General features: G+C 30.3%; 5 protein-coding genes, 1 long non-coding RNA gene and 2 pseudogenes across 7 annotated transcripts; 4 read left to right on the top strand and 4 right to left on the bottom strand.

The window, feature by feature from the left end:
* The first annotated feature begins 14,385 nt into the window (after positions 1-14,385).
* Positions 14,386-15,489, top strand: LOC149061380 (male abnormal protein mab-31-like). The gene is made up of 3 exons (XM_089214966.1): positions 14,386-14,767; positions 14,837-15,057; positions 15,121-15,489. Exons 1-3 carry the CDS (start codon positions 14,386-14,388, stop codon positions 15,487-15,489), a joined length of 972 nt encoding a protein of 323 aa, XP_089071092.1.
* Positions 15,490-20,243: 4,754 nt separating this feature from the next.
* On the top strand, positions 20,244-21,428 carry LOC149061379 (uncharacterized). Its single transcript, XR_016189944.1, has 3 exons — positions 20,244-20,341; positions 20,753-21,043; positions 21,105-21,428. It is a non-coding gene; the product is annotated as an uncharacterized LOC149061379 (long non-coding RNA).
* Positions 21,429-21,952: 524 nt separating this feature from the next.
* LOC149061378 (52 kDa repressor of the inhibitor of the protein kinase-like) lies at positions 21,953-23,302 on the bottom strand. Its single transcript, XM_089214965.1, has one exon. It carries the CDS (start codon positions 23,300-23,302, stop codon positions 21,953-21,955), a length of 1,350 nt encoding a protein of 449 aa, XP_089071091.1.
* Positions 23,303-23,317: 15 nt separating this feature from the next.
* On the bottom strand, positions 23,318-24,691 carry LOC149061377 (zinc finger MYM-type protein 1-like). Its single transcript, XM_089214964.1, has 3 exons — positions 24,674-24,691; positions 23,818-24,094; positions 23,318-23,748 (listed from the first exon to the last, which is right to left on the bottom strand). The coding sequence occupies exons 1-3, from the start codon at positions 24,689-24,691 to the stop codon at positions 23,318-23,320; spliced, it is 726 nt and encodes a 241-aa protein (XP_089071090.1).
* Positions 24,692-24,881: 190 nt separating this feature from the next.
* On the bottom strand, positions 24,882-25,445 carry LOC149061376 (uncharacterized). Its single transcript, XM_089216932.1, has 3 exons — positions 25,291-25,445; positions 25,131-25,226; positions 24,882-25,046 (listed from the first exon to the last, which is right to left on the bottom strand). Exons 1-3 carry the CDS (start codon positions 25,405-25,407, stop codon positions 24,882-24,884), a joined length of 378 nt encoding a protein of 125 aa, XP_089073058.1. The 5' UTR covers positions 25,408-25,445.
* Positions 25,446-38,583: 13,138 nt separating this feature from the next.
* On the bottom strand, positions 38,584-40,655 carry LOC149061375 (uncharacterized; annotated as a pseudogene).
* A 13,849-nt stretch (positions 40,656-54,504) lies between these two features.
* On the top strand, positions 54,505-61,585 carry LOC149061374 (uncharacterized). Its single transcript, XM_089214963.1, has 3 exons — positions 54,505-54,970; positions 55,045-55,070; positions 61,271-61,585. Exons 1-3 carry the CDS (start codon positions 54,505-54,507, stop codon positions 61,583-61,585), a joined length of 807 nt encoding a protein of 268 aa, XP_089071089.1.
* Positions 61,586-79,322: 17,737 nt separating this feature from the next.
* Positions 79,323-83,239, top strand: LOC149061373 (uncharacterized; annotated as a pseudogene). The gene is made up of 3 exons (XR_016189572.1): positions 79,323-79,822; positions 81,771-81,923; positions 81,984-83,239. The product of XR_016189572.1 is annotated as an uncharacterized LOC149061373 (transcript).
* The last annotated feature ends 18,512 nt before the right edge of the window (positions 83,240-101,751 follow it).

Below are 101,751 nucleotides of genomic sequence, written 5' to 3'. Positions count from 1 at the left end.
ACCATATTGAAAAATAGCTTGGTAGAGAGACAGGTATACTATACGCATAGTATCTGGTGAGATTATTTTCCTCAAACAATATATTTTGTACATAATTGTCCTTAGGCGCATAGTCATACTGTTTATGTGGAGTTGCCATTTCATATTTTGGTCGAAGATTAGGCCTAGGTTACCATTATGGTTGTGTATATTATCTGTGATTTCGATTTCATCAAATGGGCTTTGATAGGAGTAAATAGAAAAAGCTATAAATTCTGTTTTATCTAAATTTAAAGTAATTTTTTTTGTATTTAGTTTTCAAAAAATTTGGTTTAGTCCAGTAGATGCTTTAGCATAGACTGAGTCCCATGATGTATCAGAGTACAGTAAACATGTATCGTCTGCATATGTAAATATTGAACCATCCGTCTGCGAGTCACAAATGCTGTTAATATATATTATAAATAAAATTGGGCCTAAAACACTTCCTTGAGGAACACCACAGTTAAATACAAGTTCTTTCCCCAAAACATCATTTACCATAACCATTTGCATTCTGTCTTTTAAAACACGTTGGTGGACAGTACTGCTATAGCAGTAATTTCAAAAATTAATGTCGGGGGACACTTTCAAATATTACTGTTATAGCAGTAATACGAAAACCGTCGAAAAAATGTCAGTACTGCTATAGCAGTAATTAATTCTATGGTCTTATATGAAAGAGCATATTGTTCTGCCCTAGTAGATTTCAATAAACCATCGGGCACTGACAAAATAAAGCCAAATAAAAATAAAAATAGTATATTTAATTTCTCCAGTCTATTTTTATCCCTGTTGTGTGTTTCCGTTAATATATTATAATAATAATAATCAACATTAACAATCGTTATCGGTGTTGTCGATATAGTTTTATGCACCGTATAATGTGACTGAATTTTGGTGTATGAGTATTAGTATAGATAGTAAAATAAATACTATTAATCTGATTAATCTCAGTGTTGCCAGATGGTACGATCTTGATGGAGAAATACGATCTTTTGAGTCTTTATACGACCCCCCACCAGAATCATTGATAGGGTGGGAAATATACGATCTTTATAGAATAATTCAAAAGTAAACAATGATTATTTCAATGTACCTATTTATAGATATTTTAAATATTTTTATTCATCGAATTTATAAAGTATAGTAAGTTATCAGCGATTAGAGTGGGAAATATACGATCTTTATAGAATAATTCAAAAGTAAACAATGATAATATCAATGTACATATAGATATTTTTAAAATTTGTATTCTTCGAATTTAATATTTATAAAGTATATTTATCTGTGCTGTATTGCGTATGCGCGTGTGTAGTGTTCCAGTGTCCGATTTATATTGTCAATTTTACATTTTGTCAGTACTCAGTACTCACTACTCAGTATAAGTATTAGATTTAGTCGAGAATTGTTTTTATTGCTTTTATTTATTCATCAAGTTGTTCACATTTGAGTTTTTAACAATGAATAGTGAAAATGAAGACGATCCAGAGAGAGCAAGAACGCCTGAAAGCGTCAAACGTCACAGAGGGGAAAGTAGCAAAAAGCTTGAACATAAAAAACAAAAATTTAGAAGTGAATGGTTACAAGATTCCAAATTTTCTAATTGGTTGATTCCGGTACCAAATAATCAATTAATGGCAAAGTGCAAATTGTGTTCGTCAGAAATTACTGCTGAATTGTCAGTAATAAAAAAGCATTCTACCACAAAAATACACATTCGTAATGCGCGTTCCATCGGTAGTCAGCAACCTCTTATGAAAAGCTTTATAAATAATCCATCAAAATTAAATGAACTACAGAAAATTAAGAAAGCTGAATTACTACTATGTGGCGTTTTAAGTGAACACAACTTATCCTTTAATGTTATAGACCACATAACTGCAGTATGTAAGGTAGCTTTTGACGATTCAAAAATTGCAATTGGTATAAATCTTGGTCGTACCAAAGCCACATCCATTGTGAAAAATGTTATTGGCAAAAGTCTTAGTGAGGAAATAGCCAACATTCTAAAATCAACCTATTTTAGTGTCATCATAGATGAAAGCACAGATGTTGGGTGTGTAAAAACATTATGTATATGCGTGAAATTTTTTGATGTATCTAATGATAAGTTTCAAACCAAGTTCTTCAAACTTATACAACTATTCACTGATTCTAAAAGTGCAAATGAAGGTGCAACTGCTGAGAAGATATTTGATGAACTTCTTAAAGCTTTTAATGAATCAGAAATTCCATTGGATAACATAATAGGTAAGCTAAAAATGAAAATATTTTTTATATAATTAAATACACTTATAAAACTGAAAATTACAGTTTTTATTTTTTTAAATGTATCAAAATAGATATTTTATAATTTTGTTATAAAAATAAGTATATATCTAATTTATTTAACGATTATTTGTTTTGTGTAGGATTTGCCTCTGATGGTTGTAACTCTATGATGGGTGAATGGAATTCAGTTTCATCAAGGTTTAAAGAACATATGCCAGGTAAATAATGTATATGTATATAATACATACCTACATAAACATACTGTTAACATTATGCTTATCATATGACGTGTTATATCATTTTATGTACCTATGCATTTATAATATTATGCACCTAAATGAATATAATACGTTGTACGAGTACCTACTTTAGTGCGTTCAATATGTCATCGCGACAAGATAAATTAATTGAACAATTCTTATCTGATGAATTAGATTCAGATGAATCTATAATGTACGATTCAGATGCCGATCCTGAATATATTCCTGGTGGAAATAAATTGCAAAGTTGCCAAGAAACATTAGCATCTAACACATTCGTTCCTGTTGGTGGATCAGATTCAGATGACATTTCTGTGAAGGTAAGTTCAAGTGACGAAGATTGTGATTGGTCTGACTCAGATTTGTGGGTAGACACTGAAAAAGATATACCGGATTTCAATTTTGATTCAACTCTATCGGGAATTAAAATAAACGTACCCGAATCTGCTCGAGATTCACCAATAGATTTATTTAAACTTTTATGGACTTACGACATTTTTGATATAATTGTGAATTCTACAAATAATTATGGTCATCAAATTAAATCAGTAAACCGTCCTCACAGTAAATATTCTCGAAAAACATGTTTCAATGAAACCAACAAAGATGAAATGCAAAATTTTTTCGGTATCTGTTTACTTTTGGGTTCAGTAAAATATTCCGTATTACGTGATGCATTTTCAAATAACCCCTTATATAGCCACCCTTTAATAAAAAGAACAATGTCAGGAAGACGATTTGAGCAGCTTTTAAATTGTTTTAGTGTAGAGTATTCCGGCTTAGAAGTGTGTGATGATGGCCCAATGCGAAAAATTAATCCCGTGTATACACTTCTAATACAAAATTTTCAAAAAGCTATTTATCCAGATATAAATATGTCATTAGACGAATCTTTACTTTTACATCGTGGTAATAGATTAGGATTCCGTCAATACATTAAGGGGAAAAAAGCAAAGTATGGAATAAAATTTTATGAGCTCTGTACCCCCGATGTTTATGTATTAAACATTGACATGTACAAAGGAAAAAATGATTCAATTTCTCAAGTTCCATGTCAAACTTCTAAAATCGACAGCTTAGTATTAAAGCTTATGTTTCCGTACTTGGGTAAAGGGCATTGTCTTTATATGGACAACTATTACAACAGTGTAATGCTATCGAACGTATTATTAGACAAACAAACTCACGTAACTGGTACGTTAAGAAATAATAGAAAAGGAAATCCGAAGGAAGTAGTAAATAAAAAACTTAAAAAAGGGGAACATGTATGGAAACGGAGAGGATTGGTTTACGTTTCGAAATGGAAGGATAAACGAGATGTAGTATGTATTACCACTAATCATAAACCAACCATTATTTTATCAACAAATAAATATGGTCAAGAAAGATTTAAGCCTATTGAAATCGTGAAATACAATGAATTTATGAGTGGGGTAGATCGTGCTGATCAGATGATTAGTTACTATTCTTGCCCTAGTAAGTCAGCAAGGTGGAATAAAAAAGTCTTATTTCACTTATTAGACGTGACAATATGGAATACATTTTTTATTTATAAAAAACATTTTTCTCTCAATAATCTGAGATTTAAAGACTTCAGAGACTCTCTTATTAGAAATTTCATACAAATTCCTGTAGATGCAACTTGTGATCAATTATTTAAAAAAATAAAACCCAAAAGATCAGACATTGTTATACCGGATAATGCACACTTTCAAGAAACAATTCCACTTCCTGAAGGTTACAAAAGAAAAAAATACTTCAAAAACTGCGTTGTATGTTTCAAAAAGAAAGTTCGAAAACAAACTTCATTTCAATGCAAAACGTTAAGGTTGGATTATGTGCTGGAAAATGCTTTGAAGTTTACCATATAGACAAAAATTTTGAATAAAGAATTCATTTGTTTTTTTTTTACTATTATTCTTAATGTGTATAATTTTTTTTCGGAGTTTTTTTGTAAAAAAAAAAATACAATATTTTTTTGTTTAAAAATAATTTTTACCTGTAACGATACATATGTGATTTCTTTTAAAACTGTTATGTTGTGTTATGTTATGTTGTACCTATATGTTTAATAAAGATAAACTTTATTTGTTATTACTGCTATAGCAGTATTTTAAATATTTTGACATACGTACTTCACACAGTTTGATGTATAAGGGCAGTTCTGCTATAGCAGTAAAAAAAAATTACTGCCATAGCAGTAATAAAAATTGACGTTTTAAGGATGGTTTTTTTTCGACGGCGGCCACGAGACTGTCCATCAACGTGTAAAGTAACTTGCAAACCAGCTTAGACTATTATTTTTTATTCCAAAATTTGGTAATGTTTTTAACAAGATTTTATGGTCGACAGTATCGAATGCTTTGGCGAAATCTAGAAAAATCCCTATAGTTTTATCATCAACATCCAGCCCTTTATATATATGCCTAGAAACACTATAACACAAATCCAAATGAACTTGGCCTAGCATGGCAGATAATTAAATGACTTCCTTTTCCGGTAGGCACCTTCAACCGTTCAGCATTTTTTTCGTTCTGCCATATGTATCCGCGAGTATGGTTATGATTTACCCAGGTCTCGTCCAAACAAACTAAAGGGTGAGTGTCATTATTTTGACGTAAATTACACGGTTCTACGACATTTGAGCGAAAGAAATCGAGCGAATGTGAATGAGCGAATGAAAAAGAGCGAATACAAAATGAGTGATTAAAAATATGAGCGAAAACATATAGAGCGAAAAAATTAATATTGTATACAGGTTTTTGAAATAATGAGTGTTGTTTGATAAACTTATCACCCTGTGAATATTATATACAGGTTTTTGAAATAATGTGTGTTGTTTGATAAAAGGATCACCCTTTATATATTATTATATACGTTATATATATTTTCGTCTTTAAACATTTTATATGAATACTAGCCCTCCGTGCTAATACGAATATTATAACGATTCAATAGATAACGTTTATGATCATTTGTCTTATCTGAGTCACTATCTTCGTAGTGTAGTACACTCGTACCTAGGTTGAATTTGTCATTTTAGTCGTCCGCCAGAGTTCTTATATTAATGTTGTATTTAACGTGTATAAAAATGCAGTATATTCAGTCACAACAAGGAAAACTTCTTCTACAGTTAAATAATTTCTTATATCGGAAAGAAAAAATACATAAAGATGTCGAATATTGGCGATGTATAGACAAACTATGTACAGTTGTTTGAATTTAAAATATAAAAAAATTTTTAAAGGCCTTACCGATCATGATCACGTTGCCGATATAATTATACAAATCAATTATATATTCAATTATATTAATCACTATTTACCAACAGTATTGTCTTTTTACTTAGAGTTTTTGGTACAAGCCGATTTTTTAGTATCTCTATTTTGATTTTAAATGGGCATCATAAAACAATAAATATTTATTACAGATCATTAAATGGTTTCAGCAACCATAAATCTACGGCCTTTAAGAATTCATGAAATACTTTATACACTGCATAAGATTATTACAACTAATTAATGGTAAAAAATTGAGAATGGCGTTGTCCTTGTCATCTGTCTACCCATTAATTTGTTAGTGATATATTTCCAAGTATTTGACAATTATATACAGTTGTACTAATTTTTTTTTGTTTATAGATCTGTTTGCCAATTAGTTCATAACATAACTTAGATATTTCAAACCACATATTCAAATAATTGTTTTTTGATTTTGATGTTAAAAATATATATGCTACTGGTACATAATAATTGTAAGTATAGACATGTAATGTATAGGTATAGTTGACAAAAAAACTTGGGACATTACGAAAATGTTCCGTCTCCAAAGACATTTTTAGATTTACACAGGAGTTGTAAATTGTCACGACAAGTTATAATAACAATTGACTTTTGTTGATTTACAAAACAAAATTGTTGATCATTGTATTTAATTGTTGATTGCATATCATATAATTGATCAAATGATTCTTTTTGTGATTTTAGTAATGTTGGGTACTGTTGTTTACGACTACGATAAATTGATCGCCTAATTAAATTAATATCAGAATAGTTAAGTTCATTCTGAAGCCCTGACTTATCTACTAATAATTCTTTCCTAATAATTTTATTAGGGTTTTCATGTGTTTGTTCAGTAGCTTTTTTTTTAGAAGAACTTCGAATTATATCTATAGCTAAAGATCTTTTTGTACTCGGCTCATGATTATGTAAATGTGTTGTCATCTCTAATATATTTTTTACATTACTATCAATTAAGACACTTACTTTACATTTTTTGTTTGTACAACGAAATCGAATTGTTTCATTTTGAAGAATATTTGATTCTGTGTATTTGTACTGTTCGATAACTATACATCTTTTACCTCTTTTCGTAGTTAAAATATGTTCAATTTTTAAATCCATTATAAATGTAAGAAAATATAAAAATTTACAACTGACTAATATTGTTAGAATTAATTTTTAAATAATCGTACGTGAAAGTATTATTCAAGACACTACACATAGCACACTACAGTGTTATTATGTACAATTTGGACAGCGTGTCTGAATCGTAATCTTATTTTCGATAATAGTGATTAATAACGATTAGCAATATTGCAATAATATCATCAGAGTATCTGTCACCCGGTTTTTACCTCGCACAGGTAAAAATAATTTCACTCGCCCAAACGGTACAAATGATAGTCGCCCAAACGGACTACTATTTTTTTGGTAAAAATTATTACCTTCGCCCAAACGACCACCGCCCGTTCCAATGTATTGTAGTGATCACGTCGCCTACAGGTATCAGTAGTCTAGGATGATGTTTGGAAGGTGACTCTTGAGTTAATTTAGACTTAAACAACGTGGAATTCTTTTTAGTTAGATTATTTGATTATTTATTTTGACAAAACATATATATTTATTTATAACATGAAAGCTGAATTTTATTTAACAAGTTAAGTATTCTGAATGACTAGAATAAATTCGGTTTGACTCGAATATTTTCTAAGTTCAAAATATTATTTATAAGAATTTTTCTAAGTCCAATAAATTAAATTGAAGAACAGACTGGCGTGAAGGTGCTCTGGCTAGTCTGGTCAAGTCGCGTCTGAATACAGGCCGTTTCGGGGTTCCTTATATAGTGCTACTCTCTACTCCCCATAGTCTACTTGCTCTTGTCGCTGTTCTCACGGATGTGGTATAATTATCTAGACTGATGGGAAATGTTACTCGTCCACTTGAAAGCCAAATGTGTATCCCGTGCAGCTGCAGACCTCGATAATTTATATTATTATTAATATTATTATTATGTAAAAATATATTATGATATTACATTATAACATTGGGTCTTACTGACCTTTTGGAACTATTGTATTGATGTATAACCCCTCACCTTGTGTAGCCCTATCTATGATCTTTTATAGTCGTATGATCACATGATTTCGTGTTTCCCTAATGTTAATGATTTCCACCTAACCTAGGAGAGACCCTACAATTACAAAGTTCGTCGCACCCTACTCTAGTTTGGTTCGGCTAGTACCTAGTTGATCGTGAATTACACAATGCGGGACGCTAGTCCATAGCAGTATCAACTTCACACACTTGGATACTGAAAAATGAGATGCAATAAGATTGAACTACTCAAATTAGACATTAAGATATATTACAAGATGTTACTTACTCGTGAAGAATATCAGGTGAGTTATATAAAATAATAGTGCTGAATATGTAATCAATAATTTCTGTTGAGTTGGCCGATTGAAGAAGATCGTTAATCTTGAATGTTTGAGGTAATGAGGAGGATGAAATTATGGTTTTAAAAAATTTTAGTGTGTTAAGGTTGGAAATGGCTGAAAGTTTTTGATTGTTGATTGATAGTTGGTTTGTTATTAGAAATTTATAATATTGCTTTACTGCTTCACTTTTAAGTATACTGTTCGATCCCACTGACAATTGAAATTTCCCGCCATCTGGTAACCGACATGGTTAACCAGGCTGGCGTGACCGTCATGGCCCACCCAGTGTTGCCAGGTCTGGGGATTAATCCTCAATCTGGAGATTTTACAGGTGTTTGAGGAAAACGTTGAGGATTTCTATAATCTGAGGATTTTCTGGTGAATTTGATTAATAAGGTGTATAAATTCTTTTTTTTACCAAATTTTTTTAAATTTACATCCATATATTTATTATTATAGTATTGTTATAATATTTATATTATTAGTATAATGATAGTGGCTCGATAATTATTACTAGATAAGCAGTTATAAGTTATAGTTTATCAGTTATAGTTTGTGCTTACCAGTTACCACAAGTTCTTTAATCGTATATTATGTGATACAATCATTGAACTCTATATGATAACATAAAGTTATCATAATATTATATACTATGTAGTATTCAATGGGTACAGCCACAGATACATATATATATTTTATATATTTTATTCATTTTAGGTATCTATGATTTTATTGCTAACATTTATCATGAATCATTATAGATAAAAATAAAAGTTTTAATTTACACTATGTACACTGTACATTGTACACTAAAATACTAAATGTCTTGTAGTATTGTAGCTACATAGTACATACAAATAGGCTTAACCAAGTATTTTATTTAACTTTTTTAATTTAATTTTTTAAATCTAAACAAATATGAATTCTGATGATTCTGACACTGACGGAAGCCAACATAATCAATCAAGATTTGGGCCAAAAAAAAAATCGTATTCCCACAAATTTTGTAGTGAATGGCTGGAAAATAAAAATTTTCGTTTATGGCTTGCACCTAGCAAAAAATCTCAGCTTCATTTTCATTGCAAATTTTGCAATGATGATAATAAAGGTGGTAAATCTGCGGTCCGTAAACATATGAACACTTCTAAGCATCAACGGGCAGCAAAGTCAATACAAAATGTGCATTCCATCGAATCACATCTTGGCAAAGCTACTACAATAGAAAAAAAAACTAAAGAGGCTGAAATGAGAATTTCAATGTTCATATCAGAACACAATATTTCCTTTAGAACTTCAGACCATCTCGTTCAATTAATCAAATCTATAGACTCAGATGCGGTAAGTAAAATATCATGTAATAGAACTAAGGCTACTGCTATTGTAAACAATGTACTTGGTGCTTCAAGTTTTGAAAATCTTATTGACAAAATAAGACATCAAAAGTTTACAATGTTGATTGATGAATCAACTGACAAGTCAGCCTCAAAAAATTTGGCTGTAGTCGTTCGTTTATTAGATTTCAATAATTATATTGTAAGAGATCAATATTTAAGTTTGATTGAAATACGTGATGGAAGCGCTCTTGGAATATACAATGCTATCATAAATTTTTTCAATAAACACTCAGTGCCTTATAAAAATAATCTTGTCGGGTTTGCTGCAGATGGAGCCAGCACCATGTTTGGAAGGCACCATTCTGTCAAAACATTGTTGAAAAATGATATTCCTAATTTGTACACTATGAAATGCATTTGTCACTCACTAGCATTAGTTGCTTCGTATGCAACACAAAAAATTCCTGATGAAATAGAAAAAACGGTTAGAGAAATTTATACATATTTTATGTACAGTTTTAAGAGACAAACAGAATATGAAGAATTTCAAAGTTTTTGTGAAATTAAACCTCATAAAATATTGAAACCATGTCAGACAAGATGGTAGTCTTTACATGTATGCATTCAAAGAATATTAGAACAATTGCCAGCACTTAAGTTATATTTTCAAAGCGAAAACAATGATAATAAAGCAAATGAAATTTTCAAATATATTAATGATCCTCATTTTGAACTTTATATGAGTTTTTTAGATTTTGTTTTACCATTGTTGACCTCCTTAAATATCTTATTTCAAAATGAACAGCCTCAAATCCATAAACTATACTCTAAAATGTCTATGACGTACAAAACTATATTGGAATGTTACATAAAACCTGATTATCTAAGAACTACTGATCTAGAAAAAGTGCAGTACAGAGTACCTGAAAATTTTGTAAAACCTGAAGACATTTATATTGGAGGAAAATGTATGGCTCTAATTAGAAACAATTCTATATGTAAGTTATCACATACTGAAAAATCTGTATTCATCAACAACTGCTTAAACTTCTTTGTAGAATGTGCACACCAACTTTTCCAAAGATTTCCTTTTCATTCAAACGAAGTCAAGTGTTTAAAATCCCTAAGTTTTCTTGATCCTCGAAATATAAATAATGTAATATCAATTGGACCAGCAGCTCAATATTTTGAATCAGTTTTAGAACTAAATTTAAATGATTTGGACCGTGAATGGAGATTGTTAAGAAATATTGATATTAATTTTGAATTGGAAATAATAGCATTTTGGAGGATAGTTAATAATTTAAAAGATCCTGAAGGTAATAACTCATTTCCTTTAGTAATGAAGTTAGTTAACTTTTTAATTATACTACCACATAGTAGTGCATGTGTTGAAAGAATTTTTTCATCAATCAATTTGAACAAAACCAAAATAAGGAACAAACTATCTATAAATTCTTTATCTGGTATATTGCATTCTAAAAACATGTTGAATAATCAACAAAAATCTTGTTATAATTTTGATATAGACAATAAAATGATGATGAAACATAATAACTCAATGTATTAAGAATGTATTATATTTTGTTGAAACGTGTTAAAATATTGTTACTTTTATATTTATTATTTTGTTTGACAACAGAAGGGATTAGTTGTTTTTTGTTTTATTTCTATGCTAATTACTAATTAGTACTTTAATAATTATATCATACTTGTGATAAAAAGAATATTATTAAGACTGTATTATTTGTTGAAACTTTTTAAAATTGTTACTTTTATATTTATTATTTTGTTTGACAACAGAATGGATTAGTTGTTTTTTGTTTTATTTCTATGCTAATTACTAATTAGTACTTTAATAATTATATCATACTTGTGATAAAAAGAATATTATTAAGACTGTATTATTTGCTGAAACATTTTAAAATTGTTACTATTATATTTAATATTTTGTTTGACAACCAGACAGCACAAGGGATTAGTTGCTTTATTTGTATGTTTAAAAGATTAATAAATTAATTTATAGTATTTGCTTTAAGCTATTTGTTTTTTTTTTCGGACCATTGAGGACATTGGACAGGTTAATTTGATTTAAAAGTTAAAACCTTAGATCATATTATACTACTACTATTAATACTATTTAATACTATTAGTTCTTTAGTTCATGCCATTCGTGGTTTTATCTTTATTCTATGGTTTTATACACCTTATTAATTTTATCAAGTTTTATTATGGTGTTATCAGTTTATCACCGAATAATGTATTGTGCATAATATTGTACAATATTTTTCTGCAGGAGAAAATACGTTAAGAGTTTACTGATTACGACACGACAATTTTTTACAAGAATATTGTTAAAATAAATATATGATTATAGATTAGCGAAGACCGAGCGAAGCGAGGTCTGAGTAATTAAAAAAAACTGGGTAAAAATCGAATGAAATCGAAACTTTTAAAAAATGAAATCGAAACATTTGCAAATTTGACCTGGCAACACTGGGCCCACCGCCCGCAATGTTGACAAAACTGCGTTAGCCGCCGCCGAGCGGAGTTGTGCGTTGTTCTTGTTGTCTTTCGCTCGTGATGTCCGTGCAGATCGAACGTTTGTTTTATTATTATTTTTAATAAAGTGTGCTCTCACTTATTTTGTCGTCTGCTCCGTTTCCATTACGATATTTACGTATCACTGTTGTCATTGTTGACCGCCGCTCTTGTCGTCTTCATTATCGTACGCGACAACCATAGACGTAAATAGGGGGGGGGGTTTGGGTGGGCTTAGCCCACCCTTTAGCCTCTCAAGCCGATCTAATATGAAATATGAATTGAAAACAAGCAAATTGTTGAAATACTTGAAATAATACATTTTTGTTTACATAAATCGCAATAGAACACAATCATGTGTGATATGAAAAAAAAATGATAATAGATATCGAATATTGCGATAATAGTGTGAAACAAGTTACGGCTGCAGGTTGTGCAACAGTTAAAGCTAGTAGGACGGGTGTAATACAACTATTACAACTATTACCAGTGATTTAAGTAAAATAATTTTATAAATAGAAATGTGACGGATTTTCCTTGTTCTGAACAATTTAAGATGATTTTTCAATATTTCTTATTTGTACTGTACTGTCTGTACTACAACTGTGTTAGTGTGTTCATTTCTTTTTTCATTTGCATTTTACATCTATGCTCTATTTAAAGTGTATAAGTATAAGGGACAATTAGTGTATTACCATCTCATTTAATAATTCATTTAGTGATTGAGAAGTGTAATTGGTGTATTTTATTGTTTTTATAATTACATTATATTTAGTTTGATTTACGAAATCAATTTACAATTTATTTTACGGTCATAATGTTTAGTATATTTAATAATAAAAAACAATATGCCAAAAATAAAAGGGTATAAATCTAGTTTAGCGCCCACCCGAATTTTTCACTTTTTTTTTACGAAACCTAGGTAAATCAACGTTTTAAAAATGATGGTGCAATAATAATTTAGCGGAAATCCATAGTTTTTGAGATATAACATTTTCAAATTTGAGTTTTTCGGCAATTTACTTAAATAAGTAATTTAAACACACCTCTGATCATTGCCGTGTGGCGCAGTGGTCTGAAAATACTGTGTGACGCGTACTATCATGGGTTCGGACCCCGGCCAATGGAAGCAAATTTTTGTCTTTTTTTTTCAATTATTTTTAATTTGGCCCGCGTTGCGCAATCCATATCACTAATTTTTAGATCGATAATAAGACTTATCAGTTATACGCGTGTGGTCGACTGTCGTCGATATAATACATAATTATAACTGTTACTAATAATACTGTTAATACTTCTGCACAATCAAAAAAATAACGATTTTCGGTATTTTACACATTCGTTAAACTCTCTATTATACTTAATACAAGGAATATAATACTTTAAAATTAAGTAAAATTTAAATTTAAAAAAAGTAATAAATATTAATATATTTTTCATAAGTTTATAATTTATATTTTATATTTAAGTTTTACAAATATCCAAAATCTATTTCTAATTCTATATCTTCTTCAGATTCTGATGACTTGGTCAAAACTTCATCACTAACATCACTATTGACTGTTTCCGGTGTAGTAGGGTTGTACAACAATGAACATAAACGAAAAAACTCATCTAGTGGGTTCAAATTTGAATTTCGGCAACATTTGAAAAACATGTGTTTAGCCAGATACCTAGCGTAAAAAATGGAGTTACATTTTTGTCTTTTTTTTTTAAAAAATTCGTTCCGTCAAATTGCATTTTTTAACGTTGTAACCTACTTGGGGTGGCGTTACATAGCAAATCGAGGGATATTTTCGTTTTTAATTGTCCGAGCGAGCGCAGCGAGCGAGTGACCCGGCCCGGTGACTTAGTGCAATAAAAATGCATTTTTTTTTAACCTTGTGACCTACTTGGGGTGGTGTTGCATAGCAAATCGAGGGATATTTTCGTTTTTGATTGTCCGATTTAATATAGGTGACTCGGTGCTATAAAAATTCAATAATAATACATTAATTCGATGTTCGTTATCGGACGCGCTCATGTTCGTACGCGGATTTTATATGATTTAAGATAAAGATACATTAAGTTTTTGACCGTAAATAAAATGTAATACGACTTATCTTTGGTTCATAACTGTTTCTAAAGCAGTATTCGCAACACGTGAGTTACATACTTTTGATGTTTTTATTTTATCATGTCGTGGTCCGTTGTTAAATTGTTTAAATTATTTGAGTATAATGAAGACGGCCCGTTGTCAATGCCAGTTATTGAAAAACTTCAATTATGGGGTCTTATTGCCAAAAATAATAGCCTCAAATGTAAAAATGGCCATTTTGCAAAATTGTGCCAGCACGGGGACTACGCTGATGGGTTTGTTTGGCGGTGCAGACAGTGGTCTACAGTTAATGAAAAAAAAGTGAGGCGTGACTTTAAACAGTCAATAAGGAAAGGTACGTTCTTCGAGAAATCGCATTTGTCGATTTATCGAATCGTAATGTTCGCATACTTGTGGACGGAGAATGTGTCTCTTTCCTTTATTAAAAACCAAATTAACATAGCGCAACAATCAGCTGTCGATTGGGCATCTTTCCACCGGGAAGTAGTCTTTGATGGAATGATATTGAGGCACGAAAAAATTGGTAATTTTTTATTTTATGTTATATAAAGCGACAGTATTTTTTTTATTATTGATTATATTTATTACGAAGGCGGTGTTGGAAAAGTTGTTGAAATCGATGAGTCGAAATTCGGTCGACGAAAATATTATAGAGACCATCGAGTTGAGGGGCAATGGGTTTTTGGTGGAGTAGAGTGGATAACAGGCAAATGTTTTTTAGTACCCGTAGAACGTCGTGACAAAAACACATTGCTGGAATTGATTAAACAGTGGATTTTGCCCGGTACATTAATCATTAGTGATTGTTGGAAAGTATGTTGTCCTGTTTTATTCTTATTTTATTCATCAATATTAATCATGAATAATCAATTTTAGAGTTATGACTGTTTAAAAGACGAGGGTTATGAACATTTAACAGTTAACCATTCCATAGAATTTAAAAATCCTGATACCGGTGCGCACACGAATAATGTAGAGGGGATGTGGCGTCATGCTAAGGCATCTATTAGTCAGTACTCTCGGAAAAAACGTTTTTACGCAGGGTATCTGGCTAAACACATGTTTTTGAAATGTTGCCGAAATTCAAATTTGAACCCACTAGATGAGTTTTTTCGTTTATGTTCATTGTTGTACAACCCTACTACACCGGAAACAGTCAATAGTGATGTTAGTGATGAAGTTTTGACCGAGTCATCAGAATCTGAAGAAGATATGGAATCAGAAATAGATTTTGGATATTTGTAAAACTTAAATATAAAATATAAATTATAAACTTATGAAAAATATATTGAATGAAAATCGTTATTTTTTTGATTGTGCAGAAGTATTAACAGTATTATTAGTAACAGTTATAATTATGTATTATATCGACGACAGTCGACCACACGCGTATAACTGATAAGTCTTATTATCGATCTAAAAATTAGTGATATGGATTGCGCAACGCGGGCCAAATTAAAAATAATTGAAAAAAAAAAGACAAAAATTTGGCCGGGGTCCGAACCTATGATAGTACGCGTCACACAGTATTTTCAGACCACTGCGCCACACGGCAATGATCAGAGGTGTGTTTAAATTACTTATTTAAGTAAATTGCCGAAAAACTCAAATTTGAAAAAGTTGTAACTCAAAAAATATTGATTTCCGCCAATTTTTTTTTGAACCATCGTTTTTAAAACGTTGATTTACCTAAGTTTCAAAAAAAAAAGTGAAAAATTCGGGTGGGCGCTAAACTAGATTTGTTCCCCAATTTGCAAACGGTAATTTTTTTATTTACAATTGAAAAAATATTAAGTGGTACCTATATTATTTAATCATCTCAATTAAATCCTTAACTAGATACAATTGAAGTCAATTTTACCTCAAACAAATGATTCAGATTCAGCTGATGATCCTGATATTTATGATACTAATAATCATGCTGAAATAAATGAAAGCGTAATTAAAGACTCAGGACATATAGAACCAAATTCGGTAAAAGATCTAGGTGACTTGAACACAGGCCCTGCACAACCTATTTTGTCAGTAAGTCTAAATAATACTCTTGTATTATTTCTTATTTAATTTTATGTTCTTATTTATAGTTTTTTACTGTTGAATAGCCTTATAACCAACATGTAAAATAAGCAATATTTACTTGACATAAATGTTAATTATGAATTATGTTCATCACTTTTCAGACATATCCTTTGTCAGTGTTTGGTAAACAAAAAAAGATCATTTAAATCAAAATACTACCAAGAGTATAACTGGCTTGAATATAGTATTGAAAAAAATGCTGTTTTTTGTTATTGCTGTAGAGTATTTGGATGTGATTCTAAAGATCAAGTATTTACTAAAAATGGATATACTGATTAGTATACTACAAGTCGAAATGCTGAATCCTTCTTAGAATTGTGGAAATCTATTGAAGAATTTTCAAAAAAACATAGTATCAATCTAATCTTACCTAACAATAAAGATATTGAAAGTAATATGTCTTGTAAAATAATTATCATTGACTTGACTATTTTATTTACTAAAATTAAAAATGTAATAACATTTTCTTTTAGATTCAAAAAGAAAGAGAAAAGAACCAAGCTCCTTAAGTAATTTTGTTGTAACAACTACAACAGGTGCAGAAGATCAAAATGTAATTAAAGGTGTAAGAACTGTCAAAGATTATTGGATGTTAAATGCTTATTTCCCAGTACTTGATGTTATAATTATAAACTTAAAAACAAGATTTTCTACTGAAAGCCTAAAATTTGCTAAGTCAGTTGACACATTTTTAGATCTTCATTATGAAAAAGATTCCTGTTTTGTCAATCATTATAAGGTCATGCAAAATTAAATGTTTTTTTTGTGTTTATTTCTTTATCATAAAAATATTTGTTTCAGTCTCTGTTATAAATTGAAGAATCTGATCTAAAATGTGAACTTGCTGTAGCCAAAAATTGTTTGGAAAACAAAAAAAAGGATTGTGAAGCTCTAACTCAAGGAGAGATACTTCATTCTGTTGTAAAATATGACATATATCCAAACATCTACAAATTATTGCATGTTGCATTGTCTATTCCTATTGGTTCTGCTTCTTGTGAACGATCGTTCTCCTCAATGAGAAGAATTAATACTTATTTAAGATCAAATATGGCACAAAACAGATTTACAAATTTAAGTATTCTTAACATTGAGCGTGAATTATCAAACACAATTAAAAATGATGATATTCTTAACCAATTTGCACAAAAAGAAAGAAAAATGCAGTTATAATAATAATAATAATAAAAAAAAAATACTATTTTATAATAAATGTACTTTGCTATTGAATATTTTAAATTTTACTTCTTTATTGAAAATTTTGTTATTTATAATTTAGTATATTTTTTTGTTTATTATGTTTATTATGGCCTATGGGTGAGGGAGTAGTTCCATAACCCATTCCCCATGTTAAAAATTTAAACTCAATTTAATGTTTCTAGTTACGTCTCTGGCGAAAACAGAAAATGTGTGCTCTCCTTTTACATTGGCCTTATCCGCAACTGTTCACACTCAAAACAGTTCGGAGGTCACACGTTCGTGACCAGCTAATTGTCGCTCCACGGGCGCGACCAATCGGGTGTGCATATTAGTTGTCAAGTTGCTGCTCCGCTCACAAATCCACACGCTCGTGGATATGAAGTCATTACTCAGCTACTCCGCTTATCGTGAGTAAAACAAAGTTACGGGCAGTTTAGTCTGGATCGGAAGCTTCCCTCAGAGCGTTGTTCCCAGTCTCTCATCATCTTGTCTATGTAGCATGTGCTCGTAGACGCATGCATATTGTTATTTTAGTCAATGTATAAAAAATAATAAAATATTGTGATTTTATTCATAAACTAAAAACAAGAGTTACCTACTTTCTATAAGGCTCCAGAAGACCGTGTGTGAGGCGACAACCTTTGGTAAGAGGCTCATCGGTCACAAATATAATATGTCTATTGTGGATTTTTTAATAACAGCAATTCCCCCCCCCCCCCCAATATTTTCGTCTATTTTTTTCGATGGTGTATTTTGTTGACTGTTTTAGGCTCTGATACCACAATACATTCTGCAAGCCCCTCCGCCTTTACATACTTTATGACATTCTCTATATTCCTATATCTTGAGAGTATCTGTTAATAAATATTGTGTAATTATTTTTATCGTGAAATTTTAAACATATTATTATAATTGAAGGGTGAAAATGCAAAAGGTAGTATTGCCAAAAACCAAAATATTCACAAATCAAAGAAAACTGTATCACATTTTTTGACGACTATAAACACTCAGAATAAGTTTATTTATACGTAAAAAATAAAAAGGAAACGATTGACATTATGATAAATTACAAAATGTATAACATAGAGGAAGGCGGGGTAGTACCGTACGGTTAAACTTCCATGGCTTATAAATCATGTAATTTTTAACGAAATTAAATTTTTTAAACTGGTATATATAGAAAAATACATTTTTTTTAAAACACACTTTCCCATAAAAACATTTAAAAAAAATATAAATATATATTAAATTGAACTAAAAAATATTTTAAAAATTGCACTAAAAATACAAAAATAATTTTCTGTACTTAAAAATAATGAAAAATTTAAAAGTGTGTAGTGCTCTTACACTTGACATATACTCCCAGTCATTATCTTATAAACAGATTTGAACAAAGAAGTGTATGTGAGATTTAGCTCGGCTTTAAACGTTTTGTATGATGCACCACACACTTTTAAATTTTTCATTATTTTTAAGTACAAAAAATTATTTTTGTATTTTTAGTGAAATTTAAAAAATATTTTTTAGTTCAATTTAATATATATATTTATATTTTTTTAAATATGTTTTTATAGGAAAGTGTGTTTTAAAAAAAATTTATTTTTTATTTTTTATTTTCTACTATTTAGTTGAAAGTAAATTTTTTATTAAACGTTCAAAAAATATTTATGAAACAAATTTCTTATATTTAATAAAACGAATCAAACTACTGATGATTATGATTTATTAATAAATAAATAAGTTTATGTGGTCGTGAAATGACAAGACATTTATTTTGTTTGACACAACAAATTGAAATTTTTTATATGAAAAACCGTTCATTAAGTTGACTAATAAAATCATCATAGAATGGAATTGCAATTGCAATACGAAAATAATCTTCGGGAATTTTGGTATCTACATTAATTCTAATTTTTGAATGACTGACTAATCTTGGTATTTTTATTTTTTCTTCATCATTCAGGGATATGAACAATTGTTCTGATTTATTGAATATTTCTTTGAAATTTTCATTAATATTTGTTCGCATATCTTGCACTTCACTTAAAACAGTTTCAACATGATCTACTGCTTCACTTAAATCACATTTTACCGACTGCAATATTTTACATAATGGCAAAGTTATAGAAAAAAGTGTAGTCGCAGTTATCATACTTATTATAAATTCACTAGTTGTTACACATTTATATAACTGTAACGCTTTAGATGACGTTTCAATGTCAACAAATAATTGTAGTTCTTCTAATGTTGCAACAATAGGTTTATATATTTCTGAAAATCTAAGCATACCACCCTGGACCCCCCCCCCCAGATACGGCCTTGTTATTATAATATTGTTGCCTAATTTTTTATTTAATATTATAATATACACTTAGTAAAAATATTTAGAAAATATTTAAAACTTAATATTTTTATTTAAATCAACATCAAATATTTTTATAATATGAAAATTAAAATATTTTAAATTCAACCTAGAAAAAACGTTATCATAACATTATTGTTACGAAATGTTATCTGGGAAACACTGGAAAAAGTTAAGTTCACCAAAAGATATCCAGAAGAAAACTAAATGGCAAATGAGTAATGACGGTATGTTGTGATACGTTGCGATACGTAGCGATACGTCGAAGCGCTAGTATTGCAGCGCTAGAGTCGCCCCGCCGCGACACCACGATGCCGGGGCGCCACTCATATCGTTGTCAGTCGTCACAACTCACAGTGGCATAGTGCACTTGTGAGCGGAATTGCTTTATCCCACAAAAACATTTAGTTAATTAATTAATATTAACATAATATTTATTGTGCAGTGTTTAATAAAGTGAGTGTTTAATTTCAATAATTTTTTTTCCTTTCTATGCTAATCGTTCGCATGTAGCGGATACCTGACAAAGGTGTCCGTGATCGCGTGGATGAAATCTATGCGATTAGCATTTTTTTCCATTCAATGCTAATTGTTCGCAAGTAGCGTGTGCCCTATAGAGGGCGCCCGTGATCGCGTGGATGAAATCGATGCGATAAGTGATAGGGACAGTAATAAAACCCAAAAAATCCTTAATTTTTTTTATTTTCTCCTCGCGCGTGACGGCCCGGCGAGTCGGCTTTGAAAAAATTCTAACCTGACCTAGCGTATATGATAGGGACAGTGAATTACAATGACAGCTTAATTGCATTTAAATCATCTTCTCGTTAATTTTCTGGCAGTTTTATTCAATTTGTACTTCATTTTCAGGTTATGTCGTCCTCCGAGTCATCCGATACCGTTTACTGGTATTCGAGATCCCTGTCACCGGCGGACAGCGTTGTCTACTGGTATAGGTACTACTAGCGCGCGCCAGCGAATCAGATACCAGTTCAGAGGCGGTAATGGTGTCATTTAGAACACCATCACCCACTGAAACACCTCCACCAAAAAGGGAGTTGGAACCTGTTCCAATGCGTATTAATGAAGAATATTATATTGTTAATATATATTTATTTAATTTACTGTATTGCAGTGCAATCGTAGAACTCGGGCGCGGAAGTGAGTAAATAGATTTTAAATGAAATGTATTTTAGTATTTATTTTTTTTTTTTTTTTAAAGGATAGTTGAGATGTCTTTGAAAAAGAGAAAAAAATAGTAGTCGACAGACATTGAAGTAGTGGACCGGCCTTCGGGAATACCATTTAAAAAAAAACGTTGACGTGGGAACGTCAGTGGATTAGGCCTAAAGGGGACACCACTTAAAAAAAAACGCGCCATTTGCTGTACCTCAGGGTGGTGTGGAAATCAGCTCCGTTAAAAACCCGTGCGATAGCCCGGCGAAGACGTGCATGATGGTCCGGTTAGTAGGCATCGAAAATATTGAATCCTCGCGCGTGACGGCCGGGTGAATCGGCTCGAAAATATATATGCCCCGCGCGTGACGGCCCGACGAGCACACGCGTAACGGACCGTCGAGCACGCGAGTGATGGCCCGGCGAGTCGCTGCCTCGCTGGTGAAATAATACTGCCCGCGCATGACGGCCTAGTGAGTCTATCGTTGTTCGGATGGCGGGGCAATTCGAAGACCGACTCGCGGGGACAAAATCGGGGAATCAGCCGATAGAACCGTTTCGGTTCTTTTCCAACGCCGTCTTCGGGATTGAAATGGGCCGTCGACGCACGAACGGATCCCGCAAATTTTAACGTTCAATACAAACGTCCCAGTGGCGTATCCAGGATTTATTTTACGGGGGTGTTTTGAAATTTAAAAGACATTTGGAAGGTGGGGGCTCTGCCCCCCACACCCCCTGAATAATATAAACAAGTACCATTAATTGATGTAAATTATTATATTAACGGAAATAATTATAATAAGTATGTGTACAATTTACAAGTCATATTAAACTTTTATTTTATTATACAAATCACAAAAATAAATGATTATAATAATAATATAAATTGAGAACCTAGGTGAATTTTAAGCGGCGGGATTGGATTGCAAGTCCATCAATAACCTCTGCCGTAGATATAGGTATATCTCTATGGATATTCATTAAAGCTAGACCATTCAGCCTGTTTTCTCCCACGGTATTTCTTAAATAAGTTTTAAGTCTACGGAGAGTTGAAAAGGAACGTTCACTTGTAGATGTGGTGACAGGAAATGTTGCTAAGATAACCAACAGCCTGTGAATCGTAGGAAAAATAATAGAATTACAGTTATTCAATGCATCTATCACATGTTTCGGAGTGGAATTTTTAATCTGTTGCTTCCAAACCAAAAATTCACCTTTTGCACTTTTATCATCAACTACAATATCCTCTGCATATATTTTTATAAGTTCAACAAAATTTTCTTCATCATCATCTTGAACACTCAGTAAACAAGAAAAATTTTTAACAAGTGATTTATGAGCTAAAAATCTATCTCTTAATTGGTTTGAAAAACTGTCTAAAAATGGAATGTATATTGATAACCTAAAATATTCTTCACTGGAGTTTGTGGTGAAGTTTGATCTATGGTTTTGATTCTTTGTAAGTCTAGGTACGGTGATTGCAACTCCCATGGTTTCGCATTTTCTGCTTACTTCAGTATAAATTTCTTTAAACTCTGCTTCAGCTTTTCTTCTTAAATCCATTGCTGTGTGAGTCACATCTTCGGCTAACTCCATAGCTTTAACCAAGTCCAAGTTTTCTGTTTGTAACTGGCGACTTAAAGGCAAGCTAATTGAAAGTACTTTGGCGAGAATATGAACAGTTAATAAAAACTCTCCATTTTTTATGGAACACAGTAAATTATTACTTTTTGATGATGTTTCTCTATCTACCCAATTGGAAATTTCTTCTAAAGCTTCAATAACTGAGTCAAATAGTTCTAAAAACACCATTACTGATTCGTGTCGTTCCACCCATCTAGTGGGACATAAATCCTTTAGTTTTTTTTTCTTGTTTTCTGGTGCAATTTCGTCAATTGTTTTTTTCAATACATTTTGCCTTTTAGGCGTTTTAAAAAATACATAAATAGCTTGTAATGTACCTGTGGCATTCCGGATTGATTTTATGTTACAAGCATCCGATATTGCTAAATTTAATGAATGTGAACTACAATGAGAGTATACTGCTAATGGATATGACCGCCTTACAACTGCTTGTACGCCATTAAAATGGCCACGCATAGCGGAGGCCCCATCGTAACCTTGCCCACGTAAAAAATTTAAGTCTAGACCAATATTTTTTAAGCTGTCTATCAAAACTTCGGCCAAACCATTGCCTGTAACATCAACAACAGGCACAAATTTGAGAAAATCTTCTCTCATCATATTGGTATCACTATCTTAATATCGAACACAAAGGCTGAATTGTTCTATCCCGGAAATGTCACATGTTTCATCAGCTAAAACTGTAAAACATTTTGCTTGGTTAATTTTATTTACAAGTTTCTTAATAATGATAGAACCAATAATATCAATTATTTGATTTTGAATTACTGAACTCGTGTATGTAGCATTTCGTGGACAATTTTGTAAGCGCTGTCGAAATATCTGATCTCCTCCATTTACACGATACCTAAGTAATGCTCGGAAATTTCCATCATTTTCTGAAGGGAATGGAGTTTCAAATTGAATAGGACCATAATCCTTATGACCTCGCAGTGCTATCCCTTGCCGCCCACATACTAAAATAGTTTCAATTATTGGTTGGATAAATAATCTATTTTCTTCAATCTCAAGTTTTAACTTTGTATCAAGTTGAACAGCAACAGAAACTTGTTTGTTATTGAATATATTTCAAAATCCGTTAGCTTTCTCCATAGCAGTCAAATGATATACCAAACTTTGATGTTTATTAAACTTCTCAACTGCACAATTCCAATTATTATATTTTTCACAAACCAATTTTCCAAGCTTTTGGTATTTTACTTCATCGGTACCAAATAATACACAATATACACAAAATGCACCATCTAAAGACTTTGAATAAGATAACCATTTCCAGTTATAAAACCATTTATTTTGAAACTTCAAATTTCTTGACCCACTAGCAGGATACTTATAATCGGGACTAGGACGTGACAAATTACACAAGAACTCAAACTTCTCAGTATCATTTATCTACAAAAATATATACATTTTAAATCACAATATGTAATTTTTATATTAAATTATATAAAATATCATGCAAACTGTTTAAAAGCAGAACAATCACCCGTTCAGTCATACAAATTAATAAATGTCAGTCCAGAATAATAGATATTATTTTTAAAAATGCATCCAATATGTTTAGCGAGCAATAAATAATTGTTATATCATAAGTGAAATGTTCTACTACTTACAGCACTTTTATCAACTGTTGTACTGTTTTAAATTATTTAAGAATATAAAAGTGGATTTTTTTTAACAACTCAATAAAAAAAGCAATACCATACCAATGCAATGTGATTTTGATCTTGAAGGAAAGCATATTAATTAAGCGAAATATAATTTATAAAAATTTCAAGCAATAATAAAAAATGAATGTAAATGTATACTACCATACACACCAATAATCTAAACCTATAAATATAATAATTATATAATACTCCCCTGAGAAATAAAATGTAAATACAATTGTAGGTATCCATGTTCAAAAAAATATATTTTACAATAAATTTTAAGCTGCAATATTTGTATTTGCATATTATGTGTACCCACATTGGTCAATGAATACATTTTGGAATGCAGTTTGGATATATTATTATCTAAGATACACTCTTATATAATAATTCATGTTGCCTAAAACATTTTTTAATTTTATATTTTAGCCAAACCATTAATATTATAATAAAAAATAAAAATATTCATCATTAATCTTAAAAAAATTCATTCAAATACTATTCACATATTTCACAATATGGCTTGATTATAAGTAAATTAACAGTAAATACCTAATTGAGAAACAAAAATAAAATCTTAATTTTTTTTTTACCTGATGGCGAGGTCGACCAATAATTAAACCAATATCTGAATCAGTCATAGTCACTAAAACATTACCTTCACTGGTACTAGTCATATTTGACATGTTACACTGCAATTTAAACAAAAAAAATAACAGTTATTTCTTTATGTTAAAAAAAAAAAAAAAAGCATAGTAATATAAACAAATGCTTACTTGATTATGTGCTATATTTTCACAATCAATAGTTGTATTATTTACTGATACATCAGACTGAGTAAATACATTTTTTGAATTGGAGTCATTGTAAATCTATCAAAACAATAAAATTAAAATATTGACAAACTATACTTCTGTAAGAAAAACTGAAAACTACTTGTGTAACTTGTGTAACTTGGACGTCACTGTTTTTTTCACTTTCCGCTTTAAGTTTTTTTTGAAAAAATGTATGTATTTGGCGTTGTCTCTTCTTAACATTATTAGAAGAATCCATAATTGTAAAATATGTTAATCATAAACCATTAACAGTAAAACGAGTTAGTCAAATTAATTTGAATTTTAAAACATTTGTCCACAGAATAATCATAATGGGATATCACTCGATATCAGAATATCACGACTGTTAACAGCAGAAACCGTTATCACTAGACTAAATGTAAATATTATGAATGCGAACTAACCAACTTTATTTTGATTGTGATAGTCTGTTAAGGAGCGGATGGTAACACTGTAACAGCGTTTTTTAGGTAGTGTATAATTCAATAAAAGCTAGCTGAAACTTCAAAACACAAATAAAATACTTACTTTCGTCTTTCATAGAAATCCGGTCAAATGAGTAAATTCAGAGTTTGGTGAAAATATAAAAAAATACGGATGATGGGGGGTGTTCTAACACCCATATCACCCCCCCTAAATACGCCCCTGAAACGTCCAATTCCCAAATATCTGAAATACATTGGGAAAATAATGAAATAAGATTGCGGCCGACGATGGGAATTCAATCCTGAAGGTGTTTTATGAAAAGATCGATTATTGAACGAAAACCAGACGTTTCCTCGACGAGTCATTTACCAATGTCCCCGAGATGAGGACATAAAAAATGCCCAAATTCGGGATTGACATTCGAATGACCCACCACTCCTGCGAATGAGACGACTTTGAAGGATTGAGCAATCTTTCCCCGACTTGCGAAAAATTGAATTGGCTCACTCACGGGGAACTGGATAACCTCAACAGGGTCTTCTTTCCACGCTGATTTTTCCAAGCCCGTTCACTTGGCTGTGGTTTCGCTAGATAGTAGATAGAGACAACTTATAATTTATCCACCTCCGACTTAGCCTAAGGCAGGTCGTTTCCAGCGAAACCACAAACTCAGCGATTCCGACTCCGTGATGTTGTTGGGCCTCAAGTGTCGGGGCACGAACCTTGTGGTCGACGAAATTTTTTTTTTTTTGAGTTATATCAAAAAACAACACATCCTTGTAAAACTAATACATTAATTGCTCCACTCAGAATTTAAATTTATAAAAATAATTATAATATATTATAAGAAGGTATTACATTTTTCCAATACTATTTGAACCAGCTAAAATATAATACTTCATAATTTCATTTAATCTGTGGTAATAACAACTGACAAGTACCTTAATATTATTGTACTAAAAAAAAGTTCCATACACTTAATACATTATGTACCTACCTAATAAGTAATAATATATTTGATTTGAACAGTTAGGTTGATATTCGGAAATATTTAGGAATTTTTATCAGCAATAATTAAGGTATATCGATATTTAAGTGTTATTATACGAGTAGCTACATAAATATGATTAGACGTATATAATTATTGCGTAGGTTGTCAGTAACATTATTAATTTACTATTTAGTAAATACGAAGTTAACTTACCTACACACAAATTTTGAACATTCATTAAATGCTGATTTATTATTCATACACCTACAACTTGTATTCGTTTCATTGCTATACTCACTAATCCATCTAAAAATGTCTTGCTCAGAGAACAAATTTGAAAGATAAACATTACTTTCACATTCAATAAATTTAAACATTTTATTAATGGCGCAATACACTATATAACACTATATAATTAATTAAAAATAATAATCGTGTAATAATAATAATCTTGCGGCTAGGTTAGGCTAGGTTAGTGCGCTAGTTGAGAGCAGTGTATGTTCACGGTCGGCCGTCGGCCACGCGTCGTCTAAGGACCACGAGCACCGGGCGGACCCCCGTTCCCACCGAAGTCGGAAGAGAGCTGGCCCGTACCGTTCGGCTGAGGAGTACACGTGCTCTTCGCCACCCTGGTCGAGTCGCGAGCTATCCTCATCGCTTCCCGTTTTTGGTTAAGGGCAACCTCCGATGTATATAGCCCCACTTGTAGGATGGATGAGCGCTAAGGAGTAGTCCCACTCGGCAACTTTCCCCTAGACCCAGCAATTGGTCTTTTAACCACATAGTAGCTCCAGCTACCGCCACTCCGAAACCAATCAGCCAGCGACCGTGCTAACCTAATCATGAGACAGTGCCTTTCAATAAATTCCTCAGTGATTCTGTCAACACTATCGACAAGTCGAGAGACGCAAGTCACAGGCCTTTCCAGGACGAGCGAGAATCCTTCAACACCGAGTTGAGGAGGAAAAGATTTTCCGCCACGCCATCTGAAAGCCCGCTGCCTGAAGTCCACCAGAGACAATTTCTCCAAGCGCTTGCCTAGTATTCGATGGTAGTGCCGGATGGCTATCGACGCGATCGAAATCGGCCTATAGTTGCCCGGGCACTCGGGGTGGCATTCTTTGCCACGAATCTCGTACGGGACCTCACCAGCTTTTCTGGGAGAGAACCTTGTGACGTCCAACGCAAATACCCTATGCACATAATATTATTATATAGGTATTACAGGTACATTGGACGCGGTGCGATAAGACAGCTAATCCCGCGTACCTCAGTCTCCGGCGATCAATGACCACACCACCTATGTGGCAGTAGCACACATACGCTCCTCTCTTTGTACCCGTGGAATAGGCATCACTGCAAAGGTCAACTCACACCATACCAATTCCCATGTCACCCACAGTATCAGCCACTCATTATTATTAAACCTATGCTCATCCTCTGTCGCCGTTTGCCTGTTCGTGCCTACCACCGTAGCTTGGTATCGGCCGACAGAGCCACGAGACGACACCCCATTTTTTTCCGTCACAGAATGAGCGACGAGTAGACCCCGCTTTTGAAGGTCGACACATGAGCAAACCGAAGTATTAGTAATGTAGCGTTTACTTTTTTATTATTATTTAACCGTGGCTGGTACTTAGGGTCTTGATTATTATATATCTAGTGTTTATTAGTATTTTTATTTATTCGGTATTAATTATAATGATGTATATTATATTGGTGTCAATATTATATCACCCGCCGGTGACCGCTATGTCGAAGCCGGCTGGTATGTAATGTGAATATAAATTATTATCATTGTTGTTATTATGATTGACTTATAACCTATTATGGGTCAATTATTATTATTATTCTGATTAATTTCTTTTCTGACCGAGTTTTATGCCCGTGACTTTCTCAGCGCCCAACTTAAATTATGATCATAATATAATAAAATGTATAATTTTCCGCAAATTGAGGTTTGTTATCTTATTGCCAGTCACCCATGTTCCTGGTCCAAACGCACTATATTATTATTAAGATTATAAAAAATCCACGACACTACGGATCTTGGGCCTCGGTCCGTGGTTGGCGACCATGATTAGTGTTTTGAGGCGGCCACATGACTCTCGTTGCATGAGTTATATGCCCGAGCAGTCAGAGATGGCGATCGTGACAGGACCTAACTAACGTAACCTAACTGTGGCCGCCCGAAATGCAACCACATTATTATTAATATGTTAAGGCCGCTTACCACCACCGAATCACACACGGAAAAAAAATATTGGTTGGTATTATTAAATTTACAATTACTTCAACTAAAAATGACAGTTATATATGGCATAACTGGACAATTAGTCGTAGTTACTAAACTTATATAGGTAAACAGTTTAGTTGGTCAAACTATACTGTCTAATTAAATAAACCATAACTATTTTAGTGGTTGTTACTAAATATTTTAGTCGGTTTACCTGTACAAAATGTTTAGTATATTTTTCTATCAAGTTTTCACAACTACATAGTTTAGTTGGATTAACTATCCATTTTAGTTGGTAGCCCATTGCATTTATTTATTCCCCCTCCCCAAAAAATAAGAAAAAATTGTGCCTAATTAGTATTAACTCTATTACACTTAAAATTTTAAAGTGGATGGGCGTACTCAAAGGGGGGGGGGGTCATGAGGTTTACCTCCCCACCCTTCCTGAAAATTATTAATAATGAAAGAAGACATGGTAATGTATTAAAAATATTATGTTTATTAAAACGAATAGGTATATTATATAAAATACAAAATATTATATTTATATATAAGATATAAAGGACAACATAGATAATTATATAAATAATAGTAATTACTAATTATAGAAAAATAAAATAATATCATAGTAAGAATATAATGTTTAATATTAGCAAACAAGAACAAAAAAGTATACTAGGTAACATAAAACCTAATATTTTATGGATATATGACACAGACCATTGGGGGACTTACAGCACACAATAGGATTTATACTAGCCAAATTTTCAAGTGAATTTATTGTGACTAATTAGAACATATTATTATATCATATTAATATCATTAAATTTGTGTTGACATTATTTCAATATTTTAAATACACACCCATACACATACACACCTATTCACCGCACACTACCTAGCACTCAGAGTATTTGCTCGGCGATCCCGTCCACTATTCTTGAGTTGCTATATACATATTATACACTATTCAAAACGGTCGGTGTGTGAGTGTTCTTGCGTACGAAGTATTTCGGTACCGGGCACACGAACTATTATTGTTACGTTCCCGGCCCAAACACTAACCTAACCTAAAAAAAATAAAAAAATGTTCATGCTTATATTGGTTGCGTTTTGGACAGGGATATGAACGGCGTTCAATAAATATATTGTATTATAGTATATTCATAGGTATTGTAATTCGTTATGGGTTTTATCGCATACACGGCGGCGATGGGTTTTATCAAAGTTACGTAAGGTGACTTTTGGCGCACGTCGTGTTCTTACCGAAGCAGTTGACACGACGTACTCACGTTGTCGGGAAGACAATAATAAAATGATACAGATTGGTAGGTATAGAATAATATTTGTATTGAGCAAATGAGCAATATACCTCAGATGATGATAATAATAATTTAAGTGCAGTTGACTATAGACGTCTCTATGTTAACACAGAACTTAATAATAATACAATATTCAAAATAATAATATAAAATGATATACCTACATGATAATACAACATACGGGGAGAAATTATCTCAGTGCGTCGGCGCGCGGCGACGGCGATGATGTTATTATTGGGTGGCGGCGGCGGCGATAAGCCCGCTTCCAGGAGTTTACCAGAGACAATTTCTCCAAGCGCTTGGCAAGTATTCGATGGTAATGCCAGATGGCTATCGACGTGATCGAAATCGGCCTATAGTTGCCCGGGCATTCGGGGTTGCCTTTCTTTGCCACGAATCTCGTACGGGACCTCACCAGCTTTTCTGCGAGATAACCTCAGGCGTTAAACATGTTGAAGACCTAATCTATCCGGCTATTAAGTTACAGAGGGGAGACGTCGCCATAACCGAGCCGGAAATCCGTCCGGCCCGGGAGCGGTTTTTGCGCTCGGTAGGGAATCAATCACCTCTTGCGGAGTTTTGGGCTCAAGTGCCGTGACAGATCGTGGGTTGCCTTCGTCAGCCAATGGCTCGGCAGTCGGGGTCTGTGGTTGAGAATCGACTTCGCCTTCAATAATAGGCGCCCAGAATTTTATCTTGTCGTCGGCTCTTGGCATGCTGACCTTAGAGTCGACCCCCGTGAGAACACGATCGGCCACTGTACTGGGCTTGAGGCTCCAATCTGTGACGTTCCTTCTGTAACTTGCTGCCTTCAACACTTTTGTGGTCGCGGGCTTGCGTCTATCGCTATGCACAGCCACGGGGTTCTTCCCCGTCGATCGCCCTCCCGGTTTTGTTACACGGGAGTTTTTGCCGTCCTCGAGATCGGTAGCGTCAAATCTCCTTCTTCGCCACTTCACTCATCCTTACACGGTAAAGAAGGGTACTGTGGGGCTACGGGCACCGTCCCAACTAGCTCTGCGGTTTCCGAGGCTACTGAGCCGGTAATAACTATGTGGTTTACAGTGTCTGTTTACCGGATTCCGACCCGCACGTAAGTGCCCGTTCTTTTGTTAAATGTTTGCCAGTTGGCATGAGTTCCCCGGAGGACCAGGTTAGGTTTAGGACCATTTCAAGATCATCCGCAATAACCGTCATCCTAGCAAAGGCATCGTCTAGCTGCTGTCGTCTCCCGACCGTCATCTTTTTCGCCCGCTTCTCGAACTCAAGAACTGACTCCAGCACAGCTAGTTCTGTTCGGAGTCTCGAGGCTATAGATGGGCACTTCACGGCAGTGGTATCGCTGTCGCCATTGGTGCCCCTGGCCTGATCTTTCTTTAAGCCTTTACGGCACTAATGCATGATGGCTTGCGCGCGGCACTGGCTGCTCCACCATCGGTCTTTTGGACGTTGTTGGCGCTCCCCTTATTGTCCGAGCGGGACTTTGTCCTCTCATCGTCATTGTTTTTACCGCAGTTGGCTGCTCCATTGTCAATAATTACTTTAATTTCGTGTCCAATTATGGACGTGTCTAATAGAGTCAATAACGGGCTGCTCGGGGTTAATGAAAATCGAATGTGTCCCCTCTAACTCCTTGGACCCTGTTCCCGCAGAAGGTGAATTTACCGAATCTAACGGCATATCACTTGGGGTAATAATGTGTTGATTCGATTCCATCATGGCCTTAGTTACAACTCGCTCCGACCCAAGCGAGAAAGCACCTGCATTCCGGTTCTCGAACTCGGTTCTACGCTCCCCGAGAGTGTGCTCGTCTTGGCAGTGGACACATCGCGCCTAACCGTAGGACCGTCCGTGACGGTCTCTCGATCTTATCTACCAACGGTAGTCACTATACTCCGACCGACGAGGTTCGGATAAACCAGATAGAGCATTTCAGGCAGTTTAGTGCAGTTTTTCTTCTGAGGGATACCTCACCTCTGCACTCCTAAAGGCGTTCGGAGTGCAACGGATTCCCTGCAAAATCGTCACCCTAGTCTACTTACTGCTGCATTTTATACCTACTGCCAGGTTTCGAGTTTGAGCACTGTTCCCTCCGGCCCACAGAGGGGCTCGACTGTGAGTTGCGTGCCATTTGATCCAGCCTGGTCAGGGTGTGTCTACCCGATTCCGACCCGCACGTAAGTGTTCGTTCTTTTGTAAAATGTTTGCCAGTTGGCATGAGTTTCCCGGATGACCAGCGTGACGAGGCCAGCCAGGAGACTACTGCTCAACCCCAGCGATCTGAGTTCCCGAAAGCTTTCTAGGACCCAGACGCCATGTTAGGGTGGCGGCGAACGTTTTGTACGTCGGTCGAGCCCAGATCGCGGCCTTTAGATGCATATTTGCGGACCTTACTAGTATGCCACACTTCTGGTCCACGCCAGAGACGACTTGTACATCGCATATAACGGAGACACGGCCTCTTACCTCGTCGCTAATCGTTGCGACGATATCCGGCTTCGTGTTACCGCCATGCAACTTATAGAGGTGCTCACATTCAATTTCATACTTCTTTTCACGCAGCCACCTGTAATGCGTTTTACGAGGCAGTCATGTCGCAATATGCGTACCTCATGCGTGCGCGGGCAAATCTGTGGGATATGGGCAAGCGTCTACGCCGGAACTCCATAGGCCCGACAGTTTGTCGTACTCGGTTTACCCGCTTGCGAGTCGCCAGCGCATTTATCCTAATCTGATTGTAAGTTTTGAAGTCCGATGACGGTATGCCATTCGGCCTTCGCAGCCACGACACCGATGCCGGCTCCTCAGAACATAGCTCCAGTTCTGAGCCATCCACTCTCGCATAGAGGTTCTGCATAGGACTCTGCTTAGAACAGTGAGCCTCGAGAGCCCGACGAGAGCGAGCGAGATCTTTAGGCCCGTGCAGCCGAATAAGCTTCGCGAACTGCCGGGACTCTCGAGTTTCCAAGACCAGTGAGTCTTTTAACGCGATTTTTCGGTACGAATTGAACGAAATCCGGAACACCCAAGCCCCCCACCGATGTTGGCGAGTGATTTTACGCGTCAAGGCACGAAGTGGGCAGATCGAGCCAGCGTCTAACGGCGCGACGTGTCTCGAAAGAGAGAGACCGTAGCTTTTGAAAGGAGGTCAGCGTGAACGTCAGTCCATGAATGAACTTCGGAACGAGATAGTCCCCTCGATTGTCAATCGCATTTGCGCTTTCATCGGCTCCGAAGAGATCCGACTCAGCGCCGCCGCATATGCCGCGCTATCGAATACGTCGATTCGACTGCCTGCGAACGATACACCCAAGTGTTTCCATAGAGAAGACACGAAAAGTGTCCGAAGTGTTGTCATCGCAAGCGAGTAGACTTCCCCGACGTTCTTTACCTTGACATCCCGTCCGGAATGTACGAGGGTAAGCGTTGCACATTTCGCTGGATTTACCCTTAGACCGGTTATCTCCAACCTATGTGTGAAAGCGTCGCATGCCCGACGCAAACCTGCCGGCGTTTCTTTCACAAGGATTACATCGTCCGCAAATGCTATCGCGTTCACCATGGTTTGACCCAGAGAGTAACCTACGGCATCTGGTATTGCTCGTAGACCGGTATCTACTACCAGATTAAACAAAAGTGGAGACAAGGGGTCTAACTGCCTAACGCCGCTTCGTGGGAAAATTCCCCGCGAACATTGCCCGCTCACCTGAATCATTGTCTCCGAACGTTGGTACGTGTTGCGAATGTACTCGACAAAGCGAGGGTCAATACCCACGCTTTGCATCGCAGACGTTATGGACGAATTAGAGACACTGTATCGAACGCTTTCGACAATTCGGGAGACGCAAGTCACAGGCCTTTCCGGGACGAGCGAGAATCCTTCAACACCGAGTCGAGGAGGAAAAGATTTTCCACCATCGGCGCGTCTGAAAGCCCGCTTCCAGGAGTCCACCAGAGACAATTTCTCCAAGCGCTTGGCAATTATTCGATGGTAATGCCAGATGGCTATCGACGTGATCGAAATCGGATCACGAAATGATTATGCCAAGGTTACGTACTTTATACATAGTATAATATATTATGTATAAAGTACATTATATATATAAATATATGTATGTATATATATACATTATATTATATAAAATATATGTGTAATATATCAAGGCATACATGTGTTCGCTATGTTTCTGCATGGGCACTTGTACCTAGTTATAATATAATAAAATATAAAGAAACACCTAATGGAAATTATTATAGAAGACCCTACATTTTTGCGCATGAAACAATAATTTATGATATGTTCTATTAAATGTTGTCAAACTATTAAAACATTATACCGTAAAACGGGGTGATTAGGGTCAATTTCAGAGGTTTTTTGGTTATATCTCTGTAAATTTTTTAAAAAAAGTTCAATTTTTTTTTCCATATGAAAGGTAACATATCTCTTGATTGTATTCAATGTAAAAAAACCCATTTACTTAAGTAGTTTTTTATATATATTTTTTAAAAAATCTGACCCTATTCATATTGTTTTGGGGTGAATAGGGTCACCTGTTTATTTTGCCTTATAAATCTATTCATACCACAGATGGGTTGAATAGGGTCACCATATATGTTTTAAAAAATGTTTTACTTCAACAGGATAAAAAAAAAATTTTAAAATATAATTATTTTATCACTAATAGTAACACAATAAATATATACATCATTAATATTATGAATAAATGTAATTTTATTACTGGTTCTAATAAAAATTATACTAATTAAAATAAACTTTTGAATCATATATATTTTATAACTATAAAAATAAATAGATAGGTAAGTAACAAAAAAAAAATTAACATTATCTGTGTAATAACTAGGTTAGGTACCTTTAATACAAATTAATAACCAATTAAAAATAAAAACATGAATTAAAAAATAAACAACACCCTGATTAGTCCTTGGTTCAGTCTTGAAATTAGTAAGGAACTTATAAAAAAATAACATAACTTATACAATTACCTGCCTTGGTAATTGCAAGTAGGAACTCTAATTAATATTATACAAAAACAAAATAAAATAATAACTGTTCACATATAACTAAAGTTTAAAAAAAAAATATCAATAACCAGGTCATTTCATTGTTTCAATAATATTATCAATGCTTGTATCAAATTCTAATACACCTCTTCTTAAATATTTTGGTGGAGACACAATTCTGACAACATCTTCAATCAGAAATTCACAATAATCTTCAACATCAGGAAATACATGAATTTTTGGAAGTGTGCTTTTTTTTTGTCTAGTGAAGGAACCTTCATAAATACAGCCTTTTCTTATTACATTGGTAACTTTTCCAAAAAATAATTTTGCTTTTTTTCTTCCATAATTAACAGCCACCCAAGTGCCTTCATCAATATTATCTTTAAGAATATCTAAAGGCATTTGACCAGCTTGGTTTGAGTTTGAATTTGAACATTGCAATTTCTCTTCTCTTATATAACCTAAATTGTTTTTTACTATTTCATTTTCATTGTCTTCATTATTTTCACACTCATCTGGGTCATCTATATCACTGGCTTCATCTAAATCATGAGATTTTATACTTTTACCAGGTAGAACTTTCAAACGTTTTTTTCTTTTTTTTTCAACATTTTCTTCAATTCCATACCTACATTTTTTTTAAAAGTTAGTTAAATTTTCAGATATTTGACTAGTATTTGTATCATTTTCAGTCTCATTTGGTAGCATAGACAAAACTCTATTCCTATTTATAGGATATATTCCTGTTTTTTCAAATCCAGATAGAATATTTTGAGTTTTTTTATCATTAAGTTTTGATACAGTAGATTTTAGCAATGCTGGAAAACAGTCTTTATGTATTGTAGCAGCCTTCATTCCCCTTTTAGTAGTTGATTTCCAATCATCCAATACAGCTCGCCATGAACCTTTTAACGGTCTAAAAAATGCAACGTCTAATGGTTGGGTGATATGTGTAGAATTTGGAGGAAGAAAAATAAAATCTATGTTATATTTTTCACTGAGTTTTATTACTTCAGGAGACAAATGAGAACTCAAATTATCCCCTATTACAACTTTTTTCCCATTTAATCTTCTACAATATGGAATAACTATAGTGGAAAACCATTCAATAAAACAATTTCCATCAATCCACCCTGAAGTCGTCCTATTATATCTTGTTCCAGGAGGTCCTCCTACTGTCCATGTATCATATAGGTGAGCAGCTTTATATATAACATATGGTGGAAGTAATGTTCCATCAGCTGCAGCTGCAAACATAACTGATGTTGATGATTTGGTCTGATTCATGACCCTTTCAGGGTATTTGGTTCCTCTCTTGCATATTATTTTCTTTCTTCCAGGATCGTCACTTAAATTAGTCTCATCATAATTTATGATATTGCTGGGTGGCACATTTTCAAGGGATATTGTTAAATTATCAAAATATTTATTGATATCATCAGCAGTAACAGCTGCTCTGCTTCTTTTGATATTTTGACACATGCGCTGAGAAATAATATGTTTATATCTGTTCATAAATGATTTAATCCACTCAACACCAGGACAGTTATTTTTAAATGATTTGACAGTACAGCCGACTACAGACAAATGATACTTTACAAACAACCTAACTTCAAATTCTGTTATTGGATATCCCCATTCAGAACATTTCAAGATATTGCTTACAATAGACATTTCAATATCTTTTGACAACACTGTTTGACCCCCTATTTTTTTAACTTTAAAGTCTGGATTTATTTGTTTTTTTCTGTTATACCTTTGAAGAACACTATATGGTATCCCTGTACTTTTTGCAGCAGATCTGATTGAACTACCTTGTTCAATAATAGTAAGAGCATCTTGTATTTCATTTTGGTCGTGATGTCTATGCCTCTTACTTCTTGGATCAGGAATGTATTTACGTGCCATTTATACTAAAAACACACAAAATTGTATCTTTTAAAAATTATTTTAAAATTAGTATGCATATACAATTGTAATTAGTAAGTTATTTCATTAGTATATGCTATTAAAGTGTGGAATTGCTCCGTTTGTACAATTAAATATGCACAAATTGTATTGACCCTAATCACCTCATTAAAATTGAAAAAATGATTTTTTTTTTTTTTTTTTGCTACAATAAAAAAAATATTGCAAATACGAATTCGAAATTTGTTTAATTACACTATTGATACCTCGTATAATAATTATAAAATATATTTGATGTTTTTACTTACGTTTTAAGTGTAGAGCCACGATGAGTTTTTTGAATTTGGCTTATAGTGAAAAAGTTGATAACAGTTTTGATGTTATTAATTAATGATAAAACCAGTGCAGCAATATCTTGTGCAATATAAATTGCACAGAGAATGTTCCGGTTTATTAAACAGTGAAGACTAAAATTGATAACGATAAATACATAATTTTCTATAATCAATAATACGATAAAAAAAAGTTTTTGACCCGATTCCCCTCAAAGACCCTAATCACCCCGTTTTACGGTACCCAAAATTCTTTTAAAAATAACCACGATAAAGTATGTGTTTTTTAACCTTCTTCAAATTATATAAAAAAAATAATAATAATAAATTTCATCGAAAACGCATTGATAGGTATTATAACGATAAAATTACTGTTTAGTGATCAAATAATGACTTATGATTTATATAAGCACCACACACTATTAAGTTAAATAGTGTCGTGTTGTAAAAGCAACATCAGTGGTTTTTTTTAAATAGTATACTATAGCTAGTAGCTGCCAGCTGGTATATTTTCTATTGAACGACACGGTTATTGTAACATTATGAAAAAATTTTGTCCCCTAGTATTTCTATAGGTATCTATAAGCCATAGGCTTATTTAAAAATATTATAATACTTAGGTACCTACCTACATATATAAACAGTTTTCATAAATTAAATCACCTAATAAATAGGCACCTACTGAATAATTTTCTTACACAATTTTCAATTAACAAATATATATCTAAAGATATAAATAACAATTAATAAATTATTACCATAAATAGTTTATATGCATAAACAAATTTAACGAATAATATGAAAAATTAAATTAACATCATAAAATTTTTATTACCTATATAAAATGTAATTACATTTTATTATAAATAAATTCAATCATCCTTGTGAGAATTAGTAGATATTAATTTAAATATATGACATTATGTAGGTATACAATTTAAAACAAAACATACCTAATGGTAGGTATTTAAAAAGGTTAAAGCTTAAACCTACCAATAATAATAAATAAACACAAATTAGTTAAATCTCCTGAATATACCTATGTAATTAAATACATTGATTTAAATATAAAAACAAAAATTATATAAACAAATTATGTAGTATGTAATAATGCTATAGCTATTGACATATGAATATCAGTAAAGACTGAAAATCATTTATACGTTATAGATTCTACATCAATTGATATTAGTGGAGGTTTTGGAAGAATATCATGAACATAAAATATTTTTATAATACCTGATGAAATGGGATGCTGAAATATTGGAGAAAGGTTATACTTAAGAACTTCAATTTTAATTTTACTATTTATAGATTTAATTATGTGTATTATTTTTACTACACCATGATCATTAGTGTAAACAAAATTATCTTATAAGTTTGTGGTATTTATAACAAAATTTTCAAAAATGATTTCTTTATAGTAGGTTTCATAAACATTCTTATTGACTGAAGGGTTAAAATATATTTCATGTTTGAGAATGGGGTAGTTGAGTGTAACAGAAGTGGATTTAATATTGATTTGTTCTATTACATGGTTATATATGTCTTCAAGGGGATATCTTGCATTTTTAAAGCTTTTTTTTATAAATTGTAAATAGTTCTCATATTTAAAAGCAGAAAAACTATCTAAACATCCATGTATCATTACAAAATCAGCAAGATGAATTAATCCATGGCCATTGTAGCCAACATATTCTGCACCGTAATGTAAAGGGTATTCACTTACAAACTGTCTTAACAACGCTTTGGCAGTACTATTGTAAGTATAACATGTTTTAGGAGAAATTAATACCCGAATAGCACAACTTAAAATCATAAAATGATTATAAAAATCAGTGGCGGTTTTGGGGGTGAGGCAAGTGAGGCGGTGCCTCTCTTAAAAATTTAGTAAGAGGAATATGTTTTTTAAACAAATTAGACATAGTATATATTTTTTTCATTTGTATAATATATTATTAATGTTCTGAATTTTGTCATAGAAAAATGTCAAAACAGAATATTAGATTTTAATACAAACATCATTCTGTAGTTAATTATAATTAATAATATGGTATCAGTTTATACGGGTGTAAGGACTACGCGGAGCACGGGTCACAGGTTGTTTCAGGCTAAAATTATACGCGATTTTGTTGCCCGGTGTCGACTGTGGTCTCGTAATCTTCCAACCGTACCCGTAAGAGCGACCGCTGACGGTGCCTCTCACGTGTAGTTGTATTTAATATTACTAAATAATACGATCCCGCACGCACACGAGCCGTACGCATAGCACATGCACTTCATAGGCGACGATTGAGGCGGCATGTAAACATTGGCTCGGCCGAAAAAGTACACAATAATTATTGAATTATCATCAGTGTTGGTGACACTGCGTAAAAATCAGCTAAACGACGTACAATTACAACACTGCAGTTATCTTCTATTCGTATCGAATTGTTTAATCATAGTCTGTGCTTGTATTGTCGTCTATCTGCTATCTCTACTACCTATTCTACTAATCACTTTCTAATCTTTTCAACATGTCAATTTGTTTAATGTATTATAAGTTTGTGTTTTTATTATATATATATATATATATGTAAATGTATATAATTGTTGTATATATGTATGTTAATATTTAGTCGCCTCAGTCAAAATTGAATCCCAAAACCGCCACTAATAAAAATAAGTTTTTAAACGTCCTCTTAAAACTATTGGTCTTGTGTAAATAAGAAAAGTCCTGAACTCTTTAGCTTTCCAGTACTCAAACTCATCTAATGACCTTGGTAAGCGATTGAATTCAACAGGCAAAAACAATTTAATATTATGTAATTCTTCTGAAATACTTTCAGGATTTACAAGCCGTACTGGTTTTTTACCTTTTACCCAAAAACTCAACAATTTTTTCACTACCCCTAAACAGATATTATGCATGTATTCTAATACAACTACTGACGGAATATCAATCGGCAAATCTTCTAAAGGACTTGAATCTTTGTGGTAAAATTCATCCTCTTTTCTGCGGAATGATTGATTACTTCTTAAAGAAGCATCCATATTTAAATATGTCATTCGATTGTTTATGAAATCCCCTTCAACAGTACAAGAATTACATCCATGATATGAGTTGTGACCTTTAACATTTAAAATAAAAGCTTTGGCTGGAGCGTCACAAACTATTTGAACAATCTCAAATTGTATTATTTTATTATTAATAGTTATACCATTAGATAAAATATTCTTCATTTCACTTATAAATGGGTTTAAATAATCATGGCTGGATGAAGGTTTTTTTATATTTACCATGATATAATCCAACAGGGATTACAACTTGTAATAACTTTTTAATATTGATAAAAGAAATGAGAATAGGCCAAAGCAAGGGCGTCCATCTTTGAAAGTACAGGGAGGGGACACTAAATATTTGCAATAATATTGACCATTCTGTTAACCTGTTAACTGCTATATGTAAGTTTACGTAGAACAATATTTTATGACTGTATAATATATACACAATAGTATTTATTAATTTATCATAACTATATAATTATTTATTAAATAAATTAGACTTGGTAGTTCAATTTTAATAAAATATAAAATATACAACATAAATAGTTCACTTTATCATTTAATTCTATAAGTGTCAATAATTAACTTAATACAATAACTTACTATACTAGAATAAATACTTAAAAAATAGTATCGATGAACATTAAAACAAAAACTGTAAATTCCTTTTGTTTTTTGAAAATTCGTCCACTACACCTTGAATTAAATTTAAATCATCAATTGTCTGTCTATGTATACTAAGTATACATAGACCAGATAGTCGCTGCTCTGTCATTGTAGACCTTAAACACGTTTTTACACGGCGAAGCGTACTTATTTTTCTTATACCACAGACCAAGATCCGTGCCTATATAAATAATAATAATATATATAATAGTATAATAATTATAATACATGTATCGTCGTCACGGAAAAGCCAGGGGAGAGACATGTCCCCCCTTGCCCTCCCCAATGGACGCCCTGGGGCCAAAGACTCGATTTCGAACTTGATGTGAGAGGTAAACCATCAACATTCATTCCTAATTGTATGGTTGTGTGTTTATCAAAACTATCAAGATGTAACATTAGAAACTTAGACATCATGAATTCAACACCAAAATGAATATACGATCCTGGGTGTATACTTATGATTTTATGGTCTTTGAGTGTTGGTGTATTAAGTAAGCTTCTAGCAGTCTAGGTAGATCATGACCTTCTGATATTAATAGTGCTAGAAGTGCATTCACACAGTTGTGGGAAACATGATATGCCATTATCTATTTACGAAGTTTGATATCCAAGGAAGTTTTCTTTACACTGTCAAAATCATCAGAATCTAAATTTAATAGATTTGAAATATTATCATTATCATTAATATAGTCAATATGACTGATTAATGTTCTCTTTGTAATATCTATGAATTGATCAGATGGTTGAAAAATATTATTTGTTTCTGAAGATGGAATCTGTTCAAGAGAAGAATCCAACTCATTGACTATATTATGTGTTTTCCCAAATGGTTCAGATTGATCAAAAATGTTTTGAGTCACCGCTATTCCACTTTTAACACACCGTAAAAACTGCCTCTTAGACATTGAATGTAAATCCTTTTTTTACCTAGTCTATTAATAAAAAAAAAAATAAAAACACAGGTACTTTTAGTTATTATTGAAATGTAATTTGTTTAATCATAAAATATAAACATAAAAATAAAAATATAATTAAAAAAGTGTTTATGCTTTATACACTTATAGGTGTTGCAACTTGCAAATTCTTTAAACTATAGTTATAACAATAAAATAATGGGGAATTTAAAAACAACAGAAATAAAAATTTATTTTTTCTCTCGGGATTGGCATAGGGACCCATTTTCAAACCAATTTTTCACATTAATTTCGAATTCCATTTCAGTCCCTTTGAAAGTCTTCATACACACATCTAAAAAATATCATAAAACTCAATTAAACTTATGATTTTTAATATTATTAAAAATATTCAGTAATAGAGACAATAAAACAAATTACTCATGATTTAAAAATAAATGTAGGTAATTAATTACTTTTGATGATTTTTGTTAGCTTTAAATGCTGCAGTGGGTTCAAGGTTGTTGTTTCTGAACCCTGTCCATGAGTATTGTGTAGCTAATTCGTTAGTATATAGTCTGGCATAAGACTTTTTTATCTTTTGATAAAATTGTGGACATTAAGACGTCCAAAATCCTCCAAATTCCAAAAAAAAGTGAACAGGTATACTACCTAGTATACAATTTAATTAAATTCAACATACACTTTTATTATTATCCCCCCCCCCCACACAAAAAAATCGAACCCTAGAGCCACCGCTGACTAAAGTTGAATAAACTATTATATCTAGGTAAAATGAATAATGTTAGTAAATAATACCTGTTTCGAAGACATTTTTAGTTTTTACACTTCGTTTTGCACTGTAGATAGATAAATGGTAGAAAAATCAAAAACACTGATTTAGGAAGTAGAAAAAACACTATTTAGGAGGTAGAAAAAATACTGTAGTAAGTAGAGATGTCAGCGTGTTGAAAGACAAACTTTTAATGATTAACGATTACAAACAGAATTAATATTGTGACAGTTTTATGATTATTACTAGACAGTGCTAGTCTGGCTAGACTACTGTCGCCGCGATAATTATTATTATATTATCCTTTATATCTATACATTTACATATTATCTGGTTTTGTTATCGCCTTGCGTCGGGAAGACCACTTCGACATACGACTTATTGTTTTATAATTTTTACTATTATTTTATTTATAGATTGATGTATCTTTATCGGCATGCTTTGTTCACGACGACTACGCCAACTAATATTTTTTTTTATTATATTTATATTCAGTCATTTTTAGCAGCCCACCAAGTTCGGCGCGTACGGTGAATTATTATAATATTATAATTATGCCTAAAATATTCCATTTGTTCGCAAATTATTTCAAACTAGAAATTCATAAAAATTTTATAAAATATTCCATTTGTTCTTTTTTTTATTTTAAAACATTCTGACAACGAATGACGATTGTGGCCATCCCCTACAAAGTTAATAGAATAATATAGTATATTAGTAGAATAATTTGTAAAGGTATTACGACAATATTAAATTGATTAGTATCATAATATAATATATATATTATGTATTTATTTCTTTTTTTATATAAAAACCACAGTCAGGTGTATACATCAATAACAATTTATATCTAACTATTGTAACTTCTCTGTTATGTCACATACAACATCAATAATTTTAACTTCTCAATAATAACTTCTATGTGATATTACACATGGAAATCTCATAAACGGCTTTGGCAAGAAGTTATATAGCGGTATCATAATGACATTTTATTCTTATACATATATTATACGGTACATATAAGTTACAATGTACCGTCACTTTTGAGAATAAAAACCATAGGCGTGCGCAGACTTTATTCGCAGGCTATGCAACAAGAAACATAGGGCCCCTCACAAAATTTTTTTCAATTTTAGATTCTGAACGAAGTGAGGAATGTATTGATTTTACAATGATGTGTGTTTTTTTTTTTTTTTTGTGTCTGTGTACAGCATAATTAGTCGAAATAATGCTCCAATTTCTAACTTTGGGGGTGGTTTCCGATGTAAAAGTGAATATCCTTGGTGCATTATAGAGGTCAAAAGTAAACATTTTCCAACAGTTTTCAAAAAAATCGAGAAAAACAAAAAAAAAATGACGGAAAAACGGGAATTTTTACGCAAAACCAGTTTTCGACCAAATCGATTTTTTTATATGATTGTAATTCAAAAACTAATCACTGTAAATACTTGAAATTTTCACCAAATGTTAATGTCAGTATTATCTATATACAGTTAAATTTTCAAAATATTTCGACTTTTTTTGAGCTATTTATAGACCACTGATATTTTCGATTTTTCTGAGAATTTTTTTCGAAATTTCGATAAAAAAATTTTGGATGGCCAAAAAAATTTGAAAATTTAATACAAGGCTCTTTATGAGTGGTTCTTATTGTAGTTTAAAAAAATCGAAAATCGTTGGTCACAATTTTTTTTTACAAGCATTCATAGTTCAAATTTTTACGAAATCTGTCGAAAACGCGAAAATTTGCAAGTAATTTTTAAGTTAAAAATTCATAAAAATGTTTCTATTTATATCTAAGGTTAATAAATTCAACACTAAGTTTTCCATAAGTTTTGCTTCAAATAACTATAGAGAAAATTTGAAGCGTTATTATAGGAAAAATGTTTTGAGCATTTGAGTTTTAAATTTTTTTGAAATCGCGTAACGATAACGATTTATCCTCAAACGAGTCAAACAAATCATCTCCGTCCAGAATCGTTTTTCGTATTCAATGATACCTATCATTGAATTCAAATTTAATCCCACCCATTACAGTAACCTACTGTACAGCAGAGCGACATCCACGACTTACCCGCTTTTTTTTTTAAATTTATTCTAAAAAAAACGATTCTAAGCCGTTATTAATATTTTCTTTTACCACATATAAGACTCGATCTAACAATCTTAATTTTTGCAAATATACTACTTAGCTTCTTTACTGCAGCGAAAATTTAAAAAAAAAATGTTATAATTTTTTGTTTTTAATACCCGCCATAAAAGACATTATTAAAAATGCTTTGATGGTATGGTAAACATGGGCCCCTTACATGAAGCCGCAGACTATGCAGCGGCATACCCTGCATACCCCGTGCGCACGCCTATGATAAAAACAGACGGTACATAGACAGTAACTTCTTCTTTATGCACACAGGGTATAGTGATCGTAAAATAAGAAAAAATTTAAAATTCGTGTATTCCAATTTCAAAATCAATTACGAACATATTTGGGTTAATTACAAATCCTTTGGTCAAACATGCATGACGTAACTTTTTAAATACATGTTCATAAGTCGATGTACGTTTATTGAGAGGCAATGCATATACCAGAGATGTATACAATATACCATTTTAAAAACCATGCTGTACAAAAAAACTGGTAAAAAAATTTAGTTCAAAACTGGAATGTTCCGTCCATACACTCAGAAAAAAAAGTACAATTTTTAAGTAAAAATGGCTATTGTTTTAATGAAAAACGGGCATGATTTCGAGCCTATGAAGTGTATTCATAAAAATGTGGGTATTTCTTTAATTGAAATATGAAAATTGTTCTTCATTAATACTATGCCAAGTATAATGTAATTCATTAAACTTTTACTAAAATTTATGATATTTTATCTATCATTTAAGTAAATCGTATAATAAATATAAGCAAAACATTATTAATTTAAAGACTTCTTTTTCTTAAGAAATATTATATTTGTGTTACAATTTTCTTTAAATTAATGCAACAAGTCATTGAATTTAATCCAAATATTACATTCAAATTATAGGTAATGAAAATAACTTGGTATTCAAATTGCCTATATTATTAACATAATTAAATATGTGGTATTAAAACTAAGACTATTTTTCATAGAAACTTATTAATATAGAGCTGAAAGGACCTTTAGGTATCTTAAGGTATGAAAAAAAAATAAAAAAATTTAATTTAATCAAAATATATTTATTTTACATTTATACTGCAGTTGCATACAAAATAAATATTAGAAATAATTACAAATAAAAATGAATAACAAATTAATAAAGTATACATACAATATTAAATATTACAATACATTTTTTTATTGAAACTTAACATATAATAACAATTTTACAAGCAAAAATTTAAAAGTATTTTAATCTTATAAAGTTTAAATGATGGATGTAATTAGGACAATTGTATAAATGAATTGGAGGTCCTTTAAATTCTTTAACATTTTTTATAACATATTGTTCTCTTTTAATTTTATTTATTTTATAACAAGCTAAATGTTTATCATAACCAATTATATCAAGCCTTTGACAAAAAAATTTAATTGTTCTTTCATTTAAGCATATTATTTGTTTTAATAAATAAACTGATAGTTCATTTTCACTTGTTATAAGAACATTATCAAGTTTATACGTAGTACTAAAAAGCATAATTTTATCATAAATGAGAGAATCATGCATAGTATCTAAATTTTTATTAGGACATAAATCACAGATTTCTTTGACATATTTAGATGAATAAATTGAAAATGCAGCACCTAATGGTGTATACACAGTATATGTATTAATATCAAAGTTACAGATGAATTCAGAGAAATTAATACAAAACTTAATACCAAGAGAAATTGAAACATTTATCCTAGAATTAGTATTTTTTGTGTATGACTTGAGTTGCTTATGTTTAGATTCAAAATTATAAGACCATATATACTTTAAAGGACCAGATTTTTTAATTATACGACAGTAATGTGTTAATAAATGATGTTTCGGTTTAAGTGTATCCTTAAAAAGTTCTACATATTTTATATTATGATATTTTATATGATCTTCAAGTAGCAAGATTATGTGATCATCGTAATTTGATAGTAAAAGTAGATCTATTATTTCTATAAAATTAATAAAAAATCTCCAAACTGGATCATTTTGAGGAACAAAATCACCAACTAAAATTGAAAATATATTTACAAATGTTTGCATTTCTCTAGCTGTCATTTTTATATTTATATTGGATAAATTCAACATTTTTAATGGAGGAGACATATTTCCTACTTCTGATTCCCCATAATCAAAACCCTGTTTTCGACTATTTAAAGTTTCTAAACTAAAATAATCTGCCTTTATTAAGTTTAAGATAATATGAGACATGTTATAAATACAAATCCCCTCAAAAATATCGTGCATTAAGTCAACTGAAAAGTTCTCAACAACATGAAAAGAATTAATTGTATTAAATATAGAATTTTCATTAATTCCAGTTAATCTTAATTCGTTTTTTATAACATCTTCTCTGTAATTAATTTTGTTACGTAAGGAGCTAACAATTTCAGTGGCAAGAACACTTGTACTACTTTTGTCCATACGACAAAATCGACAAAAGTAATTTGCTGAAAATGATTTAGAGAATCCTAAAACAGCATTGACTCCCAAATTATCTCCTACAATCAAACCAATAGAAAAATAAAGTTTAACACATCTATCAGGAAGCTTTAGTCCAATTCCATTATTTTCTAAGTCAATTAACTCATAAATTAAGTTGTAAAATACTTTATCATTTCCTAAAGACTTAAGATCTTTTGAATTAAAAAGAGCAGCAATAAAAATGTTTTTCAAATTAGAACGTAACCAATGAGGAGCTGTGGGGAAAGAATAGTACACGCCTAAAATTGATGATGAGTGTGGGCCAAGTGGGTTATTTACTTCAAACTCATCAAAATATAAAAAATAAGGAATCACAAGTTTATTTGGATGTAATAACATCTTTTGTTGCCATAACTCAGAATTAAGAAAATTAGTATAGCCTACATTATTCATGTTTATAGAGTTATGATTTTCTAAAAATGAATTCAATACACCATGCAGTTCAAAGTATTTCTTCAACTGAAATTTTATTGGAAATATTACACCTTTACTTTTTTTTTCATCAATAGTATTGACAGTATTTAAAACAATGTTTTCAACTGTATTATTTAAAGTTATAATTTTTGGCTTCTCATACAATTCCTTATCTTCTATATGTTTTAAAAATCTGTACTCTGTATTTATGTCAATAAAAGGATTCTTACAAAAATCTGTGATTATATTTAGTGATTTTTTTATGTGAGGGTCTGTACAGTTATTCATTATTTTTGTTTCAATTTCTTCTGCAATAACTTTAGTTATGAGTTGAATAACATCAGTTTGCAATTCTAATGTTGTTTTTCTTGAAAAATTTGGCTTACCATAATATTTAAGTGTAAATTTTAATACTGAATCTTTTAACAAACCTACATTTATTGAAGAAATATGGGACATATCATCATGAACTAAAGAGTTTGTATTACAGTATGAGTAATTGTCAGAAGAGTCAACTTCCATAATATGTACATTAGTAGGAAGATTTTCATTATTTAATGATTTGGCGTAGATAGGATTAAAATTATTAATTTCAGATTTCATGTGTTTGGAAAAAGATTGAAAAGATGTAAACTGTTGAGAACAACTAATAACACCACATTTATAAATTGAGTTTGATTGTAAAGAATGATATATTTTTAAATGCATAAAGAATTGCTCTAACTGGGTTAATTTTAGGTTACAAATATAACAATTCAATTCCATGCTTCAAACATTAAAATAATAATAAAACAAATTGAAAATGCAAAATAAAATATTAAAACTAATCTTTTAAGTCAGATATAACAGATAATAGTGAGGAACTTTTTACATCATTTTCAGTATCAATACCATAAAAACACTTCTGGATAAATGTCCAAACTAGCAAAGATTCCATAGGATATTTTAAGTTAAATACATGAATTATTTTGAAACAAACATCGACAGCTTTTACAATATTGGGCAATTTATAATAAGTGTTAAAATAGTAAACAAAGAATTGTTTTGAAGTTATATAATCATCTCCTACTATGCATATTAATGGTTGTAAAGTTGTTTTCATAGAAAAGCAATTATCAATTTCACTCTGAATTTGTACATACAGGTCATTAGTTGTGGGAACAAGGCGCATAAATGATTTTCTCGCATCCGCTATACTTGTCTTGGTAATGCGTTTAATTTTGGTAACTTTATCAATTACAATGGACTTAGACGTTGGAATAATCATAGAACTCAAAAGTGCAAATATTACAACATTTCTAGAATCTGTAACACATAACAATAACAAACAATTAAGTCTGTACTGGGAGATATACTTTAGATTCAATCATACCTAATTCTATATCAGGGTTTTCAGTTATCTGCTTTAACATCTCTTTACTGTTTCCATACTTTACTTTAGTTGTCATTAAGGTTAAGATTTTTGGAACCAAATGTGACCACTTTTCAAAAAATAAGTCACCAGCTCCAGGATAAATATACTCAAAATCAATATTTATCTAAATAAAAATAGAATAATATAACATATTTTACCAAAAACACAGTTAATAAATATTCTTGAAATATATTAATCTTATACCAAGTTATGTCCAAATGACTGTTTATATAGAGGCCAGTCATCTAATATATGGTTAATTTTTGTATCAGTATTTATAAGAAATTGTCTACGGATAAGGACTGTTTCTTGCCATTTCATCAAAACTTCTTCTAAAGGTTCAACATTGTATTGGAGCCATCTTTTAATATGCAGTAAATTCTGGTCTGTAAGGTAATAAATTTAAATTTAAAAAAGCTGAACAAACAAATAAGATTTTGTTTTTAACCTTCAACTTCAAGAGGCAATGAGATATTATGGTGTAAATCATTAGAAGTGCTAGTGGAAGACACAACTTTTGAATTAAAAATTTTCTTGGGCCATAGGTCATGCTTTCGTAATTTGCTTATTGTATTGTGGTACTTCTGATACAATAACCCTTTTGGTTTTTGTTTATTGACGTTCAAATAATATGTTTCCTATAATACAAAAATTATGAAAATTGTATTAAATATATTTAATTTAAATATTATTCACAAACCTTAATTTCAGATTTAAAAAGTTTAACTATTATATTAGCAATGTGTTCAAGTGATTTGGGTGATGCATTTATTTTATGTTGTATTAGGTATTCTATTACTACATCTGCCAATGACTTCCTAAACCCATCTGTTAATTTGTTGTGATTTTTATAATATGCCAATATCAAATTACCTTTCCCAGAATTTCTTAAAATGTCTTCAATATTAATCTATAATTATCAATGTTAATTTTGCAATCTTAATAATTGTAAACATACCTAATTTATAATCATATTATACTGGTAAATTAATATCTTAAGTAGCTAACTGTTTAGCCACTTAAACTACACTAAAATTTTTAAATTTAAATTACTATAAATAGTATTTTTATGTTTTTTTAAATTTAAATATGAACTTACATGTTCCTTTATCAAATCATCGCTGCAATCTTGGTGGACCAATTCTGATACTGATGAAGACTCAGACGGTGCAGTCGAATTATCTGTAGAATCTAAATGGTCATGCTACCAAAATTGCAAGACAAAATAAATAATATAATAATATAATTCAAAATAATTTTAATATTATATCATTTATTAATCTCAAATTCAATATAATGGCTTTAATAGTTTAACTTACAACTATTTTGTTTTGCCATATGCGTAAGTGATGTTCAAAAATGATTCTGTCGCCTAAATTATCTAATGGACAAATTAAATTCAAATGGTTTTCTGTCATGTACTTTAAGCTTTCTATTGTTATTCCATGATCTAAACAAAAATATTAGTTCCAGTTTTATATAATATATATTGATGTATAGATAAGCCTATATAATTTTGTTTATTATTATTATAGAAATAAAATATATATAGGAACTAAATATATACATATAGGTACTAAATACTAACTAATAAAATAATTTAGTAACTACTACCTATAGTATTATTTATTAGATAAGTTATTTTTATAATTTAAATGACAATATTACATTTAAATTTAATTTGGAAAAAAAAATAAAAGAAGAGTGTCAGATGGTTAGTTTGCTGATTCAAACTTTTAGCTTTAGTATTAGAGTGAATTTACCAATAATTATCAAGCTTAAAGTTATCATAACTTGCATAAAAATTTCAACGTAAAAACACATATTCTTAACTTTAATTAAATAATTGGTAAATTGATTCAAATATTAGTTAACAAAACAAGTTAGGGGGTACTGCTGAACACAAATTTACTATATAGTGCGCATTTAACTAATAATTAAAATATCATTCAATAGGTACCTACCAACAAATATATTAAAAAAACAATCCCCTTTCAATTGAATTAATGTATCCAATAAAATGCCAGTATTTTCATTAAATGTATTACTCATCAAATTTTCATCATCATCGCCAATCATGTCAATAGGCGAATTTAGTATAAAAACATTTGTTGAGTCTGTCACCTGCAGCAGCTGGTCTGCCATAATTCGGTATACTCTATATTAGGTTAGACAGTAGACATATACTATATATTATATTTATATATATCTATACATAATACACAAGTAACTATTCTAAATACAGTGCTTGGAAAGTTCCATTAAAAAAGTAATGAATTCAAGTTCACGTTCATCTTATTAATAAGGAACTAAATCGTTTCTCGTTCCTAGCTTAAAGAAAGGAACTAGTTTCTTTCCTAGTTCCTAAATATAGAGTACATTTTATGTATAATTTTTAAACTGTATTAAATATTGATATAATTTATAGCAACAAATTGTTCAATAAATTAGGTTGTTGATTTGTTTCTAAAATGTTTAATTAATTAATTTCATACAAATTAAGGCCTATAAGACCGCCGTGACTGACTCGACATTTTGTAAACATTGTCAATAATATTACAAAATCATTGAAACGAGTTTCTTTAAACGCGTTTTCCTTCCAAGCATTGTTTAAATATTAAATTACCTAAGACCTAATAGTATAAAATAAGTATATAGGTATACCAATATGATGTACTTACCGATTTCGAAACTTCAGTAATGAAATAAATTGCAGTATTGAATTAATACGAATTAAATAAACGCATAACTTCGTGTTTCACAAAATCACTATATTAATAAATGGCGATCAATTGCTGAATGATGGCGAATGCTGAAAAATCGACTATGCTGATAACGTGAATGCGCGGACCGCGGGGCAAATGGGACAATAATTCTATTTTTATACAAAAATAATTGAATTAAAGATAAAATCATTGGTTCTATACCAATAACATCATAGAAATAATGTATAAACATTTATTTATATTAACTTCAAGTAAATCATCTAATAAAAATGATGATAAACTTTTTATCTGAAATAATTAAACAAAATATATTTTTTCATTAAATCAAGTAAATTAAATTAATTAAATTGATGACATTTATGGATTTTTATCATTAGTTCTAATCTGATTTGACATGAGTTTAATTAACTTACAAAAGTTCAAAAATAATGAAAATATGTCATAAAAATTGTCTCTATATTATTATTGATTTTATTATAAAACATTTGTAGGTGATTATGATTTAAATACTTGAATATAATTATTTTAATTATTTTTTTGGAATATAATTGATTATTAAACATTAATTCAATGGGATATTTTTATAATACAATCAAAGTAAATATACTTAAATTAATAATATTCTCATGGTTTTTATGAAATTTCTAATTACTTTTAAACCAATTTTAATGCTACAAATTAATGATACTCAATAATTAAAACCAACACTAGTTTTTTTCTGAGTGTAAAAATGTTTCCATAGAATATAAGTATTTTAAATTTGTGAGACATGTAAATAAAATTATATTTATTTTCTTATCATTTATTAGCAAAAAGTATTCATTTTTGTTAATCATAATTAGGGTTCGGGACTTCTTGCATTTGCATGTTTTTTTTGTAGTGGTCGTAGACTTTTCTAAGTGAGTTATAAATTTGTTTTATAAAATTACAAAATTAAATATTAAGTTTGAATTTGCATATTTTTGCATATTTCGTCATGTTTTATGAAAAACGCATATTTGAGCAATTTTTAGCATATTTCGGCATATTTCACATTTTATATTTTTATAAACGTAAAATTGTCGAGAAAAATCATAATTGGATGGCCATAGTCTGTCGTATCTAACACGTATGTCTGTTTACGACGATAGTCTCTTCATCGCTTAATAATCAACCTTTTTATCGACAACATCGACAATTAGTATAGTTGTGGTAAAACCTAATGGATCCTATACTCCTACAGATTTATCTTATTATCACGAAACAAATATAAATTCAAACTTTACCAAATAATCAATTATTAGCCGGGTATGAATTGTACGATGAAATGAAAATCAGTACGTGTTCGTTCGTTAGTCACATCATCACGTTTACGTTTTTTCTTATTAACTGTGCTATTTTTTTTTATTATTAATTTGTGTTTAAAAACTTGTTTAAAAATGCCCAAAATAAATGGTAAAATTAATCAATATAGGTATATCCGAATTCGTAAAAAATATTTTTTCTACGGATGGAATTATTTTATTTTGTAAAGTATGTGAAACGAAGGTAGGTGTTGATAGGCGATTTATTGTTTGATTAAGATTTGATTATGATTTACAACATTTAAAAACTGAAAAACATAAATTAGCAGTGAAGCGCCAAGAAGATCGGATTAATAGTACCTCACAACAGTCACAGCAGTTAGTATTTACTTCAATGCATTCAAAAAAGCACGTTTAAGTATGACTTGTGTGAAACATTGTTGTCCGCCAATATCCCATTAAATAAATTAAGCAACTGTAGTTTCAGAAATTTTCTAACAAAATATACAGGAAAAGAAGTACCGCATGAGTCCACTCTGCGTAAATGTTATGTTGATGAAGTCTATAAAAATACAATAAACAAAATTCGTAATTACGTTGATGGCAAAAAAATATGGGTTAGCATTGACGAAACGACTGATGTAACCGGTAGATATATAGCAAATGTCATTGTAGGTACGTTAGAAGAAAATAATTACGGTAAACAGTTTCTGTTACACGTAGAAGAGTTGGAAAAAGCTAACCATACGACGATTTTCAAATTATTTGATAAATCTATGAATATTCTGTGGCCGGAAGGAGTAAGAAACGATGATGTGCTGTTGTTTTTGTCCGACGCTGCACCCTATATGGTATAAAGTCCGGAGATGCAATAAAAAATCTATACTCAAAAATTATTCACGTAACATGTTTGGCTCATGCCTTTCATAGAGTGGCTGAAACAGTACGTATAAATAACCCTAAAATTCATAAAATTATTGCAAATAAAGAAAGTGTTTCGTAAAGCCCCGTCTCGCGTTCAAGTTTTTAAAAATATGGCTCCAACATTAATACTCCCACCTAAACCAATTTTAACGAGATGGGGTACATGGATTGAAGCTTGTCTCTATTATTGTAAACATTTTGAATTAATACAGTCAATTTTAAACTCTTTTGATGAAAATGATGCGGTCTCTATTAAAATGGCACAAAAGTATATTGGACAAAAAAACATTAAAAATCAATTAGTGTTTATTAAATCAAATTTTGCATATTTGCCTAACACAATAACGAGTCTTAAAAAGCAAGGACTATCACTTGCTAGCTCTATTTCATTAGTAGAGGATGTAAGGTTAAGATTAACCCAAATAAACGGTGAACAAGGAATGTCGATAAAAACAAAAATAGAAAATTTGTTAAATAAAAATAAAGGTTATCAATTATTAATAAAAATTTCAAACATTTTGTCGGGAAATGAAGAAACTTTTGACGGATTACCTGAAGATATGAACATTAACGATTTAATATATTTTAAGTACGCACCGATCACTTCCGTGGACGTTGAACGTTCTTTCTCTATGTACAAAAATATGCTGACCGATAATCGCCGTGCATTCAAATTTGAGAACATAAGAAAATGTCTTACCATACAGTGCAATAATATTAACGGTAAAATTATGAAAAAACTTATTAAACATAATAATACCTCTATTAATGTTTTTTTTTTTTTTTTTATGTTACAGATGAGCATGAAGACGATACAGATGAGGCATGAGTAACCCGTGTAAAAATTATTTTTATTATATTAAGCACCTTTATAATTTTTAAATTTTTTTTTATAATAATATATTTTATGCATTTTTAAAAAAAAATTATAAAAAATTAGCTGCATATTTTGACGATTTTGACTGCATATTTGCATGCATATTTCGATAATTTTAAGTGCAAGAAGTCCCGAACCCTAGTCATAATATTCATATTTATTTTTTATTTTTATTTTTAGAATATACGGGCAGGACCCTTTTGTACATAACAGAGACAGGTATAATAGTTTAAAAAGAAACAGAGAAAGAGAGAAAAAAAATTATCATTTGGCATTATCATAATTTGTACCATTTGACTCTTCAGCAACATTCATAAGAAAAAAGTACCTATATACATATATAAAAGAGTAATAACTAATAAGTACCTGATGTTAGTGTTCAATAAAGCAATTTTAAGACAAAATAAGAATAACTGTACATCTATATGTGTACTATTTGTCTTGTAAACATATTATTTATAAAACACCATGCAAATACACGCATGTAGCAACAAAAAAATTAGAATTTATGTATTAATATATCTTTATTATTTTATGTAAAACTTATTAATCCCTGTATATATTAAAGTACAAAATTCCATTTTCATGGTAACCTGGAAAATAAACCAATTCATTTGAAAGTCGCCGTTGTGGTTTAATAGGAAAATTGTAATTTCTCGATGGTAACCTAACCTAATCACAGCTATGGTGCGCCGGTAAAATAAATAATGCATAACAAATTTGGTCATCAAACATGATATCTACGTGTTTTTAATTATTCTAAAAAAATGTACGATTATAGATACGTCTAAAGCACCGGCTTGAACTATAACAATGATTTTTAGGAATTTGAATAGAAACAACACAAACACAATAGGTAGAATGATAAGAATAAAAACAACGATCTAAATTACCAAATCTAAATTCACATGACACATTCGAAGATGAACAAATCGTGTTGTTTGTTCATTTAATAACAATGAGTCCTAGTGGATATTATTCGGTTTTTACGATCGATAATAAATCGATTTATCGATCTATGGCCATTGACCGGTAAATTACACATTATCCAATACGAATGTAATTACAAAACATCTGATACGGTCATAATTCATATTATCCTCTACGTGAATGAACTGTTATAAAATCATATTCAACCAAAGAATAGCGTTTTTTTACATAAAAAATAAATCACGTGTCCGTATATTATGTAGGTATATAAACAAAAAATTAATACATAATGTCATCGATGTACACTATGTAGAATTAATTTTAAAAAAAAAATGAAATTTAGTGACATATTTTGTTAATTCTGTGTATGTATCTTGCAATGTCCATTTAATCAATAACTGTGTGAAGTATAGACTACTTATGTTTTATAAGAATGATGAGAAATTCCCAAAAAAATATTATTGCTTAAAATCATTAAAGTTAGGTAAACACTAATCGCAATAGTATTCTTTACATAAAAATCTTTAAAATATTCATTGAAAAACATTGCGAGTTAGGGATATTGTAAAAAATAACTGTAAGTAATCGTAAACATTGTGAATGTCGAATTTCAATAGATAAAATATCTAAATTTGTGCAGTTATGTTCCTAGTGTACAAATGTGAGGCACTGCTGATAAATGATAATGCTATGTGATTAACAAATTAATTACCTAATAAATATCTGTGCACAAAAATAGTTAGGTATTTAAAGTTTGTATAAAACGCTTGCCAGACGAAAAACGTTGTTCCGGGCACTTTGAGATGCCCAGATATAATTTTAGATTCTGAGCGGAGCGATGAATGTATTGATTTTACCATGATGTGTGTTTTTTTTTTTGTGTGTCTGTCATCACGTTTTGGGGCTTTACTGCCCCATCGAAGAAGCGGTTGGAGAGTCCAACACTGATGTAATATTTAATTTTTCCATGCCACTAATCTATTCAATCTATTATAAACTGTATTATTTTAAATATTTTATATTATAACATTATAACCATGTAAAAATATGTATAAGTTATCAAACACTAATTGAAAAATGTGAAACTTTTTTTTTTGTATCTGTCATCACGTTTTGGGGCAGTAAAAATGCTTCGATTTTGACTTCAGTACCTCGATCGATCAGAAAGTGAATTTAGTTGGTACTTTAGGGGGTCAAAAGTGAAAAATTCTTAATACTTTTTTAAATAATTGAGAAAAACAAACTAAAAAGCGGGTAAGTCGTGTATGTCACTCTGCTGTACAGTAGGTTACAAGTGGGTTACTGTAATGGATGGAATTAAATTTGAATCCAATGATATTATATCATTGTATACAAAAAACGATTCTGAGCGAAGACGGTTTATCTGTCTAGGATATATTATAGATTATTAAAAATTTTCAAATCTTAGATTAAAAAGAAAATGTTTTATGAATTTCTAGTTTGAAATAATTTGCGAATTTTCGTGATTTTTACATATGACGTCAAAATTCAAACTTTGAATGCTTATAAAAAAAAATTGTGACTACGAATTTCTTTTATTTTTCAACTGCTATTGTAACAATATGTTAAGAGCCTTGTATTAAATTTTCAAGCTTTTCTGCCTAACAAATAAATTTTTATCGATATTAATTTAAAAAAAACTAATAATGATCGAAAATTTGAAATGCCTATGAATAGTTCAACTTAAGTCGAAATTTTTTGAAAATTGCATAGTGGATAGAATATACTTATATAAACATTATGTGAAAATTCCATGTATCTATGGTCATTTGTTTTATAGTTACATCAAAAACCAAAATCGATTTTGTCGAAAAATGAGTGTGCGTAAAATTTCCCGTTTTTCCCTTAATTTTTAGTTTGTTTTACTCAATTATTTAGAAAAGTATTAAGAATTTTTTACTTTTGACCCCCCCAAACTACCAACTAGATTCACTTTCTGATCGAACGAGGTACTGAAGTCAAAAATCGAAGCATTTTTACTGCCCCAAAACGTGATGACAGACACAAAAAAAAAAAAAAAAAAAAACACACATCATGGTAAAATCAATACATTCATCGCTCCGCTCAGAATCTAAAATTAAGGTGAAAACGGGAAATTTTACACACACTAATTTTTCGACAAAATCGATTTTGGTTTTTGATGTAACTTTAAAACAAATGACCTTAGATACATGAAATTTTCACCGAATTTTTAGATAATAAATTTTCGACTTAAGTTGAACTATTCATATGCATTTGAAATTTTCGATCATTATTTGTTTTTTTTAAATTAATATCGATAAAAATTTATTTTTTGGGTAGAAAATCTTGAAAATTTAATAAAAGGCTCTTAACATATTGTTACAATAGCAGTTGAAAAATAAAATAAATTCATAGTCACAATTGTTTTTTATAAGCATTCAAAGTTTGAGTTTGACAACATATTATGTAAAAATCACGAAAATTCACAAATTATTTTAAGCTAGAAATTCATAAAAAATTTTCTTTTTCGAATCTAAGATTTGAAAATTTAATAAAAGATTCCTTACAAGTTTGTCAACCTTTATCACAAATAAAAAGCCCACCGGAAATTAAAATTAAATTTTTATGAGCATTTGAAATTTAAATTTTTACAACATTGGATTTTCACTTTTAGCGATTTTCTTATTTTGGTGTAACTCTAAAAGTCCAAAACAAATGACCGCAGATACTTGAAATTTTCACTGAATGTTTATATAGGCATTTTATATAATTGATACATTTTTCAAAATATTTAGATTTGTTTTGAGCTGTTTACTGAATTTTAATTTTTCAACTTTTTTAGTTTTTTTTCTATAAATATCGATAAAAATTTATTTGTTCGGTAGAAAAGTTTGAAAATTGAATACAAGGCTTCTAACACATTTTAACAATAGCAGTTGAAAAATAAAATAAATTCATAGTCACAATTTTTTTTTATAAGCATTCAAAGTTTGAATTTTGACAACATATGTAAAAATCACGAAAATCACGAAAATTCGCAAATTATTTTAAACTAGAAATTCATAAAAATTTTTCTTTTTAAAACTAAGATTTGAAAATTTTTAATAATCTATAATATATCCTAGACAGATAAACCGTCTTCGCTCAGAATCGTTTTTCGTATACAATGATATAATATCATTGGATTCAAATTTAATTCCATCCATTACAGTAACCCACTTGTAACTTACTGTACAGCAGAGCGACATCCACGATTTACCGCCTTTTTAAAATTATTCTTTCAACCATGTTTAGTTATTTTTCTTCTAAAAAAGTACCTATCTATGTATTTCTCCGAGTTGATTAATTTCATGGTTCTTAAAATTAATAACATAATGAGACAATTGTTCAGCATAAAATTGTATAGGCATATTCATTTTAAATGATTCATTTTTTTGTAAGTGCATAATATAAGTAACTAGCTGTAATTATTATTTTCTGTTTGCATTTGTAATTAAGAGGATGTCAGCCAGTGGCGTATTTACGGTGGGGGGGGGGATCAAGGGGATCAATCCCCCTATAGACTGTATACACACAATTAATTATAGTCGTTACTCGTTATAATTTGATGATTATTATTTAAAATATTATGATTTTTTTTTTTATCAATAATTGATTAAATTTGCAAGAATAAAATCGCCGAGCGCTTATAGTCAGACGGGATAGATTTTTATTATTCCCAATAGAAAGTAACGTTTTATGCTTGCAGACTGCAGTTCAGTCTTGTAAAATTTTTAAGTATTCGAATAAATATAATAATATGAATATGTATTCAAATACTTTTTTTTAGATTCTGAGCGAAGCGATGAATGTATTGATTTTACAATGATGTGTGTTTTTTTATTTTTAAACTTTTTTATGTCTGTCTTCACGTTTTAGAATAGTAAAAATGCTTAGATTTTCTTCAACAGTGTCTTTTCTGATAGGAAAGTGAACCTTTATGGTACTTTGGGGGGGTCAAAAGTAAAAATTTTTCAGTAGTTTTCAAAAGCAAGTGAAAAACAAATGAAAAATTAAGGAAAAAACGGGAATTTTTACGCAAATTCGATTTTAGTAAAAATCGATTTCGGTTTTTGGTGTAATTCTAAAAAAATGTCCGTAGATACATGCAATTTTCATTGGTTGTTTATATTAACACTTTCTATATTTGATACAATTTTCAAAATATTTTGATTTGTTTTGAGCTGTTTACGGATATACTTATAGTTTCCAACATTTTTAGGTTTTTTTTTTTTTTGAATGTCAATAAAACTTTATTTGTTGGGTAAAAAAGCTTGAAAATTTAATACGATGCGTCTTATATATTGTTACAATAGTGGTTGAAAAGTATTAAAAATCCTTAGTCACGGTTTTTTTTTATAACCATTTAAAGTTCAAATCTTGACAAAATACTGAAAAAACACGAAAATTAGCAAATTATTTTGAGTCAGAAATTCATAAAAATTTTTCTTTTTGAATCTAACATTTGAAAATTTAATTTAAGATTCTTCATAAGTACGCCTAATTTTATCAAAAAAAAAAAAATCTCTACCGTAAAGTCAAATTAAATTTTTATGAGCATTTGAAGTTCATATTTTGCATCTTGTATTGTAATAACATGATTTTGGTTTAATAAAACATTAAATCCCAAGTAATGTGTTGTGTATTATAATTTTGGCAAACGTAGAATGTATATTTAATATTAATAAGCTTTTATAACTCCTGGAAACTTGGGGGGGGGGGGCGTAGCCCCACTCAAGTTAGTAATATCATAAAAAGTCATATCCCCCCATGAAAAAACCTAAATACACCATTGATGTCAGCGTACTATTCGTTTTCTCTCTTTGGCCCACGCGCAACATAGACAAAACACATTTACGAAGAATCGTTTTTTCTATGTTTTTAAGTAATCTTAGAGTAAAATCGCCCATTACAAATAAGATATAGAATAATATTTTTGAGGGAATGACATATCGATATTATAATTTTTTGTTATTTGATTTTGTATTCGACTTTCAAAGTAACAAAAAAATGTTGTAAATTTAAATGATGTTTAAATTATTCTAAGACAATATGTAGACAAATCGATATGTCCTTCCCTCAAAAATATTATTCTTTATCTTTTTTGTAATGACCTATGTAATTTTACTCTATGATTACCTGAAAACATATAGACAAAATGATTCTGCGTAAATGCGTTTTGTCCATGTTAAGAGGATGCTACACCCGCATACGTTGTCTTCTTCTTAAGCCGGATTCCCACGACTGGTGTATTTGGCCAATATTTGGCACTGGTGGTTACTTGCCATGCCGTCGGATCGCCATACTTGTACAATTATTTGTCACTGGTGTCGTTCCCGGCGATTGTCGGTAAATGTGACACAAGTCAAAGGAACGGCCAATATACTTGTACTATTGATCCCACGACCGGTTCGTATAACAGCCAGCAATGGGAACAGACAACAGTGTACTTGGCTACTTGCACTAGTGCTCCGGTATTGGCGTACTTGTCAAGTACGCCAGACGTGTGAGCACCATATTCGTGCACTGGTCAAATGTACAATTATTGGCGTATTTGGCAAGTACACCAGTCGTGGGAATCCGGCTTTACAAACGCATAACATAGCAAATTGTATGCTCAGCAGATCACGTATAGTTCCGTTAGTATAAAATTTAGAGTAAATTGACCTCTTACAAAAATTAAAGGTAACATTATTATAATAATGTATTTTAGTTTTAAGTTTTAAATTTTAAATTTGCCATAAAAGAAGAATTTGCTTTACTGTCAACAGAATACAGATATTTCAACAATAACGAAAGGAGAATCAATAATCGTCTGTATTAGTAAATTTTTAAGGAAATACAATGTAGTGTGCCTTCAAGTTACAACTCACTACTATAGGTACTAGCATAATATCATAATAGGTATATTAACACACATAAATATAGATAGATAGGTATGTGAACAATGATGTACTGCAGTCTGCAGTGTACACTGCACAATGCACATATTATTGGCACAACGCGACACCTACCTATTGGAGATAAATTTCATTGTAGTTTGTCTTACTTATTTATTTGTTCTTGTTAATATAATGGTATGATATTATAGACATTGGAAAATGGTATAAAATGCAGTATTGCGCAGTAAATCAAACGATTGCCAATTTCTATACCTACACGTATATAGGTACGTAGAATACAAAAAAAAGACATTATCTACACCATTGGGTCGAACGAGCACGTGAACTGTTAGTTCAATCGAAACAATAAATTATTATTATTATCATCGTCGTCATCATTATCGTATGTTCGCTTCGCTACTGACCCGGCCCCGGCGCGTGTGCGTGTGTGCGTCGTTTTACCATCGGTCATTCCCTACCCTAAAGTATGTGACCGCCGCCGTGGCTCGACTCGTCTCGTCCCGCGCGTAAAATATGTCTCTCCACAATAATAAGTAATCGCCACCCCGCGCTGTTGTGGCGGCGCGCATCACCTGACGGAAGTCACGCGACTCGACGAAACGGCGCGTCCATTATCCAAATGAAACCCGGCGGCGGCGTTCTTCCGGTTAATAACACCACACACACACACACACTCGTTTACGCGTTCAAATATCGCAGGTATAGTCCTACACTATAATACCTGTATACTACTCCCAGTTACAACCGGTAAGGGGTTTATCGGAGGGAACGCGACGAAAGGGTGTGCAGGCGAGGTCTGAGGTGTTTCGATATCCGGCGCTAAAGCTTTTCTATTTTTTTATTTTTTTATTATATCATACACCGGCGGTCATTTTTTTTATTTCACTACTACGACCGCGATGATGACGGACCGACGGAGAAATCGTTAATTTTGGAATTAAACGCGAAACACGCGCGCTTATACGACACCCGATTGGCGATGGGTAGTAGGGCGAGACAGCGGTGTTGTCGGTGGCCCGATAACGTGCCGCGGCTTCGAACAAAATGCATTAGTTAAATGAGTCGGCCGCTGCCAACTACTAAAAGCCACTATGTAGGTACTGACTGAACACTATAAGTATATACATAGGCCAAAAACGCTGTTTGTTCTTCGCATAAACGTCCGCCGAACTGACGCGTGCACAAACATCGAGACTTATGAGTAACGACGATTGACTTAACAAACGATTGATAGTGCTTTTCTATTATAATATTATGTTAAGCGCACTCTTTATCGCTCTTTTAACAGATTTCATTGCTTCTCCTTGACATACGACGGACCCTCGCATTCGGAAATTTCAAAAGCTTTCTGATAATTTCGACAATTATTATACATCATAATATATGCATTCAAAACACGACATGGGGGGGGGGGCTTTTAAATAATTTTAAACACATATTTTTTTAGCAAAACATTAAATACTGTAATGAGTTCAAAATATGAAGAAAGAAAATGATAGTATTGAAAGGTATATTAAGTGTTGAATTATTATTATATACTTTTTAACTCATCACTTCATGAAATATATTACGGGGGATAGGTACAGTGACGGCGCTACATATTATGAGGCCCTGGGCAATTTTTATTTGGGGGGCCTACTGTAGTATTCAGTATTTAAAAATTATAATTTAAATTTGTTATTTTTTTTACTATTTTAAGCACTATTTTATAATTAACAGTATACACTTGGATAAACTATACAGTGTTTCTGAAAAGGTTGAGGAAACTAGTCTACACATACTCTCAGGAGTGACCAAATGAAGAATCTTTTGAAATTTTTTTGAAATATCTCACAAGTATCAATTTTTAGATTTAAGATATAATGTTCTAAAGATAATAAGATAAAACCCAGATTTTGAACCATTTCAAAAACACCCTATATAAGTATATATTTTATTTTTATTTAATTTAAATAATTACATGGCATTCAAATTGCTAATGAATTATTTAAATGGTTCTTTTCATAAATTAGTTGTGCAGTATGCACACAAAATACAACAATTTAGTATAGTATTTACACTTTTACAGTATAACAAATAAACAAACATACTAACCTCAACTTCATTTATATCAACTACAGGAGTACTCGAGGAGTCAAGATATATTTTATTCAATGACCCACGCTGTGTGTTCAAAAAATCATCTTTTTTTTGTTTTATTACTCGTTTGAGGTTACCAGACATTATATTTTCTGTACTTATTTATACTGGCCATTGATTATAGGTACTAAAAACTCAATTAGGTTTATGGTTATTTAATAAGTTATAATCACCAGAAGACTTATTGTGATTAATTGAAATTTCTAAAACATAATATGCAATTTAAAATTATTTATTAATATTGTTCTATATTAATTATTTAGGTAACCAGGTAGGTAATTTTATAATTATTCATTAGTGTTTAACATAATTACAGACAATTATATTTATTTCATATATGAAAATAACTAATATTCACCAATAATATAAAATATGGATTATGGGTATTAATAAAATAAAATAATAGAATAATTACCTTATGAGTATGCGTGAAGAACTTCTTGGCTTATAATAATATGTTATTAATTTAATATTTATTAATTATTATGTTAATATAATAATTAATAATATATTTAATATTTGATAGATTATTGTTGAATCAAAAATAATTAATTAATTAAATTTTATTAAATTTTAATACATACGAGGCACGACGGCACAAAGCACAGTACAATAAAATCGCTCAAAACGTGTAGCAATATTAGCGATAACATAATATTTCGACGTCCCAACATTTAAGGTTTTATTTTCTATTTTTAGACGTGAATGTGTATAATAATATAACAGATTAATTATTAGTTGTATATATATATTGCCTAAACTTAAACAATGACTAAATTACTTATACCTATTAGAAAAATGTTCTAGCCCTTGATTACGGTATTTTCAAATGTAATAAAATTTAATTACCTATAATTATTACATTTTATTATTGATAGTTAAGGAAAATTTTTTTTTTTATTGTGGAGGTGTTTCTCTTAAAGCAGTGAAGATACGGGGCAATTGACCGGAATGCCCCCCCAGCGCCGTCACTGGATAGGTACGAGAGTTTTTCCTTTCCAAACGAATAAATGTAATAAAATATTTGTTATGTATAATTTTTACTTACCTTTCGAAGAACCCTCAGGTAGAAAACTATCTGGTATAATCCAATGTATAGTTGAAGTCGATCTAACCAGAATAGTGAGAGGTATATTAAAATGTTATGATTGAACAAGTAGGTAAAAATAATTACAGAAAATTTAATTTATTTCTACTTATAAAAATCGACACATATACAATTTACAAATTATTAAAAATATAACATCGGGTGAGCTACTGGATGGGTGAGCTACTGGATGACTGAGCGCGGTGTTGATTTTCGTGTTTGCTTTTATAGATATTGATGGCCGACTTTGTACTCGACTTAGCGAGTTGCCGCCTTACTTATTTCCGTGACATTATAAGTAAATTGTTATAATATGTACTAAATAATTAATGTTTATGCAGCTGCATAGATTATGATTATTTACTGTCCAGAATCCAAGAATAAGTTAATTATTAGTGGTTTGTTTAATGTTTATATAGTTGTATAAATAATATTCTGTTTATTTTCTTTAATCTAAAAGTGTTTTAATGATTAAAGATATTTTATTTTTCAACTTTTAACTGTGCATCTGTATTGACATTTTATTGTAATTCTAAATAATGATATATCATAATGTATATATCATTAGTCATTAAAATACCTTTTACCATTAAATATACCTTAGTACACGTACATGAAGTTGGCCCCCCCACTTTCTGCAATTTTTTTCAAACAAATTGTAAACAATTGTAAATTAATTGTAAATAATTGTAAATTCAATCCCCGAATTTGTAAATCGTCTGGGGCCTCGGGAAATAAAAAAACAAGTTGGGGGGGTCAAGTTCACGCAGCCCCCCCCCCCAGGTGGTCCGATTGACTCCGAACAAATTGTAAACAATTGTAAATTAATTGTAAATAATTGTAAATTCAATCCCCGAATTTGTAAATCGTCTGGGGCCTCGGGAAATAAAAAACAAGTTATGGGGGGCCAAGTTCACGCAGTACCCCCAGGTGGTCCGATCGACTCCGAACAAATTGTAAACAATTGTAAATTAATTGTAAATAATTGTAAATTCAATCCCCGAATTTGTAAATCGTCTGGGGCCTCGGGAAATAAAAAACAAGTTGGGAAGGGGCCAAAATCACAAAGCCCCCCCGGGTGGTCCGATCGACTCCGAAAAAATTTTAAAAATTATGATAATGCTGAGTTATCGAACCCTTATTGAATAATTTAAAAAAATAACTTTTTTTTTAATCCCCCAACTAATACAATTTTGATGCATCGGTATGCTGATCATTTAAATAATTTATCTTTTAGTTGTTTATTTTAAAATTATTTAATTGTGCCACACTCTTCCATTGACTATAAGCGATAAGTTATTTTTTACTATTACATATGTAATATGTACGTATTATTATGTGATATTTATTAGGACTTGGACGGTTGGACGGTCTTCATACTTTTTAATTGGGTTACTCGTGAGTAGTCACTTTCCTACTTATAGTTGTGAATTGTGATTTTTCTTTTTTATATAATAGGTAGATACTTAGATACTCTGAAAATAATAATAATTTCCTAATTAATTATACACATTTATTGTTAATAGTTTTTACTAGATTTCCACAAGCTACTGCTTTGTAAGAATTATTGTTTCCGTGTAAAAGTATTGTATTCAAAATACATAAGACTATAATACCTACCATACATGTCATATTCTCCAAGCTAATAAATTACCTCAATATACACACATTTGTAAAAAACAAAATCTCATATCCTAACCACCCCACTTGGTTTTGGCAAATCAAAATCAATACTGAACTTCTACAACATAGCAAACATGCCACAAATCCTAACATCACCTCAAAATTGTATGAAATTATACAAGACCAGTACCCTCACTTCACCAAAGTTTATACTTATGCATCAAAATCCACCCATGGTGTTGGCTTTGCAATCTCAGAAAAAAATATCACACTCCTTCACAAACTTCCACCTGAAACCAGTATATTCTGAGCTGAAACTCAAGCCATTTATGAAGCAACCATGAAGTTGGCCCCCCACATTGAGCTATCGACTCCGGATAAATTGTAAACAATTGTAAATCCATTGTAAATAATTGTAAATTCATTCCCCGAATTAGTAAATCAACAGAAAACATGGAAATCGAATAACAAAACAAGGGCTAAAAAAACAAAACAAATAAAACAAGGTAGTAAAATAAATATTATTTTTTTTTACAGGTAAAATGCTTAAAACCTGACGATCGAAAAAATTAAATAAAAAGTAAATTTTTGGTAAAACTAAAAAATTAAAACAAATTAAAACAAATTACAATATGGAAAAGATTTATGCTTTTGTATAAACAATCAAATGTGGTGCTACATTTTTTTTACTGGGAACCTTGAAAGTTTGAACTTTTTCTGCCATATCATTATGTGTTTCCCAATGAGAATCATCACGCCGTATGTGACATATGTAGTGACCGTTACCGTATGCTACAACTCCATGAAATATGAATCTATAAAAATGAATTAAAACTATCATAAGCAAATGTTATCTAATAATTTTAATACAGTTGTATATTTAAAAGTTTACCGGTCATCGTTAATTTTTAATGTTGTCGGAAAATCAGCCATCGTGAAATTACATAGATCGTCTACTTGGTCAGCCTCTATGAATAAATGATCTTGCAAATTCCTTTTTTTTGTAGCTTGTCCATTACATGAAGGTTTTCTACATGGATAGTTTTTTATTTCGATGTAACGTTCAATTGATTTTTTTAAATTCCTTATATCAATGAGATCTTGTTGTTGTAATATTATTGTACGAAGTTTTTGGTTTTTAATAGATTTACAGTCTTCATTAGTACATGTAAAATTTTCATAAACTGAAGGAAAATCTTTTAATAGTTCTGATACTATAAATGTAACGTTGCACTCGGTGTTAATTAATTTAATACCAGATACACCACAATTCGCTTCAAATATAGTCTGAAGAATTTTTAAACGATCTTTATATAGTAATTTTGAAGGTCCATAAATAGCCAAGGTCTTACAAAAATTTAAAAATTGATGCTTATTATCTTCAATGAATGTTTTATATTTAGGATTGTCTAAATATGCTTTGGAAATTATAACAGCAACAGAGTCAAAAGCACAAGTATTATTAACGAGGTACCTTTGTTTCTTATCAATTATAACTGATGAGTTATTACCATTTTTTAATACACAATTCAAGTTTGATCTTGTACATCGTTTGTTCAATAATTTTTCTATTTCCTTATTTGCCTGCATGTATTTTGTTGGTCTTGCTCTTTTTGATTTGTTAGTACTGTCAATAAAAATAGACGCTTTACCTAATCCTCTCCAGTTTTCAGTAGCATTAAGTGAACCTAAAGATGTGTTTAGTTCGTTATCGTCATTGGATACATCTAAAATCTCAGGTATTGATGTTAAGGATAAATTATGTTTTGAAACTAAGGAGAAATTTAGTTCACTATCGTCGTTGGACACATTTAAAATATCTGGTGTTGATGATGAGGGCAAGTGATGATATGAATTTAAAGAGACATTTAGTTCATTAACTTCGTCAGATACATGTAAAATATCTGGTATTGATGATGAGCGAAGAATGGGTGATAACAATGATTTTCCGGATACTTCATCATCTGGCTTATTAATATTATCATTTAAGATGATCCTAGAAGTTTCAGGTGATTGACATTTAGATACATCACTGATATCATCAAATATATTAAACTCTGATCTCGTCAAATCTGAATCTTTTTTGTTAATGGCATAATTTCTCAACTGTGAACTACGAAAAATCTTAGTATTGCTATCAATGCTATTTAAGTGATGAACAACAAATCTATCCGCAGTCATGGGTTTTCGTTCATGACGAAGAATTGTGCATTTCAATTCCTTGAAATCTCCTTCAACTTATGCAGAAGTAGCAGTATCGTAAGGTGATTGAAAATGTGATTTCATAATTGATGTCCACAACGGGAAATCTTTGCATAGTCGATGGGATATTCGATTTCCTGTTTGTTTTGAACTTACTTTAGCTTCACTCAAAATATCTTCCAGAAAACTTTCAATCATATTTATATCTTGTTCTTCTTCTAATTCTTCATTTTTTTCATTTGAGTCTTCAGTTTCATCTGGCCAACTTAACTGTTGGCTTATACTTTCCATTAAACCTTTCATACGACCAATGAGAAATTCTCTTCCTATTTCTGAAGAGGTTTTAATTGAATTGTTATTATCTACCCATCCATCGGTTTCACTTAATACTACTGTTAACAAATGAGTTAAAATTGTTCGAAATTCATCAAGACTTACAGATTCCATAAGTATTCTGAAGCATCTGACATAAAATTCTTTTAAATGTTTTCTACTTTGCCCAGATAAACATTTAATTCTACAAAAAATTTTAATAATATGTGCGACATCGATTCTTATAAAACAAGGTGGTAGATCTGTGGTATGATTGTATAAAAATATAAAGCATTTTTCTACATATCCCCGCAGACTTGATCCATCACAAAATGCACGGGTTAATGCTCCAAGTAATGCTCTTGAAAAATCACAAATAATTTCATTAGGGCGTTTAACTGCCGATTTCATCCACTGACTAAGCCAACGAAATATGCTGAGAGTATCGTGACTTTCTGATATCATTTGCGTTATGGGAATTTGTCCATATGAAGTGGTGATAACAGCTTCGTATAAAAAAATATTATTAGATATAATATTAAGACTAGACTTCTTTAACTTTTTAACCAAACCTCCAGTTGCGTCAATAGATAAACGACAATAATTTTTGCATACATCTTTATAAATGATCAATTGATGATTTGACCAATAGTATACAAAAAAAGGATCAATACCTATATTATGTATGGATCCCGCATGATTGGAGTTGTATTTTAATTCCATCAACGATTGTATTGGACACTTTTTAGTAACTCCCAATGTTGCATCTTTAAACTGTTGTTTGGTTTTACTCAACACGTTAAGACTGTATAGATTTGGTGGTGAAATACGTCCAAATTCCAAATCGGCCACGTTTTTTCTTCTCCAATTCGATCCTACATTAGTCGAAAGCTCTTCACCCACCATTTTTCGTTTGTAACCTTTCAATTGCCTTTTGGTAATATGGCTTGTTTCACTACCTCTTGTATCTTCAGTTAAAATACTAATGATAAGAGATTCTCCATCTTCTGGTTTTGAATCCGCCCATCCATCAAGTTGCAAAGTGCCTCAAAAACAATATATTTTTCACTTTTAGAACTATCCCGAGAAACTTTTACACGTTTATATACAAAATTGCATGGAAGCTTATGTGTTTTTAAAAATAAATCATTAATAAAATCTGTCCACTTATGAGGCTTAAGTACATCGTAGTATCTATACCCTCGATTTTTATCTTTGTACGATTGTGTTATAGGGCTTATCGATGAATAAACATCAAAAGGGATAGTAATTTTAAATAACTTTTTGAATTCATTTTTTTTAGATGCCGATGAACATTCAGTATCTGATGATGACGATTGATCTACTCCTATAGGATTTTTTTTATTATCTTCTAATCCAAGCATTTTATTTAACCTCGATTTCCAACCATGTCTATCCTCATAAAACATGATGTACAACGAATTTGATGGAAGTTTGAAATTTAAATCTTCGGATATTGCTTTCCACACATTACTGGTAATTGGGCTAATTAAACCACGTTCATTAATAATTTCATGTTTTCTTTTTTCTAAAACCTCAAAAATCTGGTTCTCATCTACACGAGGTTTTCGTCCCCTTTTAACTCTACCCTAAAATATTTTTAAAAAATGAGTAGTTTTGACTTAATTGAAACCTAAGCAATTAAATTAGTTTCAGTTATTACATTGTGTAAGTGGATTAAGATCCGAGTGCTAGAATATACATAACATAATTTCGTAAAGATTTAGACTTTAAATTGTTTGTTTATAGCCATTTTTTCTATTTAATAATGGTTTTAAACGTATTACATCTAAAATTGTTTGCGTGATTACATTTTTAATCAATTTTTAGTCATTTTTATTTATATTACTTTTTTTAGATTTTGAGCGGAACAATGAATGTATTGGTTTTACTATGATGTATGTTTTATTTTTATTTTTATTTTTTATTTTTTGTGTTTGTCATCACGTTTTAGGACAGTAAAAATGCTTGGATTTTCTTAAATAGTACTTACCTTTTCTGATAGAAAAGTGAATCTATATGGTACTTTGGGGGTCAAAAGTATAAAAATAAAAAATCTTATAGTTCAGGTATAGTAACACTAATTTTAAATCGTTTAGGTGATTTATTTATTATTATAACTATGATTTGAATATTAAATTTTAGTTGTTGAAATATTATTTTAATCAATTATTATAGAAATTTAAATTATTTATTTTTTATTAGTTTAATAATTATGTTTGCTTCTTTAACTAAAAGAGCTCAGATTCCTTTTTCTTCTTGATTGCCTTTAGCAATAGCAGCTCCTACACCTGTTTCTTCTTTAGTTCATTCTTTAACTTTAGTAACTGCTGGTATTTATTTAATAATTCGTTTCAATGAAATTTTTTTTAAATTTTCTTTTTTTAATTATTTATTAATAATTTCTTGTTTAACTATATTTATAGCTGGATTAAATGCAATTTTTGAATTTGATTTTAAAAAAAAAATATTGCTTTTTCTATTTTAAGTCAGATAGGATTTATATTTATAATTTTATGTTTAGGTAAGATTGATATATGTTTTTTTTTATTTATTAATACATGCTTTACTTAGGCCTATAATATTTTTGAGAGCTGGAATTTTAATTTTAAATATAAATAATAATCAAGATATTCGTAAAATGGGTTGATTAATTGATTATTTACCTATTTGTGGTTTAATTTTTATATTTACTATTATATCTTTATGTGGTTTTCCATTTTTTGTAGTTTTTATTCTAAAGATTTGGTTTTTGAATAATAGATTTAATTTTTTTTTTTAACTGTTTTTATTCTATTCGTGTTATTTATTATTTGATAATAATACATTTTTCTATATTTAATTATTTAATAATTATTAAATTTGAGAGAAATATTTTAATTTTAATTTTTTAGTTTATTGTTAGTTAGTTTTATTATATTATTTTTGGTTCTTTTTTTATGTGATTAATATTCTATAAATTTGATTTAATTTTATTAGAGTTTAAATTTATGATTTTGAGAATATTAATTTTATTATTTAGAATTTTATTTTTTTTGTTTAATTTAATAATTTTTTATTTTCTATAAGTTATATTATTTCTTTATTTAATATTTTTTTTTTTTTTAGATTTATATGAAATTTATTATTTTTTAAAGTAAATTTTTTTTTGAATAATTTTCTTTATTTTGGTTTTTTACTTTAAAATTAATTGAAGTTGGTTGAATTGAATATAATTTAAATAATAGTTTAATTTTTTTTTTAAATAAATAATTTGTTTTAGTCAAAATATTTTTTTTAATAGTTATAAGGGTAAAATTTATTTTTTTTTAAATTATTTTTTTATTTGTTTGTTTTTTAGTTAATTTTTTTTTGAAAATAAATTTCTAAAAATAAATTTTTATTATAAGTTTTTTTAATAAAGTTTTTAACTTAGATTAGAGTTCTACTCTAATTGTTAGATTCTGAACGGAGTGAAGAATGTATTGATTTTATAATGATGTGTGTTTTTTTCTTTTTTTTTTTTTTACTTTTGTGTCTGTGTACAGCATAACTAGTCGAAATAATGCTTCGATTTCAAACTTCGGGGGTGGTTTCCGATGGCAAATTGAATATCCTTGGTGCATTATACAGGTCAAAAGTAAACATTTTCCAACAGTTTTCATACAAATCGAGAAAAACAAAAAAAAAGTGACGGAAAAACGGGAGTTTTTACGCAAAACCAGTTTTCGACCAAATCGATTTTTTTATATGGTTGTAACTCAAAAACTAATCACTGTATATACTTAAAATTTTCACCAAATGTTTATATTAGTGTTATATATATACAGTTAAATTTTCAAAATATTTCGACTTTTTTTGAGCTATTTATAGACCACTGAAATTTTCGACTTTTCTGAAAATTTTTTTTTGAAATGTCGATAAAAAAATTTTGGATAGCCAAAAATACTTGAAAATTTAATACAAGGTTCCTTATGAGCTGTTTGAGTTGTTCTTATTGTAGTTAAAAAAAATCCAAAATCGTTAGTCACAATTTTTTTTTATACACGTTAGTAGTTAAAATTTTTACGAAATATGTCAAAATCGCCATAATTTGCAAGTAATTTTGAAGTTGAAAAATCATAAAAATTTTTGTGTTTATATCTAAGGATAAAAAATTCAACACTAAGTTTTCCACAAGTTTTCCTTTAAGTAGCTATACAGAAAACTCGAAGCGTCATTATAGGAAAAATGTTATGAGTGTTTGAATTCTAAATTTTCACGAAATAGCGTAACGATAACGATTTGTCCTTTAATAAGTCAAATGAATTTAAATATTTGTTTTAATTCAAAAAGTATAATTTGTAGATACTTGAAAATTTCACCAGTTATTTAGATTGGCATTTTCTTTACATGATTTAATTTTCAAAATATTTCACTTATTTTAATGCTATTTATAGGCATTTGAAATATTCGTTTATGCTTATTAAATGTAATATAATTGTATGTCGTAGTACCTAGGCTGACAAATCATCTCCGTTCAGAATCGTATTTCGTATACAATGAAACCTATCATTGCATTCAAATTTAACACTTCTATAATAAATAATAGTGATCCATACGTCCCGTTTTGAACGGGACAGTCCCGTTTTTTAAATCTGTGTCCCGTTGTCCCCTGGGAAATCTTGGGGACACTAAAATGTCCCGTTTTCAAAAAGTAGACAAAAAAAATAATGAAAATAAATGTTCGTTGACGAAATATCGTTTTTATTATATCTTATTTCTTATGTGTGCGTGTGTGGTGTGTGTTTGACGTTATTGACCGTGAATGGCATCTAGATAAGATAACGAGACAACGGTAAAATATAAAAATAATTACTGTCGCGACGTATTAACACGAATTAATCTAATGTATTATATAATCGCTGTGATATCAGCACTAAAACAAAATTCCCAAAATATTTTCTATGAGTATTGACCTTATTGTTACTGTTACACTGTTACAGTATTAGTAGTATTAGTATTATAGTAACCGTCAACTGTTTTAGATGCTCTTGCTTATAATTATATTGTGTGGTACCTATTTTAAATCGTATAGATTTACTACAACAAATTTGTTCAAACGAAAAATATACAAGTATTTAATTTTGTAATTATTACACGAAAACATTTTGTTAATAATAATAAAATTACCTAGGAAGTGTAATAAGTTAATTTAATTTTTTTGTGCTTTAAAAACATTGTAAGTACCACAGAAATTTGCTAATAATATTATTAAATTAAAAATATTTATTTGTAACAAATAATTATGATTTTTTTTTTTTTTGTCCCGTTTTGATTAAAAAAATATATGGTCACTTTACGGCCATGTATGGACCATACGGCACCTAATGAACAGCAGATCGGTACCCACTTACCCGCTTTTTGTTTTTTTGTTTTTTAAATATCTTAAGGTTTAAATTAAATTGATGAAGATATTATGATATCATTTAAAAGGTATTAACTTGTTCTATTAAATAGAAATAGTTTTATCTGAAAATTACAAATAGTTTTTTTTAAATTTATAGTTAAATGAAAAATGTTACTTTTGTCTCCGGTCTCCCCTACTTGTATAATGTTATTATTGGGTACTTGAAATTTCTTAACTTTTGAGTATATTATTATATACAAATATAATGATATGCAAATTATATTAATTCAACCAACCGGCTGACGTATTAATAAAAATATTATCAATAAAGAATAAAATATCCTTGACTGACAAATATTCTATCTATTCGCTCAGAATCGTTTTTCTTATACAATGATGTTATATTATTGAATTCAAATGTAATTCCATCCATTACAGTCTCCACTTGTAGCCTACTATACAGCAGAGCGACATCCACTTACCTGCTTTTTTTTTAGTTGTTTATAATAATATTATAGTAGTTTTATATTGTAAGAGATTTTTTCAGATGTAATAATTAACACTGTATATTATGATATAACGTGTTACATTGAATAATGGGTTCACTCTGTGCATAATTTTAAACGATTTTTATTTTTTATATTGATTTATAATAACTTGTTATGAATAAAGAGCATTTATAATAAATGTCTAAAATATCTAAATACAAACGGGTCTTATCGTGTGTTATTGTATGACGACTTTTTTTTAATCGAAAACAGACCGCGTTTCTAGCTCGAATTGTAAATAACTTAATTGACATAAAAGAAATCTATAAAATTATATTTTTAGATGAACCAATGTACTTAAAATTTAAAAAAAATCGAAGAAATATGTGCATTAATATATCATACACCGATTTTAGAAAATACGTAAATAACCATCGTCCACGTGTACAAAAACGGAGGGAAACCGAACGTCTGTAATATCATAAGAAAAATGACTCGTGTGACGAGTCACTCGTCTCCTACGTTGTTGCAGCCATATAACATTATTGAATATTCAATTATAATAGTACGAACTTGTGGTAAGAGTCTTTCGTCTCTATTGATTTTTTAAAATTTATTTCCCGTTTGGCTATGGTCCTCAATTGCCTCATTATATAAAAATATCAAGGGCCGGGTAGCTGGCTGTGTCAAACCGACATTGATTCATATCATTGTATACGAAAAACGATTCTGAGCGGAGTCTATATCGAGTATATTTCATAAAATGTTTTTACTTTTTTAATATTGCTATTAAAATAATTTACTTTACTAATAGTATTACGGTATCTAGATTGTTATAACTTCTGCTGAGAACATGCATTTATAATGATATTTGATTGAATGATATATTGTTATTAGTATTTGACTATTCGTCATATCACCTTACCATAAAACAGTGTGAATCTGTTCATAGTATACGTAATTAAATAATTAAGATACATAATAGTATGAACTAGTTTATCATAAGTATATTTGATTATAAGTAACTACTGATATAATGAAAAAAATATAATTATTTTAAATTCATTTAAAATAACTTACCTTGTCAGCCATACTTATATAATATAGTTAGTATAAGTACTTCACAGGATACAAATATACAATTAATACAAACGTATGCACAAATGCTTGGTCTAACCAGTATACGTATATGTACACACAGTACGGTTACTGCAAGATAAATGAAGTGATTATTTTAAAAACGAAACCTACAGTTGTCAGTTGAACAATCAATACAAAATATTATATTGTGTCCAAATATACAATATTTGTTTTTGATAAACACTGACATTCACACAGTGTCAATCCAGATTTAAAATTAAAATACGTATAGAGTTTACTCCAATATAAACTACGTATTTCCCTGTGAAACCCATATACTCCGCGGACCATAGAAACATGACCAGTCGCGCGACCAAAATAACTTTTTCTTCCGCACCGCTCGCAAAGAAACCAATTCGACTTTTGTATACAAGTCACTACAACTGTAAACAGTCTAACCCACGATAGCGCACGTACTTCTCAAACAATCCAACTAATTTACTAATTTCATCTCGCTGTATAACAATACCTAAACCGTTTTACATTGGATATTTGAATCTTTATTACTATTACCAATTTATCATTAATACTAAATACTAGTATTTATAATCAATGATTTAATTTACTTTAATTTGTATTTTCATTGATTTTTAACTGGAAAAAAATCATTTTTTTTTAAAAAAATTACTCTGTTTCGCAAAATTGTAAGAGCACAAAAAACGTACGATGTAATTTAATAATATCAGTGAAGAGGTAAACATTAAAAACATGTAAATTCAGCAAACGTGTATTTTTTATTGTTTTCATTGAAATAACATATGTTATTATAATCTTATGTATTTTGAATACAATACTTTTACACGAAAACAATAATTCTTACAAAGCAGTAGCTTGTGGAAATCTAGTAAAAACTATTAACAATAAATGTGTATAATTAATTAGGAAATTATTATTATTTTCAGAATATCTAAGTATCTACCTATTATATAAAAAAGAAAAATCACAATTCACAACTATAAGTAGGAAAGTGACTACTCACGAATAACCCAATTAAAAAGTATGAAGACCGTCCAACCGTCCAAGTCCTAATAAATATCACATAATAATACGTACATATTACATATGTAATAGTAAAAAATAACTTATCGCTTATAGTCAATGGAAGAGTGTGGCACAATTAAATAATTTTAAAATAAACAACTAAAAGATAAATTATTTAAATGATCAGCATACCGATGCATCAAAATTGTATTAGTTGGGGGATTAAAAAAAAAGTTATTTTTTTAAATTATTCAATAAGGGTTCGATAACTCAGCATTATCATAATTTTAAAAATTTTTTGGAGTCGATCGGACCACCCGGGGGGGCTTTGTGATTTTGGCCCCTTCCCAACTTGTTTTTTATTTCCCGAGGCCCCAGACGATTTACAAATTCGGGGATTGAATTTACAATTATTTACAATTAATTTACAATTGTTTACAATTTGTTCGGAGTCAATCGGACCACCTGTGGGGGGGGCTGCGTGAACTTGGCCCCCCCCCAACTTGTTTTTTTATTTCCCGAGGCCCCAGACGATTTACAAATTCGGGGATTGAATTTACAATTAATTTACAATTGTTTACAATTTGTTTGAAAAAAATTGCAGAAAGTGGGGGGGCAACTTCATGTACGTCCTTAGTACAGTTATACGATAATTACGATTAATTCAATTATAAAATTATAAAAAATGTAATGTAGCCGTGGTTTAATGCATATTATGCTGTTAATAAACACATCCAAAATATTAAAATTTTAATCCGTTGACTCCAGAATCCGCACACTTATGATAAAATACAGGACAAAACCGTACACAGTAATTGCTTAAAAAATAAAATTGCACAATTTTATAAATTATCGTATCCAAAAACCGCACATATCTTAAGAAAATAAAAGCGCTGATTGTAGCAGTTTTGACCTTGAGCCATATATATTTATTGCTTCATCTATTGGTATATCAATCAGTGTTAGGACTTATCTAGATAATTATCTAGATCAAATTTCATTATCTATTATGTTATCTAGATAAAAATCTACTGGTCATCTATTTTTTTATCTTAGATGAAAACTTCAGTCATCTATATCAATTTATCTAGATATTTTTTTATACATATGTATTTTTTAATATTTTCGTTTATACATATCTAAATTTTTGTACAAAATCAAATACCATAACAGTACCTATACTGTAACAGAAACTTTCTGTGCGAAAAACCTGATGGTGGTAGGGACTAGGGTGGGTGGTCAAATTGTATAGTTTGCCTCAGGTCTGAAAAATGTTCTGCACGCCACTGACAGAAAGTACATAGTACAAATTTGAAACATTCACAAAGTATAAAATATTAAATATATCCTGAATCTTGATAGTCAGTAATGGTCGTTGGCTGTTGTGTTATACTGTTATTTCCGTTTATTATTTATTTTAATGTTCTTGTAGGTCATGAGTTTATGACTTATTAGTTATTTCTGACCGCGGCGACAGAAAAACATGATGATAATATAATTATAATTATTATAATAAAGATTTCGTATTTCTGCGTATACCAGTTTATGTTTATGTACATATATATATATGTGTGTGTGTGTGTGTGTGTTTTCAAAACGTATAATATTATTACATTGTATATTCCGTGGAATTACCCGTAAACATATACGGGTTTATTTCGTACAAGACCCTCACCCGACTTTGACGCACAAGTGCACTACCTACTGTAGTTATAAATAGTTTTATAAATTGTAATATATGATCATCAGATTATGAATTATATATAAATATATGTGTGTGTGTGTGTGTGTGTGTGTGTGTGTGTGTGTGCGCGCGCGCGCGCGTGTGTGTGTGTGTGTGTGTGTGTGTGTGTGTGTGCGCGCGCGCGCGCGTGTGTGTGTGTGTGTGTGATGAACCAATAATATCTATCTATACATTTTATTGTTGGGTAATATACACAAATACACTACACTACTACAGTTAATATAATAATATGATATACCTACTTCAAAGTTTTGATTATCAGAACATTCAGAACGACAAAACACTACCACAGTGCCACAGTTCATTATACGAGTATACAACGTGGACAGTTACTGTCGTCATTTGTGGTTTTCTTCTGTTCTTGTTGTTTTACCTATTAGCTATAATCCTTTTTTCGGTTTTTGACCAGCAATATTTAAGTATGAAACGATTTTTAACTAAAACATATATGGATGATTCTAAAACATCCAGAAATGTATCAACAGCTATCGATTTAGCTGAAGTAGCTATAGACGACCCAGGACAATTTGATGAAGCTCGTGCACCACCAACAGAAGCGGATGGTTTTGAGGGAATAAAAAATTCCTCAATTAATTTATCCAATCATTACTTATTTGACGGCAAATTTTATGATATTCTGTCAAATATTGGAACAAAATTAATTGCAAAATGTGTACTCTGCCAAAAAACTTTACAAGGTCAAAATAATTCTTCTGGCAATTTTCTAAGTCATTTGAAGGTAAGTTTTTTATTTTATTTTAACCTTTTTAAGTAGGTATGCTGTATACAAACTGAAAAATTATTTTTGGTAGATATTTTGGGTGGTCATTCTTCATCTTTAAAAATGAATGATGAATAAATTATAATAAATTATAAAAAAATTCTGAGAAGATTTTTACAAAAAAAAAATATTTTATATAATAGGTTGGTAGATACCTACTTAAAATTGTAGAAATTTAATGCAAAATTATTTGCTAAATTATACATTATGTAGGAATACTGTTTTATTATACATTTATATTTTAATATGTGATAAGTAAGTAATTAACTATTATACATTTTTTATGATATTATTATTATATTTTTATGGAACTTTAATGTATTTTGTATTGCAATTTTAACATACATACTGTTAAACAATTATACTGAAAGTTTATAGCTAGTGCATATTTTTGCATTTTTAGTATTTTTGTAGTTTTACAATTTAATATCACAATAAAAAAAATAGAATTTTTTAAATCGAACCAGTAGTTCCTGAGATAATTGTGTTCAACCAAACAAACTCTTCAGCCTTATAATAGTGAGTTTAGAAAAAAAAAGCAAGTGAATAAAAAGCATATTGGAAAAAAAAGCGAAAACCAATTATTATTATTACTATAGGTATAAATTATTACAAATAGTTTGTTAAAAAAAAATCAAATAAAAATAATTCATTAATTAAATATATTATGTATATTATAATAAGTATTATAATAAGTCATAAGTGTAGGCATAGAATAAAGAATAATATAGAACAGAAACTCGGCCGTCACAACTGGTGCGGTTGAAGCGCTACGGGTGTAGCGATTATGAACTATTTTCGATCCTGGTGACAAAACGTTTTGCAAAAAAATTCGGTCATCTTCGTGAATCGAACCCATTACCCCTAGAGAATATTGTCCTACAACCTAAGCCTACCGACCTATCTACCATGTTAACAATTGCGGATGAAAACAAAGTATTTAAGTCACGCTTATCTACGATAGTATAATTATTAATTTATAATTTATAACCGTAGTATTTTGTATGTAATAATAGAGATTAGTATATATTAGTATATATATTAGTTATCAGTACTTTTCCAAGAGTTGCAGCGCTATTGATGACTGTGGTACGATTTTGTATTAATTGTTATAGAACCATATAAACACGTATGAAGTTCATATCCCCTGAGTGTAGGTATTACATGTTACTATTGTTACTATTAAAATCGAAAAATAATTATTACAAATATATTATGTATAAAATAGTTTGTTTAAAAAATTTAATCAAATGTATTTATTTAAAATGTATGTGATAAGCTACAGCATTTAAGAATTGTTCGATATAATTATCATTATTATTATTGTATCTTGTACACAGTAAAAATAACTTTTTTTGCATATTTTCATATATATATTTTTATTTTTTTTGGTTGCAAATTACCTATATCAAATGAGCTATTTTAGTGCTATCTTAATCTATCTCTAATCTAATTTTTTTAATCAGTGTCCAAATAGAGGGATGATTATAGCTAACGAGTTTAGAAAATCAATGATTAAATCATTATGTTTGATTATTAGTATTACCTAGTATTAATAATTTATACCTATAATAATAATAATAATTGGTTTTCGCTTTTTTTCCAATATGCTTTTTTTTCAATTTGCTTTTTTTCCATATGCTTTTTTTCACTTGCTTTTTATTCACTTGCTTTTTTTTCCTAACCACTATAATAGTATATAGATATTAGATATAGATAAATAATATTTTATTTATTATTGTATTACATTTTATTATTTTAGACTTTTTTAATTAATTTACTTTTTTCTTCCTATTTTTATCTGTACTTTTTTTCGTGATTCATAATAAATAGGTATAATTTTTCATTTTGTGAACAAAGTTATAATTTGATTTAACATTAAAATACATTTTAATTAATATTTCAGCTTAAACATACATCAATACTATCTAAACTAGAAAATTATAAGAATGAGAAAAAAAATACAAATAAGTCTGACCATAGTAGAGATGTATCGTTAGCATCTACGTATCAGCCAAAATTAAAGTTAACTCCTTCGATGCCTTTATCAAAGTGTCGTGTAAGTATAGTGCCAAAATTTAAATAAGTTGTTCATTTAATCATATATTTTCATTTACAGATTACCAATTTGGTCTTTGATTATATCGTGCAAGAAATGAGGCCAATAATTACCTGTGAAAAACCAGCATTCAGGCAATTAATAATGGGTCTCACTGGTATATCAGACACATAATTTCTTCCAGACTCAAAAGTTATCAGCAAAGAATTGAAATTTAAGTGTGTGTCCTATGTTACAATGTTGACAAAATGTATTTCAGAACAATCATATATTTGTACTACAGCTGATATATGATCATGCAACAATAAAAGCTATTTAGGCATGACCTGCCATTTCATTAATGAAAGAAATTTTAGTAGGCATTCGTATGTATTGGGTTGTAAGCGTATTAAAGGTAGTCACACATATTTGAATATTGCTGAGGGTATAAATAAAATTACTAAAATGTTCAACATCAGTAGTTCTAAAATTTCTCATTGTGTAACTGATAATGCATCAAATTTTGATAAGCCTTTAGAACATTTTCAATTCAGCCCCAGTCAAATTCTTCCAACTCAAATAACTTAGTAAATAACTGGTTTTGTAGTGATAATGATGAATCAAGTAGTGAAGATAATAACTTAGAGGTTGATGATACTTGTGAAAATGTTGATTTTACAGAATTGTCAACCATATTTTCAAATCCAGATGTAATTAATTTTTCTGATAATGAGGATGAAATCTGCTTACCAGATCATCTAACATGTTCTGCTCATACTTTGAGTTTAATCGCAACTACTGATGTACATAAAATTGAAGACCATTCTTATAAACAAATATCTAAGCCTGTATTTGAAAAATTATACTCTTTCTGGAAATTAGTCAGTAGAAGTTCCGTTGCATCAGACAAAATTTATGATATATGTAACTGTAAATTTCCGGTGCCTATTATAATGAGGTGGGATTCTCTATTTTTTGCAGTTAAAAAAGTTTTGACTCATAAAGATAAACTAATGCATTTGAGGAATTAAAACTAAAGAAACTTAAAATATCTGAATGGAAGTTCCTCGAAGAGTATTGCTCAGTCATGGAGCCCTTAGCTTTAGCCCTTGACAAGTTGCAGGGTGAAAAATCTTGTTTCTTAGGTTTTGTTGCACCCACAATTATTGCTTTAAGGCTCAAGTTAATTCAGTTTACACGTTTATTATATTGTAAAAAATTGGCTCATTTATTAATTGTTAGTCTTGAAAAAAGATTTACTTACGTATTTGACTTAGAACACCCAAAGAGTAAAGCTTTTATCTTGGCTTCCATCAGTCATCCAAAATTTAAACTTAGTTGGGCACCAGTAAGGTACTTAAGTTTATGTACAAAATTATTCATTTCTGAATGTGATGTATTAAATTCGATGTGCTCGCGGTGTACCAAAAAGTTTGCATGTCCAACAGTATACTTCATCAGTAGATGGTGAATAGGCAAGCCATGTTCTATTCTCAGTTTTTTCATTTACCAATTTAGTATAGTATGACATTGAAAACGAACGCGAAGGTATAGACGAATCGTGTGGGATTTCCCTCCAGGTAAATCAATATCTTTTGGCTGACATGGACCCAACTCTAATAATGTTAGTTTTAAACCAGGCGATATTGTTTTTCCTGTATAAAATGCTGGATCATTTTGAAACTTGGTTGTAGCCAAAGAATTTTCAGGAACAAAATTATTTGGTTCTTCCGAATAACACTTTTCCAAATCAATTACTGTCTTCATAAATAGTTGATTTGAATCTTTAAAAAAAAAAAGGCATTTTTAATATTATAGAATTATTGAATTTACCATTGTTAGTTTTATTTAAAAATACACAAATAAGCAAGAATATTAATTATGATAATATAAACAATTTTATAAATACATAGTTAAACACCATTGATCAATTATATCATTATGTAATAAATTATACAATTATAGTTTAAAATGTAATTATAATTCAAGTTTATATATTGATAAAATCTTACCCATTGATTTAGATGGTGTGATGTCATCATAAGTATTTTGCTCAAGAATAGAGAAATTAGATGTAGCTTGAGTTCCATCAATGTCAGTATTACTTTCACTACCTAATTATAAATGAATAAAGTATAATAAAAAAAAACAATGATAACATATTTATTTATATTAAGGGTTAAAAATTAAAAACATTATTACAAGAAAATTTAAAAAAAATTCTAGAATGACTAATATTTTGTATTTCATTTTATAACAGATAACAGCACTAAATAAGGTATTATCTAAAGGCATTAAGCAAAGTACAACTTGAGAAAGAATGCAGATCTTATTGATCATTACACATTAGTAAGCTAAAGACTATTAATTATCATATAAACTACAAAAATACTTTCACCAACTTTAGTCTATCACAACATTAAGTCACATTCAAAAAATCAATATATTTTAATACACATAAATAAATAATATTTAATATTATGTAATCATGAAATAGTTATTACTTATTATTTTATTAATAATCATGTAATATAGGTGCCTAAGTATTACTCTGTTCATAAGTTTTTAGCTTTATAATGGTTCATTTTATCTTAAAAAATTCATCATTTGTATCAAAATAAATGAGAACAATAATTATCAATAAAAATAAAAAATTATTATTATTAATATGTCAATTCACAAACTTTCAATCTGTAGTTATAGAGGAAGAAGTTAAAATTATTTTAACTTAAAATATCTACAAAAACAATTGTATATTTATATTAAATATATTATATTTGTTGCATCTAGTACCTATGAACTAGTTATGACTGATGAGAAACCTTGTATTAATTTTTCAAGCTTTAAACAACAAAGCTTAACTTAGCGAAAAATTAAAGAAAAATAAATCTCGAGAAACTCATAAATGTCCATGTATAGCTTAATAAGAGTTAAAATATTTTATAAATTTTATAATTAATAGAAAATGATACCATAAATACTTTTTGAAGAGCAAGAGAAACTAGAAATTCAAATCTATACAAAGATAATTTTAATTAAAAATTAAAATTCACATTTCGTCAATTTTAGATAAAAAGTAGATAATTTTTAGATTCTGACCGGAATGATGTATATATGTATGTATGTATGTATGTATGTATTGATTTTACAATGATGTGTGTTTTTTGTGTCTGTGTACTGCATAACTAGTCGAAATAATGCTTCAATTTCAAACTTCGGGGGTGGTTTCCGATGACAAAATGAATATCCTTGGTGCATTTTAAAGGTAAACATTTTCCGACAGTTTTCAAAAAAATCGAGAAAAACAAAAAAAGTGACGGAAAAACGAGAATTTTTACGCAAAACCAGTTTTCGACCAAATCGATTTTTTATATGGTTGTAACTCAAAAACTAATCACTGTAAATACTTGAAATTTTCTCCAAATGTTTATATTAGTGTTATCTATATATTTTATACATTTTCAATATATTTTGACTTTTTTAGCTATTTATAGACCACTGAAATTTTCGATTTTTCTGAGAATTTTTTTTTGAATGTCGATAAAAAAATTTCGGATGGCTAAAAAAACTTGAAAATTTAATACAAGGTTCCATATGAGTTGTTCTTATTGTAGTTATCGTTAGTCACAATTTTCTTTTATAAGCGTTAATAGTTAAAATGTTTAAGAAATATGTCAAAAGCGCCAAAATTTGCAAGTAATTTTGAAGTTGGAAAATCATAAAATTTTTTGTTTACATCTAAGGATAAAAAATGCAATACTAAGTTTTCCATAAGTTTATCTTCAACTAGGTATAGAGAAAACTCGAAGCGTCATTATATGAAAAATGTTATGAGCGTTTGAATTTTAAATTTTTACGAAATCGGGTAACGATAACGATTTGTCCTCAAACGATTTTAAATATTTGTTATTATTCAAAAATATAAGTTAATATTAATTAATGTTCCAAGGAATTTATTGTTATACGTCATTTATCGTCACAATAACTTTTTTTAAATTATTTTTTGTGTTTTATAAAATATTAAAATGTCAGAATTATAATAAGTTTTCAGAAACATTTAAAATATAAATTTATTTTTCTATATTTTAAATTAATTGTTTTGTGTGTATTAATTATTAATATAATTAGATTTTTTCTTTAACGTTCTTAATCATTCTTTAACATTTTTTGTCCATATTTTACAAATTATTTTTCCGTGCATAATTTGCTTTTTAAGCTGTTATAACGTTCGATTCCTGATAATGACAAACAAAAAATAAGTAAAAAACACACTTTTAAATATGCTTTGCTCAAAATTTTAAATTGACGGATACTAAAATCGGACCTTTTTAATGGTGGAAACAAAAATCTTCTTTTCTTCAAACATTAAGTATAGGTATTAGATAAGTATAATAAAATTAAAACAAATATATATTACCTGTGGAAGTTGATGGCTGATCATTCATTGAAATGTTTGGAACATTGTCTAATTGTTCTAGTTCAGTGACTAATTTTTCTGCCTCTAACACAGTAGAATGTTTTCTTTTCACGTGATCCCATAAATTCGAAGTGTTACCAGAATATTTAAAAAAAGATTTGCATACTCTGCATTTAACTTGGCCCGATGAGTTCGGATCTTTTAAATAATATTCCCAAACATTCGAACGATTTTTTTTAGGAAACATTTTAAAGACGTATATAAGTTTGAAAAATCACCAATAAAAAAACAAAATACAACGGCACGCAGTATTAATATAGGTAAACTCAAAATGAGTACTACTCAGTTCAATAACCAATTGAGGAATGACTTATAAACTAGAACTAATTAATTTTCACGACGACATATATCATCCCCCATTAAAAAAACATGATGAATAAAATGTTTAATAGACTCAAGGTCCAAATAGTATGTTACCTTTTTGCCGCAATATCGGCATACCATAAAAGGTACTGTCGTAACTTGTAAGAATGTTATCGAGGACCAAAAACTAAAAAGGTACCTTCTAAGAAACCTATATAACTATTTAAAATCTTATTGTTAAAAGTCAAGTATCAGATTATATTGGACATTTTACATTCAAAAGCGTAAGTCTAATGTAAAAAGGCAGCACAACACCAGACTTAACTGGGGTTTTCTTAAAATATGCATTCCTAAGGGGACTTGGAACAAGTCCAACATGTCTTCTGCTTTCTAATTTACTGGGCGTAACAAGATCAGCTTCATTGCTAATGTTTTCCGGTAGAATTGGGGTACTACAAGGTATTGCTGGATCCCTTTTCATCCAACTGAAATCACTCTGGGGTGATACACTCATGTATTTCAGTATGTCTTTTTAAACAAGTTCGGGCTCTATGTGATCAGAATATGAATTGGAATTTTCAAGACCATTATTCTCAATGCCAGCATTTAATGGATTAGACAAAGACATGTTGATCTCTTTGACAATTTCGTGTCTGAATTAAAAATTCGTAGACACTTTTTTAGTTGCCTGAGATTAGATCTCTTCGACAATTTCGTGTCTGAATTAAAAATTCGTAGACACTTTTTTAGTTGCCTGAGATTAGATCTCTTCGACAATTTTGTGTCTGAATTAAAAATTCGTCGACAGTTTTTTAGCTCGGCGATTGTAAACGGCGCCCAAAATACAGGTAAACACTAAATCACACATGTAAAATGCGCCCGAGTTTTTATCAAGAGTAGAAAGGTTAAAGTGATAGGTATCATTGTATACGAAAAACGATTCTGAACGGAGATGATTTGTCAGTCTAGGATATATTATATTTAAATATTGTCATATATTCTATTTTGAAACAAATATTTTATTTTTCAATTAGGAGTATTAGGACGCATTTTGCATGAGGCATGGTTAATCAATTTTTCCAAAAACATCCCATGTAGTTATCATAATTCATAATACCTTTTATTATCATAGATATACATTATACAAATACCTGATTTCTTAAAAATTTAAAACTCAAACACTCAAAACATTTTTTCTATAATGACGCTTTGAGTTTTCTCTATAGCTACTTGAAGGAAAACTAATAGGAAACTTAGTGTTGTATTTTTAATCCTTAGTTATGAACACAAAAATTTTTATGATTTTTCAACTTCAAATGCTAATAACGAAAAAATTGTGCCTATGTATTCTTATAATTTTTTAATCACTATAAGAATAACTTATGAGAAATTTTGTATTAAATTTTCAAGTATTTTGATAGGGCCAAAAACATGTTATCGACACTTCAAAAAAAAATTTTCAGACAAATTGAAAATTTTAGTTGTCTATAAATACCTCAAAAAATCATGTAAAGAAAATGCCAATCTTAATAACTGGTAAAATTTTCAAGTATCTACGACTTATACTTTTTGAATAATAACAAATGTTTAAAATCGTTATCGTTATGCTATTTCGTAAAAATTTAAAATTCAAACGCACCTAAAATTTTTCGTATAATGATGCTTCGAGTTTTCTCTATAGCTACTTGAAGGAATGCTTATGGAAAACTTAGTGTTGTATTTTTAATCCGTAGTTATAAACACGCAAAATTTTATGATTTTTCAACTTTAAAATTACTTGCAAATATTCACGTTTTCGACAGATTTCGTAAAAATTTTAACTATAAACGCTTATAAAAAAAAAATTGTGACTAACGATTTTTAATTTATTTTAGCTACAATAAGAACAACTCATAAGGAACCTTGTATTAAATTTTCAAGTTTTTTTGGTCATCTAAAATTTTTTTACAGACACTTCAAAAAAAAATCGCAAATTTCAGTGGTCTATAAATATCTCAAAAAATGTCAAAACATTTTGAAAATTAAACTGTATATAGATAACACTAACATAAACATTTGGTGAAAATTTCAAGTGTTCACAGTGATTAGTTTTTGAATTACAACCATATAAAATAATCGATTTGGTCGAAAACTGGTTTTGCGTAAAAATTCCAGTTTTTCTGTCATTTTTTTTTTGTTTTTTTCTCGATTTTTTTGAAAACTGTTGGAAAATGTTTACTTTTGACCTCTATAGTCTATAATGCACCAAGGATATCCACTTTTACATCGTAAACCACCCCCAAATTTAATGAGTTATTAGTATTTATGTTTAGACAAGCGGAGTAACTGTGGACAAACATTTTGCGGGGTAACCCCGTACCCTTCCACTCTGCTAATCTAAACTTTAAATACTTATAACTCATAAACTACTAGCCCCAAATTCGATTTCTATGTATGTTTTTTAACAACTTGAAACCATGTAAAAAAATATTTTGAAAAAAGTCAATACTTTTTGAAATAATGAGTGTTTTATGATGAATCAATCACCTTGTATATACCTTATAAAAAATTAACTGATAAAATATCAATATTTGATAAGTAATCAATCATTTTGTAAATAACACTGTAATGATAAAAAATGAATTTAAATAGAAAAATAAAGAAATGTATATATTTATAAAATCAATTTTTAAAAAATAATACAAATTATAAAAAATATATATATATATATATATATAAATTTTAAATATATTTCAAAGTTCTTTTAAACATTTTTGATTTATTACCGAACATTGATTTTGTATTCAATTATTTTTTTTTTATACAATATGGATTCTTTATTAAATACATTTTTTATTCAATAAATATTTTTCAGCATTTCTTTTGAAAATAGAATATTTTTATTCATCTTAAACCTTCAATATATACCTTATAAAAAAAATTACTGATAAAAAATCAATATTTGATAAGAAATCAAAAATCTTGTAAAAAAACACTGTGATCATAAAAAATGAAGCTAAATAAAAAATATATTTATAAAAATCAATTTTTTAAAACAAATTTTTTATTTTTTATTTAATATATATTTTTATAATTTTTTTTTTTAAATTCTTTATATAGTTTGAAAAATGATTCATTCCAAGTTACAATACATAATATATATGCATTACAATTGTACACATTTTGCGCCGAAAATAGAATAAAATCATAAAGTATTGTTATTATTGATTATAAATAGTTATCCATAACATGAAGACTTGACGGTGGCTGTAACGAACCTAGCGACCATATTGTCACAGTAATTATTATAAACGTTGGTAGAGACACGTGCAAGTTATCTACATTGACTGTTCTAGCTTGTGAAACTATATCTATCTTGAGCAGTACGGCGTGTGGGTTGCAGGGGTAACCGGTCAAATTTCGTGGTGCGGACTATTTTATTTGTAATCAATGATTGACAATCATGATATTATTAGACATCAATTTTGTTTTATTCATATAAGAAAAATATAAAAATTAAACCATATACTTTAATTAATATGTATATCTATTTTTATATGGCCTGGTGAAATTTCAAAATGGCCTGCTTGAAACTTCGCACACCCGAAATAAATCTGAAATGACGCCCCTAGATACAGTATAAATGTATGATTGTGATATGTGATCAATAATTAATACCTACCACATGTCGACTTTTCTTAGAACGGGACATTTTTAGGTTCTTTGGGGACGGCGGGACACTTATCTCGAAAGCGGGACTGTCCCGCCCAAAGCGGGACGTATGGTCACGTTAGTCATGCCTGGCATACAGTAACAGTGGCGCCAAGAATTATATTTTTATTACAATAGTCATAGATGATTTTAGTAGGTTGAGTGGTAAGGGGGTCAACCTTTGTCATTCTAAATATTAAAATATACTATGACAATGGTATCATATATTATAGTTAATTGTAAACTAGAAGTCAATAATATTATATAAATATTAAATACTATACTTGGTGCATGGTAAGGTACTTATAAGAAATAGGCAGGTACCTTATGTCATGGTAAAATTTTGGATTTTGGCGCCACTGTAAAGTAATTATAATACTGCATAATAATATATTTCGTATACATGGAAACATGCAGTATATTGTAAATAAAAATGACGCTATTGTCATTACAGGAAATGAAAAAAAACAATCGAAAAGAAAAATTTACAAATTGAAGAACAACAGCAGAACAGGATAAAAGCCATGGAGACTGAAAAGGACACAATAAAAAATGCAAAACAGGAAAGAGCGGCGTTGCGTGTTCCTGCTTCGAACTCAAAAGCTAAATCTAAGAAAGTAGTAAAAGACCCGAAAATCAAGAAAGTGGAGGCGGTTCCCGCATTTAAATTGAATAAAAACCGCAGTGGTATATATACGATGACTATGAATTATTATACGATTGATGGGCGAATGGACAAGACGGAAAAACCTGTTGTATTTAAGTTAGCTGACCACACGAAGGAAATTGACGACAGTGACTCCAATTCAAGTTTCAACGTAGAATTCGTCACCCCATCAGCAATTCACGCATTGCGCTCGAATAAATCTAACAAAGCTAAAGTTGACCATCCTCCGATTACGATCGTCGAAGAAGTCCTACCACCTGTTAAACCGGTAAACAATAAGAAAATATAAAGAATGGTTGTTTGTGCCGACTTCCGAGCTATGACTATTCCTGAACTTCCAACAATGATACTAAAGTAGAACTACTATTAGTAAGTCTCAGCTTTGGATTAGTATTTATATAAATAAAACCTATTAAATTGCTTACCCGTGTTTATCCTCTTTGAAAGCGCGAACGTGGTGTCCTCTTAGCATGTTCCAGTTCTGCGATAGCAATAGCAGTTCGAATGGATCGAGTTCTGACGGCAGTTCTGTGATGAACATGGGGATGATAAGCTTTTATGGATAACCTGAAGTATCCAGTTTTGTGGCGGTTACTGCAACTCTTCCGATTCTAATCTATGCTTTCCACGTTATCCGATAATGATTTTAACTTCATATACAACATTTACAAATTATGCAACACTTCAATACTATAAACCATTATTTTTAACAATTAATATTATTATAACTAATACCTAGTCCAGTATTAATTATATGTTTTACCTCTAGTATCGATTTATAATATAATTAAAAATAAAAAATTTCCAGTTTCATTCCCAACAAGTGAGTCCAATACACTAAAGTTAATCATCAGAGAATTTACCGACTACGACAATATTGTTATTTGTTCTCATAATAATAATTATGAAATTAATTTAATAATATAAAATTGTTAATTCAGTGGAAATTTAACTATGTTTCGTACTTTTTCAATTAATTCGTTAAATTTGTTGCACTTTGTTATTGCTCCGATAGTGATAAGATCAATGGTATGTGTAATGCATGGTATAAGCTTTTTAATACCAAATGTACAATGTAAAATGTCTCTCAGTGACTGAAAGTAGAGTTAGTTTCGTATAATAATAGTTAGATAATACCTATACGACTGATACGATTATACAGTAAAACCTCGATAAGACGGAATCGCATGGGACCATGATATTTTTCCGTCTTGGCGGGGTTCAAAAAATTTTTTAATTGAATAAAATTAAAGATTACATATATATTTATTTTAAACCAGTTGATACACAATACATACAATTTATATTTTTAATTTAATTCAATATTTATACTTATTCATCTATATTTATTTATTACATACATATGTATTTATTTTTAGCCAGCATACATTAATAAATACATAATTATATTTTTTGAAAAAAATCGGTTATAGACTTTAGTTTTTTATTTTGTAAGGCGCGGCGTTTCACACACTCCTTGGCTCTCGAAATCAAATCCAAAAGCTCACTATTAGACACTGTGAGGGAAAATTTTTGTAGTTCCTCGAGGTAGCAGATAGCAGTTTTGTAATCTTTTACCATATTTTCTGGTTCTTCATATTGGTTTTCGTCGCTGTCTTCGTCTTTTTCACTTTCATTCTCAACCATGGATATAGCCGAATCATGGGTTTGCTGCGTCTCAAGTTGGTCATCAATGTGCAGAAATTATTCTTGGTCAAAATCAAGTGCAGCAAAGATATCTTGAATTTCAGTCAGGGCATTCTCATTGGGATTCACGTCCGATCCATCAATCAAGAATCCAGCTTTACGGAAACAATTTTGTACACTTTCATTTTTCAAACTATCGCACGATAAAGAAATCCAATTTACAGCGTCTAAGACAGTTATCGAAGTAGCAAGCTGGTGAACCGAAGTAGAACTATCAATTTTGCACACTAGCGACTGTAGCATAAATTTACGATAGTACGACTTAAAGGTGTAAATAACTCCTTGGTCCATCGGTTGAGAAACCGAAGTGGTGTTTGGGGGTAGCATATGCATTTTCACGTTAGACAGTTCAATGTAAGGATGATATGTCGCATTGTCCAAAAATAGTAAAATATTTCTGTTCTGTGATCGCATATCTGCATTGAAATATTGCAACCACTGTTCCATTATTTCGGCCGTCATCCAAGCCTTCTTGTTAGATTTCCAAGTCACAGGTAACGAAGCAATATTCATATTCTTAAAACAACGAGGTTTCATTGATTTGCCTATAACAAGAGGCTTACTGATTTCACCTGCCTTGCTCCCACACATCAATACAGTTAACCTATCCTTAGATTTTTTACCACCAACACACGCATCGCCCTTTATTACTAAAGACATGGTAGGTATCCCTCTAAAAAAAGACCAGTTTCGTCGGCATTATAAATGTCTTTAGCTTCATACCCTTTAATGAGAACTAAGAGTTTGCGTTTCCAATTTTCAACAGTATCTTGATTTACATCATTTGCTTCTCCATTGATTTGTTTGCAGACGATATTGTGCCGTCGTTTGAACCGGTCAAGCCAACCGTTTGAAGCTTTAAAATCACTGATTCCGAGTTTTTCTGCCGATTTATTGGCCTCTGTTTGTATAATAGGTCCAGAGATGGGCAAACTTTTCGACCGACAATTGATGAACCACCTGTATAAATCTAGTTCAACTTGTTCATATCCCACCGACCGCGACACCACTCTTTTTGTTGTCGCCAACATTGGTTTTTAAATCGTATTCGTTTGGCGGGTTTTTTGTTTTGTGAATTTCGTGTTGAGGTAGCGGTTCGTATCGTGCGCTACCGCGGTGCGGTTGACAACAGCTGTTGTGTGATAACCGTCCGGTGCGTGCGTGCAGCCGTTATCTCATTTTTCGTTTAAAATGTTTTCGTTATTTCGTATAGTGATGGGAATAATCGAATGATTTTAATAATCGAATGATTAGTAATCGATAAATTTTATAATCGAATGAATCATTCGAATAAATCATTCGAATGAATTTTTCACTCGAATGATCCAATAATCGAATGCTTTTTTATCTCACTAGTCACTACCCGTATAATAGTACTGACTACTTTATACTTTTATTAATTGGTTTTATAAATATAGTCAATAATCATTACTCATTACTCATTGGTATAGTGTTTAGTGTACCTAATGGCCAATACCTATATCAATAAATAATAATATAATTAGGTAATACTCAGTTGAAGTGTATTTACCTATAGGTAAATTATAATTGTTTTTATCTATAAAAATAAATTATAAATTCCTTAATTTGGGCAGAAAATCTATAAGATTATTTTATTATTCGAATGATTATAGTTACTAACTAATTGAACTATTAGTTAGTGCTACTGATTTAGTGGCAGGTATATTATTATTTTAAATCATTTATAATAAAATAATCGAATAATAATAATAATAATACCTAATAATAATAATATAATACTTAAGTCTAAATTAGTAGTACCAAGTGCCAACCATATACATATAAGTATATAACCCATATTTACTAACCTACCAACTACTTTTTTAGTGAATTATTTGTAACATGTATGTAGGCAAAGAATAAAAAATATAAAAGAACAAATATTTAATTTAAGTATTTAATTATAAAATATAAAATAAATACCATAACATAAAATATTTCAAACTGATACAATATTAATAACTAAATAATATTAATACTTATATAAAATCAATATATTAATAATAATTTGGAAGCTGCATCTTGCATTGAGAAAAAAAATGTTAATTAAAACTGATAATTTATAAATTTAAATTTACATTACTATTTAAAAATACAATATAATCTAAATTTTTGGGGTGAAGTCTGTTCCGACGGTCGTTCGTTATTTGTCCCGTTTTTGAAAACACGCGTTCTGACGGAACAGAAGTCGCGGGAACACATAAATATTTTAATTGGAGCGAATAAAGTTCAGGAAATGTATTTTTGTGTTGTTTCCAAAAGTCTAAAGGGTTTTTTGTTCGATTTAAATAGGGCATTTCTAAATATTGCCGTATTAAGAGAGAAGCCGAGATTCCCGTTGATAAGGTTGTTCTAATTTGGGAAACTTTACTATCAAAGTGTTCCCATAATAAATTAGGTTCTCTGTTGATAGGCATATTAGATGTTTCGTTCTCTTGAGTATTTCTCATTATAGAATTAATTTCATCTGTTATCCATTTCTCCGTATTATTTGCATTATCCACTAACCCAAATCCTGTCTTTTTAAATCTTGGATCTAAAAATGTAGCTTTTGCTACTATTTTATTGGATTCTAATATCCCTAAACGCCTAGCTAAAACATCGATTGCTGTTTTTTTAAGTAAAGTACCGGCTGCTGTTGTAGTAGTTTTGTTTCTCAATGTATACTGAAGTCCTCGTATCAAAGGAATAACTATGGATAGTGTTGGATAATGTTCTCCAGATAACTCAACAGTCATTATTTCAAAAGGTTTTAATAACGGAAGACAGTCAGATATTAATTCCCATTCTAACGCGGTTAAGAAATTTGGAGCATGAGGAAGAAATGTTATTGCGGCAGATAACGGTGCTTTAATTTGAATAAGTCTTTCCAACATTATCAAACTAGAATTCCATCTAGTACTAACGTCTTGTTTGACTTTTAATTCGGGAACATTCATTTGGTTTTGTATTTCTTTTAATTTTGTAGACGCGGAAACGCTATGTTTAAAATGCCCAACCAACGCTCGGCATTTTTTTAGCACGTTAAGTAACTCTTCATTTGAAGTAATTGCATCATTAACAATTAAATTTAATGTATGTGCAACACATGGATGGTGATATTTATTAAGGTGTTCATTTATCGCATTTTTTATATTCGCCCCGTTATCTGAAACTATTGTTACTATTTTGTCTAAAATACCCCACTCAATTAAAATATCTGAAATTGAAGTAGCTATGTTTGCACCAGTATGTATTTTAATAATTTCTCTTGTTGCTAAAACAGGCGAATATAAACGATCATTAAATATAAAGTGACACGTAACTGTTAAATAAGCCCTATTGCTATCCGATGTCCACATATCAGTCGTAATTGAAACATTTTTGATACTTCTTAACATAGATTTAAGAATGGTAGCTATCTTATTATATTCATCCGGTAATAATTTCATAGTTAACGTTTTCCTACTAGGCGGCTTATACAAAGGCTGTAATTTTTTTGAATACTCCAAAAATCCAATATTATCAACTAATGAAAGTGGTTGATAATCAACAGAATTCATTTTGATTAGAATTTTGTCTATCGAACTTTTTTCTACTTCGGATAATTCATTACCTCTAGTCGAACCAAATAATTTTAACTGGCGAGAACGTTTAGGTATAGGTGAAGTACAGGGCTGCTGTGAACTCGTGTTAGAACCTGAATGTTCTGATTGTAAATTAGAACTAGTTGAAGGACCGGCCGATAATACATCTGAATCTAATTGTTCTTCAGTTTCTATAATAGGATTAAGGTGTGCAGGATGTCTTCTCTTCAAATGTTCTTTAGATAAAACAAAAATAAATGCAAGCAGAATAAATAAATTGGAATTTAAAACTCTTAAAACAAAGTGATAGTAATTAAATTTGAAATTCAAAAAAATGTAATCAATTGAAAAATTTTAATACTATTATAAAAATAAAATAATATATATTATAAAAAATAAAAATATATCTATATACATTATACATTATACAACAAAAATCAGTATAAATTATTAGTTTTATGAATTATAGTTATAACTTATACCTTATGATATCATATAGTTAAGATATCTGTAAACAGTCTAGTTAATTATTATGCTAGTGCTACACAGTATACACACGTTTTACAAGTAGTTTTGAATAATTTATTTTTGAATAAATTAAAAAAAAAATTAAAATCTTACAATTTAAAACTATTTTAAAAGTAATTTAAAAATATTCGTGTGTCAACACAATTTTTATTGCAGTGTAATCATGATATTTGTTTTAAAAAAAGGATATTTAAGCGAACATCAAATACAGGCTATAATCAAAATAAAAACCTCAAATTTTGTTACTACATAGAAGAAAAAACCTAATCTATGACGTAGCGTTTTTATTTTTTTATAATTTAGTTAATATTATTACTATTACTATTATTACCTTTTAAATTTGTAGTATTTTTATGGTAATTGAAATCTTTCTTGCATACTTGGCACTTCACGCATTTTTCGTTAATTTTTTTAAAATGCTCCCATACCACTGATCTTTTAGGTGCCATTTTACTACAACACGTCAACACTTCTTATTCGACTAATGTCAGAAATCGCAATGATTAAATTATTATAATTTAATAATACGTAATATTGTTTTTGGTATCTTATTCTTATTGCAGCCTATTGGTTATTACTTCTATAATACTATTAATACTTACTATTAGTCCAAAACTATTTTTAGAAATAATCGTATTGCATGATACTTATACAATTCGAATTGTTATATCAAACTATTTATAAGTTTGTATTTATCATTATTTAGATATTTTATTGCTTTACAATTGTCGAGCTAAATAGTAACTTATATACTGAACGTTCCTTAAATAAAAAAAAAATTGTATTGCATTTCTTATTTCCGGTTTTTACTTTTTACTTTTTGCTAGGTATCGAAAATAAAGTGAATTTATTATTCTATTCAATATACCCACAGTAAACCACAATATGAATATTAAATTTATATTTATAATATAATATTATTAATAATTGAACAATACAAAAAATACGCTGCAACTGAAGGCTGCCCAATGGGTATAGGTATAGTGGTACTATACTACTATAAATAAACTATATTATAATAGAATATATTATATTATATAATATTATATATATATTTTATACAGTAGTCAGTAGTATTATACGGGTAACGCTTAGGAGTAAATGAAAAGTGAGATAAGAAAAGCATTCGATTATTTTTACCATAACATGTTTATTTTATCCTTAGATAAGATTTTATCATGATTTTTATTTTTTACAACTAATTTTCTCATTCGAATGTATTATTCGATTATTTTATCATTCGAATGTTTTATTCGATTATTTTATTATTCGAACGATTTTTAAAATAATCGATTTGATTCGATTATTCAAATAATCGAATGATTCGATTATTTCATTCGATTATTCCCATCACTAATTTCGTATCGTGTGTGTGCGGTCGAAATAAATTCGGTTATGTTTCAATGTTTCATGTATTCTTAAAAGTCATTCTCCTCAGTGTCTCCGACAGGTCCATAAGTTCGCGTGTTTTCATTTGTGTAGGTGGCACTGAGCTTTCGTTTCTTACTTCATACTTTTGTGTTTGTCGTAGTGCTCACATTGTCGTTCGTTTTACTTCCTCCTTCTTTTGCCGTCTCTCGAGCTGTACGGACGTACGGTGTTCCAGGTTCCAGCCAGAGGCGTGAGTGCGTGCAGGCACATATTGCGTTCCACTGTGCCATATTTTGTTTTCATCGTTCATGTGTTTTCGTTATTCATTGTGTCGTGAGTCTCTTCTGTAAGTATCGTTCATATTCACTACATTGTACCCTTCTAATATATTTTCCCCATTCAGGGCGTTCAGAGACATACTTACAGAAGCACGTGTTCCTTGTATTGTGTTGTGAATGTCATTCAGTGAGTTATTCGTCCGAGCTGTCGGCCCGTTAGTCGTACGTTCTCGGGATTGCCACACAATTTAATATTATATTGTATCCCTTTTATTGTACAAGCGTGTGCATCCCGGGACGGTAGCGTTTGTTCAAAGCCGCTAACGGACGACAGCTCACAGGTAAACGGCTGACGAGCCGCATTATTATTACTGGTACCATAATAGTTACTTATACCCATTGTATTATAGTGAGCCAGCTTCGGCCAGTTTTGTATATTTTGTATTGGGCTAGCCTGGCCGCCTGGGCCTATTTTATATTGTTGCATAGCCATTTAAGGCAAATTTATTATTATTGTTTATTATCAGGCCAATTTTATATTTATTTGTATTGCCTGCCAACTAAGGCATTATTATTATTATTTTATATTCATTGTCTTAGGACAATTTTTGTATTATTTATACTTGTATTGAGCCAACAGACTCACAACTTTTATTATCAAATTATTATATTACTATATCACATTGTTGAGCCAGCAGGGCTACTATTTATTATTTACATTATTGTCAAAATAAAACTCAATTATTATTATTATACATACTATATTAGTTATATCATTTTTCTTTTCTGGTTGGTAGTGCAGCACTTTGGGTAGCCTGCCTTCCTGCCGTAAAGGCGTTTTAATATAATTAAACAATTCATATTAAAGCCGAGTGCGGCTACACTTTTACTTTTACCAGAATTTTTACAACTCACCCACTGCTCCATTAGTTTGTCTTTATTTTTTATTGCCTCATAAACTTGCGTTTTTCCACGCTTGAATTTCACCATAAGTTCCTTCACTGAAAGATTCTCATGTTGCTTTAACTCGATTAATTTTATTTTAGCCGAAAGCGTAAGAGTTGTTTTTTTCGACATTTTAAACGATAGATGGAAAACGCAACGACACGAACGTAACGATATACGATTTGATACTGAACCAAGCAACTCAGATAATAATATTGTATAGTGTATACATATCAATTTTATTAGTTTTTAATGTCATCGTACCCGCTCGTATATCGATTATCTATGGGTATCGACAGTACGAAAATAAATTTATCGTGTCGTCTTAGCGAGGGTTTTCATCAACTTTCATTACAAAAACGTGTCCGTTTCAGTCTTGGCGAGGTTTCCGTCTTAGCGGGATAAAATTATATGTAATTTGCAACGGGACCAAACAAATATTCCGTAATACCGGGGTTTCCGTCTTACCGAAGTTCTGTTTTAGCGGGGTTTTACTATATTTAAATGAACGTCACCAATTTGAGGAAGTCATGCGTTATACACGCAGATAACATTATTGAAAGTTATCTGAATTTATGTGGTCATTTTTATCTATTTTTAAACTATTCGACACATATTAGAAACACTATATTTAATATATGATATACAGATTGTATGCTCAGTCATTGTATACATAAAACTATTTTTTGTCTTTTTAACTACAATACATTTTTAATATATAATTTAATAATTTTTTTCATACTCGGATAAGCCATGGTGCCTCTTAAATGAGCTCGGAGTGCCCTAAGGCCTGAGGGCAACGTCGTGCACTGGTTGAGAACCGCTGACTTAGATCATTTCTTATTTCACAAAAATGTTCTTTAAGAGAATTCATTAATTTAATTGCTTTGGCCATATCAGCATTTTTATCTTGTAAATATTTGGCCAATAAGTTAATTTAGGAAAGTAAATCATTAAAAAAAAATATATATATATATAAATTTAAAATCTATGTACTTTAATAAACCAGTAGCTTCTGAAAAACTCATAATATTTTCATTTGAAATCTTATATAACAATGACAGTATAACTTCCAAAGTAGCTTTAACAGCTCGATATGTATGAATTTTAGATGGCCAAAGAGTAAGGCATAATATTTTCAATTAGTTCAATTGATGTAATTTTCAAAATTTGTTTTTGAAGCTCAACAAACCTAGAATGAATCCAGATCCAGATATAAAATTATATAAATTTTGTAAAAAATTTACTTCATCTAAATTTTTTACTATTCTTTTGTATTTGTTATATTTCAATAAATTTAATATTTTTCACTGTTTGATTTTAGAATTAATTCAACCTATACTTTCTGAAAAAAAGTCGACGTAAATCTAACGATGTGATTTTCATAATGATAGTACGAGAATTGGATTTTTGGTGAATTTTCAAAGCGGACATATCAATAATGGAAATGTTCTCAATACGGGGGTATTCTAATTATTTCAATTTACGGTATGAGTAAATCCTCACGGGACACCCTGTATAACTTTGTCACAACTTTAAATTCTAACATATACCTTGTAACGTCACAGCATTTTTCGCGGTTTTAATTATATTATTATATTACATAACACACATTACGCGCGACAATAACTAGCTGGACTACAGTGTTATGTCACCAGTACACCGCACATTCACCCCCTCTGCGAGGCTCCGTCCTCAACACCAACGGCGGGGACCGCGCTGGCACTGTCGGTCGGGGCGGCTGCGCTACCGGCAACGGAGACAGTGCAACCTGTTACCCAATTATTGTAATATTGCACCAAAAGTCCCCCTTCCACCCGCCCTGGTCAGCAAGCCGTCCAACAGCCACTAGCCGTCGGCCGATACGTTTTTAAAGAATTTTGTCTTTTTCCAACCATTGAAGACCAACCACCACGTCGACCGTCTACATATTATTATTATTCACACTTGGCATCGTCGACCATCTACATATTATTATTATTCGACCCGGTACGGCAGTCAACATGATGGGCTGAAACACCGCCATGGGGCCTGAGGGCCGGAGATGCCGGATGGCTTGCTGTTGTGCGACACAACCATGCTGTCACGTATTATTATTATTATTATTATTTATATTCTCCCTTGACCCCTCTCACCTCCTTCATCTATCTTGATTTGCATACGCAGATTATTATTACCAAACGCTTATAATAATTCAAATTTATTATATTAAAAAAAACATGATTATTATTTGCGCTCCTTTATATTATTATCATGCTTAGACGGCATGATCGGGTTACATAACATCTTGCTCTGA

Source organism: Diuraphis noxia, unplaced genomic scaffold, assembly GCF_037042655.1.
Source record: "Diuraphis noxia isolate RWA-SAM2 unplaced genomic scaffold, SU_Dnox_SAM2 contig0001, whole genome shotgun sequence".
In the NCBI taxonomy this organism is placed as follows: Eukaryota; Metazoa; Arthropoda; class Insecta; order Hemiptera; family Aphididae; genus Diuraphis; species Diuraphis noxia.
This window is presented reverse-complemented; position numbering and strand designations above follow the sequence as displayed.

Coding starts and splice junctions, on each gene's coding strand:
- LOC149061380 (XM_089214966.1), top strand. CDS start 14,386: ATGCCAGTTATTGAAAAACTTCAATTATGGGGTCTTATTGCCAAAAAT. Junction 14,768..14,836: donor ATTGAGGCACGAAAAAATTG/GTAATTTTTTAT, acceptor TTTATTACGAAG/GCGGTGTTGGAAAAGTTGTT. Junction 15,058..15,120: donor TCATTAGTGATTGTTGGAAA/GTATGTTGTCCT, acceptor AATCAATTTTAG/AGTTATGACTGTTTAAAAGA.
- LOC149061378 (XM_089214965.1), bottom strand. CDS start 23,302: ATGATGAGAGAAGATTTTCTCAAATTTGTGCCTGTTGTTGATGTTACA.
- LOC149061377 (XM_089214964.1), bottom strand. Junction 23,749..23,817: donor GAAGTTTAATAAACATCAAA/GTTTGGTATATC, acceptor ATAACAAACAAG/TTTCTGTTGCTGTTCAACTT.
- LOC149061376 (XM_089216932.1), bottom strand. CDS start 25,407: ATGGATTCTTCTAATAATGTTAAGAAGAGACAACGCCAAATACATACA. Junction 25,227..25,290: donor AAGTTACACAAGTTACACAA/GTAGTTTTCAGT, acceptor TTGTTTTGATAG/ATTTACAATGACTCCAATTC. Junction 25,047..25,130: donor AAAATATAGCACATAATCAA/GTAAGCATTTGT, acceptor TTTAAATTGCAG/TGTAACATGTCAAATATGAC.
- LOC149061374 (XM_089214963.1), top strand. CDS start 54,505: ATGGCACAAAAGTATATTGGACAAAAAAACATTAAAAATCAATTAGTG. Junction 54,971..55,044: donor ACAGTGCAATAATATTAACG/GTAAAATTATGA, acceptor TTTATGTTACAG/ATGAGCATGAAGACGATACA. Junction 55,071..61,270: donor ATGAAGACGATACAGATGAG/GCATGAGTAACC, acceptor CCATGTTAAGAG/GATGCTACACCCGCATACGT.